Here is a 137,191-nt window from a genome sequence, read left to right on the forward strand (position 1 = left end):
TGGAGATGCCGGGGATTGAACCTGGGACCTTCTGCCTGCCAAGCAGATGCTCTACCACTGAGCCACAGCCCCTCCCCTTATGCTTATGGATGCTTATGCTCTCGGCCACCATCCACAGGTAGTATGTGCCATGGTTTAATGACTCGCTGATTAAAGAAGTGCTTCCTTTGGGGTCCATACTGAATCTACTGCCCATCAACTTCCTTGGGTACTACCAAGTTCCAATATTTGGGGGGATGGAGAAAAAAGTTCTCTCAGCCCACTTTCTCCACTCCAGGCATAATCTCATGAACCTCTATTATATCCCCCCACATACAACCTTTGGCATCTAAACTAAAAAGCCCCAGACATTTATACGGTTTTGGAGCCTCATGCACAGAAGAAAGCCAAGAGCACTAAACAACTTCAACACGGGATTACAAACATTATCACACTAAGAGTCAGTTCAAGGGGAAAGAGAACCAAGAATGTTTCCCTCTAAGCCATAAAGGCCTTTATTTATAACACTCATGTCAACTATTTATACCCAGACAATAAAATATTAAGAGCAGCAAATTATAGATCTGATGCTACAACAGTTCTAATGAGTTTTCTGATAGATTTTACTTTTCCAAAGCTAGTATATGCCCTCCAGGAACTTTCTTAGAGCTCTGGCATCTTACACCACAGCTAATAACATGCGGTAGCTCAAGACTTCAATAATTGTCATATGTTTGCAAATATCTGATAGCCCAAAACTGTCAGGAGTTTGAAACACATCTGTGGCAGAATATGAAGAGCAAAAGCCAGATTTTCTGCTCAGCCCATAAGGCATCACCAGCTATCAGCACCACATTTTGCCAACTTATAACAAAGTCCTCCTACAGTCTATCCAACAAAGAACTGATTGCATGCCGTAATGTCCAACACCCCCCAAAAAGCAGACATCATCAGCAACTTTTCAAGTAATATCATGCCAACTCTGTGGTCAAAGCTGATAGGAAGAAAGTAGATTCCTTTGAAATGTGGTGTTGGAGGAGAGTGTTATGGATATCCTGGACCGCCAAAAAAACGAAACAAATCAGTGGGTTTTAGATCAAATCAAGCCTGAACTGACCCTAGAAACTAAAATGATTAAACTGAGACAGTCGTATTTTGGACACATTATGAGAAGACAAGAGTCACTGGAAAAGACCATCATGCTAAATTGAAGGCAGCAGAAAAAGAGGAAGACCCAACAAGAGATGGATTGACTCTATAAAGGAAGCCACAGCCCTCAGTTTGCAACTTTGCAAGATCTGAGCAAGGCTGTTAAGGACAGGACACTTTGGAGGACATTGATTCATAGGGTCGCCATGAGTCGGAAGCGACTTGAGGGCTTTTACCACACACACATTGTGGTCAAAAGCACAGACTGCCATTACTTATATCGGCAGAAGTGACTGGATAAGAAAGTCAAACCGAAACAGACACTCTCTATGGGTTACAATCTAGGACAAATTTGCCAGCATTGAAACACACATTAATATCCTAAGCATTCCTCAACCTTACCGAACTGGTTCGTTCAAGGAACAAAACACAACCAACGTTCCTAACGAGGTACACTGTATAACCATTTCAAATATATTCACAGAAATGCTGGATAAAAACAGACGTACAGTAACAGCCATTTCCCCTCCTCCCCCACGTCCCTGAATCACAGTGCAATATGCATTTCGATTTCTTATAGGAACTAGACAGTGGCAATAAAACCTGCTAATACTCGGGTGCTGTGTTAGTTTCTACTTCTACCTTGCTCAGAATATAGTAACTAACACAAGAGCTATGTTTTCTCTTTATTGATCTCCACCCCCACCCCCCAGCTCAATGCTGTGTGAAGATAAATATCAAGTCTGGCCAGTGTGCAGCTGGATTATTTCCCCCTACAATTTCCTAAGTTAGAGGTATCATTTTCAAGCTCTCTGGAAGCTTCAACCGGCAGCTCAAAACTGCCGCATTTCATCCGGAGGATGATACCATCAGCCGATGTCAATACTTGGGAGCAGAACTCTTTAGCTGTACCAAAATAAAGCTTATCTGCGCTCTGTAGAAGAAAATCCCTATTTCTCTATCAGGGCTGAGAGCTTTGACTTATCAAAAGGAGCGCCGGAAACCTTTAAGCGGTATGGAGGAATGGGAAAAGCTGAGAAAGGACCCAGAACAGGGGAGGAGACGGGATTCGGCGAAACGGTATGGGAAGATGCTACCGGCATTTAGTTATCCATCCCAGGCATTTTTCAGAAATGCAGTGATCAGATTTCCGGGGAGGGGGGAGGCCCCATCCTAGCAGCAAGGATGGAGCGCCTGATCTGACAGTGCGGAAGGAGTCCCCCCACCCCACCCCCATTTTTGCGACCAGCTCCAAAGCAGGGAAACAATCCTAAAGAGAAGTTTTTAGGGGAAGCCGGGTCCTCGCCCAGAAGGTGAAACGCGCCGGACAAAGAAGACCTTTGGAGGGAGGGAGGGCGGGGGGGGGAGAAAAGGAGAGGGTGCCTTTCCTCTCCGGAGCACGCCACCCTTCCAGGAGGCTGGGCGCACCCAGAGGCTGCGATCGCCCTCCGTGACGTGCAGCCCAGACCCCCACCCGGGCTTTGCAGGGATTCCCCCCCCCCCATGCACACACACACACACACACAATGCCGGTTTGCATTGCACACAATGTCCGCATCCATGCGCGGCATTTGCCGGCTGCCCCCTCCCCCGAGCGAGCCCTCCGCACAAAAGGCAGCCCCGGCAGCCTGCAGGGATTCGCCCGCGTTGGGGGCTCGAAGCGGGACAAATGAGAGCGAAGGGGGCCCAGCCGCAAAAGACCCCAAGCAGCTCGCTCAGGCCCACCCCCACCCCAGATCCCCCCCCAGATCCCCCCCCCAGATCCCCCCCCCCAGATCTCTCCCCCAGATCTGCTCACCATCGCCTCGCCTTCCAGCTGCCTCCGCCTTCGGCTCCCGAATCCTCCCCTCCCCTCGCGTTGCCTGTTTCACACGAGCGCCGGGATGGGGGAGGGAGGCGGGGGCGGAAGGGGGAGGGGACTCCTCGGCCAATCCCACCCTCGGCAGCCGAGCGGCCGGCCGGAGCAGGAAAGGCAGCCCGGGGGCTCCGGCTCTCTGTCTCGCTCGGATTAGTGCCGGCTTTTTTTGGGGGGGGGGTACAATGCATACACCCCCCTCCCTCCCCCTGCGCAGCCGGGTCAAACGGGATTGCCTTCCCCCCCCCCTCGAATCCCTCTTCTTCCAAACGGGGCGCGTCGGATTGGCACTTGCCCACCGAGAGAGGACGGAATGGGCACGCCGAGCTCTCCGGCAGAAATCGCTTGTTCTCTCCCACCCCCTCCACCCCCCCTTTCCTCTACAAAGAGGAGCAGAGGTGAAAGAGAGGCGATTTTATATATATATAGTCAAAAAGGGCAAGAGTCCAGTAGCCCCTTAAAGACTAACCAAAATATTTCCTGGTAGGATATGAGCTTTCGTGAGCCACAGCTCACTTCTTCAGATACCTTCTCCAGTATCTGAAGAAGTGAGCTGTGGCTCACGAAAGCTCATACCCTACCAGAAAATATTTTTGTTAGTCTTTAAGGGGCTACTGGACTCTTGCCCTTTTTGACTACTGCAAACAGACTAACACGGCTACCCACTGTGAATTATATATATATTTATTTATTTATTTATTTATTTATTTATTTATTTATTTATTAAAAAGAACTTTTAAAAAACGAAGGGCTTGAAGGTGGCGCGCTCTGGATTGCAAGCCGGCCCCACTCCCCCGCCTCCCACCCTTCCTCGGTTTCCTCTGCCAACCGGCCTCTCCGAGGCCTCCCTTTTGACATGCAAAGTGGTTTCCAGCGGGCGTCCTCTGGCCAAACTGTAGCCCTTTCCCTGTCCAGGCAAGGGAACCATCGGATGTCCTCTGGGTTTCCTGTCGGTCTCTTGCAGCAACACTAAACGGGGAGTCTCGGCGGCAACTTCAAAAAACACCCGAAACAGTTTCATTGCAGCGGAACGAAGCCCTTTCTGTGGCCTAGAAGGGGCTTCCCGTCCCATGGAATAAAAGATCGTGAGACTTTTAAAGTGCCGCAAGAGTCCTGTTTGTACAGCGGGCGAAAACGCACGGGAGGTGTTGCCGCTCTCTAGATGCACATCCCCTCCTTCCCCCCCCCCATCTGAATTCTCAAAGCTCTTATTTTTGAGTTTTGAGAATTTGGCCGGGGAAAACGTGCATCTAGAGAGCGGCAAATGACACTGTAAACCCGTTTTCTTGGGGGGTGGGGGTGGGAATAGTACCTCCTCCCGTCCCCTAATAAAAGACTTGCATTTCAGGTAACTTTATTTGCGCTGGCCAACACACAAATCGAAAACACTGTTTCTCTTAAAGAGGCGACTAGGAAGGTCTTGCTTTGACCCAACCTGGCTTGGGCATCCTTAACCATCTTTGCTAAGGGACGAGTACTGGGCCAATAATACAGGCATGCGGCTCAGCTCTTTCCACGCGGAGGGCTTCCCCCCCCCCCTCTACTCGTCCTGCCGGCTTGCAGCAGCTTCTGCCTGCAATCGGGATGGAAAAGCTAGGACGCGACACTCCCCCCCTCCACAGCCCCTGGGTTTTCTCCCCATTGGTTATGTTGCAGTCGGAGTCTAGAGCCTGATTGGGTGCAGCCTGTCTGGTGCTCTTTCGCTATTGGATAATGTAGCTGTCTATCAAATCTCTCTCTTCCCCCCCCCACCCCCACACCCTTCCAGCATTCCAGGCGATGCTTGGGGGGCATATTTTAACCTTTGTGTGTTTGTTCCGATTTAAGGCTTAGAATAATAGAATCCTAGAATTGGAAGGGACCACCAAGGTCATCTAGTCCAACCCCTTGGCCAGTGCAGGAAATTCACAACTACCTCCCCCCCACACCCCCAGTGACCCCCTACTCCATGCCCAGAAGATGGCCAAGATGCCCTCCCTCTCATCATCTGCTTCAGGTCACAGAATCAGCATTGCTGACAATTGGCCATCTAACCTCTTCTAAAAACCCTCCAAGGAAGGAGAGCCTACGTTTAAAACTGCACGATGGGTAGCCGTGTTGGTCTGTCACTAGTGGTAGAAAAGAGTAGGAGTCCAATAGCACCTTAAAGACTTAACAAAATTTCTGGGAGGGTGAGCTTTCCTGTGTCATGGCTCACTTCTTCAGATACAGCTAAGAATGTGTAGAATTCAGTTCACGTTCTATCTGTATCTGAAGAAGTGAGCCGTGGCTCACGAAAGCTCATACCCTGCCAGAAATTTTGTTAGTCTTTAAGGTGCTACTGGGCTCCTACTCTTTTCTACTGCTAATTAACACTGCAATTCTTCAACTCAAAGGTGAGAACTTGCAAAATTAGAAAAAAAAGAAAAAGGGCATGGATAATGTGTCATGCAAATGCCATGATGTTAATGGGTGCAGTTTGATAAGCACAATCTGTTCCGCTTGTTGGCATCTGGTTTGTTGTTGGTTTTTTATATATGCCGACTTTCTCTACCACTTAAGGAAGAATCAAACCGGTCCTAGTCCAATACGCTAATTGCTACAGGCATACCTCATTTTTTAGTCTATTGGCGCCATTTTTCCAACAGCATGTGCTCACTGTGTGGCTCTGTGTCACGTTTTGGTAATTCCCGCAATATTTCAAACTTTTTCATTATTATTACAGTACATTGTTTTTTTAAACATAATGCTATTGCACACTTAGACTACGGTATAGTGTAAACAACTTTTATATGCACTGGGAAACCCAAAAAAATGCATGTGACTCGCTTAATTGCATTATTCACTTTATTACGTTGGTAAGGAGCCCCGTGGCGCAGAGTGTTAAGCTGCAGTGTATGTGTGTAAAGTGCCGTCAAGTCGCAGCCGACTTATGGCGACCCCTTTTGGGGTTTTCATGGCAAGAGACTAACAGGTGGTTTGCTGATGCTTGCACAGGGGACCTTTACGTTTTTTACCTGGAACCAAACCCTCAATGTCTCTGAGGTATGCTTGTATCCCACCCTGGTTGCCAAGCTGCAACAAAAAAAAACCTTGTGATGTTCCCAGAGAGGTCTTAATCCTGCAGAAGAAGAGCTAATCAATTCTTTACACCTTGAATCTACAGTGAAGTCTTTAAGAAACGGAAGGGTTCAGAGAACCAACATCAAACATCAACTATGCCGGTTACAAGAAGCACTCAATAGGGTTGCCAACTCTTGAGTTAGGAAACTCCTGGAGATCTAGGAGCAGTGCCTCAGGAGGGTGGAGTTTGGGGAGGGGAGGGAGCTCAGCAGGGACGTGATGCCATAGAGTCCACCCTCCAAAGCTGCCTTTTTCTCCAGGGGAACTGATCTCTGTAGTCTGGAGATCAGTTGTAATTCCAGGAGAACTCCAGGCCCCACCTGGAGGTTGGCAACCCCAAACAAAATGCAGGGTTCCCGCATCAATCCTGTGGCATCTGTCAGGAAAAAAATAATTTATTTGGAACTCTTTTTCTGGAAACAAAAATGATCAAAGCTGACTTCTCTGCCAAGGAGAGGCGCCAAGGATCATCGCAGTGGATACAGTGAAGTCCCCTAGTCCTTGCATGTGACTGAATTCTTTTGTTGACTGTCACTGACATATTCGTAGGCATCCAAGTGAAAAATCAGAGTTGGCGTAATGGTCTGAAATAAATCAGAAGTTCAGCTGGGAGTGCAAACTGCTTTTTAACTGCTAACATCCATCTTCCCTCGGCTTACGAAAACTATCCTCTAAGAGAATTCTTCCCATTGTACAGGTAAGGAATCGAGGCTGAAGGGTGCAATTTGCACATGCCTATCTGGTGTTTTTGAAGCTCTCTCCCTCCCTGGAAATTAATGTACAATGATTACTCAAATCGCCGCCGGGAGGGTTATAGCAAGATCTTGGAAAACGACAGAATTCTTAACGTTACGTTCTTGGTATTCTGAATTGTGACAAATAGCTATGGCAGAAAAATTGACACATCAACTTAGAGTTATTAAAGGCAAAGCTAATACATTGGATTTTTATGAAATGTGGCATGATTTCATCTCATACACAAACCAGAAAGAAATTCAACATGCATCTAAACCATTTCAAAGATTATGGAAGACAACGTTATAATTATCCTTCCTCTTCTTTTCATTTCTAACAGTGCATTCCTAAGGAGAGGTACTCCAGTCTAAGTGCATTCATTTCAATGGGCTTAAACTGGAGTTACTCTCCTTAGGAATGCGCTGTAAATGTATTAACCACTTATGCTGTTATTGCACTCATTTTATGGTTTTGTAGTTGTCATCTTAAAGAATCAGATTCAGTCTTTATTCAACAGCATTTACAACTAATTAATCCTCACCTTCAAGTCCAAAAAAATTCAGCAGACAAGAGTATCAAATTTTTATTGATGGATAAAACCCCAGAGGTCACTGAGCATGTCGCTGAATTTCTTGCAATCGTTATAAAGACAGAGAGAGAGAGAGAGAGAGAGAGAGAGAGAGAGAGAGAGAGAGAGAGAGAATGATGGTATAGGACAAGAATGGTGACCAGAGAGATGGATCTGTGTATTTGTTATTAAAGGGTCAAAATGGGTTTATTAGTTTTGAAATATGAGAAATATGAGAAGCAGATCTTTTTAATGTCAGTTATATACTGATTTTAACTGATTGTCAGTTTATGATGGAACACGGTTTTTCCTTCTTGTACAAACGCATCTAGCAATGTGGTTATTATGCCAATAAAGTTCCATGTATGTGTGTGTACTCCTTTTATACCTCTAATCAAAAGAAAAAGAGTACACACACACACATTTGCAACAAATACTAAGCCCTGGACCAATAGTGCTGTCATTTTAGTTTTGCTGTTTTTCTTTTTCTTTTTTTTTCTTTGTTTGCTTTATGTATTTATGTGTTCTTGTGTTTGTGACTGTGATTGTATCTATATCTGTTAATAAAATACCGGTATGGTGTTTTTTTTAAAAGATTACAGAAATCATGGTAGATGATCTTGCCGCACTGCTCTAAGAAATGTTTCTGTGACTGCGGGGAGGGGAACACATTTTCTCACTGCTCAAACCACACTATTGAGTCACTAGGAAAATGTGAGACACACAGAGACACATTGCTAATGCTTCCATTGCACTGTGGGAGATGTGATTTCACAAGTGTTAGGAATGCCTATCGCACACTCATCGGTGAGAGGCAACATAAATCCATTCTGCTCTGTTTTACGTTCCTGCCAGCTCAGGATTTTTAAAATGCTAAATTGAACTTTAAAAACAATCTGTTCTATATCCATAGGGATGAGTGCTCACCTGGTTTAATATAGGCCTTTTATGCATGGCTGTTTCCCTCGATGTCACCCCTCCGACCACTTCTGGCCTTTGTTTTGATTATGCATGCCATTTCCAACCATCAGAGGTCGCCTGGCTCTCCCACTGCGTTTCCCCGCGTTTTGCCCGCGTTTTCAAATTCGTGATAAAACAGGTCCCTGAAAACCCGGGCAAAACACGCAGAAATGCAGGGGGAGAGCAAGGTGACCTCTGACGGTCAGAAACAGCATGCATAATCAAAACAAAGACCTGAAGTCATTGGAGGGGTGACCGTGAGGGAAAGAGCCATGCATGAAAGGCCATATTTTGTTCAGAAACATTGTTCAAGCAGAGTTACATTCTACTAAACCCACTGATGGCTTAGAAGGGAATAACTCTGCTTAGGAATTCACTGTTAAAAGTGCAGACATTAGCAAGGTTATCATCACCTCCTGCATTAATGTCCTGTGATTTCAGGAACCTTCTGCTTTATTTCCCATCCCCCCCCCCGAAATTAATAGCATGCCAAAATACCCCAGTTTCCTCCTAGCAAAGATACATTAATGATACCCCATCAGCTCTGGGTTAGAGCATTTAAAATATAGTATTGATGGGGTTGTCAGGTCCCATTTCGCCACTGGCAGGAGGTTTTTGGGGTGGAGTAGGGTTGCCAACCTCCAGGTACTTTAAAAACAGTTTGTATTGGAAAACTAACCAAACAATAACAGCAAAGTGCTATATACAGAAGTGACAAATCACATCAGTGAAGTGCTATGTACATAAATTGCCATAAGCATATACAGCAATCTAGGCATATATTTTTCGTATCCTAAATGCAGGTAGATGTTCAATATATGAACATCCATTGAACATCTACCTGCATTTAGGATACAAAAAATATATGCCTAGATTGCTGTATATGCTTATGGCAATTTATGTACATAGCACTTCACTGATGTGATTTGTCACTTCTCTATATAGCACTTTGCTGTTATTGTTTGTTTGGTTTTCCAATACAAACTGTTTTTGAAGATATCTCAGCATAGTCTTGTACTAATTTCCTAACCTATGGTAACAGTACAGAGATGTTTGTTTTTGTTGGTTGGTAACCTCCAGGTACTAGCTGGAGATCTCCTGCTTTTATAACTGATCTCCAGCTGATATAGTTCACCTGGAGAAAATGGCTGCTTTGGCAATTGGACTCTATGGCATTGAAGTCCCTCCCCTCCCCAAACCCTCCCCTCCTCTGGTTCCACCCCAAAAACCTCCTGCTGGTGGCGAAGAGGGACCTGGCAACCCTAAGGTGGAGCCTGAAGAGGGTGGGGTTTGGAGAGGGGAGGGACTTCAATGCCATAGAGTCCAATGGCCAAAGCGGCCATATGCTTTGGAGACCTAGATAGAAATCCGTTTGGTCCCTAGTTGAATTTGATATGATTGTCATGAACTTCTTTGATACGTGTAGCTGATGAAGCCATGTGCAAAACGTGTGCATGATCTAGACGACACATCCGGGCACCTCTTCTGGCACCTCCTCGCTGTGGTCCTTGTTTTTGACATCTTGTGTCCAGCTACTGAGAAGCACAGGAAAGTCTATTATGGACAGCTATATTGTTTTTATGTGATCCAATGGAAAATTTCCTTAGTTATATTGCATATCTTGCTGGACCATTTGTGCTAATTGTATAGAAAAACTTTGATTGTGTTTCCCTTTAATTCTTGTATATATGTTCACTTCTTGCACTTACCTGCACTCTTATAAATTTATCTTTTGTTAACATTACCTTGTAGTGCTGTTTGGATCTCTTCCAGTACCTGGAGGTTGGCAATCCTAAGCATTGAGGCCCACTTATTTATCTGGATAAAGAAGACCCTTCCGGATATGGTGGATTCTGAACTCAGATCAATGCCTGTCGTATTTGCTTAGGGTTGCCAACCTAAAAAGGCTGCTTTGGAGGCTGGACTCTATGGCTTTATAAGTCCCTCACCTCCCCTGACCCTGCCCTCTTCAGGCCCCACCGTTAAAGCTCCAGGAGTTTCCCAACCAGGAGTTGGCAAACCTAATTTGCAAAGACCAAAACTGCAATGCTGATAAATAAGTAGGGAATTTGAATGTTCAGTCCAATTAGCTTTAGAGAGCTAAATGCACACACAGATAAGCATGCACAGACAGCACACACTGGGACTTTAATAAAGTCATGCTAACCACCTTCACACACCAGACATTCTCAAGTCTCAGTTTTATCGACAAAAACCCACTGAGATCAATTTGGGTTAATTATTTTACAGATGGGCAAATTGGTGTTAAGAAGAGACCAATTCTGCATTATAATGTCTTGGTTCCTGCAAGCTTTCTGCAGTTGGAATTGCTCCTGACTTCATACAAAATGTCTCACGGACCGGACTGTTTTTGTGTCTTGTTGCGCGCGTGCCCTGCTTCTCCCAAACTGTGAGAGGTTTCAGGGGCACATGAAACCGCCTTGTACTGAATCAGACCGTTGGTCCATCATGGACAGTATTATCTACATGGGCTGGCAGCGGCTCCCCAGAGTGTTAGAAAGAGTTTTCCACATCACCTACTACTTGAGCCTTTTAGCTGGAAATGCTGGGGATTGAACTTGAGACCTTATGCATGTTAAGCAGATTCTCTATCTTTGTAGGAAAAAGAATGGGGGGGGCTTGCAGTATGAGTAGTATTTGCTTCATTTTAATAATATACATGCATGGCAATAGATCCGCTACCCCACATCAGATCGCCAAAGAGAAAGACATCCCCCCCCCCCCCGCACACACACACAGACGGTTTGGCCAACTTATACATTCAGTCTGTTTCTCTCTCTGTCTCATGAACACATGAAGCTGCCTTATACTGAATCAGACCTTTGGTCCATCAAAGTCAGTATTGTCTACTCTGACCGGCAGTGGCTCTCCAGGGTCTCAGGCAGAGGTCTTTCACATCACCTACTTGTCTGGTCCCTTTAACTGGAGATGCCGGGGATTGAACCTGGGACCTTCTGCATGCCACGCAGATGCTGTACCACTGAGCCACGGCCCCTCCCTTCAGTCCAAGGCTGTATTTCCTTTTCACACACACAGCTAGGTAGGGTGGGTCACCTCTTCCAGCCCTGATGGCCACTTGATCAAAACTATTGCCTCATACTCAAGGCACATAGACATCTACTGTCAAGACACATCGCAGTCCCCTTTGTCATAAAGAGTAGAGTGAACTAGGGTGAGGGGACCTAAACCCACAATAGTATATTTATGTGCCACAGCTGATATAGCAGTATTTTACACCCCAGGGGTCTCCGACAGGTAGCTGACGAGTTACCAATAGCCTGCCAACTGTTGTGGTGTTGCTGGTGCATCCACCCCACCCCACCCCGGAAAAGACTGTGAAAATATTTGCTCCAGATATTGTTTAAATGCTCTGATTTTATAGAATTCTTCTCTATGCTGTTTAGCTGATAACTTTATTTCTGGCGCTCTTCCCAGGTCATGTTCTGATTCGAAGAAGAAGAAGAGTTGGTTTTTAGATGCCGATTTTCTCTACGTTTTAAGAAGAATCAAACCGGGTTACAATCTCCTTCCCTTCTTCTCCCCTCAACAGACACCTTTTGAGGTAGGTGAGGCTGAGAGAGTTTGGCGAGAACTGCGACTAGCCCAAGGTCACCCAGCAGTCTGCATTTGCAGGAGTGAGGAAACCAACCCAGCTCACCCGATTAGAGACTGCCGCTCATGTGGAGGAGTGGGGAATCAAACCTGGCTCTTCAGATTAGTGTCCACCGCTCTTAACCACTACACCACGCTGGCTCTCAACACCATGCTGGCTGGAAGGACGAAAACATGGCTGGATATGGGGGAGGGGGAATAGCTCAAGATATTTTGTATTACTCAGAAGTAGCCCTCATAAAAGAAAAGGTTGGCTACCCTGACTAGGGTTGCCAGGTCCCTCTTCACAACCGGTGGGAAACTTTGGGGGCGGAGCATGAAAAGGGCGGGGTTTGTGGAGGGGAGGGACTTCAATGCCATAGAGTCCAGTTGCCAAAGCAGCCATTTTTCTCCAGGTGAACTGATCTCTGTCGGCTGAAGATCAGTTGAATTAGCAGGAGATCTCCTGCTACTACCTGGCAGTTGGCAACCATAACCCCGACAGACATAACCAAAGAGTAATTCATAGGGTTGCCAACCTCCAGGTGGTAGCTTGAGATCTCGCGCTATTACAACTGATCTTTAGGCAACAGAGATCAGTTCACCTGGAGAAAATGACCGCTTTGGAAGGTGGACTTTATGGCATTATACCCCATTGAAGTCCCCCCCCTCCCCAAACACTGCCCTCTTCAGGCTCCACTGTAGGGGGGGGGGATGGAAATTAATCCAATCCCTTCTGTGGGGCAATATCCCAGACTTAACTCGGTGCAGGATATTCCACCTGTTTCAAGCAAACAGCCAATACTATGTGGAAGAATATGAATAGCACACATATTAACATTGAAGAAAACTGTTTTTAATAAATGTCCATAGAGTCTTTTAAAACAAACAACATTTTCCTTAAGAGGTTTCTATAACATTTACCTCATCCTTAACTGAAACCATGTCCGTATGATATCTTGAGAGAGTGTGAGGCAGAGAGACAGAGGCAGTTGGCAGCGTCAGTTCGTTACAAGTAACTGTCACCAGAAGGGAGGAGCTGATTCTAGAGGAGCACAGAGCCCACTGCCAATCAAATTAGGCTCCACCTTTTAATCCAACATCCACCCCCCAAATCTCCAAGTATTTCCCAACTCGAAGCTGGCAACCCTTGGAATGTGAAATCTTGCACCACTGTTTTTGTATTATTACATCGATCTTGGCTGAGCTATGATAGTGAAATAGTGTCTCCCAGATCTCCCAGATCTTAGTTCAACACTCTAACCACTACGCCACACTGGCTGTTCTACTGATGGCTTATCTTGCACACATTTGAACTGTACATAAAAATGTTACAGCCATTCGAGGCTTCCTGTGTTTCTTGACATTTTGGACTCACAATTCTCACTGTGTTTTTCCTTTATACCCTTCTACGTATATCTGCCAACAAAGGACAACATAATGCATTTGACAAAGCAGGCTCAAGTCCATGAAAGCTTCTGCCCCAACGAATCTGTTCATCTTTAATGAACTGTGTCGAGGAGGCGGCTGCTGGAAAGCTAATCCTTCTGTATTCCAAGACTGTATTAAACTATTCTTGGAATCCTTCTATGTCACCTTTAAACCAAATTCACCTGCTGCAAACAAGAGTGCGTTGTTTGTTTTTTTGTAATGTATAATATAATTGCCCTTCCTTATTTCTTTGGAAGTGCTAAGATTAAGGAGAAAAATTATGTATCACTGGTGCTTACCATTTTGTGATATTTCAGTATGTATATCACGGATCCTAAAATAATACATTGTTTGCAGGATCTCGATTGACAACACTGTTTTTAAAGAACATTTGGGGGAGGGCAGCGCTTGCAGTTGGAAAAGACACCCAAGGCAAACTGTTCATTGCTCTTTCCTAATTGCTTATCCCATATGGCTTTCTTATCATTTACATTACTGTTTCCATAAAGAATGGCTGTGAATGAGAATACATAATGTACAATCAGAGGTAAGTCCCATTCTGTTCAGTAGAGTTTAGTCCCTAGTATCTGGACATGACTAAACTGAGGCTATCGTACTTTGGTCACATTATGAGAAGACAAGAGTCACCGGAAAAGACAGTCATGCTAGGAAAAGTTGAGGGCAGACCCAACAAGAGATGGATTGACCCAAAAGAGGAAGACCCAACAAGAGATGGATTGACTCAATAAAGGAAGCCACGGCCCTCAATTTGCAAGACCTGAGCAAGATCAAAGACAGTACATTATGGATGACTTTGATTTATATGGTCGCTTATGAGTCGGAAGCGACTTGACGGCACTTAACACACACACACATCTGGACACAAGATCGTAGCTTAAATGTCCAGCGTCATGCATCCAAGACATGGTGCAAAGCAATGAGCCCTACTGTGAGAGTAAGCCCCACAGAACCCCAATCAGATAGACTTCCCAAGTTTGTAGGTAGCCATGTTGGAAAATTCGAGAAGAAAAATCCCCCAAAACAAAAGCCATGTGCATTCACATAACGATCTACGCACTTTTGAGTTCCTCGGAACTCTTCTTTGGGATGCTTCTTCGGCTGGTTCTTGTATTTTGTAAGGGAATGGAACCTCTTCCCCCCCCCCCACTTCTCCGCCAGCATGCGAAATGGCAGGTTGTGCACTCTGCCATGCTTCTATGTTCATGTACATGTGTTTGCATGTGTGTACGTGAAGGATAAGGGGCATCCACTCATTCAGAGATTTCATTTTGAGGGACTGGAGTTAAACCGAGATGAATGACTATTGTAGAATCCAAAAGTAAAATGTTTTTGACAAGGCATTTCCTAATGGCAAAAATCAGGCAAAATGGAGAGGTTCCCCTGCGAGGGGTCTCAGAAAACTGGGATGATAAGAGAGGGTGAAGGCCATGAAAAGAGTCGTAAGAAGCCACCACTATTAAACAAATCCAAGACCACCTTAAAGAGTGTCAGAATAAAGCCATGCCACCTTTAATCCAAATCCACCTGCAGTAAACAACCTATTTTGTTGGGCTCTTGAGTGATAGCTTATGACATGTTTCACTGTACTCTAATCAACCATTCTAAAGCATTTTCTAATGCTCTGCTTCCCAATGTAAATCTCTTCTGCTTAGCATCAAAATTATCCGCCAGTCTCAACATGGCAGGGTGCAGAGTCGTTCCCGAGAGGTGATGAGCATTCTGGCTCCTCGCTGACTCCCAAGTGCCGCACATACATTAAGCAATCAATTGGAGCACCGTGCGCATTAATAGAGCCTGCAGTCTCGGAGTTGGTGGCACCTTAGAAACTCATTCTGCACTGAAATTCTGCCAGGGTTTTATTTGGGTGGCTGTCTTGCTTCGTGCTCGCATGCACAAAATAGAGGCCAACATAATCACACTGTTCTTCCAACTACGGTAACAAGATGACTCTAAATTCAGGAAGAGCCACCGTGAGACTCTGTTATGCAAAGCAGAGCTCCAGCAGGGTTTTGGATATTTACTGCCACACAGTCTCCATGACATTTGTACAAATGCAACTGGCTTAATCTCACTAGCTGAATTTGTCAGCCAAGCGGGGGATCAACAGCCAGTGATTAGTTTATTAAAGGGGGGGGGAGAGAAGCTGCTGGTGTTATCTGTGCTGACCTCCCTACCCCCCCTCTTTTTTCATCATTGACTCTGCATTGGCATTGAGTTGAAGGGGCCCTGCTCGCTTACAGCCTTTCAGCAAGTGTTTTGTGGTATTGAGCACTGTCTATGGTTTTAACAGTTAGGAGTGTCAAACATACGGCCTGGGGGCCGCATCCGGCCCCTTGAGAGCTCTTATCTGGCCCATGAACCAGCCGAGGCAGCCAGTCCCGATCTGGGCTGGCAAGCCCGCCACAGGCTCTCTAGCCAGGGCAACCACCCCCTACTCTCGATCTGGGCTGGCGAGGCATGGCCCGGCCCAAACAAGTGACATTTATGTCATATCTGGCCCTTGTAATAAATGAGTTCGACACCCCTGAGTTAGAAGATTATTGTAGCATGTTTTTATTGTTTTGAATTGTTTTATTGATACTTTTATATTTAAATTATGTTAGATTTTATGGTTGTTACCCACCCTGAGCCTGGCCTTGCCCGGTGAAGGCGGGCTATACATTGAAATAATAAATAAATAGATTTCAAGGCTGCCTGGATGGCCTATTTCTTAGTGTCAAACACCTGGGATGTGGTTTGGCAATAAGTTACTCTGTACATGCAATGTGGTGTAGTGGTTAGAGGGTCCGACTACAAGCAGGGAGAGTGGAACTTGGGGAGACCCAGATTCAAATCTCCAAGTAGTCGTGATGCTCTCTGGGTCTAGTCGTTCTCAGCCTACATGGAGTAGTAGTTAAAGTGACGTGGTAGGATTTGGGAGACCCATGTTCGAATCCCCACTCTGCCACGGAAGCTTGCTGTGCGACCTTGGGCCAGTCACTCTCTCAGCCTAACCTATCTCACAGGGTTGTTGTGAGGGTAAATTAGAGGAGAGCAATGTAGTAAGCTGCTTTGGATCTCCATGGGGGGGATATAAAGCAGGATATAAATATCGAAATAAATAAATGGGGGGGCGTTGGGGGGCTCATGACAACACCATGCCCCCTCCTTGTCACAATTTAACTATGAGTTTCCTACAATCTCCTATTGCACTGAGTTGTTGTGAGGAAAATACGAAGAAAGGGAGGGAAGGGTGTGAATCACTCTGAACTCCTTGAGGGAAGAATGGAACTTTTTAAAAATCTGACATAGTCCTGGGTTCAAGTCCCTAGTGAGTTGGGAAGCTCATTTGTGTGTCCTTATATGGGCCTAAATGTACCTCTTTCTCATCCTAACCTACTTCACAGGGTTATTGTGAAGATATAATATTGTGAGATGGGGAGAACCCTAAGCTCCTAGAAGGGTGGGATAAAAATAAAGGATTTTCAATGTGCTTTTTGGGTTTTTTAAAGATGCCAGAACTCATATATAAGGTTGCACATATAAGGTTGCAGGTGATTTCCACCAATTCCCCCCTCAGGTCATGGGAGAGCCCCCCCCGCTCCGCCTGTACTACCGCCACAAAAAAGGTCCCTGGATGTTTATATTTGCAAATCAGTAGGCAAACATTTATGCACATACATTATTGTATGTCTCACTTTTTATACTCCTAACCACAAAACAGTTTCTGGGGCTCAGTCCTGACAAACTCTGGTTGTGATGAAGCCCTGCCAAGAACTCTAAAATGGAAAGTCTGAAATTAATGACCTAAAAAAAGGTAAAGGTAAAGGTCCCCTGTGCAAGCACCGGGTCATTCCTGACCCATGGGGTGACGTCACACCCCGACGTTTCCGAGGCAGACTGTTTACGGGGTGGTTTGTCAGACCTAAACCTAAATTTAAAATCATAAAAGGAGTTCAGCAATATTGTTTGTGGTTTATTATGAATTAAATGATGCATTGTATACTGTACCCACTGTTAAATATACTCTGTATAAGTAGGACATAGTCATTAGGTTAAGGCCAGTGCTGTTTATTTTTGACAATTCACATACTTTTACAGCACAATTGTGGTTTGCATATTTAGTACCTGGAGGTAGGCAACCCTAACAATATCATAGATTATTATAATTCACAGTGGGTAGCCGTGTTAGTCTGTCTGCAGTAGCAGAAAAGACTAACAAAAATATTTTCTGGTAGGGTATGAGCTTTCGTGAGCCACAGCTCACTTCTTCAGATACCTGAAGAAGTGAGCTGTGGCTCACGAAAGCTCATACCCTACCAGAAAATATTTTTGTTAGTCTTTAAGGTGCTACTGGACTCTTGCCCTTTTCTACCACTATAGATTATTATGTAATGCTAAACAATTATGCCCTTTGAAAACCACTGAAGGCTATATATATGGAACTGAAAACTGTATTTATTTCAGAAATGAAGAGAGAAGAAAACAGCAACAGAGCTACGATTTAGTAGTAAAGGGCAAGAGTCCAGTAGCACCTTAAAAGACTAACAAAAATATTTTCTGGTAGGGTACGAGCTTTCGTGAGCCACAGCTCACTTCTTCAGATTATTTTTGACAATTCACATACTTTTACAGCTCAATTGTGGTTTGCATATTTAGTACCTGGAGGCTGGCAACCCTAACAATATTATAGATTATTATAATTCACAGTGGGTAGCTCTGTTAGTCTGTCTGCAGTAGTAGAAAAGACAAACAAAAATATTTTCTAGTAGGGCATGAGCTTTCGTGAGCCACAGCTCACTTCTTCAGATTATTTTTGACAATTCACATACTTTTACAGCACAATTGTGGTTTGCATATTTAGTACCTGGAGGCTGGCAACCCTAACAATATTATAGATTATTATAATTCACAGTGGGTAGCTCTGTTAGTCTGTCTGCAGTAGTAGAAAAGACTTAACAAAAATATTTTCTAGTAGGGCATGAGCTTTCGTGAGCCACAACTCACTTCTTCAGATTATTTTTGACAATTCACATACTTTTACAGCACAATTGTGGTTTGCATATTTAGTACCTGGAGGCTGGCAACCCTAACAATATTACAGATCATTATGCAATGCGAAACAATTATGCCCTTCGAAAACCAGAGCTACGATTTGGAAACTGTTCTTAGAGCCCGACCGCTGAGGGAGGCGGGAGGGGAGCGCGGGAGGCGGAACAGCCAGTGGGAAGCTGCCTGTGCGTTTCCTACTGGCGGGAGGAGGAGGCGTAGCCAAAAGAACAGCCGCGCTCCTCTTGGGGAGGGTGGAGCGACCAGGAAACCAGCCAATCCCCAATCGGGCGGAAGGGAAAGAGGCGGGAGGAAGCAGCAGCAGCGTTATTGGAGCACGGAGGCGGGGGGGGGGCGCGGCTAGCCAGAAAGGGCGAATCAGAGAGCGCGTTGTTGGGAGGTGGCTGCGTGTTTCCTGAAGCGGCGCTGGGGTTGGCGGTCCGGGTTGACCTGTTGGGTGAGTGGCTGGAAGGCGAGGAAGGTGGCGAGGGGGGCTCCTTCCTGGTTGTTTACCCCGCTTGTTTGCTTCTCACTGAGGCGGCCAATGTGAGTCGCCTCAGGCCGACGAATGGATGGCGGTGCGGGTCCGGTTGCCTGTCAGTGTGTGTGGGGAAAAAGTCCCTGCATGTAGAAATCTAGCATTGCAGGGAGAAACCCGGACTCGGGTTTTTCCTCTCCTCCTGGCGGTTGATGACGAGAGCTGGGGATCTCCTTGCCCCTGACGTGCTGTTTTTCCTGCATCTGGTCCTCACCGCACAATGGGCGGGGGTACTCCTCCTTCCCACAGGGCACGAACCAGCATTGCCAACCTCCAGGTAGTGATGCAAATAAAACAGTAGTAGGCAAAACTGAATGAGGCAATAGGCAATGGAGGGCAGGCAGCAAAACAGCCAGGGCTGTAACTGTATTACAAAGAAATTAATATCCAAATAAAGCTAAGCGACAAGGGTTACCAAGCAAGGAAATAACAAACGTCAAGAAAAAAATCGGCTGGAGTTGCTGATAATGAGTGCAAAAAGGTTCATATAAGACATAGAGTCATATTATAGTCAATTTCAGTGTCAATGTGTCTTCGGGCAACGGAGATACAGATGGTAACGCGGCTCCAGGTAGTAGCTGAAGATCTCCCAGCTATTACACCTGCTCTCCAGCCGATAGAGATCATTTCCCCTGGAGGAAATGGCCGCTTTGGCAATTGGACTCTATGGCGTTGAAGTCCCTCCCCTCCCCAAACCCTGCCCTCCTCAGGCTCCACCCCAAAAACCTCCCGCCGATGGCGAAGAGGGACATGACAACCCTAACACAAACAGACGCTATATGCCAGTCTTCTCCCTGACGTGTTAAGTTCCTATATACAAGGATTTTAAAAAATGTTATTGCTATATCTTATCTGTGCATTTTTATCCTATTTATTTTGCTGTCAAATCACAGCTGGCTTATGGAGATGCCGTAGCGTTTTCAAGGCAAGAGACCTGGTATTCCTTGGAGGTCTCCCATCCAAATACGTGCCAGGGTCGAGGCTGAGAGTGTATGACTGGCCCAAGGTCACCCAGCAAGTTTCTCTGGCAGAGTGAGGATTTGAATCTGGAATTCCCATATCCTAGTGTATGGGGGAAGGGGGGGAAGTTCCAGCATAGCCTTCTTATCTCACTGTTCTTCTCTATTGCATTTTATCCTGAGAACAACAGCCCTGTATGGTAGGGTTAGGCTGAAAGAGTGACTGGCTCAAGGTTACCCAGTGAGCTTCCATGGCAGAGTGGGGACTGGATCCAAGATCTCGCAGATCCTAGTCCAACATTCTTACCACTCTGCCATGCTGGTTGGCTGGAACCTGCACTTTGGTACTGAAAAATGCTTCCTACGCTGTCTCTGAGAAAGCCAGGTTTGCAAGGGATGAATTATAAATCAGGGATGACTCATTGCATAAATCGAGTACAGGACAAAAGCCTCACATATAGAATTAATCTTTTAGAGGAATCACTTAGAATAGCTTTCCCTTTATATTTTACAGGGAAATCCCTTACTACATTGCTAAATTGGACATCCTTCCTTACTTGGGAATGTCACAGCAGTAGAGGATTTGCAGAACATATTCCATTGTTTTGAGTATTTTATCTGTGTTGTCTTTTGAAATATAAATGCTGTTGTAAGTATATTTTAACTATTAAAATATGACAGCACATTTTAAAAAGGTTGTATGAATATAAGAAGTTGCCTTATATCGAGTTAGACTTAGCTTGGTGTTTGGCAGGCAGCAGCTCAAAGAGAAGTCTTTCCCAGTACCTGAGAAATCCTTTAATCCTAGGATCTTCTGCATTCAAACATGTCCTCTACCACTGAGCCATAGGTTCTCTGGCATGTGAAAATGGAGTACACTGTTGATCTGTAAATAGATCACACGCCTGGAGGTTGGAACCCTGGTCTCTCATGTAGCATCTGATCCTAAAAAAGCCTGCACTGGGAAAGAATGCTCAAATTGATGCCCCAGTCTTAAAATCTCTTGGTCAAATTGCCTGCATGTCTTGTAAATCACTTGTTCCAGTGTTGTTGTGCCCAATTTGCTCAGTGGCTTGCAGACTTTGAGAACCAGCATCGTGTAGTGGTTGAGAGCAGTGGTTTGGAGTAGTGGACTCTGATCTGAAGAAGCAGGTTTGATTCCCCACTCCTCCACATGAGCTGTGGATGCTAATCTGGTGAACTGGATTGGTTTCCCCACTCCTACACATGAAGCCAGCTGGGTGACCTTGGGCTACTCACAGTTCTCTTAGAGCTCTCACAGCCCCACCTACCTCTGTTGTGGGGAGGGGAAGGGAAGGTGATTGTAAGCTGGTTTGATTCTTAAGTGGTAGAGAAAGTCAGCATATAAAAACCAACTCTTCTTGTTTTTCAGACTTTGGCTATCACTGTTCACAAGTAAGCAGTACTTTAGGAAATAATAAACTTACCATATTCTGTGGGACTGCTTGCAAAATAAAAATGCAAAAGGCCACACACCCCTTAAAACAAGTTTATGCTGGTGATCAAGTTTTTTACATTTTTTAGTCATGGAGATTATATAATATGCCCTAACGTGTTGCAGCTTCACACCGTAGTAAGCGATTGAAATTCATTCAGAGCTTCAGGCAAAGCGCTTCACAAAATGTCAAAATGGTCAATGTTTGGAATCTTGTCTCTGATTCCTGCTCGTCTACTGGCAAATAATAGCTGATATGTAGAGAAGAGAAGCTGTTCTTTAATTTGTAGCTTGCAAAAGACTTTATATCCAGGTTATGTTTCTCATGGAATACTTCGCATTTCTGGAGTTAGTTAATCAATCAAATGTGCAGTGGTCTATTTTTGTAAGCAGTAGAAGGGAAATCAGTTGGATTTAATTAAGAACAAACGTAATTGATACATCAGCCAGTAATATATTCTGACTTCAGTAATAATGTTGTATGACATCTTGCATCTTAAGAAGTACAGCAATGCATCTTGGACTGTAATGTGATAGCCCTTAAATATCAAAACAATAATTTTAGGGCTATCTAAACATGGGTTACCTACTTAATAGCCATCTCTGTATTTAAGTAGATGTTATCAGCTGATGTGACTGTGGGCACTTTCACACATACTGAATAATGCACTTTCAATCCACTTTCACAATTGTTTGCAAATGGATTTTGCCATTTCACACAGTAAAATCCAGCTGCAAAGGGGATTGAAACTGCATTATTTGGATGTTATTGATCTGTAGCTAGTTCTCTGCAAATCAGCTGTCTGACCTTGATGGTTCCTAGCCCTTTTGAAATCAGTTTTGAGCTTGCTAGTTATATGTAACCTTCGATAAGTATGAGTGGTTACAGAAAGAATATTTGTCGTCAACTCTAGATCCTGCTTTTTCTGTAGAAGTCTGTTTTCATTGAAGCATTGTTAGAAGATGGTCATCACAAGTGAAACACTGGAGTTGGCCTTAAACATTTTTTGCACCTAAAGTAAAAATCGCTGGATTTCTTACAGACAAGATAGGAGGCAATTGAAATAAGGACAGAGATAATTTGCAGTCACTAAGGCTGCGTTCAGACAACACAGAAAGCAACGATTAACCTTGCAGCTTGTTTCTGTGCTCATCTGACACCGTGGCTTCTCCCACTTCCATTTTGCACATGGGGCTTGATTCAGAACTCCTCTTTTTTTTTGATTAACCTCCCAATTTACCACAGTGCCCAAATGCCTTGACAATACCACAGTGCCTTGACAAATCTGAATTACCTTCCCCCCCACTTCAAGTCACAGCTGACTTATGGCCACCCTGTAGGGTTTTCAAGGCAAGAGATGTTTGGAGGTGGTTTGCCATTGCTTGCCTCCGCATCACGCCCCTGGTATTCCTTGGTGGTCTCCCATCCAAATACTTGCCAGGATCGTGGCTGAGAGGGTGTGACTGGCCCAAGGTCACCCAGCCAGTTTCCATGGCAGTGGGGATTCGAACCTGGGTTTCTCAGATCCTAGGGTTTCTGACACCTTGATAACTACACCACACTGACTCTCCCTGTGAACCAGAGTTTTAAACCTCAGTTGATTCCCAGTTTAGAATCCTGGGTTGTGGATGGTCTGCATTTGGGTACTGTGTTGTATGAGGCATCTGATCAAACCAGAAAAGAACGTTGAAGGAGCAGGAGGAACATGCAGGCTTGGCATAATGTGGCATCTAAACACAGCCTATGTTGTTTGTATTCTTGGTTATGCTTATCCAAACTTTCCTTCTTATTTATCAGTTCTAAATAAATCACTTTCTTAAAAGGTATGCATTCATTCATGACTGCCTTCACTGCATGGAACAAATCTGAGTTGTGGATGAGGTCTGAAAAAATGCCAGTTCCCCCTAATCACTTTTTTCTGCTGTGACAGAATTATTTTTGTTTCCTAGCAGGAAGGCACGGGAACACTTCAAAGCTAATTCGCTCTAACCTATAGTCAGCAGAAATTGGTGGTGTAACCTTGATTCCAAGAATCAAGGCTATTTGTATTTTTGGCAGTGACTAAACCTAATGCAATTATACTCCTGAAAATAGATGTGTGTAAAATAGTGATTTCAAAAAGTTCTTTTAAATGGGAAATCTGACAAGGGTAAGACCATTGTAAGGAAACTCTGGAAATTTGCTTTGTAAGCCAACAGGACTCTAACAGAAATGTGAAGCTTTTTTAGTTGGCATTTAAAGATATAAGTGAAAACTAGTTTCTGACTTGCATAATCTAAAACTGCTTGGCTCTAAACACCATTCACATAGTTCAATGTTTGGCTCCCTAAGACCGAAGATGGAAGACTTCAGTTAACTACAACTAATAATGAAATCCACATATAGATGATTTAGTATAGAGAGATTAGTAATGGGATGGATTAGTTATTAAGGCTGCTATATTCAAAAGTCATAACTAATTGGAAGTGAACATAGGAAGAACCATGCTGGATCAGACTAAGGCCCATCAACTCCTGTGGTCTGTTCACACAGTGGCCAACCAGGTGCCTCTAGGAATCCCACAAACAAGACAACTGCAGCAGCATTATGCTGCCTGAGTTCCACAGCACCTAATATAATAGGCATGAACCTGTGATACAGTCAGTTATTTATTAATATGGCACATAGCCAGTCATATACAGAATTGTCAACAGTTGACTAAAATCCCATCGATATTTAAACCAGAAATTCCAAATATAAAATACATAAATACAATTATATAAACAGATGCTCTACCACTGAGCCACGGCCCCTCCCCTAAAGGATTTTGCAGGCGTCCAAAGGCTCATGAACACACATGAACGCATGAAGCTGCCTTATATTGAATCAAACCCTTAGTCCATCAAAGGCAGTATTATCTACTCAAACCGGCAGCCGCTCCCCAGGGTCTCAGGTAGAGGTCTTTCACATCACCTACTTGCCTAGTCCCTTTAACCGGAGATGCTGGGGATTGAACCTGGGACCTTCCACATACCAAGCAGATGCTCTACCACTGAGCCACGGCCCCTCCCTCAAGCAGCCCCACACCCTCCTTTTTGGAGTATATATATCTGTTGGCATGAAACCAGTGACTTGATTCTTGCATTATGACATAAAAAAACATAACTTTGGAACTTCATATTGCTTCATTGTATGTCTGGCCATCTGTTGGAGCTATTGCATAATGTTAACCTTTCTTAAACATTTTGTTCCATTGTGTAATATTGATTCTAGTGAGAAAACTAAAGGACGTGGGTAGTCCTCAGTCTTTTACAGAACTTGCATTAGATATTTTTTGTTGGCAGAGCACTGGGGACATTGTTAAGATGTCTGGACAGTTTAGTGCTGCAGTGAGAAAATGCCATGGTAATGGAGCATAGTTGAATTGGAACTCTTTAAAACAACAGACTTTAAGCTTTTCCTTCAAGGAGCTGCCTTCAACCCTATCCAGCTAGATAGAATCCACTTTTTAAAAAACTGATTAGCATATACATCTATCTAATTTTTTAATTTATACCTTGCTTTTCTCTCCCAGTGTGGACCTAAAGCAACTAACAATATTATTTTTCCCTTCTCTGTTTTAACTGGGTTGGATTTGAAGGCCTTTCCCTTGCTTAGCAGAAGGAAAACATGGGATCCATCCCTTTGTGTTGATCATTTATGCTCCCTGTATTGTGCTCTGCACTTTGATATTTGTTTAATGGATTCTCTTTGGGCTTCTTAGTGTAGGAATATTGAAGACAGAGTTGTGCACTTTTGAGTGAACACAGCCTGCTACTACATCTCTTTGCTCAGTCAGCATGGTGTATTGGTTAAGAGTGGTGGAATCTAATTTGGAGAACCGGGTTTGATTCCCCACTCCTCCATATGAAGCCCGCTGGGTCACCTTGGACCAATCACAGTTTTCTCAGAACTCTTCTCAGCCCCACCTACCTCACATGAACGCATAAAGCTGCCTTATACTGAATCAGACCCTTGGTCCATCAAAGTCAGCGTTGTCTACTCAGACTGGCAGTGGCTGTCCAGGGTCTCAGGCAGGGGTCTTTCACGTCACCTACCTGTCTAATCCCTTTAACTGGAGATGGCGGGGATTGAACCTGGGACCTTCTGCATGCCAAGCAGATGGTCTACCACTGAGCCATGGCCCCAACTCAAGGTGTTTGTTCTGAAGAGGGGAAGGGAAGGTGATTGTAAGCCGGTTTGAGACTCCTTAAAGATAGAGAAAAGCAGGGTGTAAAAACCAACTCTTCTTGTTTGCTTGCACAGTTCCAGTTTCCTATCCCCTGTATCTTCCACTGCCCACTGTTGTGGTTTTATTTAACCCACTCACCCATGGCATGTGGATTACTTAATCTGGTTCTTTTTGCTTTGAACGGGTGGATTGAGTGCTGCTTTGGTTTTTGCAAGCTTTCTTGATCCCAGTTTGTGGCAGGCAGCATTGCAAACTTTAAGACAGGGTCCCTGAGTCTCTTAACATTTTCCCACTTGTGGGCACCTGTGGGATTCTTTGGAATTCCCAGGGTGGTGGGAACAATTACAAAATGGCTGCTGCAAAAGGTGGGGTGCAACCACACAGAGAAAGCCCAAGTGCAGGGAAGAAGAGGAGTCATTTTAAAAAATACACTAGGAAAGAGCAGTGAGAAAATTAAGCCAACACTGTGCTCAAGCTTGGAGCTGCATTATTTTAATCTGCACGGCCGGTTACAAATATAGTTTCCAGCTATTGCTAAACAAGGGTAAAGCTCGCTCTGATTTTCTTGAAAACATCCTCCTCCACTATACCATCCCAGACAATTTGCTTCAGCCCTCAGGGAGCAACTCTGACCTGCGTGAATGGGTCTATAAAGGAGGCGCCTTAATTGACAGCCATTTAGTCGCCCATATAAAATTTGCCCCATGGTACAGTATTATTTTAAAAAAAGACCACCTTAGAGCTCCTTATCTGGCTGATATAACAGCTCATGGTCTTAGGGCAGCATTTCACTGTGATTTCAAACCATGCCCACAGAACTTCTTGCTGGTTGCTTCTCAAAAAAACCAACCACTGGTTCAACGTCTTTGTTGCAACATCTTTGCAATGTCTTTGTATATACATTGTATATATCTGTATATGCGTCTTTGTTGCAACGTCTTTGTATATATCCTGGCCTGCCCTCTAGATATTGAGCCCAGGAATAAGTTCCTGGCCAATATATTAACTATGCCACACTCCTTATCTGATGCTGATAAATTAATTTTTTTGATATCAGATGTGGATTCTCTTGTTTATCAAAAAATGGCCCTTTCTGCTTTGGCAGCAAAGAAAGCCATTTAATGAATAGAACCTTCTTTTGAAGAAAAGATGGTTAGAGCCTAAATGTGTCTTCCTTATATAGTTGGGAAATATAATGGGAAATGGAATGTTGGGTGCAATTTGAGAAATTTATCATTTTCTGGATCTTAATAGTTTATAATTTTTAACTCATTGTAATAATGTTTTGGATTGTAAAGCCATATGGCCATGTACAATAAACTTCAGACCTCCACTGGGTATGTCCCTCCCCTCCCCAAGTCCCGCTCTCCTCAGGCTCCACCCCTAAAACCTCCCGCCGGTGGCAAGAGCCTTACCTGGCTCCACCCACTTTCTAAAATCACTTGGTGGGCACTATGGTGCTCATGGGTACTGTTAGCCGAATTGCTCCTTTATATGGGGAAATTAGCTGAGCAATCGGTAACTATGTATTTTTATAGCGATCTCGCACTCAACTATACCAGAATCCGTTTAATGAGACGTTTGAATAAAGACAGAGACTAGGAGTTCCAAATTAAACAGTGTTTATGTATTCAGGCATTCAAATGGTGCATTACAAGCATACAAGAAGCTAGTAAATAAAGGCAGTAGTACAGAGAAGTTTGCCAATTTGGCAGGATATCGTAGATTCAATATATTTACCTTATCTAGATGAGGTGTTGTCCAACTCACGCAGACTATGAACAGATTGAAAAGGAAGACCGAGATGGGGGTAGGGGTTCCCGTGGACTTGACCAGCAAGGCGGGAGGGAGCGTGGTAAGGCTCGCGAAACCAAACCAACAGAGTAACGGCAAAGGTGCCAGGAAAGACCTAAGGGTGACCTGAATGGGCCAGGGGTATCCTACTTATACTGTTTTCTGGGGGCGGGAAGAGGGGGTTTGACCCCTCCCAGGTTCCCAGGTGGCAAAAAGGTGGACAAAAGGATTAAGCTGTGTCTACCGGGGCAGGGTAGTGAGAATTTGGAAATCTATTATAATTCCAATGGCTTTCGCAACCCGAGATGGTCAAGAATCTTTCTGCTGATGGGATTTACATTCCGGAACAATAGGTGCGATCTGTGCAAATGTCCTGGGGTCTCTGCAGCTGGACAGGAGGGATGACTCATCTGGATATCAGGATTACTGCTAACGACTCATTGAGCAACGGAGGAAGTTGGGAGGGGGAGCAGCTCGCATTGGGTACGTGGCTGTCAGCTCTTTGCGAAATGGCTGCTTCTAAAACAGAGATGTACAGGAACATGGCTCCTCTCAGGTTCACAAGAGACAGCCCTTTGCATCTGGTTCCTAGTAGCTGGTTGCCCGGGCTGGCAAGAGCAGCTGTGTCAGTTTCAAATGAGTCGCGCCGCGCCTGCCCAGTAGCGTTTGAGGTAGGCGTGCGGCTAGAAAGCAGTCTGTGCGCTTGCATACCGGGTTGCCAGGTCCAGTCCTGGAGATTTAGGCAGGCCCGTATGCTATCAATTCCCCTCCTTGCCGCCTGAAGACAACGTCTGAAATGGCGGCACACCTAACACGTGTTGATTGAAGTCTTGATTGGAGACACCGGGGTCGGGTTGCATTGGCCAATGGAGGTTTGGGAACCATTTGTCCTATACTAAAACCTTAGATTAAAAACGGGGCCGCCTAGTGAAGTTGGACAACCTCTCAAGAAGTGTGCATTGTTAAATTTGCAAGCATATTTCAGGGCGGATGCATTGCATGTATCAAAGCATCCGGTTCCTCTTACAGTACAAAATAAAACATTGTTTTCTAAACTCAAGCTTACATTGCTAAACTAACAAACTGAAAACATATACATTGAGTCATAATAGTATACATAGGATACAAAGAAAAAACCTTAGGCAAAACTGCCGGATGTAAAAAGGAAAAACTTTGTACCCTTTTTAAAGTTACAGATAGACAAAGATAAAAAGACATACCGCTGGTTTACAAGCATTCGTTTTAGGATCTGGAAAATCTCGTTCCCCTCCTAGTAGAAGGGTGAAGGTACACATAAACACAATGGTTTCCAGTTCGCTCCTCCCCATGGTAAAGAGAGGGGGGGAGCTAATTAAAAAAAAAAGATCTTCTTTGCCTCTTCCGTTGGCAATCGGCTGGGCTCGGCTATCTTCGTGCTTCTTCGGTAGCACTCTTCGGGGCCTCGCCTGTCTCGGGGGTTGGTATGGGATGGCCTGACTAAGGGGGCGTGGGGTGATTTACATACAGCCTTGCAAGGCATTCTGGTTAGATCTAGGGCCATGCTAGGGGCACAATAAGATTACTATACCATTTCACTCTGGCACCTCTGCCTGTCATCAAGGGGTCAAGTGGTCTGGGACCCTTCCTGCGCACTGGTTTTGTGCCCACTATATCCTTTTAGGGTTGATCTATTGTAGTGGATGCCCTCGCCTTCCATAGCCATCCATCAATCATGAAGACTCGCGCTTGCGCGGTCTTCACTATGGTACCTCTCGGGGGTGGCGCCTATCTTGCGGGTCACCAAAGGTGACCTCGTTGGCTTACACTCGCGCCATTCTGGTTTCGGCCGGATGATCCCGCCGGGCGAACCGTCGAGGCTCTGACTAATGAAGCGATTCCATTTGGTCAGGCTGGAATCGCTTCCTCGGGAAGGGCCTCAATACTCTTGGTAAAAGATAGATCAAACAAAATATATACACAACACACGCAGTAAAACATATATGCATAACTAGAGCCTTAGGGTTGGAGGGGCGGTCGTATGCAAATGGCGGGCATGCTGGCATGTTGGGTAGGGGCACCTGTGGGGGCCCCTAGCGCGGCTACACACCGGGTGCTCCGTTTGGAGACCTGTAGGGGCATGTGCGGGGGATTAGGTCTGTCTTTGACCTTCCTAGCATGGGCTTTTTGCAATTTTGAGTCGGTCGCCATGCTAGGTGCGTCTACAGCTGTCGTGGACCCGGAGGACTTTCTAGCCCCTGCTCTTTACCGAGCCGGCCTAGTGCTGGCCGTGGGCTGGTGGTCCAAAACCGGCCCGACAATAACTGGCATTGGCTTCCAAGGCATAGGCCAGATCAGACAGTTCCATTCCCGCGAGTACCATAGTGAAACTGCCATCAAATTCCTGACTGTTCCCAGCCAATTTTTCCAAAGGGGCAAGCCAAAAAGGGGTAGCCCCGCCTATGAAGGTCAAAGAACAGACTTAACAGATGGGGGAAAGAGCCCGGATGCGGTCCTATCGGCAAAGGCCGGCCTTTCTCGGATTTCTCCGTAAGGGAAAGGTGTCAATCATTCCTAGTCTCGCGGCCTTTCGAGCTGCGGACCTTCGCTTTACTGATATCACGTTGGAGGCGATTTTGGGGGAGGAGAGGCATTTTGCATAAGGCGCAGGGTATTATGGTACACAATACATTTACACATTTCCTAATAAAACCTTTGCAATAACATTTCTATATCCAGGTGTCTGTAAGGCCTTTCCTGGTTTCCTATTCTTATACATATGGGAAAAATACTAGATGAGAGGTTTAGCTGGACACAGTTTGCAGAAGGTAACCGGGGCTAGGGGACCAAGTTAGACCGAGGCGCAATCCATTAGCTCTAAGCTAATTTTCCCTGGTGGCATGTCCTCACACCCACCAGTAAATGCGGTCCTTCACCACTAGGCCCAGGTGGGCCTTCTGGATTGCACGCGGATCATTCTGGTTTTGGATAGTCAGCCCACTGAGCGGGCTAACTATGTAACCAGGACCTTGAGGTCTCTTCCTAACAGGGCGATTCTACAGGAGCCGGAATCGCCTTCTCGGGGGGAGACCTCTCCTATACTGGTAAAAGATAGAATTCTAACTAAACAAAGCAGCATATACAACAACATTTCCTATACTTGACTTGGTACGCTCCAAGGGGAGGGGGCGAGGGGACTTCATGCTAAAACTGCGCAGACTCGGTCTGCACCAAAGGGTCCGGCTTATGCAAATTTTTGAGTCCAGGGGCTTGATGGGTAACTGACTGCTCCTGGTGTTCAGACAGGTATTCAGCCTAGGTGCTGTCCGTTAAAGAGACAGCGGCAGATTTTTGACACAGAGAAGGGTGCTGGCTTTCCAGGGGAATGTTTGTTTTTCGGTGGGAGGGGGCCCCTGTGATTTCAAGGCGGGTGTCTTTAGGAGACCATGCGGTGGCAGTGGAGGCCTTCCTGCATTGGTGGGTGGGCCGTCCAAAACCAGGATGGCCCGAGTGTTTGCACACCCCACCGTTGTAAGGTTTCATTGATTTTCCCCAGGGTTTTTCTTCTGCTCCAGCAATTGGTGTGTCTCTCCTTCAACAGCCTGAAATCGGTAGTTGCATGGAGGTTCCCGCCTTTACGGTGGGTGTGATGACACGCCACTAGCGGAGCCAACTTTAGAGAAAAACCTTTTCAATTTTTGTGCCCGGGGTTTGGCCAATAACAACCCCACTCTAAATGTTAAAGAATAGATCTTGAATTGATGGAAGGGGGAGTGTTCCCTCATTCCCAACTAGAGGGGGCTTTGGAATGCTGGGGGGTTCTTTCTTTGGGGGGGGGCTGTCTCACCTTCCCTGGTGAGGACTAAAATTCATAACATTCACATGATGCAAACAACAATATGACATTCATCTAGGTGTGCGCGCACAGCATGCTTTGATCTTGGCAGACCTCCGGAGGTGGGGAGGCCTCTGCACTTAGCACTAGGCATTACAATCATTCATATTTATGCCTTTGCACAATTAAAACCTTTAAAACTTAATTCATCACCTTTTCCATTTGAGTGGCATATCTGTGTTACACACTTTTACTTGCCACAATAATAATGATAAAATTGCTAGACGACAGAGAGAGAGAGAGAGAGAGAGAGAGACAGACAGACACAGACACAGACACAGACACACAGGAGGGGGGGAGTGGAGAAGTGGAGAGTTCCATCTCCTCCCCTCCTTCCTTCCTTTTAGAGCGGCTTATATGATAGTGGGGTGGTGCGATTTACGACCTCCAGCTTGCTGAGCTGCCGTTTCACCCAGCACCCCAGAAAAATAATCAGCACAGTTAAACAGGCTTGTGCTACCAGGATCTGATGCTTAATTGGCTGCACCTTTCAGTGGTTTAGGCTGGAGGAACTACTTTGTTCTGATGGTTAGATCACAATAGTATAAAACATATGGGGGAGTTCATAGACTTAAACATACAGGACATCATGGCTCCAAGGGGCTGGCCCTTGCAGCCTGTATTGTACATATTGAAGAATACACATATGAAAATCACCCCTCTCCCTCTTTGGCGAGAGCCCCTGAAGCAGCAGCGGCTGGATCAGTTGTCAGATATCTTCTTTGGGGATGTTCGGGTCTGACCAGGAGGTTGGCAAAAGGGGAGCCCTGGATATAAATATCAGTGCGGGGTCCCACTTGAACCAGTTACCTTAGTGCATAGATACTAGGGTTGCACAGACTTGAATGCAACCCTGGCTATACTGGAGGGTGATGCACTTATTTTTAAAGCAGAAATCCAGTTTCTAATTATGCCCTGTCAGCAAGGAAAGATTTCTTAGTTGTTCCCTTCCCTGTGCATTCTCGCAAGCCCATTGTTGACTACCCTCCCTCCTTTGGCGACCTTTGGGGCACCTTGCCAGCAGGCTGGCTTGCAGCAGGATTGTTGCTGACCAGGAGTCTCCTGCCTGGAGGTGGCATAGAGGAACAAAGGAGCATACAGCAGGGAGTTCCAGCAGTAGTTGCGGGTGCCCGGGAGTAGAGGCTTGCATACTTAACAATATTACTTAGACACATTGATGGCTTGGGGGGTGCTTTGCATTTGCATTGCACCTTAAGGCAAGGCAAACAATCAAACAAAAACACTGAGGCGGAGAGAGCTGAATGCAGTCAGCTCTTCTGGTAGAAGGGTCCTTGCAGGGAGAAATCTAGCAAAAAAAAAGGCTAGCAGGCATGTATATAACTAGCATTGGTTGCTGAGAGCAGAGTTGCAAGGCTAAAATAGAGCATTAAGACTTTTTGTTCCTCTTCCTCTTGTTTCCCAAGGGGAGGAAGTACCTGGTTGTTTATTAAGTTCTTACAAAGCAGGCAGGTATTCATATGATAGAGACAAGTGGCGTTTGAGCAAGTTAGATCAGGGAGCAGCCTTATGCAGGCTGCCATTAATAATCAAAGACAGTACACATTGTAATATGCATAAAGCATTGAAGTTTCTTAAAGGAGAGAAAGTTGAACACTGTAAACAGAACAGAATTGGTGGGGGGTTACTCTTCTTCCCGGTTCTCCTGGTTGGTTGGCATGGATCAGGAAACAAGACTGTTAATGAATGCCAGGTAATTGTATTACAAGATCACAAGAGGGGAAGGAAGAGACCCTTCCAGTGGCGGTTTGCTTCTCCAACCCCCCCCCCTTCATATCCCTGATAGCCTTGTTAGCATGCCAGGGAATGAAGAAGCTAGGTTGAAACAAACAAAAATCAGGACTTTTTCAAGATTTTCAAAAATAAATTCAAAAGAAAATGAACCCAGCTCAAAATCTGATATTTCTCTCTTCAAAAAAAGGTCCAAATTCAAAACTTCAAATCAACTTCAAATCGAGTAAAAACTTCAACTCGACTTCAACATTAAAAAAATTGATTATATTTCTTTCCTTTAAAGAGTTCCAAATTCAAAAATAGCAGTGGTTCAAAGATAAAAGTAGATTGGATATCTTCTCCCCCCCTCCTTTCCTCTGAATACATGAGGAGGAAAGGATTGTTTCCGTGAGGTGTACCCGCGCCAGAAGGCTGTGTGGCACCACTGGGCATATGCAGAGTGCACTTTGGAAGCCGGGGTGGGTTCCAGTTTGTCTAAAGAGCGAGGGGAGGGAGAGCAATGGGGCTTTCCCTGTTCCTAATGAGATTTTGGTGAGTCTTGATACTCAGGGGTTATCCACACAAAAATCAAATTCCAAACTGTTTACCAAATTAAAGCAAAAATCCATCTTTTAAAAATAGAGCACCTGGGTTTTACGTTTAGTGAGGTCCTGGTGTGAGTTTGCTAAAACTGAGCAAATCACAAGGTTCTTACAGAGCTTAAGTTGCAAGCAAGCATGAGAGCTTCCTCCTGAGGAAGGATCAAGGGTGAGAACTAAAGGTTACCAAAAGGGACTGTATCTCTGTGCATGTGCAGAGTGCACGATGTACATTGAGCTGCATTAATGGGATCTGCCATGACAGGCAAGAACCAAAATGTGCAACTAGAATGAGAGCTTGGGGGTTGCTTCAGGGGGCTAGAGAGCCCAGGTTGCTGTTTTCCTGAAACAACCCTAACATTTTGGAGGAACAAAAAGATAAAAATGGGGGGGGGGGAATCCTATTGCTTGGATTACAGATTATTACCATGTTGGATGAACTCATTCAGCTGCTGCATCATTTAGGATTGCAGCCCCACCTTATTTTTAGTTACCACTCTCGAGACCATCTTATTCATGTATACTTCAAAACTCTTCACTGACCTTCTTATAACAATACAATCCTTTTTGGCCGCTGCTTATGGGCTGCAGTCCCAAAGCATTAGCCATCCTTTTATTTATTATATGCTAAACACCTTCTTTCCTCACACCATGTCAACATACTTTCACCTTCATGTTTCTCCAACACAGTAATAATAGCTATAAAACCGAATGAAGAGGGGCTGGGAGCTGTGGGGGGAGGTTGTGGGGGGGGAGGGGCAGAGCACACGGGGCTCTCCCCTTCATTATTCACTTTTCACATGTTTACACAGACAGCATCGAGGTTGACAAATATACTATTATGTAAGACTTTTACTGCGCAGTAAAATTAACTTTATATTTATTCTACGAGCACATGGAAATAATTTCCTCTTACTTTCCCAGGTACCTTGGGAAAGCATTCATACAGACACACATGCTAGTTTCACTTGCAAACATACAGGCACTTGGGGGAGCGCACTCCCTTGCATATTTCCATTTGGTGCCCCATGCCAATTTTGCGCAAACCGCATTGTACTTTTGGGGAACCTAGGCAGATGTTTCTGTGAGATTGGCCGGATCTTCACAAAAGCATGTACCCTGAATATCGATTTATCATATTTATCACACACACAACTCTATTTCCTGTAGGAGAAAAACATGTTATATCATTATCCTTTTCCTGTGCCAGATAGACTTTTCTGACCCAGGGAGGCTTTATTACAACTGCACATCATGGCTACTTTTTACACATATTCAGCATTACATTAGAAAGACCAGGAGATAAAGAGTCCTCCCTGAGGAGGCTTGCTTTCCTTTATTAACCTGCGGAGAAAGGGTTAAACTTGGGCTGGTGCTGGTGCCCTTCTATTCCCTACAGAGGGAGCAAAAATGATTTACTTTACCATTCCCTTAGGATGGGGAGGCAGCATTTTCTTTGAACATGGTCTGGACTTCTTAATTCTTACTCAAAATATAGGGGGGGAAACATTCACACATGCATTCACTCACACAAGGGGGAGAAAAGGAGGGATACTCAAGAAGCTTGGAATATCCCAGGTTAGTTCCAGCGGGCTGCTTGGAACAGCATTTTCCTTTAGCATGAAATTCAATGGTGTCTGATCGTACTTTCAAAGCTACTTGAGCTCAGCCTCGCATTCTGGTGTTCCTGGGGCTGTAGGTCAGTTAGTAACTTTGCAGCGAGCTCTTCTCAGTTGGGGAAGAGGCTGCTGGTTCCCTTTGTCAATTGAGGGAATGGTGATCCTCTGCTGTCCGGTCTTTTTTGGGGGGGGGGGGGGCAGACAGTAAGGTTTTTAATAATTTTGTCTTGGGTCAGAAGCTTCTGCTGGAGAGACTGAATTTTGGCTCCTGAATGGTCTAGTTCCTGTTGCAGAGAGGTGATCCTGCTTAGAGCAGCAATCAGCACTCCTTTTACCTGATTTAATTATTTTTGTGTTTCGAGGAGAGCATGAGATAACTCATTCCTCTCTTTTTCTAGTTCATTTTCTACTGATTTTAGTTTTTCATTTTCTTGTGTGCTGGTTCCTGATTTTTCACACATTTCCTGGTACTTAGGTTGAGAGGTTTCACAGTGCTTACTAAAAGCACCAGTTGCCCGGGATCTAACTGGGTTGCTGTTGCCGATACTGCACCCCGAAAGACCACCACGGGACCCACCCAATTTTGGCAGCCATTTCTTTAATTTGTTGTGGCTGGGGTCACTGTTCAATTTCTCTGCCATGGTAAACTATAGCTCAGGGAAGGGCAGGATCACTCTGGCTGATCCGTGTAAGGCAAAAAACAATGCTTCTCAGTGGAGAAAAGGAGGGGGGGGTTTGAGCCTGAATTGATCTCTTTGGATTAAAATGCCCCCTGTGGGTTTTGCAGGATGGCGGGGGATTTGGCAACAAGTTGCCCTTTTTATTTTCACCGCAAAGGAAGTGGGTTTGAGTCAATCAGGGCTCCTTGGATTTTCTAAATCGCTGGCTGTGGGTTAGCAGCTCAGCACGGAAGGAGGGTTCAAGGATTCAAACTGAGCTACACTTTAACTTAGAGAGAGAGCAGGCGTTGCTGGGACTTGGCTCTAATATTCCCTTTTAAGGAGGGTGAGCCTGCCTTAATAGGGGAGATGTTACCTTGCAGATCCTCTAAGGAGAACCGGCTTTTTTTTCTTTTTTTCAATGTGGTCATGGTAGACCTTGCACTAACTTTCTGGCAGATATCCTAAGGGAAACTGCTGGTTTCAAAACTGGGAAACGCTCCTGGCTGTCCCTCTAAGGAAGGAGAGCGCGTTTCTGTGCTTACGGGAGAAGGTTCCGGCTCGCTTCCCAAGGGAAACGGGCTCCTCTCAGCACATTTGATTGGTGCTTGCGGGAGACGGTTCAGGCTCGCTCCTAAGGGAGACGGGCTCGTCTCAGCACATGGGGACAACCTTTATCAGAGGAATGTCCTTCAGTCGCGGTAGCGCTCCTGGCACTCTCCTAAGGGACGGGTGCACGCTCCACTCGGGAACCCTTCTGTCGTGGGAACGCTCTTGGCAAACTCCTAAGGGACGGATGTACGTTCCACTTGGGGACCCTGTATTAGTGGCAACGCTCCTGGCACGCTCCTAAGGGACTGGTGCGCGTTCCACTTGGGGATACTCCTGGCAGAACTCCTAAGAGAAAACTGCGTATCCCAGCCTAGCGGGAGTGGCCACTCCTCCGTCCTAGGTCTTTCTGGGTGATTTCAACCCTGTGCTGGGGCGCTTCTACTCGCCCAATAACCTCACTCCGCGTCCGGGGTGAGTGAAATAATATTCAGCAGGCAAAGCCTGGTAATGGTGATGTGGGAGAGGAGAGGAGAGATCGTTTCCTCTCGGGGGATTTCTCAAGGAGGGGGGGGAATATTATATTGGCCTACGTGTAGGTGCAGATGTCTACGTGCAACCCTACTCTGCAACACCCAACCCAGACAGCCGTTCAAATGGGGAGTCTCCGAAGAGAGGTGGTTCCCAGGGCAAAGCCGTTCAGTCTCCTTGCTTTGCTGAGAAGATAGCTCAGCTGGCGGCTAGACTTAGGGCTGAAAGAATGAAGGGGGGAGAAGCCAACCCACAAGATAGCGCTCACTAGAGCCACACACTCAGGCACACACACACTGTCGTTTCACGTGACAATTGATTTTTTGTGAAAAACTGGTCAAAATTCAAAGCGTCTCAAAAACTTTTTCCTACGTCAACACGCTAAATACACACGTGCCGACTCGCATGTATTCAGACGTGCAGGAGTGCCCGCATTCCTCCACCAGTAATCTGTTAGCCGAATTGCTCCTTTATATGGGGAAATTAGCTGAGCAATCGGTAACTATGTATTTTTATAGCGATCTCGCACTCAACTATACCAGAATCCGTTTAATGAGACGTTTGAATAAAGACAGAGACTAGGAGTTCCAAATTAAACAGTGTTTATGTATTCAGGCATTCAAATGGTGCATTACAAGCATACAAGAAGCTAGTAAATAAAGGCAGTAGTACAGAGAAGTTTGCCAATTTGGCAGGATATCGTAGATTCAATATATTTACCTTATCTAGATGAGGTGTTGTCCAACTCACGCAGACTATGAACAGATTGAAAAGGAAGACCGAGATGGGGGTAGGGGTTCCCGTGGACTTGACCAGCAAGGCGGGAGGGAGCGTGGTAAGGCTCGCGAAACCAAACCAACAGAGTAACGGCAAAGGTGCCAGGAAAGACCTAAGGGTGACCTGAATGGGCCAGGGGTATCCTACTTATACTGTTTTCTGGGGGCGGGAAGAGGGGGTTTGACCCCTCCCAGGTTCCCAGGTGGCAAAAAGGTGGACAAAAGGATTAAGCTGTGTCTACCGGGGCAGGGTAGTGAGAATTTGGAAATCTATTATAATTCCAATGGCTTTCGCAACCCGAGATGGTCAAGAATCTTTCTGCTGATGGGATTTACATTCCGGAACAATAGGTGCGATCTGTGCAAATGTCCTGGGGTCTCTGCAGCTGGACAGGAGGGATGACTCATCTGGATATCAGGATTACTGCTAACGACTCATTGAGCAACGGAGGAAGTTGGGAGGGGGAGCAGCTCGCATTGGGTACGTGGCTGTCAGCTCTTTGCGAAATGGCTGCTTCTAAAACAGAGATGTACAGGAACATGGCTCCTCTCAGGTTCACAAGAGACAGCCCTTTGCATCTGGTTCCTAGTAGCTGGTTGCCCGGGCTGGCAAGAGCAGCTGTGTCAGTTTCAAATGAGTCGCGCCGCGCCTGCCCAGTAGCGTTTGAGGTAGGCGTGCGGCTAGAAAGCAGTCTGTGCGCTTGCATACCGGGTTGCCAGGTCCAGTCCTGGAGATTTAGGCAGGCCCGTATGCTATCAGTACCATGCTGGGGACCCTTTCTTTAATGAAAAAGCTTTCTAGCACCGTAGATGTCTCCCATTCTAAACGTAAAGCTTAACCACAGACCCTCCATAAGAACACGCTGCCAGGTGGTCATTTGGACCAGGTGTTGCCCCTGTATATTTTTAAGGGGGGTTTAAAGCCACTCAGAAGACTACTGTCTTTATGCACACATGAAAGAAGAGCTGCTTGAAACTGCCACTGTAAGGGCCTTGTTTCCCTAGAACAGATCCGAAATGCCCTATATACAGCTTATTACATTAATACTCTTCATCAGTAAACATAACTGAAGCCATTCTTAAACCATTTCTTTTTGTGAACATCAGTGTGGAACTGTCACATCACTGCATGGTTCAAATGAAAAAAACATGTTGTAAATCTAGCATGGATCCTTCATATCCCTTTCATCTCTTTACGAGCCATGGGGTTCTAGCCAAATGTTTTTGGAGAGTAATTAATATGACTGTGCAGATGAAATACTTTTCCCATGAGATGAATGTAAAGAGGAATTTGTAAATGAATACGAAATGCAAAGCTGTGGGAGAAGGGCTGTTTAATTTGTGCGTGAGATTCTGAAGCTTAACTCACACTTCATAGTGCTGGGAACAGTTCAGGGATCAATGCTGATTCTTTTGGTTCGTTGTTTTTGCATATGTAGGAAAAAGAAGCCAGGGCATGCTTGGAAGTGAGCACCATGCATACAATGGTGCCTCATAAGCAAACAATGCCCACCATGAGCTATGTGGTGGAACTTACAAGTTTCTTACGAATTAATTTTAGTGCAAACAATAGTGGGTCGGCTTGATCCATGTCGCCGTTCAACCTTTGGCAAAGCAGATGTGATGAACATGAATGTTTTGAAAGATTGTCAGTTGGATCATGCAACATGCTAAAATGGGCCTCATCAGTGACATTTTAAGTTACTTTTAAACAAGATGAAAAGATGGAGGAGAGAGAAGAGAATGTATTTTTCCCCCAGCAGTCATATGTGGTAAAAAAAATCACCTGTAGCAGCTTGGAGTTGAAAGCAGACCCTTATCTAAAAAAATTGAAATCTGGTGTTTTAGGTTTGTTGGCAAAAACCGATAAAGACTTGGTGATTGCTCCATTCAGCTGTTTTCTAAAGCTTTGCAGTGACACAGTAAATGTATGTAATTTGGGAATGTGACGAAGCAATCAGATGGCTCATAATGCCATGCAGATTGATTCAGTTTGCATCTTACCATGCCAAAAGCATCCTATGAATCTGTACTCAGTATGCAAACTCTGTTCTAAGGGGTAACACAAAAGGCGTACGCGACTGTTGCGAGAATGCAGTGGTTAGTTATCTCCTGCAGCAAACTGAAAATGAGTGAGGCTCCCTGCTTATAGCATCTAAGAGTAGCATTCTTGTGATCTGTGGAAATGAGTGTGAACAGCTGATATGAAATAGTTAAGTTTTTTGGAAATTGCCACCTGTTTGGTGGTTGGTCTCTTATGTGTCACTGATCTGGTGGTGCACAATATTAGTGCAGATGGGGGGGAAGGGCCCCTGTATCGTCAGCTCTTGGGATGTTATGGAGGTTAAACAGGCAGCAAACAACCTTGTCAAACACAGGCCCTCTTTGATAAGTCCCACCCCCATCCCTATCAGGTTCCATTTGCACTGGAATAGTGCATTCCTCAAACATCCTCTTCCAGGTAAAGATTTCACCCAGCTGCTACCTCCCCAGCACCTCATAAATCAACATTCTGATGTCCACAGAGAAGCTACACAACTGTCCAGGGCATAGTCATGGTATGCAGAGGTTATAGACGTCCAACAGGTATTGTTCTATGTCAGTCACGGCTACTGGCTTTCAAGTAAGTAAGTGGTGTAGCTCTCTCTCAAGTGGGGGGACGACACCTTTTTCTTGCTTGTATATAATACCTGCGCCCCAGTCAAAGAGCCACAGGCCAAAACTTACAGCTCCACCAAATAAAATAACTGCTGAATTACAACTAATAATAAAGCTCAAACTATGCATTCTCCAGGACTTAATGGAGATATGAGATTCCTGTCTCATTACCAATGCTGATTTCTTCATGCCTACTACCCCTCTGCATATCACACCTAATCCAATCACACCTGCTAATGTCATTTACTTGCTTTTGACGTTTATGATGCCATTGTGTGTCTAATTCACTCATCTCTACTTAAGGATAGATGGAATCACTTTCTAGCTGTATCTGAAGAAATGAGCCTTGGCTCACGAAAGCTCATACCCTGCCAAAAATTGTTAGTCTTTAAGGTGCTACTGGATGACTATTTTCTACTGATAGTGACAGACTAACATGGCTACCCGTGAACTGGTTCACTTGACTGTATTGACCCCCACCAATGGCCAATTACAAGGCTGATAAGATATTCTTTGGACTAACAGCTTATTGGTGAGACTACTGCAGCGGATGCAGGCGTGTGCTTTTGTCCAAAGAAAACATCAAGGGCCTGTGCTAAAGAGGCTCCTTGCCACTGAGCTGTCCCTGGACACTGTTTTTAATCATGTGAATCCTCGCTGCTGGGTGTTCTCATCTTGTACATAAAAGCACAAAGACTTGTTTGTACTTCAAACATATTTTTATAGCAGGTACACAATGCCTTCGAAAAACTGGTGCTATTTCATTGCACAGCTTTGATCATGTAAGTCAACCTTCAGTGGTGTGCATACGTTCATTTTTTTTACTGTATTTCTTAGCAATTATTTAAAAAAATCAAAAGTTGCCTTGTTCATGCTTTTTCAAGTAAGCATACCAGCCCTTTCTCCCATTTATGAGCAGCTAAGTGAGTGTGTATTTTTGTTTGTTGTTGAACAACAAACTGGCAAATCAAGCTGAATAGATTTCAATTAGTATAACAATGTTAGGCTGTCATGTTTTTAACAGATCCATATAAAGTTAATCACATAGAATAAATAAAATATGGAACAAAGGGTGATAACGAGAGGCAGCAGTGTGAGACAAGCAAAATATTGGAAATGTCAGCCTTAATGTACCCATCACATTTTGATTTATATCTCATTCTCCTCTGGTCTTTCTGTAGCTCCTGTTGCTAAGGGAGAGTCATTAATAATGACTTTAGAGGTTTGTCGTAATCTTTAAAGAATTGTAGTTGGCTTTCAAAGGCGGATTAAATGATGCCATTCCAAATCAAATTACAGTTGGTAAGAGAAGTCACAATCAGGGCGTTCCCTCATGAAAGTTCATGCATGGCTGCTTTGAAATTGTGTGTCCCCATGCTGGAGGGGAATTAAATAAGAATCCAGCCAGTTGCCCAAAGACTCAGGAGGGCTGCGCACATGTATGCAGGATGGTGCTGCCGCCATTGTCTTGTTTGTGGGCTTCCTAGAGGCACCTGGGTGGCCACTGTGTGAACAGACTGGTGGACTTGATGGGCCTTGGTCTGATCCAGCACGATTTTTCTTATGTTCTTATGCTGATGTTCTTTCATGCGTCTTGGCCACCAGCACATGTTGCATTTCAAATGTGTGCTCTTTGCTGCTCAGAACTGGAAGGTATACCTTGAGGGCCGGCTACACCTGCATGAGGGATGGCAGCGTGGTATAGCCTGGTCTCGGAAGCGAAGCGGGGTCAGTAGTTGGAAGGGAGACCACTAAGGAAGACTGTGCAGAGGAAGGCAATGGCAAACCACCTCTGCTTCTCACGTGCCTTGAAAGGCCTTTGCTGGGGTCACTATAAGTCAATGGTGACTTGATGGTGCTTTATACACGTATGCCCATATGAGAAGACTTTCTCAGCTGTGGTGCCAAAGTCATGGAATTCCCTCTGCAGGGATATTTGTCTGTCCCCTTTTATCACTGTCTTCTGCTAACAGGAAAAGACCTTTGTGTTTGGTCTGGCGTTCCCTGAATGATCTTTCCTTCATGCCTTATTGACTGTGTTTTGTTTTCTATGTGTATCTTTAGCTGTGGGTTTTTTTTTTTTACAGTATTTACTCAAATGCAAGACTAGGTGGTTATTGGTTTTATGATGTATTTTTATTATGCCGTTTTAATTGTTAGCCGCCTGATCGGATGAAAAGGCAGGGTGTAAACATTGTAAATAAAATAGTTTAGGAAACGTCTGATTCCAGTGTGCAATAGCTGGCATATATTTTTGGTGGCCTAGTACAAGTTCCTGGTGCCCTTTTGACTTCCAATATATGTACATTTGCACAATAAGCACTCAATTTGAGGTGGTGCTGGAATGACAAGAATGGATCCAGAAAGAATCCAGATTTTGTAATGCTCAAATTCCTTGACTAGCTCTAACTTTCGTACAAAGCTTGGTGGGGGGTGTCTCCCCTTGGGCTGAGCAAAAAAATGCAATGCACTTCTCCTGCAGCTGTATCGAGGACTAGTTACGGGGAACACAGAGCTGCTGCTCTCTTTCTACCCACTGCCCTGGTAACCTGACGGGATGGTGATGGGATGGGGCAGGGGGACCCACAAGGCAAACAGCCAATAATGTGGCAGGGTAGGGAAGCGCCCAGTGCAATATTTGATTTTAAGTGGGGCTGTAATAAGCTCAGGCGGCAAGTGTAGTTTGTCAGGTCTCTCAGAAAAAAGTGAGTGATAAATGTGTCAATGAGACAGAAAACAGTAATTTTTGTGGGCTATCTGAGAAGGGGCAGTAAATGCCTTTCCCCCTGTCTCTTAGTAAAATTTCTGCTCCTTGAATATTTTGCTTGGCATCTGGGGGTTCCACCACAGTATTTCGGTAGAGACTGGGTAGATAAAGGGAATTAAATAGCAAAAGTGTATGAATAGCAGTTAGTTAGTTAGTTTGTCTTTTATGTCTCCGAATTATAGCAATGCTCATAAAGGCCAAACTTCTTCTTACCGACTGATCTGGGCCTTTGGCATGCATATTTAACAATATGTCAAAGCAATTCATTACGGGAATAGTTACTTGACGTGTAGGAACCAGTGAGCTGGTCAGAATTAGAGAAATAATTGCATGTTTTGACATACTCCTGAGGGGGATGGATGCATGATGCCGTTCCTGAATGGTACTGCTGGTTAGTAAGTGTCTTATGGGTTTTTTCCCCTATGGGATGAAAGCCTTGGAGAATTTCTTTTTTGATGTAGACTCTCATTCCGTGTCATTTTTTTTAAAAAGCAGGAATTTGATTAGGCAGCAATCTAATCGGACACCTTGAGAAATGAAGCGCTGTTATTAGAAGCACATTGAGGTGATGTTCCAAAGAGAGCAATTATCAAAATGTTTGCTTTGCAGGATTAGTGTCTTGGCTGAAGCGTTGTTTCTAGGTGTGCAGAAGATAATAGATTTTTTTTCCTTGTACACCTGTGAGAGAGTTCCGTGTTGCTCTTATGAAAAATGTATGCCTGCGTAAAGCAGCATGAATTCTTAACGAAGACAAGCAATGAAATATGTAGTGGCTTGTATTAGATGAAGCGAAACGTTGTCCCGTGCAGAATTCCAGTAGTGCTTAGTGCAGTAAGGTACACTTGAGATCATTTCCCCTGTTGATAGGCTTGTCTTGGTACCCTTGTGCTAGTTTGCAGAGGATGCTGTGGAGCATTATCAGTTTATGCCATCAGCTGGGGGAAGTCTCTTGGGTCTAGTGACTGCAATTTTTTTTAAAACTTGAGTGTCTCCCCCAGTGGCTGCACATTACAGGAAACGATTGGCTGTGGACCAGAAGGTCCCAGGTCCCAGGTTCAATCCCCGGCATCTCCAGTTAAAGGGACTAGGCAAGTAGTTATTTATATGGAAGACCTCAGCCTGAGACCCCGGAGAGCCGCTGCCGGTCTTAGACAATACTGACTTTGATGGACCAAGGGCCTGATTCAGTATAAGGCAGCTTCATGTGTTCATATGAAAAGAGATGGCTCCTTGTGGATGGGTTTAAAGTGGCAGCCAGCATGGCATAGTGCCTTGAATGTTAGAACTTAAACCAGGGAGACTCAGGTCCAGATCCTTGCTCTGCCATTGGTCTGCCATCTGTTTAACCTGCTTCACAGGGTTGTTGTGAGGATGAAGATTACAAACAGTAAAACCTTGCTCGGGACAATCACTAGGACCTGAGCAGCCTCATTAGTTCTGTCTTGAGCCAGAGCTTATTATGAAAACAAGATGGTTGCAAGGAGAATTACAGCCTCTCAGCCAAAGGGGCTACGTGCAGGCAGCACTGCAGACAAAAGCAAAAAAGAAGAGTTGGTTTTTATATGCCAACTTTCTCTGCCACTTAAGGAAAAATCAAACCGGCTTACAACTGCCTTCCCTCCCCCTCCCCACAACAGGACACCCTGTGAGGTAGGTGGGGCTGGGAGAGCTCTAAGAGAGCTGTAACTAGCCCAAGGCATAATTTAATGTGTCATGTTAAGACTTATGCTCTGCTTCAGTTCTGTTTTGAGACTTCTAGTTGATTATACAACCTTCATCCTGTTGCATTGTTTATTAAATGTCCCATCTGTTGATTGTATTGACTCATTTTGTGTAATACGTGAGAAAAGTGGACTATAAATAACGTAAATAAATAATCTCAGTAGATCTTAGAATCTCGATTCTTCATTTGTTGAAGTTTACATTTGCTGTACCTGCAATAACATGACTTGCTTAAATCCTAAACAGTGGATCAACTTGCTAGTTGGGTGTCAAAATGTCTCTTGGGCTGCCTTCTCCTATTGCTCTAGAAAAATCTGGGAATTATCATGTTAAAAGATTGCATCAGTAATTTTTAAATCAAAAAGGCAGCTTAGATCTTTGGCCTAGTTTCTGCCTCTTCCTCTCAAGAGTCAGCTTTTTTATGTGTGTTTCTTCATCAACAAAAATAGTGATTTCTTCTGACACAGGACAGCGAGTTCCTCTTTCTTGTAGTCAGGCTGTCTCTCTGTATCTTGTAACTTCGGTCTTTGGCGTCCAACAGGCTGGGTCACTACTTCTGCTTCACAAATGACTGGTGGTATCTGAATCCACAACTGGTAAGCACAAAGATGTAGGTAGAACATTTTTGGGCTGCTTAAGAAGGTCCTAGAACTTGTCCTTTGTTAGCTGTTGCCATATTTTAATAAAACCTATATTGGGCTAGTCCAGTGGTTCCCAAAGTGGGAAGTACCACCCCCTGGGGGGCGGTGTGATTACCTGGGGCGCACTAAGAGTTAAGGGAGCAGTAGGGGGTGCTAGAGATGGGCCCCTTCAACTGTGTTGTTCACTGATTTACAATAGATCAAGCTATGGCACCATGCTGTCAAATTTGGTGGAAGCTATCAGAATTTTTTTCCAGACTTTGAAGAGCTGGTACCACTGGATCAGGCTCATCAGTTCAGTAGAAGTGATCATGGAGTGAATAAATTTCAACTAAAAAGTTTTAATTTGATTTTGAATAGATGTGCAATTAATTGTTACTGTTTTGAAATTTTATTATTATTATCTTCTTTAGTGAGTCATGCCAACCCCTATTTTGAATAATGCTTTTTATAGGATAGGTTAGAGAGTGCTGGGGATGAGTTTGTGGAATCAAGGGGGCGGTAGCCCGAAACGTTTGGGAACCACTGGACTAGTCCCTTGTCCCCTGAAGAATTTAAATGTTGTTTTTCTTGCGGCAAACCATCAACAGCTACAGTATTGCCAGAAGTCCTGATCTTGAAACAGCAAAAGTATAGAATGATTTTTTTAAAGACATCTAGGCACAGATATAGTGAAGTGACTGCTAGAAGTTTTGGTTAAGTTCCATTTTCCCCCCTCCCTTTGTTTTTCAATCAAGTAACAAGTAAGGGAAATTTTATAATAATTAACTTCACAGACTTCAGGCTTGTTTAGGATTAGAATCATGTTTGTGCAGTGCCAAGCAATTGTAGGGCTTTTATAAATAATTATTGCTGTTGTCAAGAGTCCAAGTTAATGCAGATATGTTCAGAGTGATCATTTCCCATCTGCATTTCTGCTTATAACCAAGATTAGCCGGTGCTAATAATTGGATGTGTTGCAGACAAGAGAGTTTATTTGTGACAAATTGGGGTTTGATTCTTCCCCACAAACCAGAATTCTAAACAGTAGTTTATTCCCAGTTCAGAACCCAGGACCCCATAAGTCGGCTGTGACTTGATAGCACTTTTCCACATATGGAATAGAAACGAGGCCAGCTTATTGTGGCATGAGTGCTGTTGTGGTCTGCAGTGCTTCTTATCTTAAACTGGTACACCAACTGTGTGCCCATTGCCGGAAAACAAGGGTGTTGCCTCTTATTTCTGCCTCGGTTGCTTCTCAATTCTGTGAGCCAATGTGGTGTAATGGTTAAGAGCGGTGCTTTGGAGAGGTGGAGTCTGATCTGGAGAACCGGGTTTGATTCCCCACTCCTCCACATGAGTGGCAGAGGTTAATCTGGTGAACTGGATTTGTTTCCCCACTCCTCCACATGAAGCCAGCTGGGTGACCTTGGGCAAGTTACAGCTCTGATAGAGCTCTCTCAGCCCCACCTACCTGCCAGGGTGTCTGTTGTGGGGAGGGGAAGGGAAGGGGACTGTAAGCTGGTTTGATTCTTCCTTAAGTGGCAGAGAAAGTCGGCATATAAAAACCAACTCTTCTTCTTCTTCAATTAGACCGCTTTATGTAAGACTGCCCTTAAGGGTGGCCAAGGTACAGCATGTGGCTGCCTAATAAGAATAAGTGTCTGCGAGTGCATCACATTCGTGTCAGGATTTCACAGGGTATACCTCATTCTTTAGCTTGTCATCAACAAGGAGCAGAACCTTTTTGTGGTGGCTCATAAGAATATAAGAAAGGCCATGCTGGATCAGACCAAGTCCAGGAGTCTGTTCACACAGTGGCCAACCAAGTGCCTCTAGGAAGCCCACAAACAAGACGACTGCAGCAGCATTGTCCTGCCTGTGTTCCAAAGCACCTAATATAATGGGCACACTCCTCTGATCCTGGAGAGAATAGGTATGGATCATGACTACTATCCATTTTTACTTGTAGCCATGAATAGCCCTCTCCGCCATGAACATGTCCACTCTCCTCTTAAAGCCTTCCAAGTTGGCAGCCATCACCGCATCCTGGGGCAGGGAGTTCCACAATTTAACTATGCATTGTGTGAAGAAATACTTCCTTTTATCTGTTTTGAATCTGTCGCTCTCCAGCTTCAGCAGATGACCCCACATTCTAGTTTTATGAGGGAAGGAGAAAAGCTTCTCCCTGTCCAATCTCTCCATACCATGCATAATTTTATAGACCTCTATCATGTCTCCCCTTAACTGCCTTCTTTCCAAGCTAAACAGCCCTAAGCGTTTTAACTGCTCCTCATAGGGCAGTTGCTCTAGCCCCCTGATCATTTTGGTCACTTTTTTCTGCACCTTCTCAAGCTCCGCAATGTCCTTCTTTAGGAGTGGCGACCAGAACTGAACACAGTGTTCCAAGGGTGGTCTCACCATACATCATGAGACCTCCCCACCTCCTCCCAGTCTGCATTGAAAGTTAGGAAAGAAATTGCCAACCTGAACTCAAAGGGTAGTTTGTTTTCTGTTTAATTTTCCTTGTCTGTTTTGGAGCTTTGGCAAAGGGCCATTATTTTGCCGGCTGGGGGGAGGAGAAATGTGGCAGAGGCCTACCACTGGCCACACCTTCTGCATCATTGTATCCCGCCCAGTAGTTGAACACACGAAGCTGCCTTATACTGAATCAGACCCTTGGTCCATCAAAGTCAGTATTGTCTGTTCTTGTAGGTTATCCGGGCTGTGTAACCGTGGTCTTGGTATTTTCTTTCCTGTTGTTTCGCCAGCAGCTGTGGCAGGCATCTTCAGAGGAGTAACACTCCTTCAGTGTTACTCCTCTGAAGATGCCTGTCACCGCTGCTGGCGAAACGTCAGGAAAGAAAATACCAAGACCACAGTTACACAGCCCGGATAACCTACAAGAACAAATGAACTCTGACCGTGAAAGCCTTCGACAATATTCAGTATTGTCTGCTCAGACTGGCATCAGCTCTCCAGGGTCTCAGGCAGAGGTCTTTCACATCACCTACTTGCCTGGTCCCTTGAACTGGAGATGCCAGGGATTGAACCTGGGACCTTCTGTATGCCAAGCAGATGCTCTGCCACTGAGCCACGGCTTCTCCCCTCATTTTGGAAGTGAACACAGAGAAGCCCCAAAGCATCAATAGCAAAGCAGAAAGATACTTAAGACAGGCTTCAACAGTACAGGCTTCAGCACAAAATTTAGCACGAGCAGGCGAGAGTCTCAAAACTCTCGAGAGCTGCCGTTCGAGCCACCGGCTTTTCTCTAAGCTCTGAGGCGGGCAGCAGCCTGCCGCAAACAGCTGGGTCGGCTTTAATACGGCAGCCAAATTAACTCGCGCTCGCTGAAGTAAACTTCGCCACTTGGTAGTGTGTTTTAATCGGTTAACGGAGATGGAAATCTCGCATGCAACAACCCTCACGAGTGGTTGCAAGCCATTAACTGTCAACAGTTTCTTTTGATTGAGTAATCCAATTAATTTGCTGGCAAGATACCCAGCAAAGTGCTCTTGCAGCTTATAGACATTAACTGACATCTGTCCTTTTAAACTGGTTACATCCACTGCTCTTGGTTGGGGAAGGGGGTTCTGAACCCAGCCTCAGGAAGTAACCTGCTACATTTTTTTGTTGCTCTGACTTACACACCGGACTGAAGCCGGAGAGGGCAAGAGCCTTCCTTTGGCTCCATAAGGTTTGTTTCGATTCTGGCTGAGACGTGCATGTTTGTGGGCAGGAGTGAAGAAATTCGTTGCCTGTTTCCCGAGGATAAGCATGCCGACACTGTGATTCTTAACCTGGGAATAATGAAGCAACTTCCCAAACGTAGTTTTATTTTGAGTCTGTCATTGGTCAGAATGTTACTGGTCAGGAAACACTACAGCCCCCCTGGGACCTTTTGCAACAGTTCCTTGGCAAGGAATTGACAACATCCCTCTTGGATGGTGTTTATACCATCATGACTAACAATCACTTTTTCTTCTGTACCATTTTGTTCGATCTCTTGCATTTTCCCCTGTCCTTGGTGTCATGTGCGCCGCGGGTGTGCTACCCAGTGTTGAATGCTCATTGTTTTTGCTTCTTCCAGTGTCGTCGTCCTTTTATTGGCATACAAGACCATTATTATTATTACTACTACTACTACTATTATATTTCTGCCCCACCCTCTTCCCGATCAAAGCCGGGCTCAGAGTGGATAACAGTCATTGGAGAAATCCAGCATCACAGAATAAAATTCGATATGATACAATACAGGTTAAAATCAATAAAATTTAAACAAACCAATGAAGCCTATTAAAACCAGTTGGCACACATTAATAACACACTGGAGCCAAAGTGAGTTGGGGAGGGGGAATCAGTCAGGACCCCACCAAGGAATCAGTTAGATGAAAAAGAAATCAAAACAGAAATATTGATTCAAAATCAGAGCTTGTACAAATGCAGTGCTGTGGGTATGATCCATAAAACTGGTGTAGTGGCTAGAAGGCTGAACTACCTAGGATAAGAGAGACCGGTTCAAATTCCTACTGTGCCATGAAACTCACTGGAGTGACCTTGGAGCATCTACAGTCTAGGTCTAAATCAGCCTCAGCTACTACACAGGGTTGTTCTGAGGTCAAATTGAAGAAGGAAAAATGAGGGATGCAGCTCTGAGCTCCTTGGAACAGAGGTGGGATACAAATGTGATAAATCAATGACAGATCTCTTTGAACAGGTTCTGTTGAGGTGAAAGAGGCAGTTCAAGGAGTGTGGGTTTTTCTTCGGGCAGATTAGAAATGTTAATTCAAACCGTGAAGTCCTGATCTAGCACGACCTGTAAACTTGAGCAGGAGCGTCTTTGAGGTCCGTTTTAACAATATCCTACTAAAGTTGCTTGCTCTTTTGAGGAATTTGCCTTACGGGTTGTCAATTCATCCTGTTTGCCGACTGAACAATCCCGCTGGAAACTCAAAGGAAGAAAGACACTGCCTTGCATAAACAATGCCCTGTGTAGCTGCCTTTCTCCTGCTGTAGATCATTCCGCCAAAGTTATCATCACGGACCGTGTGCCAATTTTATTAGTCATCTGTGAGAAGGAGAACTATATCCACATAGCTAGCAGCTGGCCGAAGTAAATTTTGGGTCCTGCTGACATTCTTATTTAGCAGTCATAATAGTAGAATGTAATAGAGGCTTCTAAAAATTCTTGTCTTCCAGAAGCGGCACTTCCAGCCAGCAAGCTGAAAACTCCGTGTAGGCTTTGTGTGGGTTTTGGAACAGAATTGCTCAGACATGAAGCGTCTGGAAGCAGAACAACCTAGTATGGAAGGCCAAAGATGCCTTGGAGCATCTTGGTGGGCAAGTGACTTTTTCAGTTGTGAAAAGTCGGTAATGGTAAAAAGCAAGTGGGACTTCATCGCAGAGATCCCAGAAGAGCTGTGCTGGCTGGCATTCAGTCTCTAGGTACAATTCAGCATGCCAGTCAATAGTCTGAACTTGCATTACATGAACGATGCCTCCTCTGTTACATTCTAAACTGTAATGTAAGGCAATGCTGTTGCAAATACCCCACCTATGAGTATATAAAGGGCATTCTTGGAAAAATTAGTTTTTTTGTTATCATGGTGGGACCAAGATTCTGTTGACAGAGCAATTGGTGGGACATGAGATATGAATGGTTGAGAACCATTGTTCTAAGGCAGTGGTTCCCAAACTTTTTGGGCCACCGCCCCTTTGGTTCCACAGACTCAACCCCAGGGCCCCCCACCCTATCCTATAAAAAGCATTATTCAAAATAGGGGTTGGCATGACGCACTAAAGAAGACAATAATAATATTTCAAAATGGTTACAATTAATTGCACGTCTATTCAAAATCAAATTAAAACTTTTTAGTTGAAATTTATTCGCTCCATGATCAGTTCTGCTGAACTGATGAGCTTGATCCAGTGGTACCAGCTCTTCAAAGTCTGGAAAAAAATTCTGATAGTTTCCATCAAATTTGCCAGCATGGTGCCATAGCTTGATCTATTGTAAATCAGTGAACAACACAGTTGAAGGGGCCCACCTCTAGTGCCCCCCCTGCTGCCCCCTTGCCTCTTAGTCCTCCCCTAGGTAATCCCACTGCCCCCCAGGGGGTGGTACTGCCCACTTTGGGAACCACTGTTCTAAGGCATGGTCAGGGGTTGAGTTTTAAGGTTTCTTTTGCTTAATAGCATCCCGGATACTTAATTCTTTGCCCAGAGAAGCTCCATTTATTAGGAAGCTTGTAAAAAGGGTGATGTTTCCGAGGACTTCTGGCCTTTCAGAATAGCTGCTGTTTAGGCTGTACATTTTAGCAGTCCCTGAGCTGTTCCTGACCCGTCTGTTGTTAGTTGTTTAAATTTTGCTATCTCAACTGGTTTTTTTTTATCCTGTGGCAATGGTGTTGATTTTATTAACTGCCTTGGGAGCAGTTGCTGAAATGCGGTCCGTACATTTAAGGGGGGGGGAAGCGAAGATGAGATTCCATTAAGAGTTTGCATACGCTCTAGAGGTTGCTTCGCCCAACTCAGTAGCATGAGGGAGGGTACTTCTCAAGGCAAACCACAGAGATTCCTGTATGAAATGCAAATCCTTACCTACGCTTGCTTCCATCTGGAAAGAACAGTGTGCTTCATTGAGCTTTGTTTTCCATGGAAACGTGTTGATTTGCAAAGGCACCAGAGTTGCTTGATTTCACACTAATTAGTGCCTAGGCCCAGCAAAAAACATTTTTTTAAATAGAGAAGATCCTGGTCCTTGACAGTAGAGGGCAATAGCTATCAAGTGGCTCTTTCCATATGGAAGCAATGCTGAAAGAGTCAGACTTCGTCTTGCTTTTCATTGTTGAATTGCAAAATAATAGTTGACCTAGATTTTAAATAAAGCTGCATGCTCGATCCTCTGCTGCAAATTGGCTCTTCTTGGTTTTATCATTTTTTGTGCTTTCATTTAGGCTAGAAGATAGCTCATCATGCCTTTTGTATATCTTCTGTCTTCAGCACTTTCTGGGTAAAACAATCTACTGAATGATTAGGCAAAATAGAAATACATGAGTACTGTATGGGAATATTTCGCCTATGGAGAAGAACCGGTAGGAGAAAAGCTGGCAGATTGCTGACCCCACGTTTGACTACATTGTGTACAAAGTGGGCAGTGGACCTTCTGTGTAGGTTGATAAGGTAAATTATTACCTATTAAAGGGATTAAGATGTCCAGGGAAAAAGATGTCCACATCAACTGTGGGCACGCGCAGAGCCGTCGCATCTGCCTAGGGCTGTGCCATGTTGCCGTGGTGTGGTGCTCCTTCTCCCCAAGCCCATGCTCCCCAAGCCTGCGCTGGCCCCCTCCCTCTTCTTGCACCCAGGCAAGCCCCTCCCTCTCTCTCAGCTGAGCTGCAGCGCGCAGCTCAGCTGTTTGTCGGGCCGCCTGTCTTCAGTTTGGATGGGGAGGCTGTGGCCATGCCCCCTCCTCTCAGCTGAGCTGCAGCTCAGCTGTTTGTCGGGGCCCCGCCCATCTTTACTTTGGATGGGGAGGCTGTGGCCCCTTGCCACGCCCCCCCTCAGCTGAGCTGCGGGGCAGCTCAGCTGTTTATGGGGGCCCCCGCCTGTCTTCAGTTTGGGGCCCCCGCCCATCTTCAGTTTCTTCCATTCTGCTTTCCTAGGTAGGTATTAGCACATTGATTGCTCTGCCTTTTTTCTTTTTCCCCTGCTTACTCTGTCAGCTTCTCATCATCCGTTACCATCCAGCTGACTCTCTTCACCCCATTCCAACTGCCTTTTCAAACATCAACTTAGTTTTTTCCCCCTTACAGAATGTTAAGCACTGTGCTGACTCACCTATATATATAATTCTGAACTTGGTCCTTTACAGAGACAACAAGGTACTAACTTCTCAGCTGAACCCTCCCCTCCTCACCCAGTATAATTATCTCCTAGCAAGGAAAGAAGACAGAAAAAGATTTGTCTGCCAGGAACAATAGCCACCCAGTTGGGGAGGACATTTTTAATTGGGAAAATGAAGAAAGTTAATATCCTCCCAGCCCAGTGTGGTCTGTCCCTATGGCGGCATTTTAGGGTGAAAAAACCATGTGGAGCTCTAGCAGTGGATCTTCAACCTAATGTGTGGTTTGGCTTTTAGTCCTCTTGGTTTCAGTCTGAGAGCTAAATAGAAGAAAATACTTTTCTCCCCTTGAAATCTATGGAATTCAGAAGTACTTGAAAGTTTTTGAAAGAGACCTTAAAAGTGGGCAGCTGAAATATTTTCCAAATCTAAAAAAGCATTTAGAAAATTCTACAACATTTGCAGACAATCCTACAAGCCATCAGGAAATCTACAAGGAATTTTCTAGCATTGTAGCAGCTGCAAATGTGAATTTTAGTAACAGATTTTTACAGTTCCATAAGCTGGAGACAACCCTGTGTTTTCTTACTTCTCCAGATAAAGCCAAATTTGAAGAACTTGATCTTTCCTGCCTACACTGGTTAGATTTAGAAAATCTGGAAATGGAGCTAATAGAATTTCAAGAAAGCTCTATCTGGAAAAATAAATTCCATGACCTGCGTGAAACACTTGAGAAGATAGAAGGGATGCCAAAGGACAGTACAGTTAGTTCTGAAAATGAAATCCTTAAAGTGTGGAATTCTCTGCCAAATAATTTTAAGTCAATGAAAGCACTTGGGATTGCTTTCCTTACTTTGTTTGGATCATCTTATGCTTGTGAGCAGTTGTTTTCAGCTTTGAATTATATCAAATCTGACACCAGAAACAGGCTAACAGATGACCTGAGTGCTGCATGTGTTTGCTCTCAAACTTACAAAGTATGAGCCAAGGGTAGACAAATTATCAGCATGCACACAACAGCAAAAATCACATTAATTGTTCAAAAAAATTGACGATGTCCTCAAAGATGTCACAAAAATGGTGAATTACATCATGGCTCGTGCTCTGAATTTTCGACAGTTTCAAGCACTTCTTGAGGAGGTTCAGGCACAGTATAATTGTTTACTTATGTACAATAATGTCCGGTGGCTGAGCAGAGGCCGAGTCCTGGAGAGATGCATGCCAAATGCAAACTTTTACCTTTCAATAAAAAGTTGTTTGTATCATTGAAAGCTCTGTTATTGTGTTTTTCTTTTAACACAAAATATGTGAATGTATGAGTTGTTTTTTCTAAACTAAAACCTCAGTATTCAGGTTAAATTACCATATTGGCATTTAGCGATAAATAAGTGGGTTTTGGGTTGCAGTTTGGGCACTCGGTCTCTAAAAGGTTCGCCGTCACTGTCTTAGGGACTCCATAGCAAGTTGAATTCAAATTGAACCTCCAGAATCCAATGCAAATGTCACCTTGTGCTGTTAGAATGAAAATTAAGTTCCAAAATAAACTTAGAAGCCAAGCAAGTAATAGATGTTCCCCCTTGAGTTGGGAGCCTTGGCCAAATAGACAACATATACCTGTCTAACTGCACCGCAACAGTGTGGAGCATATATGCTTGCCAGGCTAAATGTACTAACCCCCGCCTTGTTATATGGAAAATTTAATAAAACCCCATTTATGGACAGTTTGCCCTTGCGGGAATAGTGAAATTGAATCCCTTGTGCATGTCCTTTTTAATTGTTGCTTTTATGGTTGTAGCCAATCTGGTAGTAATTCTACAAAGGTGAAGTTGAAATCTCTTGTGCGCAAGTCTTGCCGCCGCCATAAAACTTTCATGAGCAGAAGTCTCCAGAAGAAGACACATCTGGTCCCACATTGGTCAGCCTTCATCTAAAGATTTGGCTAGCTAATGTGTACAGGGTTTGGTTTTTCTCCTACATTCCACCCTTTTTTTCCATTGGACTATTTCAGCCAGCATGAAAACTCGGGGGCCAATCAAAGCTTGGCAGAGAGCCATAGAACTGGTGATGAACTAGCAATATCAGAACAGAAAGGCATGTTGCCTAAACCAAGACTGAAAAGTTGGGCAGAAGAAGGAAGACAAATGGGAAAGGGGGACCTCACCTAGGCGCTACTAACAGGTGTGGGCTGGTTTGGGGAAATGTGGAGTGCTGAATTTTACATATTGATTCCAAGTTAACAGTGATACCTCTGACTGGCTAGACAAACAATTGATTATTGAAAGCCTATAGGCAAATAAATAAGGTCAGTAATTCATTGTATTTGGATTGGGAAAGTGCTTCAGAAGATGAAGTTCTCTTCCTCGGTCTTAGATCTCTGCATCTGGTCAAATATTTGCTGCAGAGAAATGCCTTTTCTGGGTATGAGGCAGCACATGTTTTTTTTTTTAAGGGTTGCAAACCCAAAATACTTGGAGTCCATTCTCTGGCAGTTATTTTATCTGCAGTTGCTGAAGTCCTTGGCAAGGTATTAGCATTTTGAACTTGTTGCCCCAAGTGGCAGTAGATGGTCTTCATTGTCTCATCGAACTGGGGCTTGACATCAGCGAGCGGCTCTGAGCAGGCTATTAACTTGAGAGTCATATGAACACTGCACTTCTAAGCTCTGCTTTTAATGGTAAAAATAAAATAGTGTGAAACGCTGTGGAAAATGGCTTCCTTCTGTTGGAATGAAAATGTGGGAGGGTTGGCGAGTTGCCATGAAACGCAGATCTTGAGTTAGAAGGCAGGTCTGTAGCTTGGAAATTGGAAGAGATCGCTTTATCTCTAACAATGTTCTCAGGCCCATAAAATAATTTAATTTGTTTTCAATAAAAACCCTTTGGTCATCACTCACCGGGGCAAGGTTAAGTTAATTATTCAGAGCTGCTATGGAGTTCAGGTATCGATTCCCCCCCCCTTCCCAAACCACCATTTCTACATTTTGAAACCTCTCAATACATGCAAACTGTCTGGAGCTGTGAAGCATATGGGAGCTGCTCAGTTAGCAACCTTCTAATCACTGTTTCTGCTGAAGGAAAAAGTAAGGCCAGGATGCAGTTTTATTGCCAGGCATGTTCCCAGTGGGGCAATGCAGGAAATATTTGAGAAATCTTGCAAGGTTCTGATCTGTAAAGCACATTCATCATGCTGTCCAGACGTGGCTGAAATCCTTAAGCATGCTGCAGATGTTGGAATTGTTTTAAGGAAACAAATGCAATGTTCCTGCTGTACTAAAAATGCACTCCGCTATCAGTATTCTCTCCTCACCTCCCTTCCCATAATACATGTGTCCATTTCTCTCTCCCAGAGCTTTGAAGAAAAGGTGTCATGGAAGATAGGTTTGTCAGTGGCCAGGATGACTAAAAAGAACCTCCACATTCAGAGGCAGTAAGCCTCGGTGATAGTTCTAGGAGGAGGGTTGCTAGCTCTGGGTTACTAAATTCCTGGAGATTTGGAGGTGGAGCCTGGGGGTGGGGTTTGGGGAGAGCAGGGACCTCAGAAGGGTATAATGCCACAGAAGCAACCTCCAAAGCAGCCATTTTCTCCAGGTGAACTGATCTCTGCCTTAAGATCAGCTATAATTCCGGGAGATCCCCTGGCCACCCTAGATAGGAGTCAATATTTGGGATGGCTTTGTGCCCTGTTAGCCCTCTAGAATAACTGGTTGGCCACTGTGTGTGACAGGATGCTGGGCTAGTAGGAGCCCTGGTCTGATCGGAAAGTCTTATGACCTTTTTATCCAAGCGGTATCTGCCTCATCTCACTGTGCGATTTAGCTGTTACTTTTCCTTGTTCTACAGGCATTATAAATTCTAGATTTGCTTGTGCAAAGGTAGAACACCCTTTTGCATAGTAGTGTTAATGCAAGGGAGTGACCTTTTGGTTCAGTTTAAGCATCACACCAGTGTGGTTCAGGAAGAACCGCCATCGTATGGTATGATGTCTGAATTAACAAACCATGGGGCTGGATCCCATGGAGGATTTCTACTGACGGAAGGATTTCTGTCAGTGGTGCACAGCTTTTTTGCCTACCCGCTCCTACCTCGGCCCTTCAAATGCTGTTCTTTTCCCTCCAGAAGCAGCATTTTGGGTTGCAGTGGGGAGGGAGAGGTGAGGAAAGCGTGCTTTGCTGGCAGAAATCTTTCTGTCAGCAGAAATACTCTGTGGACTTTAACCCAGGGCTTGCAACCAGCCAGGAAAACATAATCTTCAGACCCGGATCTCTATTGCTGGCAATCCACGGTTTGGTGCATATCTGACTTGACCGTCCATAGGTGTGGTGTTAATCTCAGCTCCCAGGGTCCCTGCACCATAGAGATGGGACTGCTTGGACAGGTGGGAAACAAGCAGACCGCGGCATGGGTGTGCAGGGAGTGGTCTTAAAATGAAGAAGAAGAAGAGTTGGTTTTTATATGCCGACTTTCTCTACCACTTAAGAGAGACTCAAACCGGCTTACAATTACCTTCCCTTCCCCTCCCCTCCCCACAGCAGACACTCTGTGAGGTAGGTGGGGCTGAGAGAGCTCTAACAGAGCTGTGACTTGCCCAAGGTCACCCAGCTGGCTTCATGTGTAGGAGTGGGGAAACAAATCCAGTTCACCAGATTAGCCTCCACCGCTTGTGTGGAGGAGTGAGGAATCAAACCAGGTTCTCCAGATCAGACTCCACCGCTCCAAACCACCGCTTTTAACCACTACACCACTCTTTGTCTTCTTCGCTTCCAAGTAGATCAAAATCCTGTGACTCCCCAGCCCCCAAGAGTTTCGACTTTTCGATCCCTGATTAAAACTTGAGCACCTTCAGCATCGCCAACTGTCTGCCTTCGGAGGCGTGCCTCTCCATGAGTCACAGAGGCAAAAAACTGTTTCTCCGAAGCCCTGTTGATTTCAATATGGAGTGTTGTTAATGAGAACGGTAGGGACTTTGAGCTCCAGTTGAGACTGGAAAGCCGCCTCTGTGTACATTTCCAAGTCAAATTGGCTCTTATTGTGTGTGTTTCATTTGCAGGCTGCTGCAGTATGACCTTTCACTGACCCGCTCTGGAAGAAGCGCAGCTCCCTCATGTGCATCCTTTTCTTTAAGTTTGACCCACGACCTGTTTCCAAAAATGCATACAGGTAATTTCGATTCAGGTTGTAGTCTCTTATCTAAATGTTTGCTGGCGCTGGTAGGGGAAAGGTTGCTCAGTGCGCTGGCTTTGTGACGCTGTTCATAACCTTGAATTGAAACTCTAGTTGCCTCCTCAATGGAAAGCCATGTGGTATACAGAACGTGGGTGTCTCTTTATGATGCCTAATACACGGCAGAGTAGAACCTGGCACACTTTTCAGCTGTGTCCATAATCTTTTTACCTGTGCCTATCAGGAGGTGGGATTATAGTCATGTGAACACACATGAAGCTGCCTTATACCGAATCAGACTCTTGGTCCATCGAAGTCAATCTTGTCTACTTAGACCGGCAGCGGCTCTCCAGGGTCTCAGGTAGAGGTCTTTCACATCACCTACTTGCCGGGCTCCTTTAGCTGGAGATGCTGGGGATTGAACCTGGGACCTTCTGCATATCAAGCAGATACTCTGCCACTGAGCCACAGCCCCTCCCCTCCTCCTTTTCAGATGTTTAATGTAATTTCTGTGTGGTTGGGTTGAGCTCACCTTTGCCTGCAGTGGCTGCAGGCCTGACTGTAGTGGTCCCTGCATGTGTGAAATTCAGTGTGCTTTGGCTTGACAATGTGTAATCTATTAAATACTACCCACCCACTCCCATTTTACCATTTGTTGAGCCTATGCATGTTGAACTGGTGTAGGAGTGAACACAGAGTGAGTAGAGACGGGCTGGTCCTGGTGTCAGATGAGCACGATGCTGCCACTTCTCCGCAGGCAAGGTGTATCTGCTTTAAATGCTTATGTCACAGATGAATGCAGATGAAGCTGCCTTATACTGAATCAGACCCTTGGTTAATCAAAGTCAGTATTGTCTACTCTGACCGGCAGTGGCTCTCCAGGGTCTCAAACGGAAGTCTTTCACATCACCTACTTGCCTAGTCCCTTTAACTGGAGATGCTGGGGATTGAACCTGGGACCTTCTGCATGCCAAGCAGATGCTCTACCACTGAGCCACAGTCTGCCTTACACCAAAGGTTTAGATCAAGTTACAGTACACCTTTTAGAAATGTACCTTAACAGCAAATTCAAACTGGCTTGTGGAGCAGCTGCTGAACCCATTTATCTGTGTGGACTTCAGGCACTGGTTTGACCTCTGGGTAATTTGTCAGCCCAACCACTGTTTTTAGAAAGCTGTAGGGATTTGGGGTGGAGCTTGTATCATATTAGCACCCCCCCCCTTGAAATATTCCCTCTGGTAAAAAGATATGGAGAGCCTTGTTGGTTCATGGGGCCATTGTTGAACCTCTTCTATATTCTCATTGCTTTGAGATCTGTAGGTACTTCTGAACTCACAAAGGAGGACTTGGAAAAAGAAAGCCCTGGCAACTAGAATCTGCAAAAAAGATGCACATTCTGATGCTAATCGCTATAGAAACAGTTGGTGAAATGCCAGAGAGAAGTCACAGCGAAACATGTGTCTGTTTTTATGAAGCGCTATAAATATCTTTTCAAGTTGGAGGTCAATAAGATGGTGCTAGCAGGCAAAGGAAGGAAACTGACAGTTGGATATTCCGCTCTGTGAAACCTGCACAAACCATGACTTCCTCCTGTAGTAATTTCAGTTTCTGCTAGCTTTTTTAGGTACAAGGGTCTTCAAAACCATGCAATTATTTGACTCAGGGCAATGTCCTGAAATTCTTCAAAGTGGTTTCAGATGTCCCATAAGAGATCTATGGGCCGCATCTCTTACAGCGCTCAACATCAGAATTTAAAGCTTTTGCCCTATTCTGGTAGAAGAAGAGGAGTTGGTTTTTATATGCCAACTTTCTCTACCACTTTAGGGGAGACTCAAACTGGCTTAAAATCACCTTCCCTTCCCCGAAACAGACACCCTGTGAGGTAGGTGAGGCTGAGAGAGCTCTAACAGAGCTGTGACTTGCCCAAGGTCACCCAGCTGGCTTCATGTGTAAGAGCGGGGAAACCAACCCAGTTCACCAGATTAGCCTCCGGCACTCATGTGGAGGAGTGGGGAATCAAACCCTGTTCTCCAGATCCAAGTCCACCTCTCCAAACCACCGCCCTTAACCACTACACCATGCTGGCTTCCTGCAGCGGCTCCTTTGGCAGCTGTGCCAGGAGCTCTGCCAGGAGCAGGAGACAGGCTTTCTTTCTTCCATGCTCACCTGTATCCTAAGTTGCAGCCTTCTCACTTTGCCCCATACAATTTAACAGGATCTGCTGGCAGCGAAGTTTGCCCCTTTCTCTACTTCATCCTGGTTTCCATGTACTGATGTGCACCAAAGTGCATGTATATGTATGCAATTAGCTGACTTGGGGCACACATACGTACAGGTTAAGTATCCCTTATCCAGAAGTGGCAAGTATTTTGGATTTTTCCATATTTCGGAGTTTTTGCATGTACATAATGTCTTGGGGATGGGAGCCAAGTCTAAACATGAAATTCATTTTATGTTTTGTATATATTTTATATATATACTTTATATACATAGCCTGCATATAATTTTAAACAATATTTTTAAATAATTTTGCATACATTGAACCGTCAATGGTGCTGCTGAGGGCCTGCGAGTAATGCTTGCATGCTGGCTCAAAACGTCTGGTTTTTGGATCAGTTTGGATATTGGATGTCTGGATAAGGGGTACTCAACCTGTGTGTGTGTGTCAAAGGTCCTTTTTGGATTCTGTCACTTTGGTGCACATCAGTACATGGAAACCATGGTTAAGCAGAGAAACGGACAAACTTGGCTGCCGGCAGATCCTGTTATATATGGCAGGAGAATTCTGATTAATGAATATTTAAAAGGAACAGCTGTTTTTGAGAAGTAAATAAAGGTGTCCTGTAATTTTTTTTGGGGGGGGGGGTATTATGAATTCTATTGTTCTAATGGCATTGTTTTTAGTTGTGATAATCTGCCTTGAGTATTCAAATTACAGGGGGATCAGGATCCTTCCACTTTTGCCAGAACTCCCTGTATCCCACCCCCGATAACAGCTTTGGGGTGGTGACTTACCTTGGGGATGCCCCCTCCCCACCACAGCTGCTTTGAAATATTACCAAGAGATCCAATCATAGATCTCCATCACTGTGTTTTGGCCCTGGGGCCCTCCTTCTATTATAGGCGTATTATACCTGGCAGTATATCTTATACTTAGGAGTCAGGCATATGAGATCACTGTAGATGAGATTATATTGCACATACGTTTTCATATTGTGCATAAATGGCCTTGTTGGAATGAGTGTGTAGAAACGTTTATAGATCCTTTTTGTGTAATACAAATTGCTATTTTTTGTAAATACAGGTTTTAGATTTCAAAGCCATAATCTCATCATCTTTTTATGGCATTGAATTATATCACAGGAAATTGCTTCGACGGAATGACTTCTCATGTTTCCGTCTCTCTGCCCCCACATTAAGGAGTTACATAAATCTTAACACCACTGAGGTTATGGAGCTATTTTTAGGGTTCTATATAATTTATCTAGAGAGGGTTCTTGCTGCTGCTGCTTTCTGATAACGGCCATTTTATGGAATAGAATTAAGGTATTTTCAATTAACTGTGTGTGTTAAAGGGAGTGGGTGGGGAAATGGAGTGCCCGGTTTGAAGAGGTTTTCTCTCTAAATTGTATTGTAACTGGCAGGCACTCAGCACTTAAATGCTGTATCTAACTGATCTGAATGTCTGGGTCTTCCAAAGGGGGGGTTGCAAGGTACCCATGTTCCAATTTGTAACATTAAATGTGGAGCTTATGTACTTACTGTGCAAACAAACCGGACAATTCTTGGCTGTGAGTTGAAGCACTAACCTTTCTCTCACAGGCCTTGCCTGAGCTTGGAATCCATGTTGATGTGGGGTTGCCGAACTCGTGTGAACAAATCTCCCCAATTTTCTACCCTGTGCAAGCATGGTGTAGTGGTTAAGAGCTGTGGTTTGGAGCAGTGGAGTCTGATCTGGAGAACCAGGTTTGATTCCCCACTCCTCCACATGAGCGGCGGAGGCTAATCTGGTGAACTGGATTTGTTTCCCCACTCCTCCACATGAAGCCAGCTGGGTGACCTTGGGCTAGTCACAGCTCTCTCAGCCTCACCTACCTCCCAGGGTGCCTGTTGTGGGGAAGGGAAGGTGATTGTAAGCCAGTTTGAGTCTCCCTTAAGTGGTAGAGAAAGTCAGCATATAAAAGCCAACTCTTCTTCTTCAAAGAAATTCCCCCTGTTGGATTATCTGTCTGTCACTATGACACATAGAGGCAGAGATAGGGGCAAACACCCCCCCTGCCGTTTCCACTGGTGCAAACAGCGCAGGAGGGGAGCCAGAAGTTCCCCCTCCCCCCTCACAGTGGTCCAGAGCCAAATAAAGTGCTGTTAAGTTACCCTGTTCTTCTGTGTGACGGCGAGTTGGGATGAGCACCTGTGTCCCAGCTCATGTAAGATGTAATGTCTAATCTGAGCCTCCTCTCTAGATAATTTTTTTTGCTCAACAGATGCTGTTTCAGCAATGCTCAGGTAAGCAGCATTTCTGTAGCCTATGGGACCGGCCAATAATTACTGCCTAAATCAGTACAAGCAGACATCTTGGGGAGAAGGCCAGATTTATGGATGAGCTAGGGAAACTACAACTTCAGGGCTCACAATAATATGATGTCTCTAAATAAGAGGGCAAAAAAACCAATCCAGGTTCAATCCCCGGGATCTCCAGTTAAATGGACTAGGCAAGTAGGGGATGTGAAAGACCTCTGCCTGAGACCCTGGAGAGCCGCTGCCGGTCTGAGTAGACAATACTGACTTTGATGGACCAAGGGTCTGATTCAATATAACCCAGCTTCACGTGAGTTCATGTGCCTCAAGGACCGAGCGTGATAGTGAGGGGGAGGCAAGCCTACCGACACCCCCACCAGAGCCAGCAAAGGGCTTGGGGCCCAGGGAGGCCCTAGCAGATGGGCGGGGGGAGCAGCTGGCTTTGGACCTCTTAGGCTCTCCCGGGCTGGATTGACAGCCCTTTAAGGAGGGCCAGGTTGAGGGGAGGTAGGCCAGTGAGCCCAGACGGGGGAGCCATGGGCCTGGAATTCTGCCACTCCTCAGGGGAAGAGGGAATGGCAGAGCTCAAGATTGTCTCTCCCCCAGGGAATCCTTTAAATGGCTCATCCTGGAGTAGCCAGGGTGGAAGGGCCAGACCTGTTCCCAGGCAGTAGGGAACAGGTAGCAGACTGGGAACAAGAAGAAGAAGAGTTGGTTTTTATATGCCGACTTTCTCTACCACTTAAGGAAGACTCAAACCGGCTTACAATCACCTTCCCTTCCCCACAACAGACACCCTGTGGGGTAGGCAGGACTGAGAGAGTGTGACTAGCCCAAGGTCACCCAGGTGGCTTCATGTGCAGAAGTGGGGAAACAAATCCAGTTCACCAGATTAGCATCCGCCACTCATGTGGAGGAGTGGGGAATCAAATCCGATTCTCCAGATCAGAGTCCACTGCTCCAATCCCTGCTCTTAACCACTACACCCCACTGGCTCTCAGTGAGGAAACCAAGTGAAAATAGCCCCTTTCCCAATTCTGAGGCTCTCCCTAGGGTAGATGCCCAGCAAAAAGAGACCCTGAAAAGCACGTCAGACCCTGACCCAGCTGTGGCAGAGCCCGACACTATGCTGCAGATTTATATTCTTAGTGTCTCTTCTGTAAGAATAATACAGTATTTATCATAAAGGACCTCATAAATGGGCATAATTTAAGGCCTTGTCATATCATGTCTTATCCAGCCCTGGAGCGTCATCACACAGCCACCTTTCCATGTTCTGCATGCATAAAGTCCCCGGTTCAGGCCTTGATGTTTCCAGGGCAAGGATTGCAGATGTTGACAATGGTGTCTCTCTAACAGAGGCCCTGGAGAGCTGCTGCCAGTCAGAGTAGAGAACACTGATCTAGTGGGCTCCCCCATCTGTGTGCAAGGCAGCTGGGTATGTTTATGTAGAAAATATGCGTCAGATGTAGCATTAAGAAAGAAAGAAGAAAGAGTTGGTTTTTATATGCTGACTTTCTCTACCACTTAAGGGAGACTCAAACCGGCTTACAATCACCTTCCCTTTCCCATAACAGACACCCTGTGAGGTAGGTGGGGCCGAGAGAGCTCTAAGAGCTGTGACTAGCCCAAGGTCACCCAGCTGGCTTCATGTGTAGGAGTGGGAAAACAAATCCAGTTCACCAGATTAGCCTCTGCCACTCTTGTGGAGGAGTGGGTAACCAACCCGGTTCTCCAGATCAGACTCCACCTCTCCAAACCACCACTGTTAACCCCCACACCATGCTGGCTCTCATGTGCCACACTGGCTCTCATTAAGGGGAGCAAATGGCACATGAAAGTATGTGGCAGCTTGTGTGAACCCAGACTCCCATCAGTAGAATTGTACTGCGCGGCTGCAGATATGCATTGTCCAAACTGTTTAGAAAGGGTGCAAGTGCTGCAGATTTTTCTGTGTGCGTAAGCCAAATGACACAAACATGCGGAAACAAAAGCAACCGTCGAGGAGATGACCTTTGTGTTGCAATGTGTTTGAGGTTAAACGGGTTCAGTTCAGAATTCAAAGGTCGGAGAGTTAGAGGCAGATTTCTGCCCTTTTTAGAATTATTAAACATTCCACAAATGTTCAGGCTGGTTCCTCCAACAGAGGCGACGTCATAACATTAACCCGCCTCTCTGCTCTTGTTTGTTTGTCTCCGCGTTCCCGCTTGCCTGAATTAAGTAGATTTGACACACAGAAGTTGTTTTGGAATAATGCATTCTCCCATTGATGCGTTTAGACAGAGTATGAAGAAAAATAATCTAAGAAACATGACGAATTATCTTACGGGGAGGGAAGGGGGGGTGAGACAGACCGGAGAGCCCTGAACCTTCTGCGCTGCTAGGAATATTTTAAATAGAAGCCACGGTCTGAGCGCTGGTTGGCTTGGCTAGCTGATCAGCGTCTGGTGGCATTTGCGTCTGCAGTCAGAGCATGTACCTTAGATCAGAGCGCCACTGGACCACAGCTTGAGTGTCATTGCGGTTTTGCCATACTTCAGGGCCTCCCTGTTGTAGGACTACTGCTAGGGTCTTTTTTTAAAGTAATGCACGCTATATACACAAACAGCTGGGCACCCTTTTGCCAGTAGCTTTCATGCAGAGTAACCAGCAAAGGAATTGGTGGCAGTTCTTCGGGCAGTTGACGGGAGTTTAAGTCCCCTGAGTGAGCAGCAAGGGTGCATCATGGAAGCCATTCAGTCTTCCCTGCACAAATGGTGCAAAAACTAGTCAGTCCAAGGAAACGCGAGGTGAGGTTCATATTGACTAGGTTGGTCATGTCTGCAGTTGCTGATGTTTGCAGACTTACCTTGCAAAGACTGCATCGGGGGGGGGGGATTGTAGATGACGATTCAAAAATCTAGATCTGGAATTCCATCCCATCTTTACCTTGTTGATGGATGAAGATGGGGCATTGGAACCTGACTGACGCTTTACATGAATTTAGTTGGGAAGCCTCAGGCTACCAGTAGAGCTTCTACAATCTACCAGAGAGCCCGTCAGTAGAAGAAGAAGAGTTGGTTGAGTGACAAAGGGCACATTCCGATCCAGACATCAGAGTGCCGGGTGTTTCTCCACCACTCTGCCTTCATTTTTCTGCCTCCATGCCTCTGCTGCTTATTTTATTCCCCAATGATTGTGCAACTTTACGAAAACCCCTCTTTCAGGCAATAGTGCCCTTGAATTCCAAAATATGCATCAAAGAAGAAGAGTTGGTTTTTATATCCCGACTTTCTCTACCACTTAAAAAAGAATCAAACCGGCTTACAATCGCCTTCCCTTCCCCTCCCCACAACAGACACCCTGTGAGGTAGGTGGGGCTGAGACAGTGTGACTTGCCCAAGGTCACCCAGCTGGCTTCATGTGTAGGAGTGGGGAAACCAATCTGATTCACCAGATTAGCCTCCACCTCAGACTCCACTGCTCCAAACCACCGCTCAACCACTACACCACACTGACTGACCACCCTCTTTCCCCTTTTCTTTGGCCCAGGAGGTAGATCCCTTATATCAAGGAGCATTTTTACTGTCATCTGCTATATTCTTCTCCAGTCTTACCTAGAGTACTGTGCTTGAATTGTAAGGAAAAGTGATAATAGAAGTTCCTCACCTTAGCTGCAGGCCTTCTTGAAAAAATTCTGCCGCCGCAATGAAAATAAAAATGAAATCCTACCAGAGGTGTTCCCCCCACCCCATGTTTGAAAATATTTTTGAGCTTGATGGGGAAAGGAGAGGAAGGGGAATAACTCTAGAGTTGGGGGTGGTCAGTATTGGCAAACCAAGCTGTAATTGAGATTAAAGATACTCTGCTGAATGTAAAACTGGTTTAGATCATTGATTGGAAATGTGTAGCCAAAGTCCTCTTTTGCCATGAATTAATGTCAGCTTTATGGGCTCTTCTAGATCATCAAAATTACTTCATAATGACCAAATATATTAAAGCTAATTGGCCTAAGAAAGCAGACTGCTTCAGAGGTCACCCTTAAATATAAGAATCACTGTTTCTTGACAAACTTCTTGCAGTAGTCCTGGATACTTTTTAATATATACTCGATTGTTCAGTCTCAGAAAAGGCAGTATAAAGGCCAGCCCATGTGCTAGTAAAGTGAATAAACTTAACTTTTCCTGTGAGGGGAAAAATATATTCCATGTTGAGCAGAAATGTTGCATTTTAAGCTTGAATCACATTAAATGGAACCCGTCGGTATTCCTCAGAAGTTTCAATTGATCTAGATTGATTTCTAGTATTCACTACAGGAAGGGTATGTAATTCACCGCAGGAAAGGTAATGTTGTAGTAGCTCTACCAGTGGCCTGTAGGCTTTCCGACTAAATTCATGCAAAGTGTCACAGCTTGAGCCCATAATATTTAAGGGATCATCTTCCCCATGTGCCTTCCTGCTGCTTAAAACTGAGCACAGAGACGCTTCTAGTGATTTCCTATTTCTTAGATTTCCAGCCTCTGCAGACCTCTTGTAGTGGTCCCCAAGTTGTAGCATCGTCTGCCCTTTGAGCTTCGTCAGATGGAAGACCTTGGTCCTTTTAATCAGGCCCCAAAGAACTATTTATTCCCAAAGGCTGTGTTCACTTGCCATTGATTGTAATGGCTGTGGCAAAGTTTTGCTGATTGGGCAGAGCAATCCTGAAGAGGGGGTTCAAAAGGAGTTTGGAGCCAGTGTGACCCCCCCCCCCCGCACTGGCATTAGTGCCACTTGCGCCAGCTAAATGGGCACTAACACTGGTGCAGGATGACACACTGATGCCAGGGAGCCGTGCAGCAGCGCCACGCATGGGTGTCGATGCAGCCGCTGTTTCTCCAGTGCAAGGATTTGTGCTGATGCCAAATGGGGCTTTCCCAGGGGCAGGGCTGAACTTGCAACCACAAAAAGGGAGGTGCAGCCCCATGGAACTGAATGGAGCAGTTTCACGAAGTTTTGTGAAAAATACGTTTTCGACTTGCTGAGCCAGAATAGCAAGCCACTCAGAAGGTGGTGTGGCTGCAGCATTCCTGGCCTCTCCACAACTACCCTCCCCTTAGGGTTACGCTGTTAGTGATATAGACCTGTATCTAACCACACAATTGTGAGGAGTTAATGACATCAGAAGAAGGGAGAAATGATTTCTGCTAATGCCCTACTTTGCCCTTTATACTATTCTCCATAAAGTTTATGAATGGCAGGATGCACCCACTGGTGGTATTGATATTGTTTTAACTGTTCTTCACCCAAGGGACTGTTGCATGGAAAGGTATGTAAATCTGCTGAATAAATGTAGTGGATGATCCACGCCCTGACGATGGCCCAGGCTAGCCCATTCTCATCAGATCTCAGAAGCTAAACAGGGTCAGCCCTGGTTAGCATTTGGATGGGAGATCACCAAGGAAGTCCAGGGTTGCTATACAGAGGAAGCCAATGGCAAACTGCCTCTGTTAGTCTAGTGCTTAGAAAACCCCACAAGGAGTCGCCATAAGTCGGCTGCGACATGACAGCATTTTACTTACACACACGGACATGTAGTCTGTTTATCTCAATGGGAGCTTCCAGCTCAGACAGGCTTGACTGTCACCCTCAAGTAGGGATTATGATTTCCATTAATCTAGACTGGAAATTCTAGAAGAGGATGTCACTGCCAGTGTTCATGTGGTCTGGCTCTAGAATAGAGTTAAAGGCTCTGTTGTATGACTGAGGGCTGGTGATATGCAGGTGGTGGGACCCTAGGGCTGCATTTAAATCTCTCTGACATACTGGGTTGGATCCAGACTTAGTTGGCAATTTCCACTGATTTCCCCCTTCCTGCTGTTGACCCCCTTCATAACATTATTTGGGAGGGGCTGTGTCTCAGTGATAGAGCATCTGCTTGGCATACAGGAGGTCCCAGGTTCAATCCCCACCATCTCCAGTTAAAGGGTCTAGGCAGGTAGGTGATGTGAAAGACCTCAGCCTGAGACCCTGCCGGTCTGAGAGCCAGCGTGATGTTGTGGTTAAGAGTGGTGGTTTGGAGAGGTGGAGCCTGATCTGGAGAACCCGGTTTGTGAAGCCAGCTGGGTGACCTTGGGCTTGTCACTCTCTCAGCCTCACCTACTTCACAGGGTGTCTGTTGTGGGGAGGGGAAGGGAAGGTGATTGTAAGCCGGTTTGATTCTCCCTTAAGTGGTAGAGAAAGTCAGCATGTAAGAAACAACTCTTCTTCTTCAATACTAACTTGAGGACCATGGGTCTGATTCAGTATAAGGTAGCTTCATGTGTCCCCTATCCCCAAGGAGCAGTGTTTCAAGGCGATTGGTGGACTTCAGTGGGAGAAGGAAGCAGGGAAGTTCCATTCTGCCATTGGAAGATTTAGGCTGGATCCATCCCACTGTCATCCAATTGCTGCTGATTCTGTTCCTGGTGCATCAAATTGTGCTCATATTCTGCTGGACTCCCTGATGATAAGCAGCATCTATTTTATTTATTTAGATTGTGTAATGGCCGCTACTCCCAAAAGATGCTCAAAGCAGTGTACAATGCCGCATGCAAAATAAAATACACTTAGAACCAGCGAAAAACAAACAAATCTAATAATAGTATAAGTGCCAGCTGCAGGAGAAAAAGCACATTAAAATCCCTCAAGCCAGCAGTCAATCTAATAAGTAGATTGAGTTAAAATAATTTAGCACCAGTAAAACAACAAGCATTCATAGAAACAAATTCATCTGGTGTCATTAAAACTCTCCTGGGCATCAAGGGCACAGAGCAGAAACAAAACACAGGCATTACATAAAAAGTGCCTGGGCAAATAAATAAGCTTTGGGTGTCAGGTTAAAATATAAGAGTGGGTGCCAGGGGAACTGCTGAAAGAAAGCCATTCCATACTCAAGGTGCCATCATAGAAAGGGTCTGGCCATAGTTACCACTCACGTAAGGGCTGTGCTAGGTGAGTCGTTTTGTCCAGCGTCCTGTTTCAAACAGTGGCTGACTAGTTACCTCTGAGGGCCAACAAAGAGAACCTAGAAGCAAAGGCTTTCCCCTGATGTTGTCTCCTTCCCATCACTGGTATTTGGAGATTTGCTGACATTGGGTGTTGGAAGTTCCCTTTAGTCCCATGGCTAATAGCTGTCAATGGATCTCTTCTCCATAAATTGGTCTAGCAGTGAATTCCACAATGTAGTTATTCACTGAGTAACAAAGTATTTCCTAATGTAAAGTAGTACATTCTTTCAGAAGGTGGTAGCACGCAGATCAAGTCCTTAGATTGTTTTTTAATTGGCAGGCACGTTCAGATGGGAGTAGGTAGTCCTTGGAGTGTATAGACATTTAGCATAAATATATAGCAGTACGCATTGTCAGCTGTGAATAGCTGTTCAATATTGAGATACATTATATATGATTCTGTTATGCTGGAGATTTATCTGTCAGTGGTGAAATATGTATGTATACCAAAAAAACTTCATATAGTAGACATGGTGGAAGTTTTATGAACTTTTCAGAGCTGCTGCATGAATATTTGTGAGAAGCAGGGCTGGGTTAACCGTTAAGCAAAATAAGCACGTGCTTAGGGCATCAAGGGAAGGGGGCCACCACAAAATTTTCCATTGCCGGATTTACCATGGACCATATGGGGCAAAACTGCAAATGGTGCAGCTGAACAAAAATGGTGCAGGCTGTAGAAAAAGGCCCCCCCACAATAAATGAAAAAAATTACATACAAACTGTGACTCAAACAACAACAACAAAAACAACATCACAATTTTTACTCTTATCCTTTAAAAAACATAAGGATGAAGAAACAGTGGGAACTGAGAATAATCACATTAGGCTAAATGTTTTTTTTAAAAAAATAATAATTTAATATTGTTGGTTTTTTACATATGTATGGGGACACCAAAATCTTTTAAGTGCTCAGGGCTTCTAAAGGTCTTAATCCGGCCTTGGTGAGAAGCATGACAATATATTCTGGCAGACATTCCGGTGAGCAGGCAAAGCTTTCCTCTTTGCTTTAATAGCCAAATGGAACTCGGAATATATGGTCTGTGTGTTCCTCTGAGGGATATGGCTTGTATTGACTCCCCATGTGCTATCATCTTTTTGAGTCTCTGCATTTCTGAAGGCTTTTAAACCTTGGGGGAACCGTGACCCTTCCTTTTGCTTCTAGACGCCCTGCATGTTGAGCCGTGGATTGAATTGCCATGAGCCAGACCTTTTCTCCCCACCCCCATTGCCTTTAAGTAGATAAATATAAAGAAAGAACACGTACCCAGCACAAACTCTGCAGCCTGCCTTTTTCGCTTGCACACTGGATTATGGCACGGCAAAGGGAATGGAGAGAAAGAAGAAAAGGTCACAGGGGTAGAACACAGGCAAACGAAGTTGTACTAGCTTACTCTTCACTTCAGCTAGGGTAGAGAGCTAACTGTCCAACCAGGCATGAATGAGGCCTCCATTATTAAAAGGTAAAATGTCAATATCAGCAGCCCAGGTTTGGATTGTGGGCTGGCGGGGATACAAGACAGTCCAGGCCTTCAGTCCCCATGACACAGTTAAACTAATAGAAAGCACCCCTGCCTTACAGTGCCGTTAGCACTTTGGAGGAGAAAGGGCACATCTTTTTTAAAGTGATAGCACTTTGTTCTTTAAAAGGACCTGTGGCATGGTCTCTGCTAAAGCAGTAATAACACGTACGTCACCCTTTAGCAAAACCATGCAGAAGTGGAAGTGTTAAATTAGCTTCCAGGAAATGATCAGGGTAAAAGTGGTCTCAAAAGAAGCAGAAAAACTGGAGTGGGGGGGAACACTCCGTAAAAACTAAAGGCACAAAAACATGTGTGAAAAACAGGGAAATAGAGATGAAAAGAAGACTGGAGAAGAAACATTAAAAATATCTGATACTATTTTTAATAGGTAGTTTTTACTGTATTAGTGAGTCTACCATAATATATTTTGGTTGCCATGTGAGAAAAAGAAAAGAATGTATTGTATATTATTTCTCAAATGCCACTCCTTAAGTCCTGGTGAGTTCAGGGATGTACCTCTCCCTGCAGGAAGAGATGGGGACTTGTAGCTTCCTTATAACTCTTCAGCTGAGCCTCCACCATTGCTGGTTCAACAGCTCTCCAATTCAGCATGTTCTAGTGCTGGACAGCTCCCTGTTTCAAAGGCTCTGGCTCCTACACTGATCATCACTGGCCTGATCTCAGCTGGCTGTTGTAGACCCTGCGCCCGTTTCTCTGGATGACTGGGTGGAGAATGCAAAATGTATAGGGCCAGTATAGCTGGATAAAACAATTTTTCTTCCCACTGCATCACTGTTCTTTTGAATTTTTGCTCAGGGTAGTGAATGGGACAAGAGAACGCTCTCGTTAATATTTCCCCTCTACTCTTCTAAGAGCCCTGTGGCGCAGAGTGGTAAGCTGCAGTACTGTAGTCAAAAGCTCTGCTCACGACCTGAGTTCGATCCCAACAGGAGTCGGTTTCAGGTAGCCGGCTCAAGGTTGACTCAGCCTTCCATCCTTCCGAGGTCGGTAAAATGAATACCCAGCTTGCTGGGGGTAAAGTGTAGATGACTGGGGAAGCCACTGACAAACCACCCTGTAAAACATTGCCTAGGAAACGTCGGAATATGACGTCACCCCATGGGTCAGGAATGACCCGGTGCTTGCACAGGAGACTACCTTTACCTTGACTCTTTTAAACATGCAACAAGTAGGGGTGGAAACATGATTTTCTACATCATTGAAGGGACCTTTTAAATACAGAAGTTCTAATAGGTCAAAAACTCTTTGTATCTTCATAATCTAAAGCAGTTGTATTTCCCTGTGCTTTTCCTGCAGGCTTATCCTAGCAGCAAATAGAGATGAATTTTATCTAAGACCATCAAAATCGGCAGACTTCTGGGACAGCAGCAATGAGATCCTTAGTGGTATGTAATTCTTCCCTTGAATATGTTTTCCTCTTTTATTTCTCCCCATCAATTCTGAGAGAAGCTATCAGAATCTGTACCTAGCATCTGTTGAGGAAAAAGTCGTACGTTAACCGTAGGTGCCATTTTCTGAAATGTTATCTTTATTGCGGTTGTGAAGTTTGTTTGCTGCTTTATATAGTGGTGAGTAATTCCGACATCTGAAATCAAGTAGTGTGGACTCTAGTTAAATACTTTAGGAATAGATTCTCATCTCTCATAAATGTGATGTGATGACCTTCTGCTCAAATATTTGAGAAGTGGGTGTCAGGAAAGGCCTGGAGAGCTCCTGGTAGGTGCAGATAAGGAGCTGGATGGAGAGTTACACCTTTCTAAGCCCACTGACTTCAATGGAATCAGAAGGGTTTAACTTTGTTGAGGACTTCATTGTATAAAGGGCTTCCTATGGGGAGGGGCCATAAACCAGGGGTAGCTTACATGTTGTGCATGTGAAAAACCCCAGGTTCTTTCTCCAGTGAAAGGGCAGCAGGTTTCTCTGCCTGAGCCCTTGAAGGTCTACTGCCAGGGCCTTGAAGATTTGATGGGCCAGTGGTCTCCCTTGGCAGTTTCACGTGTTCATACATGCACAGTGCATGGTTTTGGCAGGAATAACAGAAAGATGCTCTTTTTGAAAAGATGCCCATCTTCCTCCTTTAATAGCATGAGTGCTGCTGAACAGTAAACTAGCTTTGGGCTGAAGGAAAGAGCTTCTGAAGCTTGTTTGTTTGCTAATAAAAGGCTGACCAATAGTGCAGAGCTTTCTCTTTAGCTCTCTTGGTTGTTTCATCAGGAGACCCTCGTCTGGGAGTGGCTTCCAAAGGGACAGCTGTTGCCCCCAGCCAATGCCTACTGGGCATTGAAGCGTCCTAATCGATATGCATCTGATATAGTAGGCTCTGCCTCACCAAGGTTTGTCTTTAAGTGTCAAAAGACTCTGTTTTGCCAGTGGATGTGGTATATCAGGAGCCAGACGTAGCTCATCACCAGTCTTGAGGCCACAGCCATCAGGAGAAGATGGTAACCCCTACATGGTGGCTCTCTCCTTGAGCAACCTGTCTCCTCCATCATGGAGAGGTCCTCTTGGGCAGTGACCCTGCCTTGTTTTGATTCTGGTATTCTTCCTTCACGTGAGTACTCTGCCCCAGCCAAGGCTGTGCTATCTCAGGTTGATGTTTCAAACTTCTTGGCCCTTGGAGCTGTCATTTGCTCCATGTGCCCCCGTTTCCTTGGGGCTGCATCAGGCTCCCCCCATGTCTTTTCTGGCCCTGCCATGCAAAGAGCCTTCCGTGTTAAAGCACTTGACAGGTACCACTGTGCAACAAATATTTGGTGCGTTTATACCTTGCCTTTCAACTATAAATAAAGCCCCCCAAATGGCTAACACAAGATATTGGTAGGCCTGCCATTTGTTTAACTGCCTTTTAGTTGGTTAACAGTGTGCCTTTTCATTAAATAATCAAAGGTGCACAGTTTTGCATGTAAATAAACAATGGTTCTGAAAAGGGCATCCTTTGCTTTCCTAGCAGGCACCATCTTGGAAGAGGCATCCTTGTCTGTGCAAGAGAGGAAGAGGAACGTCTCTCCTGATGGCATTCCTCTTCCAAAGATACCTGTGCATTTGTCGTATTTAGAACACTTTTAACCCGCTTTTCTCCATACAATAGGGACCCAAAGTGGCTCAATTTCGCAGACATGAAAAGATAAAGTTCACAATTACTGTTTGCAATTAAGTTGTTGATAAGGCAGAGCCACTGGCAACAGCTCTGCTCTTGGTGAAACAATGTCTCTGTGGCAGGCGGGCACTTCCTTTCCTCCTTCTAGAAGGCAGCTTCCTTAAAAGTCCCAGCAAAGCAGGAACTAACATTAAAAATAACTGTTTTTTAACTAATCTCCTGCCCTACTGAGTGGGCACCTTTCAATCAGTCAAAAAAACTTGTTGATTCAGTTTGGCAGCTTTTCTTCTTATCCTCCTGCCGGGTAACTTGTAAAAGTTACCTGGCTTGTCGTCCACTCGCTTCTCCATTTGAAGATTTATCTTTCATCTGCGTAACTTCACAGCCCTCGCTGTGTGCATAAATAAAAATGAGACTCGGGAAGATGGAGGGTTTTGCAAAGACTCTTCTCTTATGCTTGATGCTGTTGTCGTTGGCAGGGAGAATTGCGAGGATAAATCACACTCTCTGCACTGCAGCTCCTTTTGCGTTCCGAAATTCTGGCTCTCGCTTCAGATTCTTGCCAAGATCCTCTGCAGAACTATCTCTCCTTTTATACGACTGCGTGGAGGAACATGCCATATGTTCTGTGCCAAAAAAACTGTACTTTAACTGAGTGTCAGCCTGAAAAAAATGGGGAGATGCTTAACCCCAGTTTTTGTTTAAATAATTTTTATTTTCATATATTGGGATACAAAAAAGAAGAAAAGGGGGGGAGGGGGAATATGAGGGGGGGGGGAAACAGAAATATAGCTACATCTGTGTCCGAGCTTTGTTCTAATTATAAATTCATGCCCCCTTCACCAACTTTCTAATCTTAATCATTCGCTTATCATCTTTCTAAATTACAGACTAAAAATAGAAAAGATTGGAAGCGCTTAAATAGCAATTGTTACCAAAATAATAAGTGTTGCTTTAAAGTAGGTACACACACATATAAATTTCTATATTAATTAAACTAAAACGGCAAACTTCAGTTACTAATCTGATGATCTGTCTCTCTACCACTCTCTTTACCACTAAGAAACCATAGAGCTTGTGTTGCATACAGGCAGGGACCAGGCGGAGGTGCTTGGCCTCTGACTCCACTCCCAGCAATGGAGAGTACTGGGGGGGAGCAGAGCCTGTCGCGGTTTACTCTTCCCGGTAGTATGGGTGGACTGAGTGCGTAACCAAGGCTGCACTCTAAACAAGGAACAGGTCTACTCACCAGAACGAGCTCCTTTGCATCAAGGTCTAGGCTCGGTCCTCCCAGGTTCTTCAGGGATACCAGAAGGGCAGGAGCTGGGAGCTGGCACCTACGCAAGATAATACTGAGCACAGAGATCTCAACACGAGCAGCAGAGCTTGCAGCAATTAGCAAAGTTGTTCCCACACTGACTGATTGGCCTAAGATTTATGGCTATTCCTCCTCACTCCCTTCCCGGGCCAGCTGTCCTGCATCACTTGCTGGTGTTGGCTCCTGAAAACACCTACGACCAATTGCCTGCAATCTCGCGCTGCGACGCCTCTCCTGCAAACTGAGCCGAACCTTTGATCTTTGACTTCTAACTGGGCTGGGCGGGTCTGGAGGTGATAACCTTCTCTGTCCCTCTGCTCCTTCCCCATATGTACCACCTTCTTCTGTATCTGTCGTCTTTGCTGGTTCAGACCTATGGTCCAGTCGCCCTGGTAAGACTTCCCCCGGTGCATCACCCTTCTCTGCCACTCCTTCCTCCTCTTCTTCCGAGGAGAGTTCAGGCTGACTCACGACAGCTTAAAACATAAGAATGCTTGTCATAGAGTGGTTGCCGTTTCAGCCCTAACCCCAGTTTTGATGTGGTGTGTTACCTTTCTCTCTGCTCTTTGCATGGTTGCATGAAGCAAGAAAGTATTGAATTAAAAATATTCTCAAGGGCTTTTAATAGTCTGGTTTCATTATTATGTATGTAAGCCTATGTAATAATGCCCTCTTTCATGTCTCAAATGAAAATAGACAGAAGCAAATGCAATCAAACAGGCTTGCATCTCTTATGCCTTAGTACTGACCTCTTGGGGCTTGCACTGGGGATGTCTGCTGGCAACAAACAAAGCCATGAGCATATGAAGTTGCCTTATGCCAAGTCAGAGAAGCATTTGAGATAGCTCAGCATAGACCTTTCTGGTCAGGAGCAGCTGCCCAGGGTCTCAGACAGAGAAAGGGCTTTTCTGACACTTACTGTCTAATATCCTTAGCTGGTTATGCCAGAAAGATCCTCTAAGCTGCTGCCAGCCAGAGAGTAAATAATACCGAGCCAGATGTGCTGATGTTTTTACTTGATATAAAGCAGGTTTCCTATGGTTTTTTGATGTGCTATAGTTATGTGACAAATGGCTTCTTCCTACTTCATTTCTGTTCTCCAAATGAAGTCCTCTGCATGAGATTATCATGCATTATTGGTAACGTCTAACATTTTTGCCTGATGTCTCTGCATGTTGAGCTCCCAACAGATAGCAATGCAACACTTTTAGATATCCCAGGACTTTAGACTGAAAGCGAATGATCCTTTTTTTCTGACACAAAGCTAGTCAAATAGTAACTGATGCATTTTTATCAATATAATACAAAATAATATGGTGCGGTATATTTTTTTCTGTTGTGTGTTTTTTCCTAATTAGGAAACGTTATCATCGCCAATGCTCTAGTATTCTAAAGTCCCTGTGTACTCTAAAAGAGATTCAGTTATAAACCTATCTAATCGATCTATTCACAGAGCCCAGAAATACCAACATGAAGGTTGGGAATTGATCCGTTAACGAGAAACTGGTTCAGTTTCTGGTATTGACAATGTTTTATGGCAGCATCTTCTTCCAAGCGCATTAACTCTAATAAATTAATAAGATCAGTCTATAATTGGAATGTTTGTAGTTCCTCCGACCTCTGTGGCTTTGCTGAGCTTTTCCCCCCTCCTTGTTTGTGTTGTGCTCCAGCCTCTTACGTTGTTGCAGTTGTTCTTCTGCCTGCTTTGAAAGTGACAGCTGTGTCGCTTCCCTTCTTGATGGGCCCCTTTCAATTTGTCGGTATCTTTTTAAAAATAAAGAAGAAGAAGAGTTGGTTTTTATATGCAGACTTTCTCTACAACTCAAGGCAGAATAAAACCGGCTTACAATCACCTTCCCCTCCCCACAACAGACACCCAGTGAGGTAGGTGGGGCTGAGAGAGGGTGATTAGCCCAAGGTCACCCAGCTGGCGTCATGTGTAGGAATGGGGAAACCAACCCAGTTCACCAGATTAGCCTCCGCTGCTCATGTGGAGGAGTGGGAAATCAAACCTGGTTCTCCGGATCAGAGTCCACCACTCCCAACTGCCACTCTTAACCACTACGCCACGCTGGCTCTCAAAGAAAAAAGGTTTAGTGATTTAGGTTGCGATTGCAGGCTATGCTTCCTGGATTATGGCATTGCATCTTTCGTTTTGCAATCTGGGAAGTTTCCTTCGGCCAAGGGAAAGTACCACAATTAGTGGGACAGATCCGCAGCATCACAACCCGCTGTTACGACAGTAATCAGTTTCTTACAAAGGATCAGTTGTGGAATTGATCTTCATGATTGATCCAAAGTCCATCTAATCATTCTCACGTTCAGGAAGGAGAGATTGCTTCATGTTTCATGAGAACAGCAAGGATGAGTAGGGTTGGGCTGTTTGGAGCCTTCAGATGTTTGGGCAGTAGAAAGTGGTGATAGACAGCTGAGGGGATTGGATGGACTATGCTGCTTCAGGCTACTGAGGGTGGAATACTGCTTTGGAATGCTTCCCCATAGGGGGAAAAATCCCTGAAACCTGTAAGCTTCCCCACAAAATTCCATACAAATACAGTGCACTATTACACAGAGATTCTATTCCATCTCCTTCTGTGTTACCTACTTGTAGGGAATTTGGAACATAGGGAAGCATTCAAAATTCGCCTGTCCCAGCTGTGCTCCATTCAGCCAACATCTGTTCCAGATGTAGACTAGACCCTCTTGCAACACCCACACCCCATGCATGCATGCACGCATCCTGATATCCTTTCACAAAACTGATCAGAGATTGGGGAGGGGAGGAATCATACCATGCCTTATCTGCCCATTCTGATGTGATGCCCATGCAGAACCAGCTGCTGGATACAGACGTTGCTGTTGTGCCCAGCAAATCTTCAGATGTGCTGCCAGAGGATGTTGCGATGGGCACAGGCAATAGACAGCTTTAAAAGGGAATTAGATGCATGGAGGAGAGGTCTATCATTGGCTACTAGCCATGGGGATGAAAGGGAACCTCCATGTTCAGAGGAAGTAAACCTCAGAAGACCAGTACCAGGAGGCAACATCAGGGGATAACCTTGGCCTCTGCACCTTGTGTATCAGCCCTCTGGGGCAGCTGGTTCGCCGTTGTGTGAAACAGGATGCTGGATGAGATTGCTCACTGGTCGGATCCAGCAGGGCTCTTCTTATGTTCTTACAGGCAGAAGAGTTCTCCTGTTTCTTATTTTATGACTCTTTACCATTCCCTAGCTCTCAGTTTTCAGGTGTGTATACTGAGTTGAAAATTTCCAGGCACTCACGGATAAAGGTGAGTTGACAGGTGGCGTTTATTTTCATTATTGTTTTGACAGGCTTGGATATGGAGGAAGGGAAAGAAGGCGGGACCTGGCTTGGAATCAGCAAGAAAGGCAAGATGGCGGCCCTGACAAACTACATGCAGCCAAAGATAGACAAGAATGCCAAAGGGAGAGGTATGTAGAGGAGAATGGGATGAGAAGGGGGGGCATGCATACCTTTCTATCGTATTTATTTATTTATTTAGAATATAATTCTGTGCTGCTCTTGCAGAGCCCTGTTCAAGGTAGCTTTCAATTGAAATAATATAACAATATAAAACAAGCCAATATAAAACAGCAGAAAAACTAGCTATAAAACAGTTTCAGGAAGAGGGTATCCATGTTGGTTTTCAGTAGCTGGCTCGTCCATTAAGACAAAGGGAGCTTTGAATCTTGGAAGCTTAGACCCCAAAAGACTTGTTGGTCACCATTTAAAAGCTGGTGAGATAAAACCCCTAATTAAAAAGCCTGGGTAAAAAGATGTATTTTGGCTTGACACCTAAAAGACAGAAAAGTAGGTGCCAGGCAAGCCTCAAGGGGGAGGGAATTCCAGAAGCGGGGTGCCACCACAGAACATGCCCTGTCTTTAGTTGCCACCCACCTCACTTCTGAAGGTGGGCACACGGAGAGGCAGGTTTTGCTTCAGCTCCAAATTGCTCTGGAATAAATAGAAATTGTCGCTGGAATAATTAGAAAAAGTGGCAGGCCAACTTTTGTTCCCGCATGAGTGAGCTCCAGTTCCCAAATCCAGGGCAGCCTCCCGCTCCGGTTTCAAGCCACAGTCGACTCCTCCAATACATCTGCTGGGCTACAGAGAGCTCCTTTATGTGGGACAGGTCAATCTGACCCAGCATCGTGAGCGATGATCTGGAACATGAGAGCAGCGAACAGAGCTGAGCTCATGAAACTAACCTTTGCTAAACAGCTTCAGCCGTTGCTGCACTCTCCCTTCCTTGAAAAAGTTACTTCTGAGACTCTCGGGACAGAGTGGGATGCTGTGGGGCAGAAGATCCAGGAGGATCCCCCTTTGCACAAACTCTTACTCGGATAGCTGTAGAGCTTCCACGTGGGGGCAGGTCTGTGTTTTCTGTGGGTTCCCCTTTTTGCTGTCAGGCAAATGACCTTGGGGATCCGGTTATGAAAACCTTTATTTGTAGAAAAGACTGCAAAACCGCAGGTTGTGGTTTTGGACGTACCATTGAACTATCGTTGGTTGTAAAAAGTGGAACTGGAGTGGGGGGAGGCATGCAAGTCCAAGGATTCCCCCCTCCCCCGCCTCATTCATGTAGTGGCAGTTTGCTACGTTCGAACCCTGTTGTGGTCTCAAATGGCAGGAGCATAGCCGTGCAGTTTATGCGGCAGCCCTGAACAATGAAAAACAAAATAAGAGCCACCTTGGCTTGGATAACATATTGGGATATGTTAGAATTTTCACGAAACGAGAGAAGAAACAATGGTAGACAGGAATTGGTTTCTCTATGCTCAACTATTGGATAGATTTAAAATCGACAAAAGATCTTATGGTTTTGAAGATGGTAAAACAGAATTTGAAACAGAACTGTGTACAAAAGATAATCATGTTATTGCCAAAATGTATAAGCTCTTGCTGCGATATGAAATGGAAGAACAACAAGTAAAAGATTACCTGGTGAAATGGGCTGCTAATTTTGGATATAACATACAAATGGGAAGATATGTAGTTAAAGGGCCTTAATTAAATAAGCATGTTAATAGGAACTCTGTGCAGCACCAACTCCTGAGTCGCCCCTCGGGAAGGGGGCATAAAACATTATGCAGTGCTGTGAACCTTTTAATAATGCAGCAAACACACAGCACCATACAGGGTTGATCGAGCTTATGTTGACAGGCTTTGCAGTGGCAAGACTTAGAGCTTGCTCGTTCCTTCTCTGGGGCTGAGCAAGCCCAGTGAGGTGAAATGTCAGTTTCCTTCCGAAGAAATCATTCTAGCGGGTTATAAATCTCCCCCCCCTTTATTCTTTACAGGTGCCCTTGTGACAAACTTCTTGACGACAGAGCTGGACAGTTACTCTTACTTGAAGAAAGTTGCCTCAGAAGGACACCTTTACAATGGATTTAATTTAATAGCAGCAGACTTGAAGTAAGTCTATAAAAAAAACTTCGCAGTTAAGTGGCAAATGGGGAGAAATGTGGAGAGCGGCAGAGTGGGTATAATTAATATCATGACATATTCCTAGCATAGGTGTTTGTCAGAGCAGAGGCCTTTGAGGATTCTCTAGCCGCAGCTTTTGGATCCAATGTTGTCTCCATTTCAGGTGCATAAGATCCTTTGGAGCGGTGGATTCTGATCTGGAGAACCGGGCTTGATTCCCCACTCCTCCACATGAGCGGTGGAGGCTAATCTGGTGAACTGGATTTGTTTCCCCACTCCTCCAACAAAGCCAGCTGGGTGACCTTGGGCAAGTCACAGCTCTGTTAGAGCTCTCTCAGCCCCACCTACCTCACAGGGTGTCTGCTGTGGGGAGGGGGAGGGGAAGGGAAGGTGATTATAAGCCGGTTTGAGTCTCCCTTAAGTGGTAGAGGCTAATCTGGTGAACTGGATTTGTTTCTCCACTCCTACACACGAAGCCAGCTGGGTGACCTTGGGCTAGTCACCCTCTCTCAGCCCTCCCTCCCAGGGTGTCTGTTGTGGGGAGGAGAAGGGAAGGTGATTGTAAACCGGTTTTAGTCTCCCTTAAGTGGTAGAGAAAGTCGCCATATAAAAACCAACTCTTCTTCCTCTTTCTCTGAGTCTCTTTTTTCTTTTCTTTTTTTTAAAAAAAGCTCCAGAAAATTAGGAAGCCATATGAGTCCAGAGAGCCAGCGTGGTGTAGTGGTTAAGAGCGGTGGTTTGGAGCGATGGACTCTAATCTGGAGAACCGGGTTTGATTCCCCACTCCTCCACATGAGCAGCAGAGGCTAATCTGGTGAACCGGGTTGGTTTCCCCACTCCTGCACATGAAGCCAACCCGGTTCACCAGATTAGAGTCCACTGCTCATGTGGAGGAGGGGGAAATCAAACCCGGTTCTCCAGATTAGAGCCCACCGCTCATGCGGAGGAGTGGGGAATCAAACCCAGTTCTCCAGATTAGAGTCCACCGCTCTTAACCACTACCCCATGCAATGCAGAAAACCACTCGTGCGCAGCAGAGCTTCCCAAACACTTGGGAAATCCTGTGTTCCTGCAACGCTGTCTTTAAACATGCCAGGGGTACAAGGCGGGAGGGAACATTAACTGCTGCGGCTCCTAGATGCACTGGAGGCTGCGGTCCTCCAAAATCTGCTCCCTGAGACCACTGCTCTGTCTTAACCTCTTTACAGAGCTGGCCGTGATTTTGATTCGGAAATTCTTCCTTTTGTTTGCCCATATTAGTGGTCCTCCAAGTTTCAAGCACTGCAAGGAAGAGGATAAATCCTCTTACCTAGGGAGGCTTTGCAAATTCATCAAAAGTAGCAACAGAGAGCGCCTACGTGGCTCATGCTGCTTCTGTCATAGCTTTTTGAATGGCCTGGTGGCGGGGGTGGCTGGTGGCAGGTGGGGGACATGTACATTCTTCTGATGGTGTGAACAGAACATGCACCGCTGAGAGCAAACAAAGGGTTAATCATTCATGTGTCTCTCATTGGATTGTTCAGCAGCTGCTGGTTACTCAAACAGCTTGCTGCAGTGTTTGCACCCTGGGTATCTCCATGTGTTTTTCCGGATCTGTTTGAAATCTGTGTAGGTGTCTGTACATGCTCGCAAGCTGTCCATGTCTGTGGAAAGGGAGAAGCTCCATTTTTTTAAGAACAAGAATAGGAATGCAAGATGGAAAGCTGTGTTGTAGAATTATCAGAAAGGCGAAGGGTCATAGCGGACATGGGGCCATTTGCACAAGTGTTACCTTCCCTGGGTTCAGTGCCGTTGGGAAGCTTCCCGGCAGCAAATTAAATTATAAATTATTTGGAAATTTTAATTAGGAATGTTTTTGGTTGAACCGCTATAATTTTTTACCTTTTGTATAAGTGACACGTGTTTTACTGGCTTATGCTGTATTAATAATAAATCTGAATCTGAAGTACATTATTGGGATGACATAAAATAGCCATGAAAGATTCCTACCCCACCCTTTTTCAAGCAGCCATAGCAACAGCAAAGAAGTCATTTCATTTTCTTCCCTACTCCATCACTGGGAAAGAATGAATGCCCCAAGGTATATTGTTTTGCTTGTGGTGGTGAAGCTTCTGACACCGATTGGCTCATCTGATGTAATGGCACAGAATGTTCACAAACATTCCAGCTGCTCAGGGAACAAAACTGTCAAAATGCCTGCAGTGTAACTTCTGTGAAAGAAGAGCAAATTGACAATATATCTAGAATTAAAACTTGGCATGGACCCTAGGGAGAGGATCAGTTTTGTGAAATCTGGAAGCTGTCTGAGAAAGCAGGAAATAGTAAGTGGCAGGCTAGCTGAAGGAAAGCTACAGAGGATGGAACTAACCGAGAAATGGTAGGTTTGATGGAGTGTAGGAGGCAGGAAACTAAGGTGAGAAGCAGCTAATGAGAGAGGAGGCAACTTTTCAGTGGTTATGGTCAAGAGGAGCTATATAGTGCATGGAATTGGAGAAGGGAGGGAGAAAGAATCGCTAAAGGAAATGGGAAGAAGCCGGGCAGGAAGACAGCACAGCACCATCCCAGAGTTATTAGAAGCCTAATGGCTGGATTCTACTCGCTTTGGCCACCGGGTCAGGCAAACGGGGAGAGCTTGAAAAGGAAAGCAATGAAAATAGCATCTGTTATAATGATGATAAAGTCAAGAATGTCACTACCTGCAAATTCAAGATAATAAAACATCAAAAGAATTTGAGTGGGAGCTGTCGGTGATTGGGGGGGGATCTGAAATCAAGCACTCTGTGTGCCATTTTGTAGGGTTCTTTAGAACTTCACAGAGCTTTTGAATTAGCCAAATAGTTAGCTAGTTAACTCAAAATGTGGCGCTGGGAGAGGGCAGAAACGGAGAATGCGTATGAGCTTTGCAGTTCTGGGTGGAATGCTAATTAACCCCGGAATAAGATCTCAGTCTGGATTGGAGAGAAACTCTCCAGAATGAGATATCAATCAGTTAGTCTCTCTTGGGCCTCTTCTGGCACAAGAATTGAATAAACAGTTTCTTGATTTTTGAGGAATTATAGAAATAAGAGCAAGTTACTAGAGCCAAATTACTCATTGCTCAGATGCACATAAAGCTGTCTAGCTATTGCGTATGGGAAATTATATATACTTTTAGGGACCCACCAGTATACCTATTATTTCCTACTCCGGCACAGTTGATCATATGGTGTTGACAGGGATAAGGTAGGCATTTGTATAGCTCTGGAAGAATTGGGAGAATGTTGGAGATCCCTTCCCCAAGTCCCGATAAGTTTGGAGTCACTTAGAATGCTATGGTGGCTGAACAGATTTCAAAAGGCACTTTGTGCAGCAATTGTGAACATAAGAAAGGCCATGCTGGATCAGACCAAGGCCCATCAAGTCCAGCAGTCTGTTCACACAGTGGCCAACCAGGTGCCTCTAAGGAAGCCCACAAACAAGACAACTGCAGCAGCATTGTCCTGCCTGTGTTCCAAAGTACCTAATATAATAGGGAGGCTCATCTGATCGTGGTGTCTTTTAATACCCATGTGCACGCACATTGGAAGACCCACAATCAAATCAGGACTTTCAGGCAAATGTACACAGACATTGCAGCTAGCACAAAACCGATTAAAAACATAAAAGGAGCTATTTCTTCACACAATGCATAGTTAAATTGTGGAACTCCCTGCCCCAGGATGCGGTGATGGCTGCCAACTTGGAAGGCTTTAAGAGGGGAGTGGACGTGTTCATGGAGGAGAGGGCTATTCATGGCTACAAGTAAAAATGGCTATTAGTCATGATGTATGCCTATTTTTTCCAGGATCAGAGGAGCATGGCTGTTATATTAGGTACTGTGGAACACAGGCAGGATGGTGCTGCTGCAGTCGTCTTGTTTGTGGGCTTCCTAGAGGCACCTGGTTGGCCACTGTGTGAACAGACTGCTAGACTTGATGGGCCTTGGTCTGATCCAGTATGGCCTTTCTTATGTTCTTAAGTTATGGATCTGACATGTTGTGAAGTCATCATGTGCGTGTGTGGGTGGAGCCAATCAGAATTTCCACTGATGCCACAAGGAGGCGTGGGGTCCCTGTTGGCCATCAAAAAGGCTTATGTTAGAGATCATGATACCCACATGGATAAAAAGCACACGGGACAGAGGCTGTAGTAAGGATGGGTCTGTAGTGAGAGTGAGTGAAAAAGCTGACTGAATCCAACCCTATGTAGACGTGCGCAGAGCCAACACGTGCCGAAGCTGAGCAGCTTACAATAGTATGCAGGCAGGATTCACTATGGTCAGAAGCAATGTCAGCATGGGGTGGTTGATCATCACACTGTTTCATTTTGAAGCAGCACAAACGGTAAAATGGAGAGCCGGTAAGCCCCCAAAGGGAAACCCCACAAATGGGGAGATAATCAAGATTCATACAAATAGTGGCAATCCTGGTTGTACTGGCTGTGTTGTATTAATAATATAAAAGATCCGAGCAAATTGGAAATGATACAGGACAGCTGGCAAAGCAGGCCGGTCTCTTAAATCATGAGCTGAACAACAGCACATTCCTGTCTTGAAAGTAAATGCATTCAAGAATCACTAAGGTTTCTGGTGCGTGTTGTTTCCCTCCAGACTCAAACACAATTCCATAGTTCACGTTTCTGTTCCCCAGTAACAATAATGAAGGAGAAATCAATTACTTTGGGCCAACTGTACCTCATAGGAAGATACGTGGGTGCTGCTGACCCACATTTTCCCAGTACTTTATTGTTTAAAAATCTGCACTGGCCTCTCCATTTCATTGTCTGCCACTTGGGTGAAGGGCAGGACACACTGGAACACAGTTGCGTCATTCCCCCCCCCCCACAACTCCATGTCAGTTGGTATACGCAAGCGGAGAGGTGAGTTGGTGGTGCCCACATGTCTTCCCAAAATGTTAATTCAAACTTTGATCTTCAGTCATTGCGGTGAGTGATGCAATTACCGTCTGGCCTTACCAAAGCAGCTCATATGAATCAAAATGACAAGGCAATTTAAAATGAAATAGGAAGTGTTCTTTGGGGACGGGAGCTGAGCAGCATTCAGGCATGGCGGAGGGGCACCCACCAGTTGGAAGTGGGAGGGAAGGGAACTTTCAACCAGAGCTGGATCCAGGCTGGATGAAGATGTGCTTGAATGCTACCTGCTTTTCCTCTTTCAGGTGCTCTGCCACACAATACAGCAGTATTTGAGATGCTCTTTATTTAATTTTAATTTTATTTATTTTTCATACTTCTAATCTGCCCTCCCCCAGCCAGGCCGTGCTCATAGCATTCCACCAGGCCGGAGCCAGGGCCGAAAAGGCCCTGGCCCTTGTCGATGACAGCCGCACTAGCGAATGTAAGCCAGGTCTCCGTCTCTTTCCTGCAGCTGTACCTTCCGGGCTTTCTTTCAGTTCTTCGAATAGCCATGCAGTCCCTCTCTCTCCAGCATTGGGGCACCTACCTTTGCCTTTTGGTTCCCCTTCTCCATCTGTGGAGCACGGGCTAATTTGCCACTGGTGGTGGGTCCATCCTGTGCATGTGTTTACAGATGTCAGAGTTGAAGGTAGAATTTCTTTCTCTGCAGAGGAAAACCGGACCATTAGAATTCTGCTGCAGACTCCTGCAGGCCTTGGCAGGTCAGGCAGAAGCTCTCATTTAAAACATTTCCTTGTGTCTTGCTGGAGTGATGATCTTCAAATCCCAGTGGAATCATAACTGCTGTAGGGCATCTTGTGATTTGCTAATTTGCCCTTGGTCTCTCCGTAATGAAGATAAAAGCTGTGCTGGAAAGCAGTTGGTGTGGGGGAGGGGGCCATGAGGGATTGGGAGGCTCAGTTCAGAAATGGGCAGTTCTTTCTTGGTACAGTTCACAAAGCCAAGACCTTCCCGTATCATCGGTGAAATTCTAGCCAAGCCAGATTTCAGCCTTTACACGTAGGTCCCTTCTCAGTAGTAATTAACTCCTTTCTTGGCAGCATATTGTCCATTGGAAGGGGTGGAGCATGTGTGTGTTCAAACATTTGTAAGCTGTTTTTTCCTTCTCTAAAGAGGAGGGGGGAAGCAGCATGCAGTAAAATCAAGCCAAAACAACCACGTGAATAAATAACTCAAAGCATCAATGCAATCAAAATTATAAAATTCAGTCAAACAGAAGAAACTATAATCAATGCGAAAAGCCTTGGGAGACTGGAAAGGTCTTAACCTGGTTCTGCAATGAATGTAATGCAGATGTCTTATGAATCTCTTTGTAGAAGGTATTTCACAAATGGGGTGTCACCCGTCTTTTAAGCCCCCCTTTTCTCTGTAACTAAGATGAAATGGCTTTTCTGTGTAGCTGAAACTCTACTGTGCCGCTGCTGGCAGGGAGGCATTTTACATCCCAAAAAGATTGGCCCTGTCACCTCAACGTCTGGCAGTTCTGTACACAATAGCCGGTCCATTTGGCAAAATAACTAGTGAAATTGTCCTAGGTAAGGAGAGGGTGAACACCACTTTTCCCACTGGAATTAAACCAGTGGAATAACTGGATACTAAAGCTCAACCGATCAATAAAAGGAATCTCCAAAACAGTTGCTCTCTGTTCTGCTCCTGTCTGCTGTTGGCAAAGAGAGGAGGTCTGAATCTCAGGCTTGAAACACCAGTGGTATTATGATCGAAGGCTTTCACGGTCAGAGTTCATCGGTTCTTGTAGGTTATCCGGGCTGTGTGACCGTGGTCTTGGTATTTTCTTTCCTGACGTTTCGCCAGCAGCTGCGGCAGGCATCTTCAGAGGAGTAACACTGAACAACACTGAAGAACAGTGTCTCTGTTCTTCAGTGTTGTTCAGTGTTACTCCTCTGAAGATGCCTGCCACAGCTACTGGCGAAACGTCAGGAAAGAAAATACCAAGACCACGGTCACACAGCCCGGATAACCTACAAGAACCAGTGATATTGGGCATTAACGCATGGGCAGAATGTTCCTGGTTCGCTCCTCTGTTATCCCACAATATTTTAATCCCACAATATTTAAGTCTGGATAATCAAACGCATGACGCCAGCCTATCCCACATTAAGTCTGAAACAAGTAGCTGCTGGAGGCTCCCCGTGCGTTTGAACCAACCATATAATGTGGGATAGTTCGCAGTGCGGGATAGCAGGGGAGTGACATCGCCCAAGGATTGGCTGAGGGGTTATCCAATCAAAGGGCGATTCTCCCCCTTTTTTTTTTTTGGAACACCAGCGTTCCGGTATACCATCGTCTCAACCTGTTAAGCATTGATCTTCTCAGGCATAAAATGGCTTTTTGGAGTGGGGCAGTGGAATGCATACTAGAGTGAGGGAGGTGCGTTGGTGCTACTGAAAAAAAAGATGTGGGTATTTTTTTTTGCTGAGATGTTAGAAAACCGGCAATCTGGTGAAGCTAGCATACCTCAGAAGTTTACAGGCATTGCAAACGAACTCACTAGTAGAAGCTGGTGTGGATGACAGGATGGATTGTGCTAGTCCCATGGGCTGTCATTCCAGTCCCAGAGCTCTGGGTTTAGAGATCTTACTGGAAAATCCATTCCACATTTTCTTTGCAACTTTGTGCTGTAATGTATTTCAATGGAGCTCATGCAAGGCAATTGGCAATCCAGGCTCCTTCAATAGGCTATGCATCCTCTCCCATTGTTTCTAATCGGCTAGCCTGTCATTCATTTTAGTGCATCCCGACTTCACCTCTTTGCTTCGTGGCCAGCCCAGAGGAGAGGGGAAGGAAAGCCTTGTACATTTTTCAGCGTGCCACTTCAGAGGCTCGCAACAGCACAGCGGATGGGAACGCGTTGATCAGATTGACGGACCATGTTTTGCTTCCACCCAAAGCTGGAAAGTTGTGCCTTTTCCTTCCGAGTGTAAATAAAGCTGTGTTGTGAGGGCGAGGCAACACAACTGGCTGGGCTTATTCAAAACAGGACAAAATGGGCATTTTAATTAAAAAGACGGGACGGCCAGGAAATGTGACAAAAAACGGGTCAGCCTATACAAAAGGAAGGTAGGACAGGACTGTGCTTCAGCTGCCATTTGCCTTGGGATGGGGGCTCAGTCCCCCCTCGCAAGTTCGGGGGGGGGCTCGAGGGCTTGAGCCCCCCCCAAGTTTACGCCTATGTGAGGGAGACCAGTAAGGGGCGTGTCCTTGAACGAAAGGAGGTTAGTAGCGGGCTAGTCGTGTGATTACACGCACGCCGGCGTTCCAGTAATGTGGCGAAATAAAAAAAAAGTAGCGGTTTAGCACTGAAAAGATTGCTAGAAAACAGGGATTGCTTAACCCGGTTTTTTTTGCCTTAATTCGCGACTAAGGTGGGTCCGATGCGCAGCACTTGGACGGTCGTGCGTGTGGACCACGGAGATTCGCTACTATTAAGGCACAAAAGCGAGACAAATTGGCCGTGCGTTAAGCCCCATTGTTTGGCTAGGGAGCATATCTAGAATCATAGAATCATAGAGTTGGAAGGGACCATCAGGGTCACCCTGTGAGGTTGGCGGGACTGAGAGAGCTGTGACTAGCCCAAGGTCACTCAGCTGGCTTCATGCGTAGGAGTGAGAAAACAAATCCCGTTCACCAGATTAGCCTCCGCCGCTCATGTGGAGGAGTGGGGAATCAAACCCAGTTCTCCAGATCAGAGTCTACCGCTCCAAACCACCGCTCTTAACCACTACACCACACTAGCTCTAGGAGATGTATTCTGAATTGGCAGAAGTTTCTGGACAGTTTTTAAATGCACACTGATGCCACAATCTACCCTGGGTGTTAAAGGGAATGCAGAATGTTGGTAAGGCTTTTTAGCATTCTCTCCCTTTAACAATATGACTAGGCCACCTGCTCTAGCTTTGGTGAGGGGAACACAGCAGCTTGCAAAGTTTAAAAAAAGTCAAGATTGACAAAGCAAATCTGCATAAAGAAGACAAATGGGTTACTACTTTCTCCAACTGGTGCCAGCCCTTTCATATATCGAAATTGTAATTGCCCCCCTTTTGTCCCCTCCCATTATCTTATATTGATATTGATGATAATAGGGATTCCCAAATCTCTCCATAGTCCTCGGATTCGTTTCTGCTTGGAAGTTCATTCTGGATTCTCTTCTCTGTCATCAAGAAAGTTAGCTAGAAGTCTTACTGGGTAAATAGACTCAGTTAAGAACTCTATTATTCAGCCTTACAATTTCAGCCCCGTCCACAACACACCAATATCGCATTGGCATTGAAGGTTTGGCTAGCACAAATCTGTGACAGTCTCCTGAGTCTGTCCAACCAGTCAGTAACCAAGAAAAGTGTGCGCGTGTGCGTGCTCATAAGAAGCAGCCTTCTAAAGGGGCCCTTTAAAAATTATTAAATTAAAAAAAAACCACAAATATAAACAAGGCTCTGAAATGCAGATTACTGAATACAGAACTGTTAATCAACATTAAATTATACAAGCACAAACTTTTCATTCTGGACAGAAAAAAACATTCCATTGTTCAAACTTTCCGGGCATTTGCCCACGTAGTAGACAGGTTAGTTTACACAAACACTGTGTGTGTGTGTGTGTGAAGCGCCTTCAAGTCGCAGCCGACTTATGGTGACCCCTTTTGGGGTTTTCATGGCAAGAGACTAACAGAGGTGGTTTGCCAGTGCCTTCCTCTGCACAGCAACCCTGGTCTTCCTTGGTGGTCTCCCATCCAAATACTAACCAGGGCTGACCCTGCTTAGCTTCTGAGATCTGATGTGATCAGGCTAGCCTGGGCGATCCAGGTCACACAGACATTAAAGGAGCCATTTTGATAACTCCGTGAGCCCTCGACAGAAATAAATAGAACAGTCCAAGTTGCGTTTCTCTTCCGAAACTGCTGTTCATCATTTTAATTTAACTTCTCGCCTCTCTCTCTCTCTCTCCATTTCTCTCTTGTGCACCAACACATTTTATCCAAGCTGTACAACAATCTCAGCATTGTGGCTGTCAAATATTGACTATATGATCAGATTGCATACGGTGCTCTCTAGACAGCAAAGCTCTTTGTTATGCTTTATTGACTCATTGTTCTTATTTACTTTACATACAGCCTGCCTTTCTCACAGAGACTCAAAGCAGATAACACAGTATTCCAAGACAATCAGTAGGATGAGACATCTGATAAGCAATGTAATAGGACTACAGTTGCAGCGATACTTTATGCATTGAGTATTAGCCATATGTTAAACAATGCAGATGGTGGTATTACATAAGCATAAATAAAAACAAAGTAGTGAGAGTCAGCCAGGTCAAGACAGGAGGTCATCTTCTGGGCTAAGCGTTGCCTTGATGGTGTTGAGTGATACCAGGGGCTGCATTGCATCAAACCCCTGGATAGGTGTGTAACTACCTTCTTTTGTGCAGCCAGACTGAAACTGTCTATTACAGCTGATCTCCAGTTCCATTTAAGATGAAGTTGATGCAGTTTTTATTGGGAGACACCTGTCACGCCAGTCTTGTCTTGTGAATACTGTCACGTGCATAATACTAGAACTCGGGGTCATCTGCTGAAGCTGGAGGGTGAGAGATTCAAAACATAAAAGGAAGTATTTTTTCACACAATGCGTAGTTAAATTGTGGAACTCCCTGCCCCAGGATGTGGTGATGGCTACCAACTTGGAAAGCTTTAAGAGGGGAGTGGGCATGTTTGTGGAGGAGAGGGGTATTCATGGCTACTAGTTAAAATGGATACTAGTCATGATGCATACCTGTTCTCTCCAGGATCAGAGGAGCATGCCGAATATATTAGGTGCGGTGGAACACAGGCAGGATGGTGCTTCTGCAGTTGTCTTGTTTGGGGGCTTCCTAGAGGCACCTGGTTGGCCGCTGTGTGAACAGACTGCTGGACTTGATGGGCCTTGGTCTGAATCCAGCATGGCTTTTCTTATGTTTTTATATTCATCTGTGTGGTGCCTCTGGGTCTGGAAAATCTTGATGAGCAAACATGTGAATTGAGTGGTTTTAAAAAAAATTGTAGAAGAAGAAGAGTTGGTTTTTATATCCCGCTTTTCTCTACCTGTAAGGAGTCTCAAAGCGGCTTACGATCATCTTCCCTTCCCCTCCCCCACAACAGGCACCTCATGAGACAGGTGGGGCTGAGAGAGTTCTGAGAGAGACCTGTGACAAACCCGAGGTCACCCAGCAGGCTTCGTGTGGAGGAGTCGGGAATCAAACCCTGTTCTCCAGATTAGAGTCCGCCACTCTTAACCACTACGCCATGCTGGTAGAAGAAGGCAGCAGTGTGTTTGGAAGGGAGCAATCCCCCCTACCCCCCCCCCATCACATTTTGAGGAATATTTCCCTCCTTCCTGGGCAGTCCCCCCTCCCACACACAGTACATTGAACGCTGAAAGCTTCCCTTCCTAGAATGTTGTTCTTCCAAAGGAGGAAAACCACTTGCCACCGGAGGCCAACTGCGGCTTTACAGTTTGAGGTATGTGTAGTAGAAAATGCACTTCTGGGAATGTGCGGAATGTAGGGAAAATAAGATACAGATGTCCTGAATTAGCAGCCATGCTCTTCAGATGTAGTCCTGTCAAATATATATTTTTTGTAGAACTCCTAGGGATCTTATTACTGCATAACTTTCTCAACAGGGCCCCCAGGTAGGTATTAATATTCTTTTACACACAAAAACTGACACAAAAAGAAGTTGCTAGTGCCTCAGTTGGCACAAGATGGCCTTCTACAGCAGTGCTTTTGCAGCTGGCTCTGGGTCGGACTCTGGGTGTTAACCCCTTTCCCGTCCCCATTATAACCCTGCCCGGTTTCACATCTCTGTGTTTGTTTTTTATACATTTGCTAGTCACTTCTCAGAAAAGCTTTCTGGGCCGCTGACTGGAAAAGAAGAATTCATTAACTTGAGTTTAACTGTTCTCTACTTTAACGGCCTCAGGTGGGGGAGCCAGCTGTTAAGCGGTCATGGAGGTCACGGCCTTCTGGCTTTTCTGGAAGCCGGCGGGCAGCGGCTTGCAGTCTGCTCAGCCACCTCAGGTGGGAATAGCTGGCTGCCAGGCAGACGGAGAGACCTTGCCTTTCTGCCTTCTCTGGAAAATGGTTGAAGTTCAGGGAGATAAAGGTTGAGTATCCCTTATCTGGACTGCTCGAGACCAGAAGTGGTCCGTATTTCAGATCTTTCCGTATTTTGGAATATTTGCATATACATAAGAAGAAGAGTTGGTTTTTATATGCCGACATTCTCTACCACTTAAGGAAGAATCAAACCGGCCTACAATCACCTTCCCTTCCCCTCCCCACAACAGACACCCTGTGAGGTAGGTGGGGCTGAGAGAGTGTGACTAGCCCAAGATCACCCAGCTTGCTTCGTGTGTAGGAGTGGGGAAACCAATCCAGTTCACCAGATTAGCCTCCGCTGCTCATGTGGAAGAGTGGGGAATCAAACCCGGTTCTCCAGATCAGAGTCCACCGCTCTTAACCAGTACACCACGAGATATCTTGGGGATGGGATCCAAGTATAAACACAAAATTCATTTGTTTTATATACATTTTGTACACGTAGCCTGAATGTAGTTTTAAACAGTATTTTTAAAATATTGTCGAAGGCTTTCACGGTCAGAGTTCATTGGTTCTTGTAGGTTATCCGGGCTGTGTAACCGTGGTCTTGGAATTTTCTTTCCTGACGTTTCGCCAGCAACTGTGGCAGGCATCTTCAGAGTAGTAACACTGAAGGACACAAACAGGACACAGGGTCTTATTCCAAGACACTGAAAGACTGGACAATTCTACCAACTATTTTGTCAGATTGCACAGAGAAGCCATTGAAATTCATAAACATCAGCACAACTTTAACAGAAAAGAGGAGAGTTTAAGAATGAATAAGGCTTGGCTTCCTGTTCTAAAAAACCTCCAGACTAACAAAGACAACACTCAACAATAGCCATGCAGATTAGCTTTGGATTACATACATTAACAGATCACTTCACGATACAATGGTTCCATATTAACATACCATATCCTCATTAGCACATTATCTTGATACTTACAGGACAATGATTAGCACATTACTTTTGCAGGACAATACTCAGCTCAAACCCAACCCCTTTCTGACTATATATTACTCTTCCTACACCCTTGACACTGAGAGACACTGTCCTTCAGTGTTACTACTCTGAAGATGCCTGCCACAGTATTTTTAAAATTTTTGTGTACATTGAACCATCAGAAAGTAAATTGGTGTGCAGCTGAGGGCCTGTGAGTAATGCCTGCATGCCTGCTCAAAAAAGTATGGTTTTCAGGTCATTGGATGCTCAGATAAGGGATACTCAAACTGTACAGTAGCACTGGGGAATATTATCCACAGAGTTTTATTTTCTTGTCCAAACGTGACTTTAAGGACATGCATTCATCTTATGATTTTGGTCCACACGTTCCATTTGGGATGCTTTCCTAAATGTCTTTCCGTACTACTGTGGTTTATTTTTATTTCTTTATTCATTTCAAATAATCTGATAGCCCAGCAGTCTTGAACAGCATACCACTTCTGTGATTTGGGGCTCAATTGTTCTGGGACCCCGAGGCATTCCTAATTCTGAATATCCCAACAGCACTGAAAAGAGGTGCCCTTTTTAACAGGTCTTGGAAATGGGAGAGTCTTGAATGAAAACCTGAATTTTGTATTCTTGAATGGGCATTGTGGACCCAAGTGCCACTCTACGGTGGCAAACGCACAGCGCGTTACAGAAAGGCCCATCGTGGCTTGGCTGCTTCAAAATAGGTATGCAGCATGACTAGTATCCATTCTAACCAATAGCCATGAATACCCCTTTCCTCCATGAATATGTCCACTCCCCTCTTAAAGCCCTCCAAGCTCTCTCCGTGATCTATATTAATAGATTTTCCTTTTTTGTAAATCCACAAAAATACTTTGTTGAAAGCAGGAAACGTAGACAGTGCAAAACTATTCTCCCCAAGGAATTGTGGAATAGTATGAGTGCCTCTGCTTTTGTACTGAGCAGAACAATCAATTCGCTCGCCTCGGGGACAAGCATGAGGCATAACATTCTTTCTTGCTGCAATTTGTTTGTTTTTTGAACTTCCAACTTTTATTGCTTTGTAAGGAACTGCTGGAACGGTTTATTTGGGGAGAAAACAATATCTAAGAGGAAACATAATAACCTGACTAATAGGAGTTGCATAATAAATCTCCTTGTTTCTTTGGGGCATGTATCAAGTGTGAAGGAGCCCCCTTCGATTAGAAATGAAGTGATAAATCAGAAGTGTGCTTTTGCCTACCATTATCAAGGCTGCAAAATAATTTTGAAGGATGACAAATCCTTCAGCTCAGATACAGGGATTGGTTTGTCTGGTTCGACTGTGTCCTGTTGCTTAAAAGGATGTGCTTTGGCTTATTGCGGGCACATTCCACATGTGATGTTATTGGTAAAGATGCTTGCAAACAGAGAGGTTGTAAGGTTCAAGCATCCTTGGGATCCATTCCCTAGAGAAGAACGCTGGCTGTTTTAACACCCAGACATGCTTTTGCTTGCATTTCTCAAGCCAGTTCTGTTTCACCAGCACAAAACCTAGTGATTCTATTTTTCAGCAGGGGAGACCTTGAACTTGGTTGCAAAATACCAACCTGTAAGTTACATTCACCCTTACCTGGATGGCCCAGGCTAGCCTGATCTCGTCAGATCTCAGAAGCTAAGCAGGGTCAGCCCTGGTTAGTATTTGGATGGGAGACCTCCAAGGCATAACAGGGTCGCTAAGAGGAGGAAGTCAATGGCAAACCACCTCTGTAAGTCTCTTGCCTTGAAAACCCTACAGGGTGGCTATAAGTCAGCTGCAACTTGACGGCACTTTATACACACACAAGATAGATTCATTTTCATGCGGCCACGTGCAAACTTGCATCCAGTAGGGAAACATCTTTTTCTCTAGGTATTTTTCTGATTCTTTTATTTGTAGTTAATTTATGTGCTACTATTCTGCTTCAAAAAAAAACTTATTGAGGCAGCTGATAATGGCAAGAAAACAATCCCATACAATAATACAACGAAAAAAGCCTAATACCGCCCCAGAACCAATAACAATTTACATTAAAACCTCAGGCAAATAATTGGGACATTGAAATATGGGGTGCTGGTATGAACTCGTTCCGAAAAGTCTTTTCATCTGCGGAACGGGCCCCTGTCAGGCAGATATTTGAAGGCATAACTATACCAGTCCAGTGGTATAGGCAAGGAGTGGCAAGGCAAGGAGAAATTCAACAGGTGCGGCATATCATTCTATTGAGAAGCAGTAATACAGAAGAGTTTCTCCAGCAGAGTTTGTGGTTTTAGGCACAGGAACCCTACTTGGGTGGGAGCATAAGAATGTGGCTTTTCCCCTTGATCCCCCTTCCCTTATCACTGACGGGTTTTTAAAAAACTAAGTGGAGGAGCTGGTACTCCATCCTTGGTTTCAAAATTTCACTTGGTGTGCTCAGGTCAAGGGGAAGCAGGACCCACTTCCTGCCTGGTTGTCTACTGGCTGCAGAACATGGTTTTAGGAGTAGTTTGGGTATTGTTTGGCCCAGATAGTTCATCTTCCTTTGTAAAATTTGCAGCGCTAACTGCTTGGCTTTTGTTGTACTTGGGTTATTTATCTATTCCTGGGGAATATGCGCAGTATTAGTGCCCTGGGACAAGCAAGTGAACAATAGTGATATCACTGGTACAGTAAAAATGACAGAACATTGTAAGATAAGGGAGTATCCAAACCCACATTTACATCTTGGGTGCTATCAGGGGTTTCAGCAGTTGTTCAAGGTGTTTAGTTTGAATTTTAGATTATTTAATTTTATTGTGCTTATCACTCTGTAACTATGTTGTATTTATATTATGTTAGCCGCCCTGAGCCCAGTTTGCCAGGGGAGGATGGGATACAAATAATATTTATTATCATTATCATCTTGTACTGCAGGGATTAATCATGCCTGTAGATTGTGCATCAATATTGTGGAGTTGGCCACAAATGCAGTTTTCAAAAGGTATTCAAAAGTAGATCCTCTGTTCATGCCACCTTTTGGTGTGTTGGAGCCTGGCTGAAGGGACCCCAGGGTCTCATGAGCAGCTTGTTGGCAAGGAGATCCTGTATACAGGATGATTGTTGTCCCTGTCCAGGAAGGAGCTCTTTGTTCTGGTCTCTGGATCCCACCCAAGAAATCTAAATACAGGGTGAAATACAGCAAGCAAACAAAACCAGCCTGGCTTCCAGCCAACAGGAAGGATGGTGGTAGAACTTCCAGTAGTTTTATTGAGACCAGAGCGTCAGTCTCCTTCCTTTCCCCCATAAATGGTGGTTCAAATAAACATCTTTTTCTGTTCTACATGCAGTTGCCAACCACGCTTTCAAACTCTTTTGTGTGCTCACAGAGGTAGCGCCCACCTAATTGCTGCCAGTGGAGGAAAAAACCCAGAAGCGGCAGGCACAGGCTCCGGTTGGTTGAGTCGTCCGAGCGGCAAGGCAGGCCTCCCTGGAAGGAAGTGAGTTTTGGAAAAATAGCCGTGAGATATTGCTTGTTCAGTGAGGTCCTAAGGCAGCAGTTCTCAGACTGTGTTCCCAACAACTTTGGGACTTCTCAGCAGCTCCTTGAGGTTCCTTCTCTGGCTATAGTCAGATGTTATGCCAGCTATGGTTTATGCTAGCTATGGCATGGTTCAAACATGATGCCACACTAGGGTTGGGCATGACATGAATGAGCCCTGTGCTCATGCCCGTCCTCCTTCCCACCATTCTATCTAAGCCAGCAAACTATGCCTTGCGCTTCTCTTCCCGACCAGGTTTGCAGCTCTGGTTTGGAAGAGGAGAACAAACCGTAGCTTGCTGGTCTGGATATAACCACAAACTTTGGTCCACGCTAAAAGGGAAGTTGCTAAGTAACTCCGGGCATCAGAGGGGAGAGAGTGCATGAGCACAAGACTCCTTTACGTAGCACTCAGCCATGGTGTGAACTTGAAGATAATGCCAGCAAACCACGATACAGAACTGCCTGTCTGTTTTTTGTTTTCTGTCTGTTCAGTGTTCCCATTTCTGTGGCATGGGGGCCTCCAGAGGCAGAGTGACAGCTGTAACGATCATTTGTCAATCAATACTTTTATTGGCATACACAATACCTGCAGAGAACATAATCATACAATTTTACTCAACAGAGCTCACCTGTTCCCGTTTACAGTATCTTTCGCGGATCCACATTGAATGTTGCAAAAACTTGGTTACATGATCAGTTGTGGCCACATTCTGAGTAGACATAAGAAAGGCTAACTTGCGCACAACTGGGTGCTATTCCCTGCCAGTGAACAACGGGTTGATAAGCTTGAGGTGGATTCTCTGATAAAACAATCATTTGTCAATTCATTCATCACCACAGTTAGCACACGCCATTTGTCTGTGAACCCACTACAAAAACCATATATACCAGTGCCAGGAGACAACATCAGAAAAAAGCCTTTATGCCGGGGTCTCAAACATAAGGCCAGCGGTCCAAATCCAGCCCCTTGAGAGCTCTTATCCGGCCCACGAGCCAGCCAAGGCAGCCACACACCCCACTCTCAATCTGGGCTGGCGAGGCATGGCCCGGCCCGACCAGGTGGCATTTATGTCATGTCTGGCCTTTGTAACAATTGAGTTCTACACCCCTATGCTCTGTTGGTAGACCTCCGAAGGAACTGGTTGGTTGCCACATGAGATGGGATGCTGGACTAGATGGACCACTGGTCTGATCCAGCTGGGCTCTTCTTAACTTGAACAGCTCTTGTTGACGTCTTGTGCCCGCTGAACCTACATGTGTCGCACCCTTGCATTGCATTAAAGATGCGTCCTGCCTTGATGCTGGGAGTAGGCAAATGGTGTGGATGAATAGCTGTTGCGTACTGCACTGTTTCCTTTTTAAAAAGACTGGAGCCAGCGTGGTATAGTGGTTAAGAGCGGTGTTTCGGAGCGGTGGACTCTGATCTGGAGAACCGGGTCTGATTCCCCACTCCTCCACGTGAGCGGTGGATGTTAATCTGGTGAACTGGATTTGTTTCCCTACTCCTGCACACAAAGCCAGCTGGGTGACCTTGGGCTAGTCACAGCTCTCTCAGTCCCACCTACCTCACAGGGTGTCTGTAGTGGGGAAGGGAAGGTGATTATAAGCCGGTTTGATTCTTCCTTAAGTGGTAGAGAAAGTGGGCATATAAAAACGAACTCTTTTTCTTCTAATTTGTTGCTCTCCCACTATGTTAGTCTGGTTGCTGGCTTTAGCGCAGAAGTTGGCAAAATGGTTTCTAGCCGATATTCTGTAACCTTTTCTGGGCCCACTTTTAATCCCCGCTTGTGACACAGGACCCAACTGATATCCCTTTTTCGTCCTCCTTTTGTTCTATCTATCAGGAGCAGTTCAACGTTGGGGTTGGAAACAAGAGGCAGGACCGAGAGCAAGCCAAGGGTTGCGATTCTGAGCAAGCCGTCTGAAGTGAAAGTGTTAGAGGAAGGTTTGAGATCCAGGTGACAGTCAGGATTCCAAGCAAAGGACCAGAGGAAAGAAGCGTCATCTGCAAAGTGAAGTTCCAGGAAGTCAGGCTAGTGAAAGCAAATCAAGGGAGTGGGAGAGCTAAGTGCAATCTAGGGGAGATCCTCCCTTTCTGCCATGTTGTCGAGACTTAGGACAAATAAAGTAGCAGAATATGCAACTATGGCTAAGTTAATGCCTTTAGTGAATGAATAATAGACCAACCTCTGAATTTTATGAAAAATAGAAAATATTTCTCAGTGTATAGTTGTTAATTGATAAAAATAATAAAATGTAAGAACTTAAGTAAATAATGTGACATTGGATATGCAGTTATAATATTCAGAGATCTCAGAAGCTAAGCAGGGTCAGCCCTGGTTAGTATTTGGATGGGAGACCACCAAGGAATACCAGGGTTGCTGTGCAGAGGAAGGCACTGGCAAACCACCTCTGTTAGTCTCTTGCCATGAAAACCCCAAAAGGAGTCGCCATAAGTCGGCTGCAACTTGAAGGCGCTTTACACACACACACACACAATAGAATAGAAGTTATAGAGTAAGTTCCGTTATAATGTTAAAATCCAATGTGTATGTATGTTTTTGTTATATCTGTTTGGGGGGGGGGAAGACTTAGGAGAAAGCATATGAGCCCTGGCTTTATAGGGCCTCAGGCCTTGTGATTGGCTCCTCGTGTCACATGCTGGATCCCAGTCAGGTGATCTTGGAGCAGGTAGTAAGGTGCCGGTACAAGCTGGTGGGGGGGGGTCTAGGTTTGAGACCCACCGTGTTTCCAGATACTCTGGCATTTCTGCAGTACAGAACATACTGGGTAAAGTCAAAGAAGGGTTTTCACAGCCCTGGGCCCAGTTTCAAAACCAAATTGCACACATACCTCGTTTTGTTATGGGCATCATGTGCTACCACTGCTATAAAGCCAAAGAGAGGGGAGGGGGTTATCAAAGTTATTTTGTATCCCATATTTCAGGAAGAGAAGCCATCATAGACGCCATTCCAGTCCTTGGCATAGCAATTCCATCAGTGGTTAGATCCATGCTGTGTAGCGCTATATAGTTTGAATGGATTGATGGCAGCCTTCAAACCATCCTGTGCTTCTGCTCCAGCTCAGGTGCAGATTAAGACGTTTTACGTGATCCTACTTTCTTCCACTGGTCCAACAAAAATGTTTTCTTTAAAAACCCTCTACGTTCATGGCTATTAACATATTAGAACCGATGGCAGGGTCTAATATAGTGGTGTGACCCGGGTCTGTGCCTCTGCCGAGTCTTTAAAATATGCACACGGAGTTCGTCAACTGCCTTTGCAAACAGTGTAGAAAGGCTCGGAAACGTTTTGTTCTGTTTTTGCAGAGTTTCCCAAGTCTCATAATAGAGTGGCAAGCAAATGCATTGTATAGGTTCTAGGTTTTTCTAATGCTAACTCCCCCCCAAACAATGCTGCCCCCAATGGTTTGCTCTTTCCAAAGAACAATTGTTCTTTGTTCAAAGAGCTCACCGTACTTTTTTTTTTTTTACTGCTGTATATACTAGAAGTAAAACAAAAGAAAAGAATGTAAAGTTTCTGGGTGAGGCAAAGAGCAAGAGTAGCAATACTGAGAGAGTTTTCTTTTCAGGAAAATGAGATGGGGGAGTCAAAGGCACAAAGTTGTTAGCGGGCAAAAGAAATGTAAAACCAGCATGCAGGATCTCTTTGGAAGTCAGCCGGGTCGTAGAGCGCAACGTGTCAGAGAAATAATTGCGGGAAGGCTGTGTTAGATCACAGTCGGGCTGCCATGACTGAGCCTCCGGCTTGCGTTTGCCTCTGTCTCTTCTCTCCCTGTGCCCTCCAACCCTTTCCCTTGACCTCCCAGTTCATAGCAAGACATAGTTTGCATCTGAACTGACCAAAGTTAGCAGAGGTGGTCTCTGACCTGGTGCTGCAGACCTCAAGGATGATGGTCCTGTGTGACTTCACCTTCCATGCGGAAGCCACCTGCTCTGGACAGTCTCCAAACTTCATGGCTTCAGTGGGTCTGTCCCATGTTGTTCTGGACCCCACACACAAAAGAGGATTTGTGCTAGATTTCATTCTTTTGGACCGAGCAGGTTTCTGGTGGTCTGCTAGAGGGGCTGGAGGTTTGGCCTGTGCTATAGTCAGACTGAGAGCCAGCGTGGCATAGTGGTTAAAGGTGTCTGACTAGGACCTGGGAAACCCAGGTTCGAATCCCCGCTTGTACCATGGAAGCTTACTGGGTGACCTTGGGCCAGCAACATTCTCTGAACCCTGATCCTTTCTAGTATTTAGATGGGAGACCTCCAAGGAATACCAGAGTCATGGACATGGAGGCAGGCAATGGCAAACCCCATCCGAATGTCTCTTGCCTTGAAAACCCTACATGGTCGCCGTAAGTCAGCTGTGACGTGACAGCAAAAAAAAAAAAAAAGACTGTTACCTCTTTTAAGGCCCGGTAGAAGAAGAAGAGTTGGTTTTTATGTGCCAACTTTCTCTACCTCTTAAGGGAGAATCAAACCCGCTTACAATCACCTTCCCTTCCCCTCCCCACAACAGATACCCTGTGAGGTAGGTGGGGCTGAGAGAGCTCTAAGAGAGCTGTGAGTAGCCCAAGGTCACTCAGCTACTCAACAAATCCGGTTCACCCAATTAGTGTCCGCCGCTCATGTGGAAGAGGGGGGAATCAAACCCAGTTCTCCAGATTAAAGTCCATCGCTCCAAACCACTCTTAAGGGTGTCTCCCCTTTGTTGCAAGGGCAGGGGACTAGTTAGGATAGTCTGCCCCCCAGATTCTGAGATGCCCTGAGGAATTTTAGGAGTTGAAGCTGTGGTGGGGGCCAGGAATGACAGCGTCTAGCAAGCTGTTGACAGGGTCGTTCCCCTCTGTGTGTGTGTCCCCCCTTCTAAGAGGGTCACAGCTGTATGGTTGTCCCTGGAACTGAGGGGAACTAAAGAGGAAGAGGTCTGGAGCGTCATTGGCAGAAATCACAGGCTGAATCAGATGAGGTATGCTGGAGGTCTCATTTGGAAGCCTGTGAAGCGCTGGTGATGGCCACAAAGAAAATCTACTTGTCTGGTACAGTCGCGTCTCTTGAATCGCATCCCTGCTCAATTGTTTAGCGTGATTCAGCTATGAATGACCCCTAAAGCAGAGTCACACCAAGAAAGGCGTTTGGCTCCTAGCTGTGATATCTGTGCTTGCTTTTTGCCTATAAAATCTCTTCAGATCTGCTGTGACTGGCATGCCAATTTATCAAAGGGCCGTACAGTAGGAGTGTCTGTAGCACCATCTGGTCCTAATTATATGGATTGTTTCACTTTGGTCTGTCTGAATGAGGTTGACGGTTCTGGGCGCTGTGAAGGCCGCAGCCTGTCGTTTGGACTTCTGCCCTTGTGGTGCATATTTCCCTTCAGAAGATTGTGAAAAGCCTCCTTGGTTGAGGAGTTTTCTGTATGTCTTTGAAGGAGGCAGTGATTAACCCACTTACTGAAAAAACAAATCTCCACCAGATAGTCAAGTCTTGGCCAATGACAGGCCTTTCTACAGTCCACCCTTCTTGGGTAAGATCCTTGGCCAGGAAGAAGCTTTTCTCCCTCTCTCATAATACTAGAACGTAGAGTCATCTGCTGAAGCTGGCGAGTGAGAAATTCAAAACTGATAAAGGAAGTATTTTTTCACACAATGCATAGTTAAATTGTGGAATTCCTTCCCCAGGTTTTGGGGAAGGAATTCCACAATTGTGGAATTGTGGAATTCCTTCCTAGTTTTGGCTGACAACTAGGAAGGCTTGAAGAGGGGAGTGGACATGTTCATGGAGGAGAGGGCTATTCACAGCTACTAGTTAAAATGGCTACTAGTCATGATGCGTACCTATTCTCCCTGAGGTGAAGGGCATCTTGGAGAGAGATGGGTGATTCCGTTCCTGGTTGAAAGATAGGCAGGAAGTACAGAAATTTTTGCCTCACTTCCTGTCCTGTGACCGGAATCGCCCCTTGTTCTCCACTTTTGTTCCTGCCTCGATTAGGTAGGCAGTGTCTCTGGTTGCTCCAGCGCAACCAGCGCCATTTTTAAGTACTTTCACTTTTCGGGACCCGGTCATGGCTACTAGTCATGATGCATACCTATTCTCTCCAGGATCAGAGGACCATGCCTATTCTATTAGGTTTTGTGGAACACAGGCAGGGTAATGCTGCTGCAGTCGTCTTGTTTGTGGGCTTCCTAGAGGCCTCTGGTTGGCCACTGTGTGAACAGACTGCTGGACTTGATGGACCTTGGTCTGATCCAGCATGGCCTTTCTTATGATCTTACGTTGGCCGGGTAACAGCTGAGCAGCTCTAGCAATACCTGGGTCATGCATGTGCCTCTGGCCTTTTTCACTCTGGCTTCCAGCCTAGTTTTGGGACAGAGATGGCCTCAGTAGCTCTGGTGTACAGTCTCTGTTTACAGGGGGAAGAGGGGTATGCCTCCTTTGACCTCTCTGCAGCCTTTTACCCTGTTGATCACTCACTGCGGTGGAGATGTTTTGAATGCAGTGTGGGTATTGGGGGTGTGGCCTTGAGGTGGTTTGAAGGTTGTTATACGGAATGAGCAATCAGCAGCCTGGGCTTCGTTACCGGCAGTGCCACCGGGGGCTCTCCCCCATGCTGTTTAATATCTGTACAAGGCCTCTTAATGAGATCATCGGAAGCATTGGGGTTGGATGGCATCAGTATGCGGACGACACCCAGCGATACATCTTGCTAACTAAGCCTACAGATACTTCTGCCTCTCTCCTGGGCTGTTGCCTGATTGCTGTGGTCAGGTGTCTAAAAGACAATAAGCTGAAACAGAAGCGCTGAGGGGTTTTATTAGATTCCATTCTGTAATGAGAAAAGCAGGTGACCCTGGGGCCTCAGAATGCATTTTGCCCACTGCCCTTAGCCCAAAATTTAGAGACCGCCTACCTGACCATGCTGTAGTAACCTGAGTGCTCCACTACTGTAATGTGCTTTACTTGGGGCTACCCTTGAAGGCTACTTGGAAAGTATCAACTGGTACAGAATGTGGCAGCCCTTGCATTATCCGAGTTCACCATAGGGAGCAAGTTACTCCTATTTTATGATTGCTGAAGTGATTACCTTATTTTTTTTATATCCATCTCAGAGTGCTGGTGCTCACATTTAAAGTCCTTCGGGAGGGCCTGTGGCTCAGCGGTAGAGCATTTGGCCGGCACAGCAAAGGTCCCAGGTTCAATCCCTGGCATCTCCAGTTAAAAAGGATCAGGCTTTAGGTGATGAGAAAGACCTCCTCCTGAGAGCCTGGAGAGCCGCTGCCTGTCTGAGTAGACAATACTGACCTTGATGGCCCAGTAGTCCAATTCAGTATAAGGCAGCTTCGTATGAACATATGTGCCCTGTTAAGGTGGGGAAAGCTGCTGCCCATTACAGGGTTTTTCAATATCTGCCCATTTTAGACAGCCAACGTGACGTAGTGGTTAAGAGCAGCAGACTCTAATTTGGCGAACTGGGTTTGTTTCCCCACTCCTCCACATTAAGCCTGCTGGGTAACCTTGTGCTAGTCACAGTTCTCTCTGAACTCTCTTAGCCCCACTTAACTCACAAGGTGCCTGTTAGGAGGGGGGAAGGCGATTGTAAACGGCTTTGAGACTCCTTAAGGGTAGAGAAAGGCGGGGTGTAAAAACCAGTTCTTTTTCTTTTATATAAAGGCTTTATGGAAGAACTGAGAAAGGCCTCTATTCTGATGGCATCTGGAAGGGGCCACAAAACTGGGGCTTTGGAGAGTTTTTAATGTTGGGTGAGCTCTAAGAGCTTAGATGTTGTTTAGATTGTTGATGGGCTTCAGTCAGTCAAGAGGGCATCATCAGTTATGCTTTAGCTGTTGGCCGTCTTTGTCTGTTATCTTTATTTTATTGCTTACTTTTATTCTTGTTACCTTATTGCTTGTTACTTTAGTGCTTATTTTATTGCTTACTTATTGCTTACTTTTATTCTTGTTACTTCCTTAGGTCCCAGTCTCTGGGAGAAAGGAATTCTTACCAGTGTTTGTTTTTTAAAAAAAAAAAACTAAATAAATTCAGAGCTTAGATTCTGTCTGGTTTTTAATCTCTCTCCCTGCTGTTTCTGCTGTGCATAATTTACAAAGAAGACAGGGTTGTTGTTGTTTTTGTTTTTAGGAGAGTTCAGAAATGCTTTGGAAAGGGAAGAGCATAAATCCCAGCTTGCATTCCTAGCTACTATGTATAGAAGAGATTATAAATAGCCGAATAAAGAACAATTTGGCTTGTTAGGGCTGACATACCAGATGCCAATTTATGCACCGACAGCTTAACTCCCAATGCATCACATTTAGCTTAATGAGATTTTATCCAGCTCGCTTTTGTTAGCGTCAAGCTATCGGTGCATCTCCTCCATTCTCCGACAGAACCGAAACGTTGGAGATGATTGTTCTTCTAAAAAGCTTTGTACTATTAGTGTTGGGGGGAAATATTCAATTCTGTGGCAAGTTGTTATTTATCCCGAAGATGGGTGGGGTGAGGGGCGCGGCGTCTCTGCTACACTTTGAAGATTTGTGCATAATTAAAATCTGGGCTGCCGATGTACTTCGTTTGCCAGTGGCTGCAAAAATGCCTCCCCGTCCCCAGTGTAAATAATCAGTGAATCACTTGAGTGAAATACTGCTTGATATGAGCTCATGTCAGCATCCAGCCCGATAGAGAGCACTTTGAGGTGCTGCTTTTCCGTGTTGGCAGAAGGGAATTGAAGGATGTTGAGAGTGAGCCATCTAATGGCAGCTTGCATTCCCTCCCCCTTCTCTCCTCAAAAAGGGGAGGGGCTGTGGCTCAGTTTGTAGAGCCTCTGCTTAGCATGCAGAAGGTCCCAGGTTCAATCCCCGGCATCTCCCGTTAAAGCAGGGATGGGGAACCTCAGGCCCGGGGGCCGTATGCGGCCCCCGAGGACATTTTTTGTGGCCCTCAAGAGCTCCGGGAACCCTGCCGCGGAGGCGGGGCGCAGGGCGGCCCTCCCCAAGGGTGTTCCTGGGGCCATGGCTTACAGCGCCCTTGTAGTGCCCTTTGGACTTCCTCTCACCGACTGTCGGTTGTTGGTCAGCGAGAGGGGAGGGAGAGGGACGCTTCCCCCAAGGCTGCCCCCTACAGCTGCGGCGTGCAGGAACGCTGTGGCACATTGTAAGCCCCTCTCGCTGCCTGTTGACTGTTGAGCAGTGGGGGGAGGGGAGAGGCCGGCGGCTCCCGGCGGCAGAGCATGCATGCGGGAGCCGATTGGGCTTGGGGGGGGGGCTTTTATGGACTCTGGGGGGGAGGGCATGGAGACTGGGGCCCGGTTGCTTGGGGCTCGGTGCGCCGCCGTGTGTGTGTGTGGGCAGGGGAAGTGGGGAGACTGGGGCCCGGTCGCGCAGGCCGGTATGCGTGGGTGTGTGTGTGTGGGGGAGGCTTTTCTCTTTTTTCTTCCTCTTTTTCTGTCACTCTTTCTCCTTTCTCTCCCTCTCTTTCTGTCTCTTTCTTTGTCTCCCTCCATCCTTTTTTTCTTCCCCTCCGTCCTTTTCTTTCTTTCTCCCCCTCTCTCCATTTCTTTCTCCCTTTCTCTCTCTTCCTCCCTCCCTTTTCCTCTTTCTCTATTTTCCTTCCTCCCTTGCCAGTCGACTGTGGGGCCCACCGCTGGCTGCCCTCCCACCTGGGAGGGGGGAGCTGGGGCGCCCTGCAGGCCTTCTCTGTGTGGCCTCCCCTGGGGTTGCCAACCTCCAGGTGGTGGCTGGAGACCTGGCAACCCTAGCCTCTCTCCCCCCCACGGGAGATCTACACCTGGTATGGCTCCCGAAAGATGTTATAAATGTGCAAATGGCCCTTGGCAGGAAAAAGGTTCCCCACCCCTGCGTTAAAGGGACTAGGCAAGGAGGTGATGTGAGACCCTGCCTGAGACCCTGGAGAGCCGCTGCTGGTCTGAGTAGACAATACCTACTTTGATGGACCAAGGGTCTGATTCAGGATAAGGCAGCTTCATGTGTTCATGTATCCATCACACCTGTATGTATGATGGCGGCCAAGGCTCAGTGGTAGAGCATCTGCTTGGCATTCAGAAGGTCCCAGGTTCAATCCCCCGCATCTCCAGTTAAAGGGACTAGGCAAGTAGGTGATGTGAAAGACCTCTGCCTGAGATCCTGGAGAATCACTGAGTAGACAATACTGACTTTGATGGACCAGAGGTCTGATTCAGTGTAAGGCAGCTTTATGTGTTCATGTGTTCACATCCGCAAAATTAAGACCTCATCCAGTTTTCTTCCCATTTCGCTTGTGTTGATGTGATGCTGGATTTATTTGAAATGCTCCCTATTTGGACAGAGTGGTTCCTACCTTTAGATGAGTGGCAGAGGCTAATCTTGTGAATCTTGGTTTCCCCACTCCTACACATGAAGCCAGCTGGGTGACCTTGGGCTAGTCACAGCTCTGATAGAGCTCTCTCAGCCCCACCTACCTCACAGGTTGTCTGTTGTGGGGAGGGGAAGGGAAGGTGATTGTAAGCTGGTCTGATTCTTCCTTAAGTGGTAGAAAAAGTCGGCATATAAAAACCAACTCTTCTTCTTCTTTGATGCTTTGATTCATATTTTGTAATTCAAGGTCGCTATTGCCTGAAAGAGGGGTTTGCGTAAAGTTGCGCAGTTATTGGAGAATAAAGTAAGCAGCAGAGGCATGGAGGCAGAAAAATGAAGAAAGAGTGGCGGAGCACACCCAGCTCTCTTGATGTCTGGATTGGAATGTGCCCTTTGTCACCCACCCTGGGGCGCGACGCCAAAAGGAACGTCTGTGAAACAGCCAAACGGCAGCATTGTTGACTCTGCAGCGCCAGCGGGATGGAGCGGGGTCACCACTGGGTACGATGCCGACCGCTGTGGATCAGATGCCCTCGCAGCTCCCTCTGGTGCTCATCCAACGTCGGGAACGATTGGAGAAATAAATCAATGGGAGGTGGGCGGGAATCCGATGTACGCTGGGTAATTACAAGTCTGTTTAAAGCACGGGCATTGCTAACAGGATGTATTATCTAATATGTTTTGTAGTTGATATTGGACTGATAAGAATGCTTTTCCGTGTGGTTTCTTCCTCTCTTTTCCCTTTTTTTTTAAGCAGCGACTCTGGCTCAAGTATTTAATCTGATTTTTTTCCCCAGTGCAGGAAGCTAAGTAATTGGCTGATCTCTGAACTGCAAAAATGTCTTGCTGTGTTGAGGGTTGCATGAAATTAGAATGTAATCAAAGATCTGAGTTACCATTTTGCAAGGAGAACTCTCTTTCTATTTTTATCTTTTAGCACCACCAAGGGAGATGTAATTTACTATTACGGAAACAAAGGAGACCCAGATCCTGTCTTCCTAAATCCCGGTGGGTTATATCAGAAAACTGTGGGTATTTCGGTTTGTTTTAAAAGCAATGGGGGGGGGGGTGTTTGTGTGCGTGTGCCCGTTGAATGCTTTGCCTTGAAAGCGAAAATCCCTTCTAATGGCCTCTTTGCCTATAGCAGCCATAGGGGAGTTGTAGGGCCACACTGATCAACAGGCCTGTGATAAAATAGTAGTGAGAAGTCCAGTAGCTCGTGGTGGATTTGGCCCAGGTCACCTTGATTTGGTCTGCTTTTTTCGGACAGTTTTGCAAATAGGCCCAAAGTGCCGTTTTATCAGTTGCTGAATGGGCCACGCTCGTTAACTTGGACATGAACCAGATGTTTGAAGAACTTAATACCGGTTGCTACTTAGTGATAATTTCTGTTACATTTTTCAGCACGCACTCTGTGTTACAGTAAATTATTCAGCATCCCAAGTCCACTGGATATTACTCAGATTTTACAGATAAGGAAGTGAGCGAGAGAGAGAGAGAGATGGCCGTGTACACACACAGAATTAATAATTGAGCACTTACATCTGAGAATCCTTAAATTTGAAGCTCCTTGCTCTATTTCCTCTACTTTGTCTACTGGAGCGCTGATCTTAGTCTGGTGGATTGAGGCCGGGCCTAAAGGGTTGCACCAGTGGCAGTGTAACATTTCTTTATTTGTTTGTATCCCCCCACTTCAAATTTGCACTGGACCAGTACAAGTTGAACCGCAGCGATTTGCCACTCGCCCCAAATCCTGAGATTTGACGTTTGCTGTGGATGCAAATAATTATCTGTTAGAAAGATCTCCCTTCCATATGCAGTGGTACATACGCACACCCTACAAAATTCTCTGGGGAAAAGGAATGACCATTGGATCCAAAGGTGCTCTTCTACTGTTCTTTTGCTGCTGGAAGGGCACGTTTGGCTCCAGTCCCATGTTTTGGACCCAACCCTGTTTCTGCGGTGGAGATACATCCTGAGAGACAGAGAAGATGATGTATGTAGATGGAGAACTGGGTTTGATTCCCCGCTCCTCCACATGAAGCCTGCTGGGTGACCTTGGACCTTGAGTTCTCTCCGAACTCTCTCAGCCCCACCTACCTCACAGGGTGTACGTTCTGGGGAGAGGAAGGGAAGGCGATAGTAAGCCGGTTTGAGACTTTTTAAAGGTAGAGAGGCCTGTGGTGCAGAGTGGTAAGCTGCAGTACTGTAGTCCAAGCTCTGCCCACGACCTGAGTTCGATCCCAACGGAAGTTGGTTTCAGGTAGCCGACTCAAGGTTGACTCAGCCTTCCATCCTTCTGAGGTCAGTAAAATGAGTACCCAGCTTGCTGGGGGTAAAGGGAAGATGACTGGGGAAGGCACTGGCAAACCACCCCATAAAAGAAAGTCTACCTAGTAAATGTCGGGATGTGACGTCACCCCATGGGTCAGGAATGACCCGGTGCTTGCACAAGGGACCTTTACCTTTAAAGGTAGAGAAAATTGGGGTATAAAAACCTATTATTATTATTCTCTACATCTTATTATGTTAGCCTTCAAACGTGCCCATCTCAGCTCTGGACCAATGCTGAAGCTGTGCTCCAGCGACTAAGGCAGAACAATTGGACTCTATGGTGTTGAATGCAGATCCTCTTGGCCAGTCTGCAGCATGGATTTTCAGACGGAAGCAGTCTAGCCATTGACTAGAAAAGCTGTTGAGTGAGGGATTAGACTAGATGGCCTATGAAGGCCTATTCTAACTCTAGGACTTGATGACTTGATGACAGACTTCATAAGGTTAAACAAAACAAAAAAAGAATCTCAGCATCGTGATGGGACTCAAACCCCCGTCTGTTCATTCCCTTTTCATAAAAATCTTTCAGAATATCCCTTAATTAAAAATGGAGAAACTACATAGCTCTGCTCACAATGGCTTTTTTTTGTATGCCTTAATTCTGCATTGAAAGAAGTGCCGTCGCTTCTTCACACCATGGCATAAAATCATAATAAAAGAATCCCGTATCCAGAGGATTTGGCTGTGCCGACCCTGATCTCTCTGCATCAAGCAGCATTTATTCTCTGCAAAATGCGGGTGCCGCAGGGAGGGGGAGTAGCTGCTCTTCGAGGGTCGTGGGGGGGGGGAGAGATCATTATATTACTCAGCTCCCGCTTGTTCTGTTGGATTATGGCCAGCAAATGTAGGGCACTGTTGGGGAGAGATCTCTGCTGTCAGCCAGTGTTGCCGTGCACCATTACGAAGCCTGTTTGAGAAACGTGCCTCTATCTGCACAAAGGGAGATGAAGCGCAGTTTATTACGCCATTTGTAGCCTGCTTTTAACGTGCAGAGTGCCGTGCAATCTTTTGCCTCCTGAAGGAGTGCAGCCGGGTCCTGTTAAATCTCTACGCTCGCTGTGTGACAGAACCGGGTCACACAGAACGTGGTGACCCTGCAGTGACATGAATTATCTGGGCTTTCCAAGGGCGAGAGCGTTGCCCGTGTTGCTGGTTGGCGCCAGCTCCTTTGAAAGCTTCCTATGACGTCGAAGCACTGTGGCAGTTCCCCCTGTTGTGCCGTAGGAGAGGAGCAGACACACCTCTGCCTGATAAAGTGTTATTGGTAGGGAAAGCCAGCTGGTCAGGTGTGGAACACTGTACCTAATACTGTTGCTGGGTCCAAACAGGGTGAGAATGAACAGGTGTGATGGATACATGAACACATGAAGCTGCCTTATACTGAATCAGATCCTTGGTCCATCAAAGTCAGTACTGTCTACTCAGACCGGCAGTGGCTCTCCAGGGTCTCAGGCAGAGGTCTTTCTCATCACCTACTTGCCTAGTCCCTTTAACTGGAGATGCCGGGGATTGAACCTGGGACCTTCTGCATGCCAAGCAGATGCTCTACCACTGAGCCACAGGCCCTCCCCATAGCCACAGGCCCTCCCCAAAGATTTGGAAGCAAAATAAGAGTAAGTTCAAAGATAAAGACCGCTACTTATATGCCCGCCTGCCTGTTGTATGCAGACGCCCAACTTTGATTTGATGAGAGATGTGGAGACCCACAGCAGGACAGAACATGGTGTCACTGAGACCCACTGTCTTTTAGTAAAGGTGTTTCTAAGCATGATGAGCATTCTGTTGCTGGCTTTGTGTGGGTATGTGTGTGTTGTGCCACTTACTGCTGCTTAGTAGCTTTATTTGAATTTGAACACATGAACACATGAAGCTGCCTTCTACTGAATCAGACCCTTGGTTCATCAAAGTCAGTATTGTCTACTCAGACCGGCAGCTGCTCTCAGGGGTCTCAGGCAGAGGTCTTTCTCATCACCTACTTGTCTAGTCACTTTAACTGGAGATGCCAGGGATTGAACCTGGGGCCTTCTGCATGCCAAGCAGATGCTCTACCACTGAGCCACAGCCCCTCCCCTAAATTCTGGAGGCATATAAATTCTGGAAGCTGCCATATACTGAATCAGACCCTTTGTGCATCGAAGTCAGTATTGTCTATGAGTAGACAATACTGACTTCGATGATTCAGTATATGGCAGCTTCATGTGGCTCTCCAGGATCTCAGGTAGAGGTCTTTCACATCACCTACCTGCCTAGTCCCTTTAACTGGAGATGCTGGGGTTTGAACCTGGGACCTTCTGCATGCCAAGCAGATGCTCTAACACTGAGCTATGGCCCTTCAGTTTTTATGCGTTCCATTTTCATTGTAGTCACCTCAAAACCTTTTGAAGCAGAAAGGCAGGGTACGGAAGTAAGTGCTGTCAAGTTGCCGCCGACTTATGGCAACCCCAGCCAGGGGCTTTTAAGACAAGTGAGAAGCAGAAGTGGTTTGCCATTGCCTCCCTCTATACATTGTTTCTTGGTGGTCTCCCATCCAAGGACCAACCCTACTATACCATGCTACTATACCATGCTGCCTGCCCTCCCAAAAGGCAGGGCAGACTCTTCTTAAATAAATAATGCTGTCCCCCCGCCTGCCTATCCTTAAGCCCTGTCCCTTCTGAGACTCCAAAAGGTACTGAATAATCCCATAGAACCCTTTCTTTGAATTGCCAGTGGAGAGTCCTTGGGGGAAGAGCAGTGGCTTGACGGGAGAGCATCTACTTTGCATACAAAAAAAGTCTCAGGTTCAGTCCCTGGCATCTCTGGTGAAAGGATCTCATGTAACAGGTGTTAGGGAAGATCTTGAGATCTTTGAGAGCTGGTGCCAGTAACAGCAGACCAGATAAGAACCTAAGAAGAGTCCTGCTGGATCAGACCATTGGCCCATCTAGTCCAGCATCCTGTCTCACACAATGGCCAACCAGTTACTATGGAAGGCCAACAACAGGGCATAGAGACCAGGGGCCTTCTCCAGATGTTGCCTCCTGCAAGCAACACTCAGAGATTCACTACCTCTGAATACGGAAGTTCCCTTTAGTCATCATGGCTAGTAGCCACTGATAGACCTCTCCTCAATTAATCTGTCCCATCCCCTTTTAAAACCATTTATTCTTTTGTCCATTGTCCATGGAAAATGAATTGCACAGCTTAATGACCTCTTGACCAAAGAAGTATTTCCAGATGGAGCAGTGGTCTGAAAACATAGAAGTCAGTTTCATACACTGGTATTTGGAAGCAAACTAATAAGAGGACCCACGGCTGGCTTCTTGCTCCATTCGCTGCAAGTGCCCAGAGATGGCTCCAGACTGAGCGCCAGTCCAGTCCTGCATATCATATAGTGACCTGGGAAAGAAGATGCATGCATGATCTTCCACACACAATGGTGTTATGTGGAAATTCCTCTTGGGTCATTCCCACGCAGCCATGCAGGTGAACCATCGCATGAAGAAGTCCTTGGAGTCAGTTTGTACGTTTCTGGTTTCTGTATAAAAGTCACTCGTGCGTTGTCTTTTCTCCACCTGCGGATAGGCTACTAGCTACACTTGGAAAGGTTTGAATCTGTAGTTTTTCTTGGCTTACGAAAGTTCCCATAGCAAAGTTGAAGAACCTGGAAGGGGGTGTGTGGTTGAGGAGGCTATCAGCAGTACAAGAAGAGGCAGTGTACAAGGGGGTTGTCTTTCCTTCTCCTGGCAAAGCAACAGCTGTCTTCTAACCCATTTTAAATATTTATCCTTTCACAGTTTTTTAAAAAAGAAAATCATCATTTAACTAATTGACTGGTGAAAATAAACACGTCTGCAGATGAATCTTGGGGAGATTTACAGCAGAACGCTTGATTTGTCTAATGCAAACAGATGGTTATTGGTCTGTAAAGTAATCTTGAGCATGCGGCCTGATCCAAAAGACACATGCAGATTAGGGTGAAATTGTATCTTGTAGGAGTCACAGGATTGCGGCTGAAAGCACTAGCCCCATGCCAAGTCTCCCTCTTCTTCTCCCCTTGCATCCCATCCCATCCTCCCAATTGTTGGTGGTACCACTTATCCTGTGTCCACACACTGTGCATTTCCCTGCTTTTGCCATGCAAAATAAACAGTAAGGGACAGCTTCGGCTGAAATCAGCTGGAGAAGTTGACTTCTTGTTTTACAATTAATGATGTAGTCAGATACTTCGATAGATCAATTGGGTGCATTGTGGGTTTTCATTAGCTCAATCATCGCACCCTTTTTTTACACGCATCAAGTGGTGTTTCACCATCTGTCACAGCAATGTGCTGTATCGCACGGGGTTCCATTTTGCAGATGAGGCTGTTGGTGACACGCTTCTTTTAAATTCTTGGCATAACCACTTTAAGAGGTGGCTTGTTTTTTTTGCTTATGTGTTTTTAATTTTAACTGTTTTTTTCATTGTTTCAGTGTTTTAATACTCTTACATTCACCGCCTTGTGGACTCTGATTGGGTGGAAAGGCGGCGTAAAAATGTTTTAAATAAGAAAACAGGAAAATCTGATCATAAAAAAGGTCATGCTGGATCAGACCAAGGTCCATCAAGTCCAGCAGTCTGCTCACACATTGGCCAACCAGGTGCCTCTAGGAAGCCCACAAACAAGACGACTGCAGCAGCATTGTCCTGCCCATGTTTCAAAGCGCCTAATATAATAGGCATGCTCCTCTGATCCTGGAGAGAATAGGTATGCATCATGACTAGTATCCATTTTTCTAGTAGCCATGAATACTCCTCTCCTCCATGAACATGTCCACTCTCTTCTGGTTTCATTTCTACTCCCTTTTCTGATAATCCATAACCTTTATCAGGAGTTTGCCGTTATCAGTACCGCTGCATGCTGGAGGTAGAAACTGCTGTCAAGTCACAGCTGAAGTATGGCAACCCTGTCGGATTTTCAAGGCAAGATATGAACAGAGGTGGTTTGCCATTGGTTTCTTCTCCATAGCAATACTGGTCTTCCTTGGTGGTCTCCCATCCAAGTACTATCCAGGGCCAACCTGCTTAGCTTCCGAAATTCGATGAGAGCAGGCTAGCCTGGGCCATCTGGGTCAGGACAAACCCAAATATCATATGACAACTATTCACTAGGTTTACTAAGCTCATGGTTCCCCCAAGTCATCATGACATTCTTGAATATTCTCACCCTCCACCTGGTAACCCTAACACTGTCCTTCCCCTCGTGTCTGCAGTCTCTTCAGTTGAGTGTTTAATATAAACAGTTCTTAAAATTTATTTTTTTCCCTCTTCCAGGGGTTTATGGCTTGAGCAACTCTTTGCTGGATACTCCATGGAAGAAGCTTCAGTTTGGAAAACAGCTCTTCACAGATGTTGTCAAGCACAGTCAAGACCTCACCAAGGAAGACCTGGTGCAAGAGCTCATTAAAGTGATGAACAACCAAGACCCGTAAAGATACTCTCTCATATCTTCCTTTGGCGTCTAGTCTTTCTGGCAACCTGCCGGTTGTTTACAAAACTTGCATTTCATGGGGCAACAACAATGTTTGGGAGTGAAATGTCAGTTCTCCAAAGAGACCGGGCTATTTTATCCTGGGTTTTTTGGTGCTTCAGTGCTTTCAGTCTAGATTTATTAGGATGCTACCAAATTCTCTTTATGTATTTAAAATATTTTCATGTCAAGGATTCTTTCAGGTATCTGGGACCCAAGGCAGTTAACAAAAAGCTAAAAACATTCAAGTAATAATTAATTAAAAACATAAAAAACTGCAGTAGAAAAGAGCAAGGGTCCAGCAGCACCTGGTAGGGTAGGAGCTTTCATGAGTCACAGCTCACTTCTTCAGATGCAGCTAGTAAGCGAGTCCATCTTTCCTTAAGTAGAGAAGAGTGAATTCAAACAGCCAATGGCGATAGCATGTAAATATCAATAGCAGGTAAATGACATTAGCAGGTGTGATTGGATTAGGTGTGATATGCAGAGGGGTAGTAGGCGTGAAGAAATCAACACTGGTAATGAGATATGAATATTGACATTTACATGGTGATAAAAAACTAAAGTGTTTCCAACACCCATTTAGCAGACCACAACCCAAAAAATCCTAAAAGCATATCACTTGTTAAAATGTTACCAATGTCAAGGGATACCCAAAGGCCTTCCTAGGTTCCTCCAGAGGACCATTACAAAAGTTGTGGAGGGCACTACAAAAGCCCATAAACCGGCAGCAGCAGAGTCCTCCCTCCTTTGATGGATGGGGGCACAATTTCCCAGAGTTCCATGCATGCCTGCATTAATAAAGCCAGGGATGCATCGTAACCATTCATTTTAATATGTTTCCTTATAAACTCCTTTTCATTAGAAATAGATCTTTAAATAAAAAGCGCAAAAAAAGGTTGGCCTGAAAAGGCCATATTCAGCACCCTTCCATGTCTTTTTACTTATATGTGTATAATCTTGTGTGAGTGGCATCTCTCTGACTTACTGGGGTCTTTTGTTCGTAATTGGATCATAACTCTTAATATACGATAGGAGGTGGAAGGCACGGAGCCAGTGGACTTTTAACTAGGATTAAGATGCAACTCAGCTCATTGTCTGCAAGGAATAGACAGTTTGGATTGATTTTTGGGGAGGCGAGAATTCATTATTATTTTTAGTTTGTTGGGCTAAAGCAGAAACTCAGATTTGCAGGAACACATTGGTAGCAAAAGAGAGAAACAGATGGATTGACAAGCACATAACACCTTGACGTTCGATCTGGCATCACACTTTGCCTTCATGGAATTAGATTATTAATGATTCCTACGGATTTATGCATGCAAAATGCTTTGTCTAGGTCAGGGGTCAGCAAACTCATTAGTCAAAAGAGCCAAATATAAACAGTACAACCATTGAGATTTCTTTTGAGAGCCAAATTTCTTAAACTTAAACTATATAGGTAGGTACACTGTTTATTAACTTAATAAACTTTAATTAAAGTTTTAAGTTTTAATTAAACTTTAGGTACACTGAATAAAACTTGATATCATACTGAATAGTGATCTTATTTATTGATAAAAAATAAATTGTAAGTCCCTGCCATTTCCCCCTCCCCGTCTGGAGGCCTGGTCTACCGCCATAAAAGCCTATTGGTAGACCTGGCCTCCGGCTGAGTCCCATTGGGAGGCCAGGTCTATCCATTGGCTTTCTTGGCAGTAGACCTGGCCTCCGGAGGCCCATAGAAGCCAATTGGTAGACCTGGCCTCTGAAGGGGGACTTTTTCCCCTCCTTGGAGTCCAGGTCTACCGCCAAGAAAGCCAGTGGGTAGACATGGCCTCCCAATGGGACTCAGCCGGAGGCCAGGTCTACCAAAGGAAGCCCGCCCCGCCCAACAGCTAATAGGCGGGGGGGGCAGGAACTGCCGAGCCGCCCGCCCATCAATCGCGCGGCTAGAGGGGAGGGGAGGCTTTAGCCTTGAGGGCAAGGGAAAGGGGGACCTAGCCATTCTCCACAGCGGGGGGGGGGGAGAGACAGCACGCCCGCTCGCCTGCTCTCTCGCGCTCGCTCTCAGGCGCGCGGCTCCGCAGCCTGGCTGCCGGCGCGAGTGGGTGCGAGAGCAGGGTCTCCGAACCAAGTTCGGAGAGCCGCACTCAACAGGCCAAAGAGCCGCATGCGGCTTAGGAGCCGCAGTTTGCAGACCCCTGGTCTAGGTGTAAAAAAAAAAGTACCTTGTGGGATGAGGGCTGCTTTCCAGACTAGTTATGATGACCCAGTTATATTCCCAGAAATAGTATGGGTGAAGATAAAAGGTAAAGGTAGTCCCCTGTGCAAACATCGGGTCATCACTGACCTATCACATCACAACATTTTCTAGGCAGAATATGTTTTACAGGGTGGTTTGCCATTGCCTTCCCCAGTTGTCTACACTTTACCCCCAGCGAGTTGGGTACTTATTTTACTGACCTTGGAAGGATGGAAGGCTGAGTCAACCTTGAGCCAGCTACCTGAAACTGACTTCCGTTGGGATCAAACTCAAGTCATGGGCAGAGTTTTTGACTGTAGTACTGCAGCTTACCCCTCTGCGCCACAGTGCGAAACCCTCTGGTAAAACAGAGCCAGTGTGATACGGTGGTTAGGATGAGGATCTGGGGGACCCAGGTTCAAATCCCCACTCTGTCACGAAAGCTTCCTGAGAGACCTTAATCAGAGAACTAGTTGGTGGTGACACAGGACATGTCATTTTTTGTGGAACTCCCTTCTCCATCCATCCCTGCAAGCGTTTCAGCAGCAGGCAGCAGCGCTGCTCATTCTGAGAGGTTTTGGGGAGCTCCATTCACCCTGCAGCCCATTAGCTTCTATAGATCTGAGGTTGTCTTTTGTTATTATTTTCCGCTGGACCAGCTATTTTCATTCAGGGTTGGTTTAATCTCTCAGTTACCCGCTGTATGGATTCGGTGAACCGAAAGGTTGTGATGCGAATATTGTAATCAAACCAAGAGCCGCATGATACTATGCTGAAACCCCCCATAATAGTTGCCCTTGTCAGTATTTTTGTGGTTTGATTTGGGAATGTTCTCCAGAAATATTCATTTGCGTATGGAGTATGGGAAGCCGGTATTGCAGAGGGCCAAAATATGTCTCCTCTATTCACTGCAGCAAAATTAAACAAAATCTAGTGCTACCTTGAAATCTTACAGCCCATTCCTGAGAATTGGGCCGAAAGTCTTCTGGAGGCGGCGAGACCTTACCGCCAGCGTAAGTGCATGTAATCGTGCGATTACACGCACTTACTCTGGCGGCGAGGCCAGTCCTGCCGGTGGCCGAGTGCCGTGGGACCGCGCCTCGCCCCTCCACCTGCCTGGCCTCTCCGTGGTGCAGGCCATGGCGTGGAGAGGCCACGCTGGCGCAGGGGAGGTGTTCCGGGGGGAGGAGCCGCCGGTTTCAGCCCTGGCCAGCAGCGGCAAGAACGGCGTTGTTTTCAATGGGGCGAAAGGCCCCGATAAAACAAAAAAAAGCCGCGAGACAGCTTTTTTTTTGTTTTCCGGGTTACACGAAATGTCTTTGGAAGGTCCATCAAGTCTAGCAGTCTGTTCACACAGTGGCCAACCAGGGGCCTCTAGGAAGCCCACAAACAAGACAACCGCAGCAGCATTATCCTGCCTGTGTTCCACGGCATCTAATATAATAGGCATGCTCCTGTGATCCTGGAGAGAGTAGGTATGCATCATGACTAGTATCCATTTTGACTAGTAGCCATGAATAGCCCTCTTCTCCATGGACATGTCCACTCCCCTCTTAAAGCCTTCCAAGTTGGCAGCCATCACCACATCCTGGGGCAGGGAGTTCCACAATTTAACTATACGTTGTGTGAAGAAATACTTCCTTTTATCAGTTTTGAATCTCTAACCCTCCAGTTTCAGGAGATGACCCTGAGTTCTAGTATTATGAGAGAGGGAGAAAAGCTTCTCCCTGTTCACTCTCTCCATACCATGCATAATTTTATAGACCTCTATCATGTCTCCCCTTAACCGCCTTCTTTCCAAGCTAAACAGCCCTAAGCGTTGGGTTGTTCATGCATAGAGCAGTTCATGCTGGAATAAATGTGGTCTTAAGGTGCTGCTGGATTCCTGTTAAATCATCTTCAATTTGATTACTGTCCTATCCAGGCAGTTGCCGGACCCTGCCATTGAGGATCAGGGGAAAGACTACATCCTCCCCATCCTGGACAAGTATGCTGCTATATGTGTCCGTTGCCCAAATTATGGAACCAGGTAAAATAAAGGCTCTGAGAGGCTTTTGTGCACAGTTAAGACTGCTTCTATTTTTTTTTGCTCACCCTGTCAGTTATTTATTGTCACTTCTGACGTTCAGTGTACTTTCTTTATTCTCATAACTGCATGGACATTATAGCCAAGCCCAAAATGGTGAACCCAACTGCAATAAATCTCTCTCACATGTTTGTGCTCATACACCATGTATCCCTAACTACTAGTGTTGCAGTCTTTGGTATGGATTTGAACTCTTTTTAAGCTTCCCAGGAGCCAGTCTTGGCTGTAAAGGTCAGCTAAGAAGCAGAGAGCTTTTCAAAACTTCACAATAAGCTTCAAGCACCCAGACTGGGGCAGTCAATGGGTGCGTTAGAAGGGCTAGGAAAGGGCGAAGGGTAAACTGATGTCATTTGAATGGCTGCGCGGGTTCCCCCCCCCCCTTACTTATTTTTCTGTGTGTGATGTAGGGTGGAGGTTTAAAACAAGTTACACTCAGTTTCATCACCTGCCCCTGAGTTCTAAGATTATGAAAGAAATGGTTTGTTCCATCCATGTCCTCCATCCTATGCATAATTTTATAAACCTCTATCCTGAGTCTTCTTTCTCTTTTTAATATTATTCATCACCCAGATGTACTATGTAGTTCTTAAATCATTTCGACAGTGGAGTAAAGTCAGAAAAGTCTGAATTCTGCAGCACAAAACAGATTAGGAATTGCATCTTTGTCCTTGACTGTAGTGCTGCGGGGGTTCCCCCCCCCCTTATTTTTCTGTGTGCTATGTAGGGTGGAGGTTTAAAACAAGTTGTGCTCAAAGAACGAGAAGCTCAAAAAATAGCTAGGTAAAAACACAGCTGTTTCCCCCCCCCCTGTTTTTCTTTGTTTTCAGGACGAATACGGTCATTCTCATTGATGCTGAAGGCCACGTCACTTTCACCGAGCGCACAATGCTGAATGCAGATGTTGACCAATGGAAAATGAGCACCTATCAGTTCAAACTGCAGATTTAACAGCTTTCCATTTGAATGGATCGCAAGAATAGGGAACGAGAGCAAGCTATTGGAGTCAGGGCGGGGGAGGCCTTGGAAATGGGCTTCGGAGAGCAAACGCTCGCGAATGTTGCCGTAGCATACCCTAGCAACCACCAAAACCTTTTTGCACAAAAGCCTTTAAAAAAAAACATGGCTAAATGTATAAACCAGGTTTTGCACTGGTTGCTGTGTTAGATTTTTCCAAAGAGACTCCACCAGGCTACAAAATTACCTGGAGCAATCATGAATGTGGTATGGGATACATAGGATGTGATGATTGTGATTTATTCCTTTTGGACAAATAGAGTCGGGGGGGAAAATAAGAGAATCTGCAGTGTGATTTTTTTTTAAGTCCGTGTTGATCTGATGAGCAGGAGCTCCACATTCATTTCAGCATCTGGGTTTACTGACCTCCTTTGGCATCCCAAGGAGACCTTGACATTGAAATGAACAGGAAAGTTCCTGCTCGCATGGAGCTCTACACTTGTGCGGGAGCTCTGTGACACTTTTCTCCCAGCGCAACAGTCTTTTCGTGATCACCACCTAAAATTTCTTTTTTAACTAATAGCCTGTCAATGTTTTGAGCAACCAAGGCATTTTTAATCATAACTCGCTCCCAGTGTGGTGTAGTGGTTAAGAGCGGTGGACTCTAATTTGGAGAACCGGGTTGGTTTTCCTGCTCCTCCATATGAAGCCAGCTGGGTGACCTTGGGCTAGTCACCATTCTCTCTGAACTCTCTCAGCCCCACCTACCTCACAAGGTGTCTGTTGTGGGGTGAGGAAGGGAAGGGGAATGTAAGCCAGTTTGATTCTCCTTAAAAGGTAGAGAAAATCAGCATATAAAAACCAACTCTTCTTCTTTGACAAACTTCTAAAATAAGAATTTCTTGAAAATCAGTCGGTGTCCCTTCTGCTTTTTAAGGTTAAAAGCCTTAAAAACGAAGTGGGAAAAACTCTTTGTTTATCAAGATAATTGGAGTGTTGAACTTGTTAATGAAATTTAAATTTCATTTTGATATATTCTGGTATTGCTGTATGTATAGGTATAGGCAAAAGGGTTCACATTCACAGCCCTCCTTGGAAAATAAGAACTGACCTGCTAGGTCAGACCAAAGGTCCATCTAGTCCAGAACATTGTTTCTCACTGTAACCAACCCAATGCCTTGGGAAGCCCATTTGGTGGCACATGCGGGTAACATCTTGAGGCTGAAGGCAACAAGTAGGAAGCAGGCCATGGCTTAGTGGGCTTTAAGTGCCAGAGGTCCTGAGCTCTGTCCTTGGCAGCTGCAGTTCAAGGATCTCTAGTAGGCATTGAGGCCATCTTCCTAGAACAAACAGCAGCTCTCCAGAGTCTCAAGCAGAGTCGATAAAACTGAGTTAGGTGGACCAGTATGCTGAGTGGGTGTAAGGCAGACCACATGTATCATACAGCCCTTCCTTGCTGTGGGTTCTCAGCAGAATGATGTTAACTGTGACTGTAAATACTGCTTTGCATCAAGCACCTGGATGATACAAAGCAGAGAGACTGGCCTTAATTTTGTAAGAAAGGCTAATCGACAATCATAATCACAGTCACTATGAGTAGTCTAGCAGTAGAAAAGAGCAAGAGTCCAGTAGCACCTTAAAACTAACAAAATTTCTGGCAGGGTATGAACTTTCTGAAGAAGTGAGCTACAGCTCACGAAAGCTCATGCCCTGCCAGAAAATTTGTCAGTCTTTAAGTGCTACTGGACTTTTACTTTTTTCTACTGCTACAGACCGACTTTGTACCTCGCCAGGTAGCCAGGTAACTAGACATAACTGGTGGAGCACTCTTCCTGAAACCTTGGAGCTGGATCAAGGTGATGATTCCTACGGATAGAAGGGTGGGAATGCACAAATCCTCCCCTTGTGATGTTCCTGAGGGGGAGTCCCCAGTCCCCCAGGAATAGCATTTCAGGGGGTCATTTTGGACAGTGGGAAGGAGGGGACTAGAAATTCTCACTCCAGTGGATCCAAGATCTACTGCCCATCACAGTACACAATACAGGGCTAGATGGACCAATGGTCTCACTCCCCCTCTGCCAGCTTCAGATGTTCACTAGAGTACCATGAGGATGATCCTACAACAACCATGTCATGGGGGGAGTCACTAATGGGTGCACACATATCTTTTAACTTAAATATGTGCCCATTTGGCTGCGAACATGAGTATCATAACCCCATGTTGCCTGTTTGCTGTGAAAAGAAACTGTTGCTCCCTGCAAAAATTGGAATGCATGAAGCAAGATCATGGCCCTGAGGGGTCTGGCCCCTCAAGGATATTCCATGTCCCCACCCTAAATTTTCAGCTTTCCTTAAAGGTTTCTAGCCCTTTGGCTTGTATAGATATAAGAAGAAGTATGGTGGCTATGTTCTACTCAGTTGCTCACAGAGAAAGAAACTTGTTTTCATTGTTCTAGCCAATCAGTATAAAAGCACAGGGTTAACTGACAAGTACTTGACTCCTATTTTCAAATGTTGTAAAGACGTTGTTTTGTTAACATTTAGTACAAAATAACTTTATTAGGCTGCCTGTGTTAAAGTTCAGGCTGTCTGGCCAAGATTCCCCATCGCCTTTGGTTCCTCCATACAGAATTTCAGTTCTTCTGTGGTGCTACCCTCAGATGACACACGCAGTGCAGCACACCCATCAGGGAAGTGACACAAAACCTCACGCTGGACCTTGGACTTGCCTTGGGCCTTCCTCGTTAATTGGAGCACTTGATGCTTGTCCATCTGCATACCTCTTTGCTTTTGATTTGGAAGGATTCGCTATTCTTTGTGGTTATGGCCCATACAGAACAAAGTGAGGGCAAAACAAATCCCCCAAACAGCCTGGCCTCCTGGTGTTTTGATGAGGATGTCTTGGAAGTCTCTTGCCAATGCTTAGCGTAGTAGTGTTCGGTTGCCTCTGTAGCCAGACTACACTGCAAGAATCCCGCAAGTATTCTTCTGGCCAGACCTCAAATTCACATCATCGTTAACGGGGTTTGGGTTTTCAGGGTCATGGAGTCTTTGACTCTGGATGAAATGGAAACGAATGCGGCCTTCTGGTTTATGCTTTCATCTGTTAGAGGAGGATCAAAATCGATGGGCCGTTATCCTCAGGGATGCATTTGCTAGATCAACGGCAGGCGCCCCCTAACCTTCAAAACCCACTCCCTTGCTGCAAAGTAAAAACGCTTGTGCCACTCTTCCCAAGTGACAGCTCCACCCACATATTCTGACATGGAAGGTTACCTGCGGGTAAGAAAAGCATTTGTGTGTGAAGCAGCCACAAGAAGCAATATTTTTTTGAACGTACTTAGAACTTTTTAATGACATCTGCATCTAACACATTGTGTAGAAGACAGTAACACGGATGTATTACTGTGGTGTACTTTCCAGTTCAGTGTTGTCCATATTATGTAGAACCTTAAATCACTGTTGTGTGTCTTGGTGCAATTTGAAATTATTGACCTTATTTTTTCTTAGAAGAACATATCAATAGGAGGCCTGTTGGAACACACAGACACTGCCAAGGAAGGGTATGTACTCATGGCATGGCTCAGAAATTACATATTTCTAAATCAGGGAGGCTTGAGTATTACATAGGTGAAAACATTACTACCCTAAAACCCTATTGAACGCATAATTGTGGGGTTTTTTATCACGACCAAAACCTAGAGTTTAAATGCGCATATTTAAAAAGAAAAATACAGGAATTCAGCTGTGCTTTAACAAAAATCACACTTCTGTTTAAAATCTACCTCTTATTTCTGAACAAAAAACATGGAACCTGTAAGGTGAAGTGGTGAACACTTTTGATGAGTTCAGTGAGGGTTTTCAAGGCAAGAGATAAATGGAGGTGGTTGGCCATTGCTTGCCTCTGCGTAGCAACCCTCGATTTTCCTTGGCGATCTCCCATCCAAATACTTGCCAGGGCCTCCCCTGCTTAGCTTCCAAGATATGACAAGATGGAGCTAGCCTGGGCCATCCAGGTTAGGGCATCCCAGCCTTAGAAGTGCAGATTTTGACCACTTCCCTACACATACTTTTTAAAAAATGTAGCAGGAAGAAGTGTTCTCTAAAGCGGCATTCTCCTTACAAGAAACTGAAAAGCTTTACTTTTAGTACCACTGAGAGACAAAAAGGCACACAATCGACATCCCCGCACACAATCCACCTTTTGCTGGGCTGTACCCCTCTACTGTGCAAGAGCTGGATCGGATGTTTGGACACGGCCTCCCGTTTTGGCGTTAATCTTTTTAATTGTTCTTTTTGTTTTTAATGTTCTGATGTGACGCAAGCCACCTCAAGACCTCAGAAAATTGGGTTAGAAATGTTTTTAAAACTAATCCACTCCCTGCATTCAAAGTATAGCATGTCAGCGAAAGGGTTCTAGGCTTTCAGCGCCACCCTGTGCAGAGTTACTCCCGACTAAGCCCGTTGAAATGAATGGGCTTAGACTGGAGTAACTCATTAGGATTACGATGGGTAGCCGTGTTAGTCTGTCACTAGCAGTAGAAAAGAGCTGGAGTCCAGTAGTACCTTCAAGACTAAACAAATTTCTGGCAGGGTATGAGCTTTTGTGAGCCAAAGCTCACTTCTTCAGATACCATCTTCAGCTCACTTCTCCAGGTATCTGAAGGAAGTGAGCTGTGGCTCACGAAAGCTCGTACCCTGCCAGAAATTTGGTTAGTCTTTAAGGTGCTACTGAACTCCTACTCTTTCCTGCTCTCATTAGGATTGCATTGCTAGTCTTTTCACTAACACCTTTGTTTTCATTATGCATGGAATATTATGTTGCCGGTTGTTCTTACAAGGACAAGGAATTCAAGGACAATTCCAACATTCGACCCCACCCCCTGCAGCCTGAAGGGGTACAGTCTAAACCAGTGGTTCCCAAAGTGGGCATACCACCCCCTGGGGGGGGCAGTGGGATTACCTAGGGGGGCAGTAAGAGGCAAGGGGGCCGCAGGAGGGGTGCTAGAGGTGAGCCCCTTCAACCGTGGCCAGAAAAATTTGGGAACCACTGGTCTAAATCCACATATTGTGTCTGATGAATTATGTAAGGTGGCGTGTCTTAAATGTAAATCTTAATTCCTTGCGGTGCACTAGCAATGCAAACGTTAAATGTGGCACACGTAGAAATTTGTAGGAGACGTTTTTTTTTAATTTTTGTAATATATTTAAAAACCGATGCAAACGTGTAACTATGAAGCACACTGTTGGTTGGCATGGCTTTTAACTACCTTGCAACAGTTAAAAGCCATTCTCGATAACAAGTGACAGAGTTCTATGGTTTATTGACACAGAAGGGGATTTTAAAATCATTTCCATTTTCCTTTGGAGAATTGTTTTATATTTTGTCACTTATGCCTATATACAAATACAGTCAATAAACTGTTCAACCAATACAGTGGGTTTGTGTGTGTGTGTGTATAGTGCCGTCAAATCGCAGCCAACCTCTGGTGACCCCAGCAAGGGGCTTTCAAGGCAAGTGATTAAGCAGAGGTGCTTGGCCATTGCCTTCCTCTGCAGAGCCTTCCTTGGTGGTCTCCCAAGTACTGAGAACCAGCGTGGCATAGTGGTTAAGAGCAGTGGCTTGGAGCGGTGGAGTCTGATCTGAAGAACCAGGTTCGATTCCCCACTCCTCCACATGAGCGGTGGAGGCTAATCTGGTGAACTGGATTTGTTTCCCCGCTCCTCCACATGAAGCCAGCTGGATGACCTTGGGCTAGTCACACTCTCTCAGCCCCACCTACCTCACAGGGTGTCTGTTGTGGGGAGGGGAAGGGAAGGTGATTGTAAGCCGGTTTGATTCTTCCTTATGTCGTAGAGAAATTGGCATATAAAAACCAACTCTTCTTCTTCTACTGATGCTACTTAGCTTCTGAGATCTGAGAAGATTGGGCTATACCATGCTGCCTTCTTTCCAACCAATACTTTGCTATAGCAGTAATGTATTTGCGATTGCGTACTTAGTTTGGAGTAGAATGCCATTTGTAAACCATTGTAACCAAACCAGGGAAACTGAAGCTCTGTGGTGGGATTTCAAATACTGGGGGGTGGGGGGTAATATTGGAGCCTGTAGTGTGTGTGTGTGGGGGGGTTAAACTGTCCCTCACACACATTTCCTGATGCCTGTTGGCCCAGTAGAGGTGCTTATTTGTACTGCTTTACTCAAATCGTTTAAATCATTTTAGCATGTATTGTATTTGCAAATTGCGTTATGCTGAAACACGGCTTGGGTGAAAAGGTGGTATAGAAATTCCTTAAGTAATTGGGCACATTTCAAAAGCAAGGCAGCGGTAAAAGCACGCTTCCAATTAAATCCCAGACGCTTGGCAGAATGAAAGGAGTTTTCGCTTGTTTCGCAAAGGAGACTGAGGAAGAGCATGGACGGGGGCGGCTGAAGAGAATGCGTTCCAGTAGTTCCAGAATCACAACCAAGAATTCATGCGGCATTTAAACAGCTAAATAGTGTTTTGGTGCAGTGGGCCAGGTTTATAGAATCATGGTTTGCAGCCCAGGTAATGGGGGAGGGAGGGAGAAGCACTTTGTTCCTTCCCCCACTTTGCACATGAATATTTTGAGCACAGCAAGAGATGGCAAGTATTTCCCTGCCCTCCATATTTACTAACCTGTGGTTTGTTTTCCATAGGACTTCTTTGAGGGCTGCAACATCTAAAGAATGCTGACTTTATGTGGCCCTGTTCCCTGTTTGTAATCAGCCCCTTCTGTGCTCTAGAGCACAGGTCCCCAACCTTTTTGAGCCTGCGGGCACCTTCGGAATTCTGACCCAGTGTGGTGGGCACAGCCAAAAGATGGCTACCAGAAAATGAGCATATGAACACACATGAAGCTGCCTTCTACTGAATCAGACCCTTGGTCCATCAAAGTCAGTATTGTTTACTCAGACTGGCAGTGGCTCTCCAGGGTCTCAGGCAGGGGTCTTTCGCATCCCCTGCTTGCCTAGTCCCTTTACCTGGAGATGCCCGGGATTGAACCTGGGACTTTCTGCATGCCAAGCAGATGCTCTAACACTGATCCACAGCCTGTCTATTGCAGGGGGCAGAGCCAGCCACAAAAAGGCTGTTGTGGCTTGCCTTTAGTCACACAGTGCAGATCCTTGTGCTGTGGTGGCAGCTGCTGCCAAAGCATTCTTAAACCTGCCCAGCCAATCAACCAGCCAGTGCTGGTCAAAAGCCTCACCTGGCTCCACCCACTTTCTAAAAGCACTTGGGCACCAGGAAAGGTGTGGCTGGGTGCCACAGTGCCCATGGGCACCACATTGGGGACACCTGCTCTGGAGAATAATGCACACCATATACTTCTATGTCTTGCAAAGAATCTCACATGAGGGTGTGATCCAAGGATGCGTAGATGTTTGGTATTGTGTTTTAAACAGAAAAAGAAGAGTTGGTTTTTATATGCCGACTTTCTCTACCACTTAAGGGAGACTCAAACTGGCTTACAATCGCTTTCCCCTCCCCACAACAGACACCCTGGGAGGGAGGTGGGGCTGAGAGAGCTCTAACAGAGCTGTAACTTGCCCAAAGTCACCCAGCTGGCTTCATGTGTAGGAGCGGGGGCACAAGTCCAGTTCACCAGCTCTGCCTCCGCCACTCGTGGAGGAGCTGGGAATCAAACCCAGTTCTCCAGATCTGAGTCCACCGCTCCAAGCCACTGCTCTTAACTCGTTCACCACGCTGGCTAAAGCGGGGGTCTGCAATTAATCCCAGGAGGGGTGGAGCAACTTGGAAATCCCGCCCCCAGGATTCTCTAGGCTCTCAGGGTCTTAAGCAGAGGCAGGCTGGTTTCTCGCTCCCCATTTTTTCCCGCCTTTAACTGACTTCGGCTGCCCTCAACATTTCATCCTCTCCGAGAAGCATTTTCAATCCTCCTCAGGCTGTTTCTTTCTTCCTTCTTATAGCTTATTTTCAGCGTGGTGAAATGGGTTAAGAGCGGTGGTTTAGAGTGGAGCGGTGGTTTAGAGTGGTGGACTCTGGAGAACCGGGTTTGATTCCCCACTCCTCCACATGAGTGGCGAAGGCTAATCTGGTGAACTGGGTTGATCTCTCCTGCACATGAAGCCAGCTGGGTGACCTTGGGGTAGTCACTCTCTCTCAGCCCCACCTACCTCACAGGGTGTCTGTTGTGGGGAGGGGAAGGGAAGGTGAGCCGGTTTGAGCCTTCTTTAAGTGATACAGAAAGTCAGCATATAAAAACCAACTCTTCTTCTTCTACATACCAGCAGTGTTCCTGGACTACGAAGGTACCACTAGCTTGTCTGGGTTTGCCATTTTCATCAACCACTCAGGCAGCCATTTTACAGTTAGATTTAATGACGGAGTTTCCAAAGCTGCCTGCTGGGTGGAAAGATAGGGAAACGCGACAAATCCACACACACACACAAAATGCATGTGCGTGAACACTCTCTACAATGGGCCAGTCTTTGAACAGCCTTGCGGCAAAGAATTCCAGTTTCAACATGACACCGACACAACCCCAAGCCAACAGTTCCTGTACCATCAACACCATAGAATCATAGAAACAGGAAGGGACCCCCAGGGTCATCTAGCCCAACCCCCTGCACCATCCAGGAAATTCATAACTACCTCCCCCCACACACCCACAGTGACCCCTGCTCCATGTTCATGTGTGTGTGTGTAAAGTGCCATCAAGTCGCAGCTGACTTATGGCAACCCAGTAGGGATTTCTAGGCAAGAGACATCCAGAGGTGGTTTGCCATTGCCTTCCTCTGCATAGCTACCCTGGTATTCCTTGGTGGTCTCCCATCCAAGTACTAACCAGAGCAGACCCTGCTTAACTTCTAAGATCTGATGAGATCAGGATAGCCTGAGCCATGCAGGTCAGGGCAGCAGCAACACCATGCCTAACTCTAATGATTGTGCATGTGGGAAGCATGGGCATACAGCAGCAGCGCACCTCCAGTGTACATCCAACTTCAGATTTCAACTGATGTCAGCATTAGAAAAACTGTGAGCCCTTCTATGAATCTCAGCTGGGCCAGTGTCAGCTTCCATAGCAGAGGGAGGATTCAAATCTGGGTCCCATACTCTAACCACTATGCAATGCCAGATGGATAAAGCTGATGTTTCAGGAGACCAATATTATCACAAATTAATGAATTGGTACCATGGACAGTGACTTCCACATACCCACCTTCACCACAGGTGGGAGATCTCCCGGAATTACAACTGATATCTAGACAACAGAGACCAGTTCCCCTGGAGAAAAGGGCTACTTTGGAGGTTGGACTCTATGGCATTATGCCCTGCTGAGCTCCCTCCCCAGCCCCCCCCAAGTCTCCAGAAATTTCCTAACCCAGAGTTGGCAACTGTAAATTCACCTCTTGGCAAATCTGCTGTCTTGATGCCTTCTTCCCATTCATTGTTCTCCTTGCCCTCTTTCACCAGACATAAGTAGCACAACATGATCCGTATAAGATGGGCCACATAATTCTCCATAATTTGTTTCTCTTGCTTCCTCTTCAGTTGATTGCAATGCTGATTATTCCATTTCTGGCGAGTCAAGAGCCTTCATCTCTCAGTCACAAGACAACTCCATGGAAAACAGATTCCAGTGCAGAATTGCCTCATGTTCCCGTTACTAGATGCTGATTTATGAAGAGGTAATTACAGACAGGTAACGTTTTGTATGAAATAGGGGCAAATATCAAAGGCCAGGTTGCTTTTCTATTTGTGTGCTGACACTTGCTTTTCAAGATAGCAATTGTCTTCCAAAGAAATTCACTGACATCAAGAGACCTGAGGTCCCTACTCTTAGGCTTACAAAATAAAAAAGAAGATACACAAGGGGAGAGGAGTGGAGGTAAAAGAGAGAGGGAAGTGATCACCTTGACAACAACTCAGGCCCTTAAATCTAGGTGAGGCCTAGATCTTCCCTTGTTATTGTACTTCTTAAGAGGGAGGGAGGAAATGGCTGTGACTCTTTGGGAGAGCCTCTGCTTTGCATGCAGAAGATCCCCGGTTCAATCCCTGGCATCTCCAGTAAATGATCAGGTAGGAGATGATGTGAAAGACCTCTGCCTGAGACTCTGAAGAGACTCTGGAGAGTCTGATCTAGAGAGTCTGATCTGCAGAACCGGGTTTGATTCCCCACTCCTCCACATGAGTGGCAGAGGCTAATCTGGTGAACTGGATTTGTTTCCCCACTCCTCCACACGAAGCCAGCTGGGTGACCTTGGGCTAGTCACGGCTCTGACAGAACTCTCTCAGCCCCATCTACCTCACAGGGTGTCTGTTGTGGGGAGGGGAAGGGAAAGTGATTATAAGCTGGTATGAGTCTCCCTTAAGTGGTAGAGGAAGTCGGCATATAAAAACCAACTCTTCTTCTTCACTGCCAGTCTGAGTAGACAGTACTGACCTTGATGGACCATGTCGCACACAGCTTGTCTGGACTTCAGGAGTTTACCTGGTAGCAGCTTCACACCACGCAGTTCTGCTATGTACAGTTTATTTACAATATCTACACAGAGTCCTTTGGCTGTTAACATTCACAGCTCTGAGCAACAGCATGCTCCGCCAGCATGTATATTTCAGGCAAGAAGTAACTCACATTCACTACACAGACTTATATACACATTTATGACCAATCACAGTTCACCTGAGATGAGTCATTCTGGAAATCCCCATTCCTGGCTGTACAAACTGGATCAGACCAGCATCATCACATGACTTAGCTGTCACTCTGATCAGTATGATCTGTTCAGCAAACTGCAGACTAGGCATAACTTTGACATATGTTGACATATGGTCTGATTCAGTATAAGGCAGGCTCATGTGTGCTCAGGGGTGAGGGCAATTGTATATGTATACAAGCCATATCAGGAACTGAGACTGCAGGGTATCTGTCCTTTAAATAAGTATATAAATCTACTTCCAGTCAAGGACGGTTCCTTGCATAGATGGCAGGAAGTCTCTGGTTGGACAGGGAATGTCCATGCGACATCATGCTAATTCGGGCCCTGCCTCATGCCATTCCTGGTGTTTCGCCAGTTGAGTGGTGATTTTCTTCCTCTCAAGGCCAGGTTGGTTCCTCGCAGTTGCAAAAATAAGATAAAGGGACTGAAATTCATTCTTCCATTGCAATTCTATCACCTGAGAGTTGGCATATGGATTGTTCTACTTGAAGGGACCTTCATCTCCAGTCGCAATAGAGAGCATCTCATCCAATAAAGCACAGAAAACGAAAAGAGACCGCCACTGGGTTCTTTAAGCCAGGCTGGTGGTAGGGTGCGACAAGGAATACTGTGATCAATGCGGGAGGGAAATATCCATTTTTAGCGGCACCTGCAAGTTGAACGAAGGGGTGCGCAACTGTGCGTGCGTGTGTGTAATGTGCAGCTTCCATTTTATCCAACAAAACCCCAACCTTCTACAGTCAGAGTTCTGGGATCGGCTGCATCGTCTTATCTGAAACTTCCTACAGCGTGGAATCGTTGTATGCACAGAATGCATTTAATTATTGATTTTTGGCTTTCGTTAGCATGGAAAGGAGTGTGGTGCACTTGGGAAGGGAAGCTACTTAGAAAATGCAAATATCATCATCTCTGCAGCTTCCTGGGGAGGAAAGAAACGCCCAGGGTTCGATACACAGATAAATATATACGTATACATGTGGAGACTGCTTTTAGTTGCACTCAAAATTCAAGTTGAAATGAGCAGGAAGGGAAGCATATAGATTTGCGCCGAGATATGTGAGGGTAATCGGAGTTATTTGGCTTGGATAAGGTGTTGTGACACTATAGCATAGCCATGGTACTTTATTGTGGGAGTGGAGGTTTAGGTAGAGGGGAGAGACTATAGAGGGAGAGACCATAGCCCCATAACAGAGCACATGCTTTCCCAACATAGGTTCCCAGGTCTGGTTAAATATCAACATCAACCAGCAAGGCTGGGGAAGTGCACTTTCAGTCCACTTTAACGATGGTTTGCAAGTGGATTTTGCTGTTTCACACACTAAAATCCAACTGCAAAGTGGATTGAAAGTGCGTTATTCAGGATGTGTGAAAGCGCCCTTCCCTGTAGCCATGTTTCATTAACATACAACACATTGGCACCCAGAAACGCACTTGCGCGAGATCCAAAGGAGACGGTTCATTATTATTTTTTATGATGCTTTCTGTTGATTTTAGGACACAGAACCTCCAAAAAAAGTTATGATTCCTGACTTAAAGCTAGGGTTGCCACCCTCCAGGTGGGGCCTGGAGATCTCCTAGAATTACAACTAATCAGACTACAGTTCTGGAGAAAAATGGCTGTGGCATTAGGGCACCGGGTAAACTCTGCCCCTTCACCTGGCTATGAAGGTATCACTGGATTACTGGGTTTTTGTTGAACTGTTAATATGTGTTATAGGTTTTAATAATATTTATTTACAGTTATGGTGTTTGTATTTTTTTTTAAATAAAATTGTATTGAATTTTTGGGGATTACAGAAATAGAAAAAGGTAGGGGAAAAGAAAAAGACATTGCCAAAAACAATAAGACGTTGAAACATTGAATCAAAGCTGGGCTCATATCTAAACTGAGCATTTAAATCTTATCTTGTATTTGTCTAACTATACAAACTGTCAAAATTAAATGTTTTTCCCACACTTTCAACCATGTTTATAGTAGCTATCTTCCCCAAACAATTAAAATAACCTCATTAGGCTAAATCTTTCAAAGAGCCTACGACTTTTTCTTTTAACAAAGATATATAAACAACTTTTAATCTAAACGTATTTGTCATAAAAAGGTTTCCATTTCTGTATGGTGTTTGTATTTTAACTGGAATGTTATTGGGAATCATTCTCTCAGATTTAAGCCGTCCTGAGCCTGGCCGGGAAAGGGCGGGTTAAAAATCTAACAAATAAATAAAGTATACCCTGCTGAGTCCCTTCCCCTCCCCAAGCTCTACCCTCTCCAGGTTTCACCCCCAATTTCCCAGGAATTTTGTAACCCAGCATTGGCAACCCTACTTAAAGCCCATTTTTCCCAGGTGTACTGTGACATTACTGGGCCAGCTGTGGGGCAGAGAAAGGATTTGAACTCATGTCTCCCAAACCTAATGCTCAGCAGCTGCTTTCTCAGTATTGGACCAGTTAGGCGACAAGTGGAATATTTATTTTATCTTCCTTTATGATATTTCTATACCTCTTTTTGTTGCCCACTCAAAGCAGTCCCCATTTACACAGACAGCGCCTTTAAAAAATATACTGTGTTTGTTATTACAGTGTTCGTCCTCTGTTTTTCTCTGCATAGTAGGTCCTGGTCTGAAAACACTGCCCTTCCCAGCACTATTGAACCTGGGACAGATAACCCATGTGGAAATGGCCTGGGTGAATGGTTGCTGGCAACAGGACAAGGGAAAGGAGGTGAACTCCAAGAGAGAGAAGTCAGGGTGTTTTTCTTAAGAGGGTAATGAGGATTTTTCTACGGAAAAGAGTCCAGAGAAGACAGCCTTGAAAGAGTGAGAAGGGCGGTGGACAGAAAAGTGATGCCAATTCCGGGTTCCCCCTCAGCACTGAGACTGTAAGGGAAAAGAAGGAGGAGGAGGAGGAGAAGTTGTTTTTTATATGCCGACTTTCTCTACCACTTAAGGGAGAATCAAAACGGCTTACAGTCACCTTCCCCTCCCCACAACAAACATCTTGTGAGGTAGGTGAGGCTGAGAGAGCTCTATCAGAGCTGTGACTAGCCCAAGGTCACCCAGCTGGCTTCATGTATAGGAGTGGGGAAACTAACCCGGTCCACCAGATTAGCCTCCGCCACTCATGTGGAGGAGTGGGGAATCAAACCCGGTCAGAGTCCACAGCTCCAAACCACCGCTCTTAACCGCTAAACCATGCCGGCTCTCAACAGAGTCAATGGATGATTCCAGGAGAAGGTGGACCAGCAAGTGATATTTATTCTTGGTTGCTGGTGTGTGTTACGTAGGGTTGCCAGGCCACTGCCTGTAGTCCCCAGGACCACGGGGAGGGGCCGTGGCTCAGTGGGAGAGCATCTGCTCGGCATGCAGAAGGTCCCAGGTTCAATCCCCGGCATCTCCGGTTAAAGGGACTAGGCAAGTAGGTGATGTGAAAGACCCCTACCTGAGACCCTGGAGAGCTGCTGCCGGTCTGAGTAGATAATACTGACTTCGATGGACCACGGGTCTGATTCGGTATAAGGCAGCTTCATGTGTTCATGTGAGCATTTTGGAGGTGGGGAGAGGTGTGCCGGCATTGTCCTGAAGTCACTGCTGTCAAAAACCAGAAGTGACATCATGACATGCGAGGTGGTGTAGGATTTTAGGGAAAGAGTTTTTGGCAAATCTTAGAGCATCCCCATCATGTCATAGCATCATGTCCGGTTCTTGACAGGAGTTACGTCTGTGTGCCATCACGATGCTGGTGAATACCTGGTTTCCTTAACCAGATTTTCCAGTAGGTGTCCCACTATGAATGAGCCCCGTGGCGCAGAGTGGTAAGCTGCCGTACTGCAGTCCAAGCTCTGCTCACAACCTGATTTTGATCCCAGAGGGAGTTAGTTTCAGGTAGCCGGCTCAAGGTTGAGTCAGCCTTCCATCCTCCTGAGGTCGGTCAAATGAGTACCCAGCTTGCTGGAGGTAAAGGGAAGATGACTGGGGAAGGCACTGGCAAATCACCCCATAAACAAAGTTGCCTAGTAAACGTCAGGATGTGACATCACCCCATGGGTTCAGGAATGACCCGGTGCTTGCACAGGGGACCTTTATCTTTACTTTACTCCCAGTATGGCAAGCCAGTGTGTGTGTGTTTGCTGGGCAACTCATTAACTGCCAATATCCCCCCCCAATATCAGGTGTAACAGACAGGTAGCCGGCTCTGCAAGTACATTTCCTGCCCAGGAGATTTCAAATATTCACAATAATTGGGATTTGCTATGAGACTTGTGCATTGTTATGCTGGAAGTTGGTGTGGGACTTGGACAAAACCTCCTGCATTTCATACATAAAAATAGGCACAGAGCCAGCATGGTGTAGTGGTTAAGAGCAGTGGTTTGGAGCAGTGGAGTCTGATCTGGAGAACTGGGTTTGATTCCCCACTCCTCCACATGAGCAGCGGAGGCTAATCTGGTGAACTGGGTTGGTTTCCCCACTCCTACGCATGAAGCCAGCTGGGTGACCTTGGGCTAGTCACACTCTCTCAGCCCCGCCCACCTCACAGGGTGTCTGTTGTGGGGAAGGGAAGGCGATTGTAAGCCAGTTTAATTCTCCCTTAAGTGGCAGAGAAAGTGGCATATAAAAACTAACTCTTCTTCTAACATCCTCATTCTCACATCAAAGATCACTGCTTCAGCTCTCTCCCTCTCTGGTACTCTGCCTGCTGTATGCTGCATTCCTTGGCTCTGCAAAAGCCTATCCTACACGGATTTAAAAGATCAAACAACATATTTTTTTTCTTTTGATTAAAGATGTATTTGAAAAGCACAATTGCCCCATCGCATCTTCGCAAGAGCTCAAAATGTACTGCAGCAGCCACAGCATGTGAAATAGCAGAATGCACACGGCACAGAGCCTTAGCCCAAGTGTGTCTGAGGAAGACGGTGCGTGAGCCCCATCGCCAATGGGAAATTTAACTTCTAGAGACCCTCGAGAGAGAGCTGAATTTTGAAAAATAACAACTCTGCCAATTCACGCGAATGGATTTCGACACAACCTTCAAAGAGATAAAGCAGGGAGAATAAATTTAAC

The 137,191-nt window shown here is 45.4% G+C and overlaps 1 protein-coding gene across 2 annotated transcripts; it reads left to right on the forward strand.

Moving 5' to 3' along the window:
- The first annotated feature begins 18,850 nt into the window (after nt 1-18,850).
- Nucleotides 18,851-121,475, forward strand: TANGO2 (transport and golgi organization 2 homolog). Of its 2 annotated transcripts, XM_056859503.1 has the most exons (10): nt 18,851-18,897; nt 58,390-58,499; nt 72,862-72,950; nt 79,313-79,432; nt 81,302-81,416; nt 97,832-97,942; nt 109,277-109,347; nt 115,967-116,120; nt 120,311-120,415; nt 121,300-121,475. In XM_056859503.1, exons 2-10 carry the CDS (start codon nt 58,444-58,446, stop codon nt 121,418-121,420), a joined length of 942 nt encoding a protein of 313 aa, XP_056715481.1. In that variant the 5' UTR covers nt 18,851-18,897; nt 58,390-58,443; the 3' UTR covers nt 121,421-121,475. The 2 variants fall into 2 exon arrangements, with proteins under 2 accessions (XP_056715481.1, XP_056715480.1); XM_056859502.1 differs by lacking the exon at nt 97,832-97,942.
- The last annotated feature ends 15,716 nt before the right edge of the window (nt 121,476-137,191 follow it).

The sequence above is a fragment of the Euleptes europaea genome, chromosome 13 (assembly GCF_029931775.1).
Source record: "Euleptes europaea isolate rEulEur1 chromosome 13, rEulEur1.hap1, whole genome shotgun sequence".
In the NCBI taxonomy this organism is placed as follows: domain Eukaryota; kingdom Metazoa; phylum Chordata; class Lepidosauria; order Squamata; family Sphaerodactylidae; genus Euleptes; species Euleptes europaea.

Coding starts and splice junctions, on each gene's coding strand:
- TANGO2 (XM_056859503.1), top strand. CDS start 58,444: ATGTGCATCCTTTTCTTTAAGTTTGACCCACGACCTGTTTCCAAAAAT. Junction 81,417..97,831: donor TTAATAGCAGCAGACTTGAA/GTAAGTCTATAA, acceptor GTGTGCTCACAG/AGGTAGCGCCCACCTAATTG. Junction 120,416..121,299: donor TGCCCAAATTATGGAACCAG/GTAAAATAAAGG, acceptor CTTTGTTTTCAG/GACGAATACGGTCATTCTCA.